Here is a 137,625-nt window from a genome sequence, read left to right on the forward strand (position 1 = left end):
CATTTGTAAAATTAACAAATTATTTAAATAGATAAAATAAATCTCTCTTTGTTACATTACCAAAATGGTTGGTTGTCTTTAGGTTTATATTATGCCTTAAAAATAATATATTCAACGCTCAATTTTTGCAAACAAAAAATAAATTCAATTCTAATCATTGACTTACACAAAAACAGCAGTTTAATTATTACAGTGATTAATTTTTAGCAACAGATAAAAAACAATGTGTTCATTCAACATCGTGCACGGCTTGCAATATTGTATTCCGATGTTCTGTGAACTGTGAAAATGTCAAATTCTTGCAAAAAATCACTTAAAATACTTTACTATTGTAGACGTGGCATTAACATACACAAATATTTATTAAATCATGCTGTATAGAATATCTGAAATCATCATAGGAAACGTTTTCATTATCTCCACAACTGACTTATGTTCCAATCAAATAAATAAAAACATATATATATACCATCTTGAATCAATTTAATTTTTCAATATTGTAAAATCAGAAATTATTTTGAATAATGCAGTCTGGTGAGTATCAAAATATTAAAAATTTGCATTATGATATCTGAATGCAATTATGTTTGAAATTACATTAACTTATCACACACAGTGGCGGATCCAGGGGGAGGGTTCGTGGGGGTTGGAACACCCCTTTTTTTGGGATGATAAATGCATTTAAATGGGGACATATAGTTGGAACCCCCTCTTTTTTAAAATGGCAAATGGCTGGATCCACCCCTGCACACATGTGTCCACTTTCAAAATTGTAAAAATATTCGAATTAGCTCTCTTCACAATTTAGCCTTTTTGTGGTAATGCAGCGTTAAGCAAACAACAATCAATCAATCAATTTAAAAACATTGCAAATCTAAATAATAAATGTACACAATTAGTTCTGAATTTACAGTTAATTATTTACGAGCATGTGAATAGTGCATAGATTAAGTTAATGTCCAATAGATTTATATATAATGGACTGGCTGCCTTTACTATGATATGTATAAATAAATTATATAGAATATTTCTGATTTAAAAAATATTAAATATATTAATCTATATATTATAAAAAGTAAAAATGTGTAAGTATGTTTAGCCTTAAATAACATCAAACTTTAAATATTTACAAACTGACAAATACATGTACATGTATATAAATACAATACATTTTGAGTCCATAAGGCCAAACAAAAATATGAGTTTCCTTCCCCAAAAAATGAGTAGGTAAAAATCTTGTTAAAAATATTTAATGGAGACTCATGTAGGGTGGGTTCTGGACAATACCAAACAATCATAAAAATGACTGGACTTCAATGGTGCTTAAGTAAAAATGTCCGTTATGTTTAATGCATTGTATGATGTGTAAAAATTTACAGGTATGTAGTTTGAGCAGGAAACAAAACATTTTTTTTAGGCTTCAATAAATTATTTAGCTTCCACTTTTTTCTAGCATCTTTTTTTGTAACAAAATCAAGCAATTCTACATACCCAGTTGAGGTATGGTTACAAGTTTACAATTGTGTTATATTGGTCAATAATCTGTTTAAGAGTGCATATCTATTGGTTTTCAAAGTCATTGTTTTGAAAATCGTTGTGGCCAAGTAAAAACAGCACCAAATTCTTACTAACTTAAACAAAAATTAAAAATGGTTAGAAGCTAATAATCTGTGTGTATGGCTTGAAGTGTACATAATATTTAAATTAATATCATTTATACTGCACATCTATTATGTTGATTGTTTCCCGGCACAGCTTTTATAATAATTGTATTAAATTCCTGATTTGTAAATCGTTTTCTTAAAAAATAATTTGAATACATTGAATTGTCTCCCTTGTATTTGATCCACTTCAACAAACCTGAGTTTACAAACATGCTTCTTACTTGTTTGATTAACAAAAAATCTTTTCAACTACCTAAATCCCCTCTAAAAAAACATCTAAACTGCCTTTATCCATCTCCCATCAACCAATTTTTTTTTTTTTATTAATTATTCAATAGAAATACTGGGATTTGGAAACAAGAGAATGTATAATTTCTATTGTATAATTGCAATTTGTGCACTTTAAAAAAATAAATAAAAAAAAATAAAAAAAATTGTCTACCTCCCAATCAAAATTCTTAACTTCTAGTATTTCCAAATACAAAATCAATCTATATGTCCCCCCAAAAAACTTGCAGACAAACTTTTATTTTAAATAACATAAAATTAAACTAACATTTCAATTCTAATCTTGTTATAATAAACATCATCATGTAGAATCAGCAGATCTTTATCAGAGATAAAGAAACCATTCACAATTACATATCAATTTACACTCCTCCTTTAAAAATTAGTTGATTCGTTTTGCCCATTTTGATTTAATCCATTGCCGTTTTGTTTGACATCACCGTTGCCAAGTTTATTCAATGACGTTTCGATACTTTTGTCCCCTGGTGGATCATCTTTCGATCTTTTGTCCCCTGAATTCTTGTTACCGTTATGATTTGTAGAACCATTTTGTTTTGTTTTGTCTATCGTTGTGCTATTTGAATTTTCATCACATGGCGATGTCTTATAAAACATCAATGCTAGAAAGAAAAATAACGACGATAAAAATTTGCCAGATAAGGCCACTGCTAGCATGTTGTGACTCATCGAGCGATTGTCGTAGATAAAACAGGAACCTACTTCGCCACAACTGTTCTGCCACAATTTACATGTTATGTCTATCAATTTTCCAAACAAAATCGGTCCAGGAATAGAACCTGAAAAATAAATACAACAAAATTATTTAAATGATAGACAGTGTTTACAAATATATTTTTCTTTATCCATTCATCTTCCTTAACCCTTTCCCTATTGTGTCCGGGTTAACTGGGATTCATGCTTCAGATAGGTACCTCTTTTATGTTTCCTTTTGAAAAACATTGCAAACACAAGTTATCCTTCTTTATTGAAAACCATGTCAAAATCAGACGAAATTTAGGGATTTTACTTGAATTTGAAATAAGGCAATTTTTTGTGGAGTCTGATTTTTGACGAAAAAGTGAGATATTGCATTGCGATCCAACATTCCATTGTCTGCGGCTCCACAAATATTCACTCTGTGGTTAAGTTTTTGAAATTTTAACTAGAGGCTCTCAAGAGCCTGTGTCGCTCACCTTGGTCTATGTGCATATTAAACAAAGGACAAAGATGGATCAATGATTAAATTGTGTTCTGGTGAGGGTGAGGTGTTTAAATAATATAATTGAATAATTATGAGTCCTCAGTAGTTAAGTGTTGTACAAATGTACTACTATGTTGGTTTTACTTTGTGAATTATATCTTACCGAGACATCTTGCTATGATCCACTGTATTCCTAATGCAAATGATCTCTCCTTTTGAGGCACACATCTGAAAACAAATATGCAAACTTTCCTTAAACATTGTACATTAAACTATTGTTTCAGATAAGGTTAAAGGTTTGGTATCATTAAAACTTTTAAATATGCTGCAATTTTTAGCACCAGTCCTAAGTCAGAAATCTGATGTTCAGTAGTTGTCGTTTGTTGTAGTGGTTCACAAGTATTTCTTGTTTCTTGTTTTTTCATATACAGTATATTAGAATGTTTTTATTTCTTTTTGAAAGGTTTTAAACTAGTAATTTTGGAGCCCTTTGGAGACTGTACCTTGACCTATAATGGTTTACTTTTATAATTTGTGACTTGGATGGAGAGTTGGCACTCATACCACGTTCATCTTCTATATCCATTTTAAATCAATATGTTTCCTTCTCTGTACCTGTGTTACTAGGCTTTAGAGAATGAAGTATGTGTCAATACAAAAATAGTATTATGAACAGTGTCAGATTGTATTCATTTCAAAGAAAGACAACTCTTGAATTACAAATACAAAGAGCAGTAACTCTAGATAAAATAAGAAATACTGTATGATTGCCTTCGAGATAAAACTATCGACCAGATAACAAATGACCTTTAATGTAAGAGATTACTGGCAACTGAACAGCCTTCAACATTGGGCAAAACCGATAGTTTATAGTCCACTATAAAAACTTGTAAATCTTAAAACAGTTCTTCTGATGTTCAGTAGTAATTGTTTGTTGATGTGGTTCATAAGTGTTTCTTGTTTTTTATATAGTTTAGAACTTTTTTTTTCTGTTTGAATGGTTTAACACTAGTAATTTTTGGAGGTCTTTATAGTTTGCTGTTTGGTGTTGCAAATAAATTGTAATTTGGATGGAGAGTTGTATCATTGGCACTCATACCGCATCTTCTTATATCTACCTATTTGTGATTTATTTACTTACCTTAGTGTAGCAGTCAATGCAGGCATACTGGCAATAAAAGTAAGCAACATCACAATGGCAAAGACAGGCAAAAATATAGGCAAGTAAGTACAGGAAGCTCCACATTTGCCCATTGTCGCATGCATACCAGATGGCTCTGTAGATATACAGCTGCAGTTTGCATATTGCTGCAACAACAAAATATATATCTTTAAATTATGCATACTATTATCAAAACATACAATTAAGATACTTGCTGATGTCAATCTGAAATTTTACTGTCACAAATTCAAATTAGGCCTTTAAGTTTTATTAAGAACCAATCAATACAAACATGATTTTAATACACAAGAATGGAGGTCATTATTTGGCCACTTAAAATTCTACAATCCTTTCAAAATACTGTTAATACACATAATGATTAATAATTATAAAGATTAAAATTCCTGTTAATGGTCATTTGACATATTGGTTTGTGATCAAATTATAAATGATCAGCAGCCTGACCATGCTTATTTCTGTCTATGGTGCACTTCTAAGTAGCAATTCCAAAAGTGTGTTGTGAGGGGAACGTTCTTGCAGTGTAACTTTGAGATGAAAAACAGCAATAAAAGCACTTTCTTGCAGGGTTTTTTTCATGTGTGTTTAGTGTTTTTGTATCATGAATTGGTATACCTATTTTTTTTAACACACATTTTCACAGAGTAAGCCCCACAGAGATGGCTCCAATCTCAATGATGTCTAGTCTCTACAATATTGAGACAGACATGATGGAAACATTTGTGATTCCCTGAGGGTTAGAGTCAGGTATCAAGTTCTGACAACCTGCGTAGCACGGCGAGTAGTAAACCACATTGTTATCTCCTTACCCGAGGATTGGAGTCAGGTATTAGATTCTGACAACCTGCGTAGCAGGGTGAGTAGTAAACCACATTATTATCTCCACAAACAGGATTAAAATCCTCCGTGGAACAATGGCAGTTGTCGCTACAAGAATCTGTCGTAAAAGTTCCTAAAAACTCCATCCTGGTTGACCTTAAATGAAAAAAACTTATTTAAATAAATATTTCTTACATGATTATTCCTATTTTAGTTCTGAATTTAAAGATTGGACAAATGAAAACTGAATTGACCAATGAAATGAGAGTGACCTCTGAGAGTAGAAACCAATTTCAAGTTGAATTTCTACGAATGAATTGAGCTTATGTCAATCAGTGTAAATGATGTTATTGAATAATCAACTTAATCTGTGACTTAAACTTCTGAAATAAACAGAAAAACGCACCAACTTGAAAGTCGTCTATATTTATTCCATGGGTACTAATTATCCCGACCTAAATGTCAGTAGAAAAACTATGATTCAAACAAGACTGTGTCCCTAGTACACGGATGCCCCATCTGCATTATCATTTTCCGTGGACTGTGAAAATGGGGTAAAATCTTTAATTTGGCATTAAAAGACCAGAAAACGGAATGCCCATAAATGGGGCATAAATTTTTAAAATTTAATACATCTATTTGCCCGGTATTGTATATATACTGAAATTTGGTGATTTGCAAAGAAATATTAAGAAAACCCATAAAATAGGTTAAATTTACTCACCCGTTTAGTGCTTTTGGGTAAGGTATATTTACTCCAGCAAATGGCACATTTTCACAATTAATTAAAAAAATTAACACACAAGCAAAACATGGTAAAGTCACACCAAGACACAGTCTAATTATTCCTTTAATTCCTAGGTTAAATCGTTTAACAAGATATCCTCCTAAAAAAGTCCCTCCACCACCACAGGGTACAGCAACATAACCTGAAAATAAATAATTAACATTTTATCTTAAGGTGGTACCTAACACTACAGGAAGATAACTCTGTAAAATCAGCTAAACGTTTTAATAACGTTGTGTTGTAAAAGGAATATTAGGCTTCTCAATGATCACAATTGGTGTTTGTCAAATTGCTATATAACCAGTGTAATTTTTCTGACAAAACGGTTGATTCAAATGTTTTGAAATGTTTATATTTTTATTAAAGTGTCAAAGTAAATATTTTGACAAAATGTTATGAAAATTAAACGAGCCAAATTAATTTTAGTGAAAGTGTTGGGTACCACCTTAAGCACTCAAAAACTATTTTTTATGAGTTATTGATTATAAATTATAAAATAAAGCAAATAAACTATCTATCGTACTTTAGTTCATACTGTAAACTAATATTTCTTTATTTTGTGTTTAGCCCTTACTTACCCATTTTGCATGATTTAATTTCTTGATTTTCAAATTTCATTGATGTAGTTAAACAAGGAAAGATTGAAGTTTAACATATTATCATTATTTCTCTACTCCCTAAGATGCGAAATTTTGTTGGTTTACAGTAATTCTTTCTTCAACCGAACCATTTTTTGCTCTCACTTCTAAATGCTGCATACTTTCCTGGTTGGTTAATTGGTGATTAAAGCTTTTTTCAGCTCTATTGTGCAATTTCATGGGGGTGAGTGTTTTCAAGATGTCATTATGGAGAAAAGGGTTAACTAGAGTAGCAACAAATTCAAATTTAGTTTTTCTGGTCCCCCCCATTCAGAGATCACCCTCTCTTTCTAACCACAAGTATATAAGGTTGGTTAAAAAAATATGTGTGCTAAGAAAAATAAGTGGAGAATGTGTGCATTGGACACAGATTATCCCCCTGCTTGCATATACCATTATAAAGGGGAATAATTCTAGAACAGTGAAAGTGACACCACCCAAATGGAACTTGAAATGTGTCATGTAGTAAACAGCATTGTGTATGGGTGAGTGCAGACAAGGGTAACACTAATGCCCCCTCACCTGTAGCAGGCATAAACAGATATTGTATGCTATTACACTTACCTATATACATAGCTGCTGTAGAAGATTGTAAAGCAAACTGGTATTCTATAAACTTGGGTGCAAATGTGGCAAAACCTGCCAAAATATTACCTGAAAAAGACAAATTATTGTTATTGTAAATGTGGCAAAACCTGCCAAAATATTACCTGAAAAAGACAAATTATTGTTATATTGTTAAGGATGTGCACAAAAAGGTCAACTCAAATGGACCACAATGACTATCATTTAGGACAAAGTATCACTGTACTTTTAGTGGATGCCAATTTTCATGAAATCTGCACTACTGTCCATGTGCACACTGTGTTTTCGAATTATTTCTATTTCTTTGCATCTAATGAGTTAAGTCTTTTTTCAACAGATTTTTATACTTTTTATGTTGTGCTGTTACAACATTCTCAAGGTTAGGGGAGAGTTGGCACATTCAAATTATTTATGTGCCTGTTATTCAGTGGTTGTTTTTTGTTCATTATTTTGTACATAAATTAGGCAGATACATTTCTCTTTTAAATTGTTATACTTTGTCCTTTTGGTTTCATATTATGTTTAAATGCTATATTTTTGTGTTTGTTTAATCTAGACTCCCTGTCGTTTGCTATAATCTTTAACCCAACCCCCTTCATTCTCAATTTATTCATAATTAATTGATATAGTTTTCTTTTTGCTAAGGTCTTCTATTTCATGAGTTTTTTTTTTTTAAAACTAGTACCTGTATAAAATCCACACAACTGGTACTCTACACAAAATAATAGAGTGTTCTTCTGATAAAATACAAACCTTCTGCTGCAGCTGCTAAATTTAGACACATAAATGTCGGATTTGTTAGCAGGACTCTCACAGCAGACCAGACATGAAGTAACTTCCCTTTACTACCAGGGACTATTTCTGTTGTGGGAACTTTTTTGGTGTTACTGTTATATACTTCTTTTTCTTTCTCTGCTTTGTAGTTTTCTGAACCTAAATTAAACGCAAGAAAAAAATTATCAAGAGTTAGAGTGAACATTGCTGTAAATTCAGAAATTGTTGCAATGTTTTTATTATTAAGAAAAATGCGACAAGATTATAATCGCAATAATTTACTAACATTGTGAAATTTTTATCTGAATAAACAGGATTTTTCTGAATATCCCATTTGGGTCAAAAATGACAAAATCTCAATAATAAATGTACGCAATAATTTCTGATTTACAGTATCCTGTTTAATTCATATAAAAAAAAATCAAAATGAGAGTATAAATTATTGGGATTATACCCCTGCTTGCATTTTTTGCAATAATAATAAATTGCTTCGCTGAGCAGTTAGGGCCAAAATTGGATACAGGTCTGAATTTGGATTGTTATTTAATATTTGACACACAATAGGTTTCGGACACAGAATAACTGTATTCAAAGAACTTAAAATTGGTTATATGATTTGAATTTATATTTAATTTTTGGCTTTTGTGCAATACACTATGTTGTTGCAAATTGGTATGCACTTTGCAGTATGGGCTTTGTTCATTGTTGAAAGACATAGCTGTTAATTTCTGTGTCATTTGGTCTCTGGTGGAGATTTGCTTCATTGGCAATCATACCACATCTTCTTTTTTTATAATAATAAATTAGTAGGTAAGGCAACACCGAACAATTCTAATTTCAAGTTTAGCCTTGTTCCTGTCATTTGGCTTCAACCTCATTGATTGATATATACTCTGTAACTCATTTTATTCACAAGAGTACAATAAATACCTGGTAAAGATGTAGGAAATCCACAGATTGGTATTGAGATCATTAAAGCTAAAATTCCACTCAGTAAAAAACCAACCCACCATGCTCCTACCCATCTTGGACTCAGAGAATTTATTGATAAGCTGAAAAATAACAACAGAACACATTAGCAAAGTGCATACCAAACCAACCATACTCCAAACCATCTTGGACATTGATAAGCTGAAAAATAACAACAGAACACTTTAGCAAGTTACATACCAAACCCACCATACTCCATCCGATTCAGGACTAAGAGAATTTATAAATAAGCTGTTAAAGCATCAACACTTTTAAAGCATAAAACAAGAATGTGAACATGGATGCCCCACTTGCACAATCATTTTCTATGTTCAGTGATTTGTGAAATTCGGGTAAAAACTCATCTGTGAATCAACTTATTTTCGCGTTTTATCCTTTTAAGTCCATTTCACAGCTATTTAATTTCGTGATCTTTAAATTTATATGATGTAGTTTAATAAGAAAAGATCCAAGTTTTACATTTTCACAACGATTTATATTGGTGCTATTTATCTACTAGCGAAAATAAGTTGGTTTACAGTGTTTGGTATTCATATTAGAAAGATCATATCATAGGGAAAATGTGTACGAAGTTTCAAGTTGACTGGATTTCAACTTCATCAAAAACTTCCTTGACCAAAAACTTAAACCTGAAGCGGGACAGACAGACAGAAGAACAAACAGACACACAGACAGAGCCCTTAAATGGTGTATACAAATCCACAACGCTCAAATCATAGACTAAGAGAATTTATAAATAAGCTGTAAAAACATAATTTTTAAACAAAACTGCACACTCATACCCGCAAAAAACAAACTCAACAGGCTTCAATCCATCTTTGACTGGAAGAATTTATTGATAAGCTTGAATACATCACAAAACAAACCAATCGATCATGGAAATTTATTTTCTGTGAATTGTGATTGAAAAAAAAATCAACTCGTGATTTGTGATAAGACCCCCCCCCCCCCCCCCCCCCCAATATCAGGCCCCTCTATAATTGAAAATGATATAATACATGTATCACACCAGAGTTTTCGACATGTGGTGGACTTGACCACCACATTTTTGGGAAGGACCAACACAATTTTGGTAATTTGCAATCGACATGATAGTGAGGACCACTAGAGAAAACAGATTTCCAGAACTCTGTCACAGGAGGTTGTGGATCTAACATTATGAAGAGTGGTCTGCAAAAGACAACCGTAACAGTATAAATGCATTCGCAACACATGTAACATAAGTTCCAAAGGCCCCCCTTCCAACTTGTTGAAAATGCCAACAAGATCTAAATTTGGAAATTTTTTAATTCACTATAAAAAAAGTCTGTAAGTTAAAAAAAACAAATTATTCGTTTGTAAGATTCTAATTTTGTGGGTTGAGAGGGTGATCACAGAAAATCCACAAATCAAAATGTTCAGTTACTTTGATATGAGCATAAAGAAAGGAGGAAATCTGGTAACCTCAAAGTCGCTTAATTTTTTAGTTGTTAAGAATAGTTGTAGAACTATGTACAAAAACAATAATGGTTCTTTAATCATTGTTAATGGGACACAACTCCTTACTTTTTTCTGTATTTTTATAAGCACAGCTGTGACTGATACTTGCAATCCTATACATACCATAAATATCAAATGTCACAACATACCTGTTTGTATCAACTGAATCAAAATCTACATATAGATTAAGGAATGCTCCGCCTGCTAAATAACCTATGGCTGGTCCCACGATGGCAAAAGCATAAAATATACCTACAAGTAGAAATATATCAAATATTACTTATAACTAAATAACCTATAGCTGGTCCTACTATGTCAAAGGCATAAAATATACCTACAAGTAGAAATATATCAAATATTACTTATGTTAAATGTGGTGGCACTACAGGGAGGTAACTCTGTAAAAATCATCTAAATAAATATATCAAATATCAATCATGTTAAAGGTGGTATGTGACATTACAGGGAGGTAACTCTGTAAAAATCATCTGAATAAATATATCCAATATTAATCATGTTAAAGGTGGTATGTGACATTACAGGGAGGTAACTCTGTAAAAATCATCTGAATAAATATATCCAATATTAATCATGTTAAAGGTGGTATGTGACATTACAGGGAGGTAACTCTGTAAAAATCATCTAAATAAATACAGGGATGATTCTACTATATAGTTTAGGGCCGCTTAGCGGCCCTCAATTCCTACAGCGGCCCCGAAAAAAATGGGTAAAAATAAATTCCCAATTGAAAAAAAAATTAATATTTCCGGAATTTTTTCCGTTTTTGACTTAGGCAATTACAATTTTCCAGCAGTTCTCATCAAAGCGTGTTAAAAGCCGAAGAAGAATAATGTCAACGGAAGATTGTTAAGATAAGGTAAATGAGCATATTGTTGTAAGTTTTCTTTCAAAAGTTTAAGAGAAGTTTTTCAATACATTTGGTCTTGTAATTTTAAAGCAGAGTGAGACCTTATAGTTAGAATATCATAAATTTGACCAAAAAATGTTACATGGGAGTATTCGATCTCGTAAAAGCAGATCGCCCAGCAGGTCGATTACAGATGCTTTTTACCAACATGGGTCTCGTAAAAGCAGACCTTGGCAGGGAGCAAAACTTATTAATTTTGACAATACCTTTGATAAATTTAATGTGCGCCGATCTCGTAAAGGTAGTCCAATATTATTCTGACGCCCAACGGTTGTTTAGCCAGACAAGCTGGGTCGTGTGACCAGCTTGTCTGGCTAAACAGCCGTTGGACGTCAGAGTAATCTCGGACTATTGTCAAAGCAGATCGATTAACAGAACTCGTTATCAAATATATTTATGAAAAATATAAATAAGTATTTCTGTCAAAAGTCCGACTGTCTAGGCATTTTAGAATAAAGGACGACATAAACAAATCAATGAAGGATAGAAAAAAAACTTTTTGGGGTTGAGGTTCGGGTTAGTATTTTAAGAAGATACAATGCTATTGGGCACAGAAAAAAATTATTGTTTCTTCATGGAGAATTAAACTTAATAAATATTAAATAAATACAGAATTTACTCTTTTTTGTAGTCTAGATGAAAATGATATGAATAGTGGAAATTATCCAAACAATTAAAATTTGAAAACAAATTATTATGGTTCAATGTTTAAATTTTATTGTTCCTTAGGGTTACACCAAGGGTAAAACTATGACAACCTCCCATATAATTTTATCAGCAACAAAATTGCCAAAAATATCTTACCAAAATAAGACTTAAACCATTGTAAATGCTTTCGTGAATTCAACAGAACTTATGTGTTAGTCCAAATTAATTTCAAGCAATGTCAATTTATAAAGATGACTAGCTGTTAAAAATTACCCAATGGATATTTTTATTTGCTATATGTAACCAGATGCTCCGCAGGGCGTAGCTTTATACGACCGCAGAGGTTGAACCCTGAACGGTTGGGGCAAGTATGGACACAACATTCAAGCTGGATTCCGCTCTAAATTTGGATTACGATTAAATAGTTGACACAGCATAGGTTTCTGACACAGAATGAATGTATTAAAATGAACTTAAAATTTTTGTTTTCTCTTAGAGCAATTCACTATGCTGTTGAATATTAATCCTCTCAAAAAAGTGTTTGAAGAAATTTTCTTTTTATTTATGAAATTTCAAATGAGAAAAATTTAACCCAATTTTTTATTCACATCCCCCTTTCCCTTATTCCAAAACTAATTTCAATTAAAATATTCTAATGGAGTTTGCAACAATTACTACTCATTTAAATACATGATGTAAAAAAACTGCTTGTTATCACTGAATGGTAAAGATTATTTAAATTTATCAGTTGGTAGTAAAAAGTGAATATACATTGTATATTGTATATAACAAAGATTTAAGTTGATTCTGGACAAAGAAAGATAACTCCAATTAAAAAAAATTCTTGCAGATATTTCTTGCTTACTATACTGGACAAAGAAAGATAACTCTTAATTACAAAAAAATTTGCTATTTCACAATATAGTGAAATTAGATATTTCTTGCCATTGCACAATACTGTGCAATTGAAAAGACTTGCTATTGCACAATACTTAATATAATAATTTTAGATCCTGATTTGGACCAACTTGAAAACTGGGCCCATAATCAAAAGTCTAAGTACATGTTTAGATTCAGCATATCAAAGAGGCCCAAGAATTTAATTTTTGTTAAAATCAAACTTAGTTTAATTTTGGACCCTTTGCACTTTAATTTAGACCAATTTTAAAACTGGACCAAAAATTAAGAATCTACATACACAGTTAGATTTGGCATATCAAAGAACCCCAATTATTCAATTTTTGATGAAATCAAACAATGTTTAATTTTGGACCCCGATTTGGGCCAACTTGAAAACTGGGCCAATAATCAAAAATCTAAGTACATTTTTAGATTCAGCATATCAAAGAACCCCAAGGTTTCAATTTTTGTTAAAATCAAACTAAGTTTAATTTTGGACCCTTTGGACCTTAATGTAGACCAATTTGAAAACGGGACCAAAAATTAAGAATCTACATACACAGTTAGATTCGGCATATTAAAGAACCCCAATTATTCAATTTTGATGAAATCAAACAAAGTTTAATTTTGGACCCTTTGGGCCCCTTTTTCCTTAACTGTTGGGACCAAAACTTCCAAAATCAATACCAACCTTCCTTTTATAGTCATAAACCTTGTGTTTAAATTTCATAGATTTCTATTTACTTATACTAACGCTATGGTGCGAAAACCAAGAAAAATGCTTATTTGGGTCCCTTTTTGGCCCCTAATTCTTAAACTGTTGGGACCGAAACTCCCAAAATCAATACCAACCTTCCTTTTGTGGTCATAAACATTGTGATTAAATTTCATTGATTTCTGTTTACTTTAACTAAAGTTATTGTGCGAAAACCAAGAATAATGCTTATTTGGGCCCTTTTTTGGCCCCTAATTCCTAAACTGTTGAAAATAAAACTCCCAAAATCAATCCCAACCTTTATTTTGTGGTTATAAACCTTGTGTCAAAATTTCATAGAGTTCTATTAACTTAAACTAAAGTTATAGTGCGAAAACCAAGAAAATGCTTATTTGGGCCCTTTTTGGCCCCTAATTCCTAAAATGTTGGGACCAAAACTCCCAAAATCAATACCAGCCTTCCTTTTATGGTCATAAACCTTGTGTTAAAATTTCATAGATTTCTATTCACTTTTACTAAAGTTAGAGTGCGAAAACTAAAAGTATTCGGACGACGACGACGACGACGCCGACGCCAATGTGATAGCAATATAGACGAAAATTTTTTCAAAATTTGCAGTCGTATAAAAAGGTTACCATAGCTAAGATGTAAACTGCTAAAAGAAGTACAATAAACTTCATGTACATGTAACAACTTTAGTTTTACTCGTCCCAATCGAATGTCAGGATGTCAAGCGATCTGGTAATCATGATATATTTATATACTATTATTTGATAATCCGCTGAGTAGCTCCATCAGGATTATTCAAAATGTTACAACTTCTTACAGCAGTCATTGTATATACATGTATAAATAAAGGTAAAACTTGATTTTCCGTTTTTATAGGAAAATAGTGTTAATTCATCATAGATTTTATGCCGGAAAAAAAATCCCAATTGCATGAAAATTCCCAATTTTGATAGTCAAGGGACCCATTTGAAAACACCTGGAATCATCCCTGAAATATATCAAATGAGTTGCTTTGGATAGAAACCAACCTTTCGAAAGTGCATGTACACATATAAGACATTGATGGATTTCAAAACAATGAAATACAAAATATGAGATGAATTTTGGTCTGTGTTGTACGGTTGCTATAACACCTCAAAAACAGCAAATTACACAAATTGAAAAAGTTCAGAGAAGAGCAGCATGCTTCTCATGCAATCGCTTCCATAACACCAGCTCAGTTACTGAAATGATGACAGATAAATTGGTACCCACTCAAAATTAGGGGCTTACGTTACAGACTTGTTTTCTTCTACAAAATTATTCATGAAATTGTTGTTGCACAGTCCCTACACATAACCTTTTGATCCCACTAGACAATAGAACCAGACATAGCAATCCGCTCTCATTTAGGCAAATACAAACATCTAAAGACAGTTATAAATATTCATTTTATCCACGAACAATTATAAATTGGAACTATCTGCCACAACAAATAGTATCATGCAGTACAGTACAGTAGAGGGATTTAAGAGTATGATCACAGAATCTGCTCTCATCCCCATATTCTATCCCTAACTATTCTGTTATCAAATGTATATAGTTTTATCAAAATTTATTTTTTGAATGTACATACGTTATTTTGTTTTTTCTTGATTTTGTTATTTTTGATTTTTTCCTGCTAAAATGTAAATTATAAATTTTATAGTCGACGCCTGGCAAATAATCTTCAATAATTGAAGGATCGCTAGAAACCTAAAGAAGAAGACCTCAATTTTCAAAATTGTTACAGACTTGAGATTTTATCAATCTGAACTAGGTTAACCATATTACAGCTTATATCCTAAAGCATGTAGAGCAGGACTTTAGTTAGCTCTCTTGCTTTGTTTTTATATTGTACAATCATTATAATTAGGATAACACCCAATTAAATTCAAATATTATATATACAGGTTAAACTATGCCTAAATATATTGTTTAAAAATGTCAATCTTATTTACAAATCTCGTATAAACAATTATACAAGCAAAGCAAGCAAGCCAACCAAAGATCTGCTTTACATGCATTAGGAAATTAGCTGTAACAGATGTATTGATATTCCTTTGCATATTAAGGTATATTTTTTTCCGACACAACTCAAATATTACTCAAGTTTAAATGAAATTCTATCGTAAATAAAGCAGTTTTTTGCTGTAGGGATGTATAGATAACATGAAATGAATGAATCAATACAATGGAATTTCTCAACTAAAATCAGGTTCAAAAAAAATTGTTGCATTTTTGTAATTTTTCAAAACTTAAACATGGGAAATAACTCTTCATTTTTGTACTTTTTCAAAACTGTAAAATGGGAGATAACTATTCTCTGCTTGATGACATTTTTATGTTTTTTTACTGTCTCATCACAGAAATCATGTTATTCATCTTTGATCAAGTTTTTCTCCGATTGACATTCCAAAACTGCTTACAATATTCAAATAATCATCTTAAATTAATTTAAGCATACTCGAAATTAGACTTGAATATTGATGAAGATGTTAATTCTCTATAAAAGCTGGGTTTATTTTGTTTATTAAATCTCCTTCAAGTACCGATTTTTTTTCTTCTATTTTAACCTCAATGTGTATAAATGTAACATTCTAAGTTTTATTCCATTTGCAATTTTAATAATATTGATGTTTATGTTTAAACATACATAAAAAGGTATAACATACTGTTTAGAAATAATTGATGCAAGATATTCTTTAGTGTAGTTTCAACATGGCACTATAATCATGTTTTTTTTGCACGTGCGATAGTGAGGGCTAAAATTACACGAATATAATGCCATGTTTTATTTTACAATTAATCTTACCTATATACATTGATGATGATCGGAGTGGTAAGTTCTCATCAAGGTAGGTAACTCCTAAGGTATACAAGGGGGCAGCACCTGCCCCATGTAAAAATTGTCCTAAATAAAACACCCATTTATAACTCGATAAACTATCTATTTTATTGTCACACTCTGTTGAGCTATTATAAGATGAATGACACAAGTTATCTCCACTTGAAATAATCTCATATTCAGCAGCGGTAAACTTTGGTATTGAAAAAACAAATGATCCAATTGCCATGATAAATACACCTATTCCAAGATATCTAGGCTTACAACCGAGTCCTCCAAAATAACTAACAGGTATTAAACAAAGGACGGAAGCAATGTCATAACTACTCGCTATAATCCCCGACTCTGTACTGCTCATGTCATAACGACGTTCCACGGTGGATATCACAACATTAACGAATCCATTCACAACCATACCCTGAAAAATAGAAATAAAATGTCAACACATAAAATTTTGAAATTACTCTCTTTTTTATTAAGTTTTTATATATATAGCTAGTAATAATATAAAGCACTTGAAAACTGTCTATTTGACTGATAAGATTCCAAAATGTGTGAAATATGTAGTTTTGTCTGTTCAATTGTCTAAAATATGTTGTTACAATGGTCCATGGATGTCTTGTTTTGAGGTTTTGAAGTATTGCAACTTATTTAAATCGCTTTACACTTTTCTGGTGCAAGTGCTGTTCTTTTTTAAAATCTACAAGGGTGTCTTTTAGATGCAAGAGATATGGGTCTGCTATTTATTGTCATGGACTATTTCCGATGGACTATCATTGTTTCTCAAGACCAAACTTGCAAATGGTGTCAAGGGAGAGTCATACATACAGTCCCAAAAATGTTCTTCCTGGAACGGGGATAAAACCAGGAACCTTTGTGTAAGTACCCTAATATGCTAACCACTACACATGAAGGCTCTATGCTAACCAATACACATGAAGGCTCTCATATGAAAATAATAACAGAAGGACATTCTGGATATATATAGGTCAGTGACACAGAAACATAATGTCATCAAAAATTAAATCTTACAAGATACTATTGAATGCCTTACACATGAAATGTATATATATATATGACAAATAGACAGTTTTGCAACGGCACCAAAAGGTACATGGCAAGCATTAATACTTAAAAAGTAGATTTTAACAAGAATGTGTCCACAGTACACTATCATTTTTTAAGTTCAGTGGACTATGAAATTGGGAATCAAAAGTCTAATTTGGCATTAAAATTCAAAAGATCATATCATAGGAAAAATGTGTACTAAGTTTCAAGTTGATTGGATTTCAACTTCATCAAAAACTACTTTGACCAAAAACTTCAACTAAAACCTGACAGACAGACGAACGAACGAATGAACGAACAGACTAACAGACCAGAAAAAATAAAGCCCCTCTATTATCCTAGGTGGGGAATAAAAATTATCAATAGCCCTATATTTGTTCAATAAGCCATGATGACCAGAAACTGACATCGTTAAAGTATACGAATTAGAAGGAAAAGCCATTGAAATATTGAGACATGAGAAAATGAGTTACATTACATCACCAAACAGCCTTCAATAATGCCAGACTTATAATTTTACAATGAGGTAGTGTCACAAATTCAAATGAGTGTATCCATTTGTAAAACCATCTGTTCAAGAGGTTTTTTTTTATGTATTCTTAATAAACTAAAAACTTTTTGCTTGTCACACCCTGTGTTTCTTTTGGCTTGGATCTTGTCTTTCAATTTGGCAAACAGTTTTTATAACACTTATATTAGCCTTTTTCACCATTTTATAATATCAACAATCAGCTGTAGGTAATCAAATTTTAATTTAAAACTATCCAACTTTGAAATAAAATTGGTAGCGATCCAAAATTTTTAAATTTAAAGATTGTACCAAGATATACAAATCAAAAGACATACTTAAATATAACTAAGATCGCGGCATGTTATGCAGTTTGAACACACAAATTTAAAGTACATCAGATTAAAATGTTGGGAACGAGCGAAAAAAATAATCTTTCGTTCTTCATTTATCAATTAAACTTGGTTAAATATATGTTATAGTGATATGATTCTCAAATATACAAATTAATAATATATTAAAAGTAATTTTAGCAAATCACACTGTTAAAGAGTTTTTACATTAAGTTTCATTTCAATCAATTTAGGATTGATCTACACTTGTATTAAGATTACACATCTTGAGGCTGATACATGTGATGAAAGAGTATCGTAACCTTAATGTGTGAAGTCAAATTATGTAATTATATGAACAAGAGGTTGCACATGCTTTAGTGCTATTAAAGCATTAACTCCACTTCTAATAGAAGTACATGTAGTTCATGGTTTTATTACAAAAAGGAAAAGGAAAGTAGAGAGAATCAGAGACAATTTTTTTTATTTTTTAAAAGATTTATATCTAAGTGTTTCATATTGTCATGATTGTTGGTAAATTGTTATTTTCCTATAACCCAATGTAACACCTTAGTCAGCTGGGGTTATCAGCACTCTCAGATTAAAACTGATCACTGAAAATTTGCTGACCAAATATGAAGTATTTGTATAGAAATGGAAAACAGACACACAGACAAACTGAATGCAATATAGCATGTATAGCTCTGTTAGGGTGATCCAAAGTTTTTGACCACCACATTTAGAAGGGAGTCATTACATAGGTATTTTGCAATATAGAAAGAATAGATATGATTAGCAGATTTTCTTCTAATAGGATCACCAGGAAAAAAACATTTCAAGAACCCTGGCAGATTAAAATATATTGTTTACAATTGGTACAACTTTAATAACATTATAGAGGGGGGTGGGGTGGGTAGGAGGGGTACTGATCCCGAAATCCCAGACTTAAAAAATAGGAAATCCAGAGGTCCCGAATTTAAATAAAGTAAATCCTGACGTCCCGAAATCCAAAAAAAAGGATTCCCGGATCCTGAAAGGGTCAATCCTGAAATCCCGAGCTTGAAAACACCCTATCCCGGAGTCCTGATAAAGGTCCTATCCCCCCTCATTATAAAGTTCCAGACTAATTCACATATAAGTCCCCTTTTATTAAATAACAGCACAGTTATACAACGCTTCATGTACCAACAGTTACAGACTGACATCATAGGAGGTATAATAATACATAAGCAACAAAATTCAGATAACTAGGATGCACAGCATAGAAAAATATCTCTGAAACCAATTCTCAATGGAATTAGTAATGATCTTTGTCTGCAATTGTATGCATAATATATCATTTACATTTCTGATTGTAATAAATTCTGTTTCTGCAATAGTATGTGTAATATATCATATTCAATTGACATGATTGACGCTACAGTATTTTGTAAATCAGAAGATGTTGTTTTCATCACTCAGTTTGTCAGTTTCTTATCCTTACCTGATAACACACTTCACAATTTTTGTAAAAAAAATCTTGGGGTTGTAAATTTTCATCATTTTTTTTGAACATTGAAGAATTTAAATTAACAGTTTGTAATTCAACTCTTGACTTCAGGCTGTTAAACTGCAGCAACTTTCATCAATTCATTCATTTTTTTGTAGAATAATTCAACATTGAGGAATTTAAATTGACACTTTCAGAATTCAATTTTTGACTTCTGGCAGCAGTTTTCATCAATTCAAACTGGATTTTTTTTGTTGTAAATAAATTAATTTCAAAATCAAGTAATTTATTTTCCAACTTTTGTCTGACTTATACTTTTGTGAAAAATGGTGCATTTATTGTTAGTCCAGTAACAGATAGATCATGAATACCATACCCCTAGCCAGGCGGTTCGGATGACCCCCCCCCCCCCCCCCCCCCTGAAAACAAATAAGCACTGTTAAAGTCAATGTTTGTTAGAATTGTTACTGCTAAAGTCGAGTTTGTGAGTCCAACAAACCCCCCCTTGGAAATTCCTGACTACACTCAGTACAGGCCTGAATACATACCTCACTAAATATAATTGGAGACAATTGTTCTGTATAATGACCATATTGATACTTTTTCACAAAATTCTTATACTTTATTAGCTCTTTGGTGGGGTTGTTGTCTCTTGGACATTCCCAATTGCCATTCTCAATTATATTTCATTAAGATTAATATTGATACATTGTAGTAAGATATGCTGAAATGTGTAATTCAGTGGTTGTCGTTTGCTTATGTGTTACATATTTTTTTTTCATTTATTTTTTTTACATAAATAAGGCCGTTACAAGTTTTCTCATTTGAATTGTTTTACATTGTCTTATCTGAGCCTTTTATAGCTGACTATGTGGTATGGGCTTTGCTCATTGTTGAAGGCCGTACTGTTAATGTTTGTGTCATTTTGGTCTTTTGTGGATAGTTGTCTCATTGACAATCATACCATATCTTCTTTTTTATATGATCTTAAGTTACAAGAAATTTTACTCATAAGATTTTTTGTGAAAATAGCCTCAAGTCCTCTCTCATAAGTCATAATTCAGAATTTTTCATCAATTTTCCGACCATATATTGTTAAAGGATTTTACAATTACCAAACAACAATTACTATTTTATCAGTTCTGCATAATCTTTAAGCCTAGTTTTTTGAATTCATAAGTCATAAATTTACTGATTGCACATGAATGAAGATAAAAACAGTTTTAAATATTGATACAAAATAAATGCATATGGATGATATCTTTAGCCTTTTCAATTACCAAGGGACATATATATATAAGGTCTGTGTTATATCACTAATATTACATAACAATCGACTAAAAACTTCCCCACAACGAAAGATGGTTCTTTAGTATATTATTAAACAATCGACTAAAAACTTCCCCACTACGAAAGATGATTCTTATAAGCATATTACAAAACAATTGACTAAAAACTTCCCTACTACAAAAGATGATTCTTTGTAACATAACAATGGACAAAAAACTTCCCACTATTATATTAAAGATGATTCTTTACCATAGCTATAATTTAGTATAAAGAATGACACAACATTCTTGTTTTTTTTGTTTTAATGACCCTCCCAAACAACTGACATTTTTGTAGCATTACAGCATTTCCAACCCTGCCACCAAAGTTTTGTTAAAGGCAGATAACCCAGGTAAAATTAAGCATTTATGGCATGTGCACTTTGACTATGTTTTTTTAGTTGCAAGTCAATATTGGACACTTAGTATATGAAAATAATGACTATAAAATACAATTTATTAAAATGCATTTGCTAAGCAAAGCACTAGCCTTAAACCATATAACTTACTTCAATTATTGATATAAAACAGGTGTATGTACTGTTTATTTCATGAAAGCCATGGGTTCACCTAAATTTTAGATTATCATGGAACAAAACTGCTAGGTATCAGGTATGGTGACCTAAGATGGCCTGATATAAATACTTATGACAAGTAAGATTTGATCTTAGAACTTTCACACTTAATTTAATCAATTTTAAAGTGATGATTTCTTCACTATGAAAATTTATATATTTCCAGCCATCAAGCTACAGATGAAAAATTAATCTATGTTAACAACTTGTTAAGGGAACCCACAACCTCATGCACACTAGGCAAGCTAGACACCAGAAGCAGCTGAATGAGTATAAGCCTACAGCCTTCCCTTGCAGTGACAATGTACAATTATAAATGAGAATAAGAAGATATGGTATCATCACAAAAGACTGAATGACACAGAAATTAACTACTATATGTCACCATATGGATTTCAACAATAGATCTCTCTGTCATAAAACATTTAAACTTTATACTTTTGGAATACACAAATTGTGCAACATAAACCATGAATAGCAATCTTCTATTTTTGCTTTTAAACCAGTTTTGGGCATTGTCTTCTTGATCCCTATACCCCTTTTCAACATAGTTGATTCAAATCCTCTATAAATATGCACTCAGAGGAGAAACAAATTTCAATTCAATTACTTTGAGACTATTACATAACAAATATATATCATATTATTATATAACGAATGTTACATAATCCCTCATTGATAATTCCCTACTGTGACTACTTAAGAGTTTATAAACAGAAGTTTCAAATAAAAGGAAATTGAATGATCTAGGTTAACCTCTACTAATGGTTTATAAATATAATGAAGTCTAGGGTAAGAAAAACCAAACATTATCAGTCTGATGTTAATAAGTGGAACAGGAATAGCTGTCTGTTTCAGAGCACCATATTTCTTTACGTTTTTGTGGGTTTTATGTTACCCATCTTAAGATTCTGTGTATTCATTGTTGTTGACTTGTTAAAATGATGACCCCCCCCCCCCCCCCCCCCCCCCCCCCCCCCCACAACTAGTGCTTTTTCTGCCATTACAACATTTCCAACCCTGCCACCAAAATCTTAGTCTTGACTTGTTGTATTGACCCACTTGACAACAAAGTGCTTTTTCTGCCATTACAACATTTCCAACCCTGCAACCAAAATCTTAGTTTTGACTTGCTGTATTGACCCACTTGACAACAAATGTTTTTTCTGCCATTACAACATTTCCAACCCTGCAACCAAAATCTTAGTTTTGACTTGTTATGTATTGACCCACTTGACAACAAATTGCTTTTTCTACTATTACAACATTTGTAACCCTGCCACCAAAATCTTAGTCTTGACTTGTTGTATTGCCCCACTTGACAACAAATGTTTTTCTGCCATTACAACATTTCCAACCCTGCAACCAAAATCTTAGTTTTGACTTGTTGTATTGACCCACTTGACAACAAATTGCTTTTTCTACTATTACAACATTTCCAACCCTGCCACCAAAATCTTAGTTATGACTTGTTGTATTGACCCACTTGACAACAAATTGCTTTTTCTGCCATTACATTTCCAACCCTGCAACCAAAATCTTAGTTTTGACTTGTTGTATTGACCCACTTGACAACAAATTGCTTTTTCTACTATTACAACATTTCCAACCCTGCCACCAAAATCTTAGTTTTGACTTGTTGTATTGACCCACTTGACAACAAATATTTTTCTGCCATTACAACATTTCCAACCCTGCAACCAAAATCTTAGTTTTGACTTGTTGTATTGACCCACTTGACAACAAATTGATTTTTCTACTATTACAACATTTTTAACCCTGCCACCAAAATCTTAGTCTTGACTTGTTGTATTTACCCACTTGACAACAAATGTTTTTCTACCATTACAACATTTCCAACCCTGCCACCAAAATCTTAGTTATGACTTGTTGTATTGACCCACTTGACAACAAATTGCTTTTTCTGCCATTACATTTCCAACCCTGCAACCAAAATCTTAGTTTTGACTTGTTGTATTGACCCACTTGACAACAAATTGCTTTTTCTGCCATTACATTTCCAACCCTGCAACCAAAATCTTAGTTTTGACTTGTTGTATTTACCCACTTGACAACAAATGTTTTTCTACCATTACAACATTTCCAACCCTGCCACCAACATTTTAGTTATGACTTGTTGTATTGACCCACTTGACAACAAATTGCTTTTTCTGCCATTACATTTCCAACCCTGCAACCAAAATCTTAGTTTTGACTTGTTGTATTGACCCACTTGACAACAAATGTTTTTTTCTGCCATTACAACATTTCCAACCCTGCAACCAAAATCTTAGTTTTGACTTGTTGTATTGACCCACTTGACAACAAATGCTTTTTCTGCCATTACAATATTTCCAACCCTGCAACCAAAATCTTTAAGTCTTGACTTGTTGTATTGACCCACTTGACAACACATGCCTTTTCTGCCATTACAACATTTCCAACCCTGCCACCAAAATCCTGAAGTCTAGGGTAAGAAAAACCAAACGTTATCAGTCTGATGTTAATAAGTGGAACAGGAATTACTGTTTGTTTCAGTACCACAGTTCTATCCATTCTTGAGGGGTTGATTTTGCCCGTCCTATAATCTTTAGTTTTCTGTATATTATTGTTGTTGACTTGTTGCATCGAACCCCCCCCCCCCCTCCCCCCCACACACACACAACTAGTGGTTTTTGTTCTAACATGACAACATTTCCAACCCTGCTATCAAAATTTTAGTTTTATAAGTATTTTTTTCTATTTACCCGGTACAGTATGTTTTTTTTTCTTTGACTTTTTTATTACCTCCTTGCTATCCTTCATTTTTTATAAAGTATAATACAACAGCACACAAAGGTCCCTTAAAAAAACAGGAGCCTGAAATCTTCAAATACCACCCTCAATTAGCAGCTTAATGGGCTTCAAGCCAGATGTGCGAATTTTTACAAGAAGGAATGGGAACATAATTATTTCAGCAATGATTCTTACATTACGACAATTAGAATTCCATATTAACAATCCATTGCCCCCTCTATGTTTAAGTCATTTATAGATATATCATAGGATAATCATCTCTAATGAAGAAAGGAGATAAAATCTAGATCTAGAAATGCAACAGTTATCAAAGAACACGCATATTGAAAGTATCTGCTGCATCAAATCTAATTCTTCTTTTTTGAAGATGAATCAATTGAAATCAAGACAAATGTGCCGAAAATCTGATTCAAATAAATGTATAGATCTTGTAATTTATTATGAACTCTAGGCATATGGGAGAGGTATGTCTTGGGTATCAAATCTTAATTCTTCTTTTTTGAAGATGAATCAATGGAAATCAAGACAAATATTCCTAAAATCTGAATATTATGTACCCTAGGCAATTGAGGGAGGTATCGTCTTGCGCATCAAATCTAATAAAAAAAAAATTGAAGAAGAGTCAATTGAAATCGAGACAAATGCAAAAATTTGATTCAAATAAATGTAAATATCATGATATTTGTTATGAACTCTTAGCAAATGGGGGAGTGTTTGTGTATTCAACTTAACATGATCAATGAACCATGAAAAATAGGTCATCAGATAAAACCTGCCATCTTGATCATTTGGAAAAATGCAAACTTTACAATCATTCCATTTATATTTCTGCAAAACAGACCTTTTAATGTACAATTAACCTTGATCACTGATCCATGAATTTAGGCCTAGTGAAATGTGATGGATCCTGCCAGAATCCAATGTACAAATATAATTATCCTTTTTCTCACTTGTGAAAGTTCACATGAGAAAAAAAAATACTTTTAAGCAGTCGCTGAACAATGAAAATGAGGTCAAGGACAGCTGACAATCATGACACACGGAAACTCTGTTACATATGAACCTTTTGAAACAGCAAGGCAATATTTATTTTGGGTTCAAAGACAGCTTCTTGCACAACAAATGACGGAAGTCTTGTATACTATCTACGTAAATACACATCGCATCTGTTATGAGATGTCACTAATTATTACGATAATCCTTGCTCACAAAATTCCTGAAGATGACATTGTATTAACTCTACATCATTTTCTTGTTTATTTCTGGAACATGTAATAAGTTATGATTTGTTTATAATCAGGAGTTTGTAGCAAATTGATGCAACATTGTCTTCTTTCATTTTAAAATAATAACCTTTATACAAATAGTTTCTGCTGCAACAGTCAAATTAGCAAACCTCTGTCTTGCTTTTGTGACTTTCATCTCAAGGGAGACAATAATTGACAAACAAAACAAACAAACAAAAACCCATACTTTAGTAGTTATCAAAGGTACCAGGATTATAATTTAGTACGCTAAACGTGCGTTTTTTCTACATAAGAGTCATCAGCAACCTCAGTCAGCCATGTTCTTATCAAAATATATATAAAACCAAACAAGTACAAAGTTGAAGAGCATTGAGGATCCAAAATTCCAAAAAGTTGTGCCAAATATGACTCGACATATCCACATTTTACAGCTTGCCCTAAACACCAGGTGCTCTAGTTATGGTTAATTAATTATAATAAGGAAATTAGGATAAGTCAATATTTATATAAGCAGTAACTCCATAAACTTTGTACAACAGTGCAAGCTGATAATCGTGTTCTATCAACAACTTATTGCTAAGCAAAACATAAACATTATAGGTAATGAAAAATACTGGTGTTTCCCACTGTGCATGTTAAATTCTGGGATGAAAAATTAAGGGAATGATTAATCGATAATCTTTTTAATTAACTAGACTTATCCCCCCCCCCCCCAAAAAAAAAAATAATAAATAAATAAGATTTTATTTTTTTTAGTTTTAAATGAATTCCTGATAAGAATGTGAAAAAAAAAAAAATGTGAAACAATACAAGATAGGTATAAACATTTTATTTGTAGCTCTCAACTATATGTGCGTGATACAGGGTTGTATTTATGTTTTAGAGCAATACACCTGAAATAACAGCAAGCAATATTTTAACACATTTACATACTGACATATAAGTCAGCACAAAAAGATAAACCCAAAGCATACTTAATTGACCTGTTTCTCTGTTGATATAAGATAAATTATAATTTCAATAAAAAATATTTAATATGAAGCAAAAAATCTTGATCTATGACCTTAAAACACATCTTTCTAGTTTTTTCAAAGAAAATAAATAGATTTTCAAGATTGAAATCTTCACAAAAATACAGCCATGAGGTATCTTTATTTTAACATATGAAGATGAAAAGAAAAGATAAAAGATGAAAAACATGTGAACGTTGGATAAATAACCCTGGTTGATATGTGTGTTTATTTACTATACAAATCAGCCTCATTAAAACTGATATCAGACATACATTTCAATATTTTGAAAATACAGGTCAAGTCATGCAGGCATGGTATAAACAAACATTTTTTGGTGCTCTAATTAATAGTTTAGATTTTCAGAGATTAAACATCTTTTCCCCCTTTAAAATATTCTTTAACAAAAATTTTTGGTCTGTTTTTAACTGTACATCAAATTCTTTCATTTTTTATAAATTTCATTATGTATTTTTTCAATATTTAACATTGAGAAATTAAACATTTCTAAGTGCATGTGATGTTAGTTTTTTAACTCTTCATACAAAACAATAATTCTTCTAGTAAATCAGTTGTTCCTAAGCACTTGAAAACTTGCAGTTAAGGTGGGAAAAAAGATGAGAATTTGATTAAATAGTTAAAGCAGATCACCTATTAAAAAATGTACCTTTTTTAAAGCATGTTATTAACCCCACCACATTCTGACCAATATTTGCTTGAACATGATTATATTTGGTGACCCATTTAGGATTTCTTGTAAAAATCTGTGAAATTTCCTCTCATTCTACATGTTCTAAGCATTAATAGTTCTGCTGAATGAGGGGTGGACCTAGCCATTTTTAAAAACGGGAGAGGGGGGTCCAACCATATGTACCCTTTCAATTTTAATAAGCATTGATCGTTAAAAGGGGATCTAGCCCCCGAACACCTGAATTTGATCCACCACAGACCTGTATATATATATCCGTATAGATTTAATACTCTAACTTCTTCAAATTTGTTAAAGCAAATTCCTTCATTAATACAGTTTCAAACTAATCAGGTAATTTAACATAAACAAATTGCAGCAAATGTTTTTACAAGTTAACATTTAACATGCAATCCATCATTCCAAGTGCAAAATAATTAAAAGCAGTTCTTTGATCAATTTCATGTCAGTTTCTGACCCATTAGTAAATAATGGTCTGTTTCTACATCTGACATGTTTAGTCTATTTTTTTAAATTAACAAATCTATCCCCTTCATCTGACAAGAAACAATATATGAGCATCATAATGGATTGAAATCAACCTTCTGCAAGTGCATATATACATGTTAGTGCATGCAAGACTTTAGTTAATTTTGTCACATTCAAATATGAAGTAAAAGATGAATATTTGGTCTGTTTTGAAGGGTTCTTACTTAATAAATCATATATATCATCTTCAGTGATATTGTTTGCCATTAGTGAAGAATAGAGTTTTTTCCCCCTGGAGAAGAATCCCAATTTGACAATACAACCTGAAATGACATTCTACAAGTATAAGCCTGAGTAAAGTTCACACATTAAGACAAGTGTTTTACACCTTACTTTTAGCATATTACATCTATGCTAAAATAGATAACAGTATAGAATTGAGAGCACACACAGAAAAGTCTTGACTTCAAATATCACAGTCAGAGGCACCAATGGTACTTTATTGATGACATTTCAGAGGGGTTGGGCAGGTGTAATGGATTTCAACTTCCATACCCCCAAATCACTATTGTCCCTCTCATTCTTGTTTACCCTAACTCCTGTCCAACCCCTCACTTCAAGTTCTAATAGTCCACCACATGGGTATGAATACTATAAAAAGACAATCTGTAACAACTATCTCATTGCAGATAACAATGCAACAATTTACTACAAACTGACAAAACAACGTCATAACTTATTACATATTCCAGAAATAAACAAGAATATGATGTAGAGTTAATACAATGTCATCTTCAGGAATTTTGTAAGAAAGGATTATCCTAATAATTAGTGACATCGCATAACAGATGTGATCTGTATTTACGTAGATAGTATACAAGACTTCCGTCATCTGTTGTATAAGCTTTCATTGAATTAGAAAAAAATATTTAGTATCAAGGATGTTCATTTTACTGTTTAAATTTTGTAACCTCAAGCTTTTTCCCTGGCAAGAATAACTTTTTAGTTTTAGGACACTATTTGCCAATCACAACATTTTGGTGTATACTGTTGAAAATATTACCTAGAATAAAATAGATTCTGAAACCCTGGATAACTCTTAATATTTTGTAAAACTTTTGTTTTAATATATGCAATAGTCTTTTTCAGCCTCTTGTGATTTGGATTGCCAGGGCTCTTGGTTCCTTTTCCCACCATCAGATAAACTTCAGGCAAAATATCTGAAATTTTTATGATATTTGATATATTCTGTTTATGCTTTTATGTCCCTTATTATACCCTTTTGAACTTTTCCTACCACAAATTTTTCAAATGCAAATACAATTATCTGCGCAGCAAGTTAATACAGATAGCAAAAATATTAAGTAATCCTTCCTGACAAGACAAAGAAGACCATCCCATTGTCACTCTAAATTCTCCAATTATATAGAATATGATGTAAGAGGAACAAAGCGTCATGAATTATTGTAATCACAACAGACAAGAAACATGGGTTAAGATGTAAGATTTCATTGAAATGTGATTTATCTACTATACCATCAAAGAAGAAATCAACATTTATTACTTAGTTCTTTTGTTATAGACCTTAGTTACTTGACACTACATACCAAAGATTTTGGCTTAGTCTTTAATAGTAACCTTTTTTTGATTTCCGCTGTTTCTGCAAATTAAAGTATTGTCAAACAAACTAACATTTGCTGCATCTGAAGAAGTTTCTACACCAACCTTACAATCTTATTCTTATCTGTTCTATTCTGACATGATTGAGATTATGCATTGATCTTGGGTATATCAATTTGGTAGGTGATCGAGAGGGAGATCCCCTTCCCCCTACTATATGACCTAAACTTGGTGTGTTTGAGTACTTAAAGTTATGATTTTTGACTTCTGGGTCCAGTCTTATTGAAAGTCCTAAAATCTGCCATGTAATATACATGATATATGACTGTAGTATTTGCCACTATGTGAAAATGGCTGCAAACTTATATTTTGATAGGATCCTTCTAATGATTCCAGTAGCAAATATTTCATTTTTATATCCTACATTTAATCTGAGAGCCTAGATTAAATACAAGAATCAAATCATACAATGTTTTTTTTATTGCATCAACCAAATAAAATTTTGAATTTCATGAAAAATGCACTATAGAAAGATAAACAATCTTAGCCTTGCAGGAGTACAAACTAATTTCACACGCGCCATGTTCATAAACATTTTTTAAATTGCCCCAGTAATCTGTAAAAGGATCAAAACCACCACTTGTCATAGTATCCTCTTCATGCAATCTTAGATATTAAAATCATCACCGCTTATCATCCTTATCTCACGGCAGACATTAAGAAAGATGGAAATCACAGCTGTTTGGTTGTTAACTTAACAAATAATTAGGTAGAAATGAGTATTCTGAAAAAAACTTTAATAAATTTGCTGCAAAAAATATTAGAAAATTTGTAAAGGATTGTTGCATGTCGAAAAAAAAATGTGCATAACAGTGGAAGGATTGTGCACCGTCTCCGTATCCTAGAACTTTATAAATAATAAACAAACAAAGATTGTGTACTCCAGGGTTTCCCCTGGGTCAATTATTTTTTTCGCCACCTTTTTCGCCAAAACAATATATTTTTCGCCACTTTATTATTTTTTTCACCAATTAACACATTCATATATCTTTTAAAATTTTTCCTGCCCCCCCCTAAATAATAAGTGGTTTTTACAATTTTTACAACAAAACAAAGCATCTTATCACTTGGAATTGATCCCTTGTGTAAGGTGTAGTCATTACATTGAAGGGTTACTCTCATGCCAACCTTTTGAATAGACTTCTTCATAATGACAGTTTTCTTTTCTAGACCATCGTTAATAAGTAAAACTATATGCTCGAAAAAGATATCAAAAGTTATCTTGAAACACATCTGTCACTGAAACGACTTTGCAGTACCCACTCAAATCAATGATCTATATGAAAGTTAAATGATAAAGTTTTACATCAGAGACCTTTCTTTCTTTTGAACATTTTTCGTCATAACAACAATGTTCTTTTCTGGACTATCATATCATAAAAAGAAGGAGAGGAAGCGTAAAAAATTTGCTTCAAACACGTGCATAGAACAGTGGTTAATAAATCCCTTTTGTGACATGTGACAGGAGCCAATTAACTATATCATTTTGTCATATCATACAATCAACACCTTTATTAATTAGTCCTTTAATGTTGATAGCAATGAATGCAATCAGCTGATTATTGATTTTCAGTCAAAATCTTAACGAGTTAAAGGTGAATTCTAAGTATTGTCTGATTGTTAAAGTCAGAGAAACCCGAAAAAAGTAAATAAACAAGATGGCTGAAAATAAATCGTTATATATATTTCTTCCAAATTCTTTCGCCAATGACGAATTTTAATCGCCCCAATTATTATTTTTTCGCAAATTGCAAAAATGCCAGCGGAAACCCTGGTGTACTCTAAGATATACTGTAAACCAAGTTAGATGTTTAACCCCGTCACATTGTTGCGCCTGTCCCAAGTCAAGAGCCTCTGGCCTTTGTTAGTCTTGTATTCATTTTATTTTAGTTTCTTGTGTACAATTTGGAAATTGGTGGCGTTCATTATCACTGAACTAGTATATATTTGTTAAGGGGCCAGCTGAAGGACGCCTCCGGTACAGGAATTTCTCGCTACATTGAAGACCTGTTGGTGACCTTCTGCTGTTTTTCTATGTGTCTCTTTGACACATTCCCCATTTCCATTCTCAATTTAATTATTTACGGTAACTGTTTCACTTTGAATACTGTCTTTTTTTGCCATTTAGAAATTCACTTAATTTATCTAAATACGAATGGTTCCAAGTCTAACATGTTAACTATGATTTATATAAGTGTTATTTATGTGATTGCAAAACTTGCAAAAATAGGTTTGTTTACATTAAGATGAACATCTCTATAACATGTATTTTCGAATTTCTTTCTTATTCAAGGGACATAACCTCATTATTAGGTTTTAGAAAAATCAGTTCCTGGATTGCCTCCCCTTAATATTCTGACCCCAATTAAATAATCTGGGTAAACTATTATTGTAATAAAGATAAACATGAACCTCACAAATGATAATTCCACAATAACACATTAATAACCAGATGGTGTTGAAAGTAGCACATTATAAACACAAACAAATTAGACATAATGCATTGTTCTGGAATGTCTAATAATTCACATCTCTATAGACCTGGTCATCAGTATAATAGCTACTGGGTTATTCATTTATTTTTAGTGGAAAATTGATTTCTGGGTTTTTCTATACAGTCTGAGTCAAATATTTAATTCCTACATTTAACTCATAAAATGCAGAAAAATTCTCCAGTTTGCATTAGAATTTTCTGGAGACCATTATTTCAACATTTTTATTATTACACCTCCCCCTTTTTATTTTAGAAGGAACCCCAAATTTTTTACTTATTTAAAATTTTCAACGAGTATAGAACACTTTCAATCATATTGAGTTAATTTTCTACTTAATATGTTAATCTAATATCTAAGGGAAGACATCAAAAGTTCAATGAAGGATGAAAAACTTAATTTACATAGTTTTTTCACTGACCCCTCCCCCCCTGTCCCCTCTTAACTTAATTTGGGAATATTTGATTGACCAATTGCTGCTATGTTGACCCCCCCCCCCCAAAAAACTATTTGATTTAAGTTTTTTATCATACATCGATCTTTCGTACCTTACGCTTGGGATTACAAAATATATTGACTGTACTTCATAAAAATAATATACATTTTTGTCATTTTAAAATAAGCATTTTGACCAAATATATCTATGGCCAATTTGTTCCGATCAATACAAGAAACTGCTCTGGTGTTCAATCAAATTTATTTTTCATACAAATGAATTATTGACTAACATAAGTCTCAGATGTTTTTTCTTCTCCAATAAATGTGGTAATATATTTTGTGCATAACTTTATGCAAGGAATGCATATACCTAAAGTATGCACATTTGTGGCAGATCCAAGTCGTTCAAAAAAGGGAGTCTGGCCCAAAGGGATTCACTATTAAATAAGAGGGCCCTGCATTAAAAACCAGATGCTCCGCAGGGCGTAGCTTTATACGACCGCAGAGGTTGAACTCTGAAAGGTTGGGGCAAGTATGGACACAACATTCAAGCTGGATTCAGCTCTAAATTTGGATTGTGATTAAATAGTTGACACAGCATAGGTTTTTGAGACAGAATGAATGTATTCTAATGAACTTAAAATTTTAGTTTTCTCTTAGAGCAATTCACTATGCTGTTGATTATTAATCCTCTCAAAAAAATGTTTGAAGAAATTTTCTTTTTATTTATGAAATTTCAAATGAGAAAAATTGAACCCAATTTTTTTAATCACATCCCCCTTTCCCTTATTCCAAAACTAATCTCAATTAAAATTTCTAATGGAGTTTGCAACAATAACTACTCATTTAAATACATCATAATATATTAAGATGTAAAAAAACTGCTTGTTATCACTGAATGGTAAAGATTATTTTAATTTATCAGTTGGTAGTAAAAAGTGAATATACATTGTATATTGTATATAACAAAGATTTAAGTTGATTCTGGACAAAGAAAGATAACTCCAATTAAAAAATATTCTTGCTATTGCACAATATTGTGAAATTAGATATTTCTTGTTGATTCTGGACAAAGAAAGATAACTCCAATTAAAAAAAAATCTTGCTATTGCACAATATTGTGAAATTAGATATTTCTTGCAAACTATTCTGGACAAAGAAAGATAACTCTAATTAAAAAAAAAATTGCTATTTCACAATATTGTGCAATTAAATATTTCTTGCCATTGCGCAATACTGTGCAATTGAAAAGACTTGCTATTGCACAATACTTAATATAATAATTTTAGATCCTGATTTGGACCAACTTGAAAACTGGGCCCATAATCAAAAATCTAAGAACATGTTTGGATTCAGCATATCAAAGAACCCCAAGATTTCAATTTTTGTTAAAATCAAACTAAGTTTCATTTTGGACCCTTTGGACTTTAATGTAGACCAATTTGAAAACAGGACCAAAAATGAAGAATCTACATACACAGTTAGATTTGGCATATCAAAGAACCCCATATATTCAATTTTTGATGAAATCAAACAAAGTTTAATTTTGGACCCCGATTTGGACCAACTTGAAAACGGGGCCAATAATCAAGAATCTAAGTACATTTTTAGATTCAGCATATCAAAGAACCCAACCGATTCATTTTTTGTCAAAATCAAACTAAGTTTAATTTTGGACCCTTTGGACCTAAATGTAAACCAATTTGAAAACGGGACCAAAAGTTAAGAATTTAAATAGACAGTTAGATTCAGCATATCAAAGAACCCCAATTATTCAATTTTGATGAAATCAAACAAAGTTTAATTTTGGACCCTTTGGGCCCCTTATTTCTAAACTGTTGGGACCAAATCTCCAAAAATCAATACCAACCTTCCTTTTATGGTCATAAACTTTGTATTAAAATTTCATAGATTTCTATTTACTTATACTAACGTTATGGTGCAAAAACCAAGAAAAATGCTTATTTGGGCCCTTTTTTGGCCCCTAATTCCTAAACTGTTGAAACCAAAACTCCCAAAATCAATCCCAACCTTTCTTTTGTGGTCATAAACCTTGTGTCAAAATTTCATAGATTTCTATTAGCTTAAACTAAAGTTATAGTGCGAAAACCAAGAAAATGCTTATTTGGGCCCTTTTTGGCCCCTAATTCCTAAAATGTTGGGACCAAAACTCCCAAAATCAATACCAACCTTCCTTTTGTGGTCATAAACCTTGTGTTAAAATTTCATAGATTTCTATTCACTTTTACTAAAGTTAGAGTGCGAAAACTAAAAGTATTCGGACGACGACGACGACGACGACGACGACGCCAGTATGATAGCAATATACGACGAAATTTTTTTCAAAATTTGCGGTCGTATAAAAATGGAAAATTGCATCATAAAACATTCGGTTAATTCTTAACAATATGTCGGCTAAGGGTCATGGGCTCTTTTTGGGTCCCCTGGCTATACCTGGTATACATGAATATTTTAAATCAATTGAATACTGACAAATTTCAAAATCAAAACACACATTAACAACCTACTTGACAAACAATTTACTACTGCCATTCTTTTGAAGAAAGTCTAACTTCCTAGATGCACTATGATTTATAGCTTTTTTATACCACGATTATTTTAAGAGAATTTCATAAACCTACTTACAAATATATATTGACATTGATTTTCAAGTTTACTTGGATAAGACAGTATTGGGTCATTCCAGTTTATATCTGATAAAGGGGGATGGATGGTCCTTTCTGAGGGTAGTAAAATTTAAACATCTTTAGGGGTGAAATTTTTGTTTTTTTCATCTGACACATACACTTTATACGCAAAAATTTCTGATGGTATAAGCTTGCAGCAGTAAATAATTAAAAATAATTACATCTTAGGGGTTAAAAAAAGGTATGAAAAAACAATCTCCCCATCCATCCCCACCTGTCAGAAATTAACTGGAACGGCCCATTAGAAAAGTAGATGTGACATAGAATATATGTCAATGTGTATATGTAGCAACCCAACAACAACGAAACTTCTAAAGGGCAAGAAACATTGTTGACAAATAGATAGGCGTCTATATGCGTGTAGTGTACCCATCCATAAAACATCTACAATTAGCACCATATCAACCAAATCAGAAAAAAATAATAAGTGGAGAATATGTCAATAGGACACAAGTGATGCACCAGCTTGAATAAAACATTGTAAAGTACACAGTGGCTGACCCAAGGTTGGGAGGGGGTCCAGGGGTTGGAACCAGGGCTTCCAAAACGGTCATATATTCCGGTCATTTGTATAATGTCCGGTAAAAGACCGGCTGGGAAAAGCATGAAATGGTCATATACTTTTTAGTTTTCAAGGCTTTTTCGGTCATTTTAATATAATTCACGATCTTTTTGACCCAACATTTTGCCTTTAACATGCAGCCATACATTTCCGGTCATAAAAGTGACATGTTGATTAATTACTATCAAAACAACCCTTACTAAAATACTTTCTAATTTTAATCAAGGCTAATTAGTTGTTGGACAGCTGAAAACTAGCTATACCTGTTCATCTGACAGGTAAACTAATTTCAGTACCGGACATCGTATAAATTATTCGTTCCATTCACAATTACTTTTGTACATTTCAGCGGTTTGTATCTAATTGATTTAGTCCAAAAGATCAAATTATAATAAATACATTTATAAACTTGATTTGATGAAACATTTAAAAAAGTTTTACATGAAAAAATCGTCAGAACTACATTGTATGAACGAGAAGACGTGTGCGCATGTGCACAGGTGGGAAATTCAATTATGCATCCTACATTTCTTCAAAATTCTAAAACTATCATTGATACCTGTACCTAACGTTCATTTCAAGTATTTTGTTGAAGAAATAACGTGGAAAGAGCTTCTTCGCTCAGTCGTGCTATGTAAACGTACACGGATTTTACGTATCCGTTTATGGTCCATGTTTTACCATTGTCAAGTCAACATCCGGTTTTGAAAAATGTGACTTTAAAAACGAAAATAAAGTTCTAGACAACGTCAATTTGCACAAATAAAGAGTCTAATGCAGATATGAACACACTAATGTGCACCCTTTGAATGATGCAATGCCAATTTTAACATTATGTCAGAACATCAAATTCATATCAAAGTAAATTTCAATATCGTTTTTAATCTAAATTTATGTCATTCATTGGGATGGCCATCTGATTACCATAATTGCCTTTTGTGACTTAGTCTTGGGGATTAAAATTCGGATCAGATATAAAATGTCCCGCTGGCTCAGAAAAATTTTGGAAGCCCTGGTTGGAACCCCCCCCCCCCCCCCCCCCCATTTTTTTAGACAACCAATGCATTTGAATGGGGACATATGGTTGGAAACCCACCCACCCTTTTTTTTTAAATGGCTGAATCCGCCCCTGGGACATGACTATAAGAGAATTGTATGAGTGATGCCACCAAAATAATGAAATTTAATAATGATCTGTGTTTTATGTTAATAGTCATTTTGTTTAAGTTTAAGACCACTTGTATCTTTTGTCTATCTGATGAGTTAAGCCTTTTTCAACTGATTTTTATAGGATCCCGCTAACATGTTTAACCCCGCCACATTATTTATGTATGTGCCTGTCCAAAGTCAGGAGCCTGTAATTCAGTGGTTGTCGTTTGTTTATGTGTTACATATTTGTTTTTCATTCATTTTTTTTACATCAATAAGGGCGTTATAGTTTTCTCGTTTGAAATGTTTTACATTGTCTTATTGGGGCCTTTTATAGCCAACTGCAGTATGGGCTTTGCTCATTGCTGAAGGCTGTACGGTAACCTATAGTTGTTAATTTTTGTGTCATTTTGGTCTTTTGTGGATAGTTGTCTCATTGGCAATAATACCATATCTTCTTTTTTATATTAAGTTAGACTAGAGAACGGATATCAATTTCAGGACGTACTAGGGTAACAGTTTGTGTCCCTTCCGGACACCACTTTCATAAATAACAGGACCTACACTTGAATTTTAGAATGATAAAATTGTGAGCTTGGGTATCACTATCAGACAATAAACTCAGTTTTTATCACTGAAAAATAGTGATACTCCAGGCCCGTAGCCAGGAATTTCCAAAGGGGGGTTCGTTTGACTCACAAACTTGACTTTAACAGTCACAATTCGAGCAGAACATCGACTTTAACAGTGCTTAATAGTTTTCAAAGGGGGGTTCGTTTGAACCCCTGGCTACGGGTATGTACTCTCAAACGAAAATAAACTGTTTATACCATACCTTACTGTAGACAATTTGCTTACATAATGAGTGATTTATTTCAATTTTTATGGCTTTTCCTCTTACAAAACTCGTTAAATAATTAATCCATATAAACTCTTGAGATAAACTGTTAATAACTTTACCCATTTATTCAATCATCAAGATCATGTACAACACATTACAAAATAAACTTTAATGTAAATTCAGTTATAAGAGTTATAACGTGTTAACTATATTTACAACTTATTAGATGTCTGGCAAGAGGAATTTTATACTAGATGCATCACAAGTGGAAGCAATGTTGTATATATATATATATAGTCAGCAATTGCAAAGCGACAACGTTGTAAACGAAGGAATAAACTTGTACAACAAAATCATGAAAGAGTCATTCAACTCTTTAATAATAACCATTTAAAAATAGAAACATTATTGTTTTTGTTTTTTTTATTTTCTTAAAACATCATGCACGTCTATCGAATAATTGAATAATTTTTTTTTTTTAACTATTATACGAGTTTGATGTTTGTTACATTTTTTTTTCTTTCTGCAACGAACCCGTGAGGAATGACAAATCAAAATGAGCACAAACAATGCACCTAGTACAAATTAACCTTTATATTCAATGGATACTTTGTCAATCATTGTCAATGTCAAATCAGTATTAGTATTTGTTTCTAAATTTAACAAATATTTGTTCAAAAATAATCATGCAGTAGTAAATAAACAGCAATTATTTACAAGTCATAACAGATCAACAAATCTTACTCACAATATTGTGTTTAATAAACACCAACTAATAGTGTTCAATGCAGAAAAAGGTTCTTTAGATAGATCATCATCAGCATATGAAAAATCATTCATATCTTTTCTTGCCAGTATTATTAATAAACAAACGGAGAATGTATCCTAGGGACACAGATGATGCCCCTGCTTGCATATAAAGTTATAAAGGAACATAACTCAAGAACTGTGACAGTCTAAGGCATTCTAAGTGGGAGAACTGAAACTGCATGATTTTTGGATGTATAAACAGACAAGGGTTTAAATTTAAATAGTTTAACAAAGGGTTTCTTAATACATGTTTCATTTGTTACATTAATTATTTTGATCCAAAGAAGTCATATGAAAAATTTCAGTTATCTTATATGAAAATAAGATGTTGTATGGTTGCAAATGATACAACTCCAGGGGCGGATCCAGCCATTTTAAAAAGGGGGTCCTAACCCAGGACAAAACAGGGGGGTTCCAACTACATGCCCCTATTCAAATGCTTTGATCGTCCAACCCCCTGGATACAGGCCTGAACTCTCTACAAGAGACTAAATGACACAGAAATTAACAACTATAGGTCACTGTACAGCAAAGCCCATACCACCTGATCTGCTATAAAAGGCCTCAAAATGACAAATGTAAAAGTTAAACAATTTAAAGTATATTTCACTTAATGTATCATGTCTATAAATTGTTTGTTATCTAGATTATAAATCACATGAATACAAGTACATAACAAGTTCTTGCACTATTTGAGAAGAATTTTTTGTTTCATGTTAATCAAGTTATATTTGTACATTGAAGAATCGTGTTTTAATTACAAAGTAACTTAAATACAGAAAGTATGAGTCACTTTTCCAGCTGAATTTTATTGGAGTTTTGCAAGCAAAGTTAATTTATTTTTGAGAACTCATACAATTTTCTTTTAATTACGACTTAATACACATTTTGTATATCAAGTATATAGAAATTATGGTGAATAATTTATAATAATAAACTAAAATTATGCAAATCAGGACATTTCAAAAATAAAAATGAAATGAACATCATATCATTGTCATTTTAACAGCTGAGTAGATGTCACAACAATGACAAGGCATATTTAGGTAAAGAAATATCACCTCATTATACTAGTAACACATGTTTACAAATGTATAGAGCAATCATGTGTAAGAAAATGTCATTCATAAAAAATAACAAATTAGTTATCAATTACAACCATAATCATATTGCACTATCAATAAATCAATACTACTAATACACATAGTAGTAATTTGTGAATTGATTTTATCTCAAGTTTCATTCATCATGTTTATGTTGTAAACAAGATTAAAAGATTTATTAAAAAAAAAGATAATTTACCTGTATTGCTCCAGCCCAGCACAGCCAAAATAACATCCACCCCGGCCTTCTAAACACTTGACAAATTTGAGGCTGGCAGGATCTCCAACCACAGAGTTCACTTTCCTCATCAGAGGGTTTAATTTCCTCCCCATGTTCTAAAGGTTTGACATTTGGGTCCATGTCTTCCTTAGAGCAAGGTATCATAAGGTAATCTCCATTTTTCACAGGTAAACTTTCTTCTTTCAGCATGGGAGAGTTTTCAGTGGAGTGTGAATTGTTTACAAATGTCATTGTTTATTGATTTACGGTCGATCGGATATTGATACTTTAAATAGAACAGGAAATTTACAACTTTCCCTTTCTTAAGTGTGAGTACTTATGGCAAGTAATTAATTAAATTTCAAGGAGTAGTATTATATATCCGTGCTTCCTGATTTATTTAATCACAAGAAAAACAAATATCACTAATTATATTCTAATAGGATCGTTAATTGAAAAACTGAATGCAATATCGCATGAATGAAACTCAGTTCTGGTAAGAATTTTTACTATAAAATTTACAAATCCTTGGTTCTGGAAAAATCATCTATTTCTATAATTTAACTGCAAAAATCATATCACATGTATATCCAAATTCCAAAGTTAGCTTTTTTGTGAAAGAAGCAGGATTTAATTCCGAAAAGGGTTATCACTAAGTCCAGCTGATATCGAGATTATGTAATATTTGGAAGATCAAATCCCATGCTGTGTTTTCATTTAATTCGTCAAAACTACTTCAATTTTTTTGTCTGATTCATGCTCTTTTTCACACTAATTATGCAACAAAATCTTGACTTTTATTATTTCTCCAGCGAGCCAAACATCTGCCTGGAATCTGTAAAATACAAGAGAGAACAGACAGTTATAATGTGTTTCCCTGATGATGTAATAGACTGGATAATTGTTAAATGATAAATATTCCATGGAATGAACAGGGAACCATTACTCATTGACCAGACTATGAGTGTTGTTTGTCCCATCTTGTAACTGTTAATTCTAAATAATTGATGGCTAATTTTCAAAAGATTGACAACCTTGCAGATATTAGATGGAATTGGTATCAGAAACACCATGCATGATAGGGGCAGATCATGCCATTTTTAGAGGGGGTCCCAACCCAGGATAAAAAGGGGGAGGGATCAACTATATGTTCCCATTCAAATGCATAAATTTGGCAAAGAAAAAAAAGGGGGTCTAACACCCAGACCCCCTCCCTTCCCCCACCCCAAATTTTTGGGTATCTGCCACTGCATGAATCCAAACATTTTTGAAAATTATACCATGACAAACTTTTTGAAGTTGTATAAAAGGTAGAGTAACCATTCATAACATGCAGTTTATATTAACAAGGTAGAAAAGTGGAATAGCATTTATTGTAAACCTGCTCAAACAAAATCTGTTACAAACATTTTTGAATGCATCACAAAAAGTGCAGGCCAATTCAGAGGGGGGCACAGGGACTATGCCCGTCCCCTCCATTTTGTAGGATTTTTTTTATATATGATTATACTCATGGTTATAGTGTCCATAATTCAATGAAGCATGATTGGAGTAGGCCCCATCTTAGTCAGTTAGTGTGCTCCCACATACGAAAGTTTCTGGATCAGCACTGCTATAAATATTGCAAGATTTGACTATTGAAGTTTATTCTCTCCAAAAAAGATAATATACTCCGAATGACTAACAATTGGTTTAAAACCATTATAGATAAAACACATCCGTCTGTAATTAAAATGAAAAATAAAAATATATTTGCACCAGTTTTTGAACATTAATAGCCATAACAGATTGTCTGAAATCATAAAAATCCAAAGTGTGAACATTTTATAGCTAACGGCTTATTAATTGTGGTAATATTATCCACACCTGTTAATTGCAAATGCATGCTAAACATGTAATTTTCACCTGTTTTTTGCAAACATTTCGTCTACCTTCTGAAGTTTTAATAGATGATAAATATTCTTCTCCAGCTGTTCAATGGTCTAACACTTGGTGGTCTGCCACAATAAAGGAACCAGAAAATAATACTGCAGGTACTATTTTGATAAAGGTGTTTTCTGTTCTCATCCTATGGTCTCAGGTTGTGAGTTGTCTCATTCATTTGACAATCAAACCATATCTTATTTTCCCAGGCCTCTCACTTTTGCGAGCAAAACTTGTTCAACTATATAGGGAATCACTTAAGGCCATGGAAAATTAATTGTTGGTTTCCCCTTACATGGGAAAATTTTAAAGACCCGGCAGGCTTTTATTTTTTTTTTTTTTTTTGAAACATGATGCATAATTTCATATCTATATATGTTTAGTTTCTACATCAGAACTTTAATCTTGCATATTTCCAACACTTTTTGTTGTCTCTGGTTTTGTTTTTTTCCAGAAAAATTAAATGACCCGGCGGTAAAACAATGACCCGGTCGGGTTAGGGGAAACCATGAATTATTTTTCCATGGCCTGAGCAATGACTTGAGCTGCCCCATCTTATGAAAATTTCTGGATCCGCCATTGATTGGGACAATATGAGCTGAAATTATGCATTGCACTTTGTATTTTAGAGGACTTTTTGGTTATTTTTGGCATAGGGATGCAGTTATTGATAGACACCTCTAAGCTGTAACTGTAAATTCAGGATCCCTTAGTTGCATGCATATATATATAATTATGATTCTGATAGTTCCCAACAATGGACAAAAATGCAAGACAATATTGCAACTTAAGGAATATAATTGCTATCAAAATTGAAAATGTTAGATTTGAACTTTTTGTGATAAGATATACCTATCCAATCCCAATTTTTCAATAATAAAAAATACCACAAAAAATATCTGATTTTATCATTTACAGCATAAATTGTATCTTTTTTTTTTTAAAGTACAGATAAAATGAAATAAACAAAAGTGAAAAAAATAAACAATTATTAGAGGATCATCTTAGTTATCTTCAACAAATCATTTTACAGTTTTATCATACAAATCAAGCACTTTATATCATAAAAATTGGCAAAATATCTATTCCTTGACAAAAAATCTGATTCTTATCAAGTTTTAATCACCTAAACTTTACAAACAACTGATTAAAACATTCAAATGATTAAGAAATATCTATGAAGGTCAATCAATGAAAAATAAGGGTCTTCATCAAAAATCAATTACTGTGCGCAAGATCCTCATGGGTAGTCAAGGTCTTAAAAAAACACCTTGTATTCTATTACAAGTTTTCTCAATGTAAAAATGTTCTAGAAGTACTTTAATGTTAAGGTGTGTTTGATCCTTTGATCCCATCAATTTGTTTGTAATAACTTGAATGGGATTTTAAGAGCCCCGTCTTATTAATGAATTTACAAATTGCACATTTATCTACGATTACAGGAAACTACATGTGTTCCTGTCAATTTCGTACAAATGCTTTTTCTGATGTAACTTGGTCAGTCACGTAACATATCGTAATATTGTTATGTAAGTTTCACTTAAGTATCAGATGTATAATAGGTAAATGATGAAGAATTTTCTGTGTCAAAATTAATAAAACATTTGGGGCGGGCAAGACTTCTGTTTGAACCTAATTCTTGAATGTATATATTTATTTCCTAAATAAGTGTTATAAAAGGGAGTCATTACTTTCTAATATTTCGTCAATAAGAGAGTTGTCTCATTGGCAATGATACTATATCTTCTTATTTTTATATATAAAAGAAATTTCATTTTCTTATATTCTATTACAATAAGAGTAGTTTTAAAAGAGAGTCTGACTTTCTAATATTCTGTCTATAAATAAACTCGTCATAGATACCAGGACTAAATTTTGTATATACGCCAGACGGGCGTTTCGTCTACAAAAGACTCATCAGTGACGCTCGAATCCAAAAATATTAAAAAAGCCAAATAAAGTACGAAGTTGAAGAGCATTGAGGACCAAAATTCCTAAAAGTTTTGCCAAATCCAGCTAAAGTAATCTATGCCTGAGGTAGAAAAGCCTTAGTATTTCAAAAATTCTAAATTTTGTAAACATATAATTTATAAATATAACCATATATCAATGACAATTCATGTCAGCACAAAAAGTGCTGACTACTGGGCTGGTGATACCCTCGGGGAAATAAATCTCCGCCATAAGAGGGGTTCAAAGGGGAGTCATTTTCTAATTGTCAGTCAATAAGAGGGGTTCAAAGGGGAGTCATTTTCTAATTGTCAGTCAATAAGAGGGACGGTTCTAAAGAAAATCTGACTTTTGAATGTTTGAAACTATAATGAATCACTGTTTATCCACAATTCCTAATTACATTATTTCATTTATGTCCTCCCACTTTTCTATCATATATAAGGGACGACATCAAAAGTTCAATGTAGGATAAAAACTTTTAAATTCATATAGTTTTTTCACTGACCCCCCCCCCCCCCCTCTTAACTTAATTTGGGAAAAATTGGATAACAATTTTATTTAACCAAAACTTGCAGCTATTTTGACCCCCACCCCCAAACTATTTGAATTAAGTTTTTCATCCTTCATTGATATTTTTTTGTCGTCCCTAACATTTTCAACTATAAAATATAAAATCCACTCAAAACAGAGTTATGAGAGAAGATAAAAGCCACATAAATACATTAAAAGTACTAGTATATGAGACAGTAACAAAACTATAAATATATCTACATAATACAAAATCTAACTTATAACACTAATGAAAATAAAATATGCATGAAGAAAAATCCAAGTTAATTCCATATATTAGTTTAGGACCAGGAAACAAATAATGAAATCCTTACTATACAGGAATGCATGTTTGATATAAATACAGACCTAAAGAAATCTTTATCCCTATATAGATTTATAGCTTTTTTTAAATTCATATCAGAAACTAAGATTACTGCCTAGTACAATCAACATAGAATTTTTCCCTGTATACACGAGTACTATATTCTATTGCATGATTTATTTAATTCTTTTGCTTATATATACTTAGTCCGAGGCAATTTATCCCTATTAGCTGATCCAGGAGAGGATGGTTCTGGGGTTGGGAATCTCCCCCTTTTAGGGGTCAATCAATGCATTTGGATTGCATATTGTTAGAACATCCCCCAACCCCACCCCCCAAATTAAAAATGTTCCTAATCTGCCACTGCATAATGATAAAGCAAAATATTCAATCAATTCTGAATGTTTAACAATGAGGAGATAACTCTGTTGTCCCTTTGAAAGTTTAAATCTCTACCGACAAAATTCAGTTATTTTTCATGTACAAACTTTTAATTTAATTATAGATTTAAAAAAAATAATGTATATATATAACCAATGGAGTTATAGAAAATAATAAAGACAGAAAAAAAACCCAAAGAAATAACTGACCTCAATTATTGACCCCTTTTTTAAACCAAGAAGCATTATTTTGAAAATGCTGCTCACAGCTTCATATTTTTTTAACCATACAGTATGAACCAGTCAAAGGAAAAGTTAAGCAAGCATAAAACTTTCTGATAGCAAATGTCAAAATTAGTCTTATCTACTATCAGACTTGGAATAATCTAAAAACCAAACCATTAAGTCAATAAAACATAGACAACCGTCTATCTAAATCACCATTAAAATCTTCATTATAAGTTTTTTATAACTAAAACATTGATAAATCTCATTCTTTTGGATTAAAGTAACAAAAATTTATAGCTGAAGTCTTCTGATTGTTAATATAATATCCACTTTATCAGCATAGTTTTTTTCACCCAATTTAATTGATTTAAAATGTACTGTTAGCAAAAACAGAGCAGTTATGCACATAGCTAACCTGCATGAGAATACATTAAGTTCAAAGTCAAATGTATTCTTTAATTGAAATGAAGCATTAAATGGTTTGTGGCAAGCAGGTTTATAATTGTTTCTGATAAAAATCTATTTTTAGTTGCAATTAATTAATTTATTTTTGGCTTTTGTCAAGTTGTGAGGACAAATCCTTTCAAATCAGGCTACATGGGAGTCAATTGACTTGCAAGATGCAAAAAAGAAATGACATGGAGAATAATGAAACCAGGAATTTGTTAAAGAGACCACCTGACCAAAGAGCAGAAAACAGCTTAAGGCCACCAATGGGTCTTGAACACAGCCAGAAATCTTGCCTCCTCTGTACCCATCCAATTGAAAAAGTACATAAACAAATCCTCTATCACCTTCAAGGTGGGTCTCATTGGGGTCTAAGCGTGACGCGGGATTGTCGATTTTTTGTAAGCGTGACACGTGAGATCAATTATTGTGTCGTGAAAACGGAAAATGAGGTCTTGCGGGACCCAGGAAATGACCAAAAAAAAATGAAAATTGCTTACGTATATAGTGTAAGCGGGATACGGGAATCTGACAAAACAATAAGCAGGATCCGGAATGGGAACCCCCTTCATGCACACACAAACAAAGTCTTGATTGATTGATTGGTAGTTGCTTTACATCACTTTAGTACAAAGGTATATCGCCTAAAAAAAAAAGACTATATCAGCCAGAGCTAATAAAGAAATTTCAACAAAGGTATTCAAAGGTTAGTTATGGTGTCAATAACCAATTAAAAGATATTAAAAATACCACCCAAATTTTCATTACAAATTCCTAAGACTTGCTAATAACAGCAATAATACATTAACTGTTTAGACTTTAATTATTGTAAAATTTAATCAGCTAACAAGATTAAAACTTAATTTATTCCATTAAAAACTAACTCTTATCTGTTTTCTGCAAATATAAATAACCTTTAAATTAAAACTATACAGGTCTGTAAGTCAAAAGCTATAAATTATTTGGATAATTAAAATACACTTATCATGTTTAGGCCAAATTAAAATATAGGTGTGTTTCCAGTTACACTATACCTATACCTACCTTATTTTTCAGTCTTGATAATAGCCATTAGTTTTATCGTTTGAATTGTTTTACATTGTCTTATCAGGGCCTTTTATACCCGACTCTGCGGCATGGGCTTTGCTCATTGTTGAAGGCCATACGGTGACCTATTAATGTTTGTGTCATTTTGGTCTTTTGTGGATAGTTGTCTCATTGGCAATCATACCACATCTTCTTTTTTATACCCCGAAGATTTTTTTTCTATTTTTCATTAAGCACTTTTAAAGTCAGAATGTTGCTATGCATGATAAAAGATTCATATGTAAAAAAAAAAAAAAAAAATAATCCTAACCCTAATTTTTTTAAGATGTAACTGGAACCACACATACTATTTTAGTTGGCCTTATAACCAACATGACCTGAATGTACAGTTTAATTAATCAATTTCAAATTTGAAATAAATTTTTAAGTATTGGCAACGATAACATTTGTAAATCATTTTATTTTGACAAGCGTCATTTAATACATATATATGAACAGAACAGACATATCTAAAGATCTTCAACGGAAATACCTTGTCTTATTAGTTAAATTGTAAACATTCGTATTCATATAATTCATTTGTATTCTTTTCAAATCTTGCATCCAGTTTATTGTATGCAAATTTCTTGGTGATCTAACAAAATTCTAAACCTAACTTAAAGTTAATATAACGGTAATGCAGTTTTCTCTCAAACTTGCACAAGTTTTAAATTTATGTTCATGAAATCATGAATTGGAGTTTGAATCCTGTTATCATACTTTATTTAAGGTGGTACCTAACACTACAGGGAGATAACTCTGTAAAATCAGCTAAACGTTTTGATTACGTTGTGTTGTAAAGGGAATATTAAGCTTTTCAATGACCAAAATTGGTGTTTGTCAAACTGCTATATAACCAGTGTAATTTTTCTAATAAAACGGTTGGTTCAATTTTTTTGAAATTTTTATATTTTTGTCAAAGGGTAAAAGTAAATACTTTGTCAAAATTTTAAGAAAATTAAACGAGCCAAATTAATTTTAGTTAAAGTGTTAGGTACCACCTTAAGAATTGAATGCTTCTTTTTGTAAATTTATAGGGTTGTAAAAGCGTTGACCGAAGTACATTTTGTTTCCGCGCTTCATTCTAAAAATGTACGCACAGTCAACGCTTTTACAACCCTATAAAGTTGCAAAAAGAAGCATTCAATACTTATAATTACATATTTTAGCTAGGATTATAAAAACACGATTTTCATGAAGTTAAATTTTTAAATTCACCTGTGCACTTTATTGTGGGACCTCGTGTCATCATGAATGAAATGTTATTGTCTCATGCAACTGCTTACGGAATAACATGTGATGTGCAATTAGTCAATCAGAATAATGTATTATAATGAAACATACATCTAATGTAATTATTTTCATATGATACTCAATAATAAATGTAATGATGGCGAAAAAAATGTTTAAAATAAATTTCCTTGTTTTTTTTGCATTTCAATGATACATCATTTAGTATACTGCAAAAAATAACATTTCCCTGACAATTAAAACTAAAGGAAGTGAAATTTAAGTGTCCAATGGCCAGTTGCAGACTTTTTTAATTGAAAACATATGAAAAATTACTACAACAATAAGTGGTTAATGTCTTTGCAAATTATCATGAGAGAAAAACAATTAAAAAACACTCGGACCATCAACTAAAGATTTCTGAAATCTGTTTTAAAAACATAACAAAACGCTCACCATTAACAATTATTAAGTACACATGGACCACCTTCATTTAAAATACCCCCACCCCCTTTAAAAAAAATAATTCACAAATTAACATACAGAAAAAATAGCTTAATGTTATATGTGAAAATATCAAAGTAAGTATACCACTACACCTATCAATCCCTCTTTTAGCAAAAAAAACCAACCCAACCCTGAATTATACAAAACAAAAGAAAGAAAAACCTTACTGTATTATATAAAACCATTAAAATACATAGATCGATCTTTAACTCCCATTTACTATATTTTATACATAATAATATTGAAAAAAAAGATCAACTTTGATCACTTATAAACCAGCCAATAAAACAAAACATTATGTACAATTTTTAAAAAAGAAAGAAAACCTTACCTTATTATATAAGACTATTATAATACATAGATCACCAGCTCATGTTTACCTTTATAATTTAAGCCTGTGATTATCTGCATTTAAAAGACAACACTTCACTAGTGGTATAAATAGCACTGGTTACGTCTAGATTTATAATTCTATCTTACTATCTCTATTTCTTACAAAACGCATAGGAGACCCTGCTCAATTAAAGTTAATCCTCTGTAATTATTTCGTTTAATTAATTCAATCATATAATTACCAGTTCAAGTTACACAAATAGCCTATTATCGATAAACTTCAACACTGCTCTAGGTAAATCGCAATAAAAAGTATTGTGAAGTATGTGAAGTATTAGTCTTGTGTCGGTTACATAAAATAACATGTTTGAAGTCGTCAAAATGATGATGATTAGAACACCTTCAAATATATATATCTCTTGTAACTTAATATAAATTATTCCTCATTTTATGTTTGTGGCCAAATGATAACACATATTTAGTCTAAAAAAAGTACCATCAAAGTGTCACCTATTCAAATAGTCCACTGGAAGTTCACTCTTATTTTTGCAATGTAATACCTTGAACATCAAATCTTATTTTTGTAATGTAAGAAGACTTTATAGACCCCACACCCATAAAAGTTTTTGAAATTCAATATGTTTCAAAATTTTTAAACAGTCATGCTCTTTGTTGGATTTCAGTAGAAAAGTTTTAAACTAATTTCACATTAAAATTAAAAATCTAGATTTCAAGATTTTGGCGTTGAAATGTATTCCCATTCCGTGATCTTAACACTTAAGTTATGTCATTTTAAAAAACATAGAAATGTTTCTACTTAATTTAAAATGGACGTACTGGCCAAGATCGAAAGAAAAGACTATTTTTACTGCTTTCAAAGCATATTAAACAAATAAATTACCTTTTGAGGATCTAAACTCTGATTAGCTCCCTTTGCATTACAACACATTAAATGTATGTTGTATTTGTCTCTTTGGATAAAAGAATACTATTAACCATGACATCAATCATTTAGCAATAACTAGTTATCTTGATTCAAGCCTTTTGTTTTTCTCATTTACATCGATTCTCATTTCGACATGTTGAAACCTTTTATCCCCAATACTAAACAGTATGGGTTTTACTCATTGTTGAAGGCTGAGCAGTGACTTACAGTTGCTAAGACCTATGATTAGATATGGGTTGCATCCTGCCCCACATCGTTAATATCATAAATTTTCATGCCTACAATGATTTTTAGCTATGGATTATCAAAAAAGTTCAGAATTTTGTATTAAGCACTGTTTAAGTCTGGACACTTTTGGTAACCTAATGAGACCATCTTTCATTTTTGTTATAAATAATGCATTTTGAAAGTCCAGAACATTTCTTTACAAAGTCTGTAAATCAATTTAGTTGATTAACTACCTACCCTATATTTTCTGCCAGAAGACAAGAACTCTAATAACAGTCAGGACAATGGCAAATAATGCACAGAAAACAACTCATTTTTGGCCGAAAATATCTTAAAGGTTAAACAAAATTTCTTTTAGTTAACATGATTAAGTTATAAATAAATCTTCACAACTAAATGCGAGTATTTTTACCTCAGAAACTTTCTTGTACATGAAGTTCTTATAAATATTTAAATGCAATTGAAATATTGCATGATGCGTAAAATTGCAAAATTATGCTGAAATGATATTACAAAATTTGTATGTATTATATTTATAAATTCGATGTCGTTTTAAGTAAGGTCATTTTCAGGTCATTTTATATTTTCTTATAATTCAAATTCAGTCAGTTTAGGTATGAATTTAATATGAGATGAGATTTAACAAAATGTATTTATAAAAGAGATACCTATACTTTTAAAGGCACACCTTTAAAAAGTAATAAATATCCTCTAAACATAAGAAGTAATGAAATATCCTCTAAACAAACATAATGCACCCATCACCACCATGTCATTAGAACAGCATGCATTTAATCTGACAAAAAAATCTTTACACAAAAATATTGTATTACACGGCATGTTTTAAGTACTTTAAATTAGAATATGAAATCTAAACTAAATACATTTGGTTGTGGATTTTTAAGTTCATACTGTGGATTCATTAATATTTGTTGGATACCAATTTTCGTGGATTTCGTGGGTATAGGAGAACCACGAATTCAAATGTTCAACGAAATACAAATTTTGTAAAGGAATGAGTGTGGACTTTTGTCAAAACCACGAAATTAAATATCCACAAATATGTAAGTTTTCCTCAAACCACGAAAATTGGTACCCACGAAAATAAATGAATCCACAGTATGTTGTTAGATGGCAGATGAGTTGACATTTAGGTACATGTTTAGGGGGGGGGAGTGAAAAGACTGCATGATATATATACAACTAACCCCTACTCCTTCCCTCTGCCCCTTAAATTATATTCTGCAATTAGAATACCCTTAACGATCTAAATATTTGCGAAAAATTAAGTCATAAAAATATCTGCAAACATGTGGGTATGTAAATGTATCAATAAAACAGCATCCTGAGGACAACCCCCCCCCCCCCCCCCCAAAAAAAATCTAGCAAAAAGACTTCTCTTCATTTAATATACATATACATGTACCATCTTCTTCAAATACGGAAGATAAATTAAATTTCAAGGAACCAATTCATTGGCAAATCATTGAGAAGTTTGATTTTCAAAGACAATTTTAAAATAAACTTAATTCTTAGAGGGAAAAAAGATTTCCTACCTGGTTCTGGAGTTGAATTTTGTGAACTCTTATCTCTAAAATCATTACATATCAAATAAATATAACATGTGGTCAGTAAGACAGTTTTACAATATTTTAAAAACATGCAAGTCAGTCTCCTATCTGTGGCATGCTGTAAATACGGACTCGTAAATTTTTAATCCTTGCCAAGTACATAATTTTTGATAAATTAAATGATTGACAAATACTATTTGTGTAGGTTACAATGAACAGGTATTATGGTAAATTGGCTCATAATAAAAGTATTGTGATTTATTAAACCATTAGTTTAACAATTTCTTTTTGATAACAATGATATTATAGTAAACGTCTTGACATTTCGATACATTGTAAATGCAAAATAAAAAAAAAGCCAAATTACTTAACTCTTATAAGTGAACTTTAACTTTCTCATTTAAAAAATAAATGTAATTCAATGAACAGAAAAGTTGGAAAAAAAATAACAAAAAAACATATTCCAGATAAATAAAAACATGTGAAACAAAACATCATGGAACACTTTTTTCATGTTTATTTTTATAAATACATATTGAAAACACAGAGTGTTATCTTAGCAAGAAACCAGATTTCTAGGCTTGCACAATATCACTATAATAAAAGGAGTGTAAAACAGATGCATTTTATTAAAGGGACATTGATTTAGTGCTATGTTTACGATCTTAAGATAAACCTTGACTTGTGCAGTTAATTAGCTTATCAGTTGTTCTGTAGATATACCATGCATCTGTTCCGACACCCTCAACAAATTAGATGGCACATTGTGTATGGGCTGGTCAATATATTTAACAAGATAATTGACATAAAATGCATTGGACATTTTGTTACAGCCAAACAAATTATCAAATAGAATTCAGTATAATAAAATAAGGAGATGTGGTATGTTTACCAATGAGACAATTCTCTAATTGACATAGAAGTTAACAACTATAGGTCACTGTACAGTACAGCCTTTGACAACAAGCCAAGATCACCTGACCACTATATTTTATTTTTTCGTATAAATTTTAGATATAATTCAGGGGTCGAATTTAAGCTTTTTAGTGCACCGGCCAGCCAGACCAGTGGACTTAAAATCTACTGGTCCAGCTCAAAATTTACTGGTCCTGCAAAAATGACATTCATGTTCTAACCACTAAAAGATGTATGACAGATGTTTAGTTTTCTTTTCCTCGGCTGCTTTCCTCTTCTTTATTCCAGTAAGTTTTTGTGCTGTTCTGTTTGTTCATGAGCAAGTACAAAATCTTACTTAAAATTTGAAGATACCGTTACAAAAATACAATTCTCATCTAGGTCTGTTACTGAAAATTGTTCACATGTTTTACAGTTACACATGTATTTTACATTACGATTGACTTTACAATTTAACCAATAAAGTTTTTTCCCCAGGATAATTTATATTAACGTTTCTTTTTGTCTTTTGAATGTCGCTTAATTAATTAATTTGTTTTGCACGGTGTTTCAACTCCATCCAAAAATTTCCACATTTTGTGTTGTTGTGTAGTGTGCTCATCTGAGATATTAATTAAATACTTTCAAAATAGCACCCCCAGTACCCTAAAAATAATTTCTCAGGATTATTTTTTCGTAAACAAAACGAAAGAGATGAAATCAGTGTTTTTAACAAAAAAATCTACTGGTCTGCTGGACCACCAGCTGACAAAATCTACTCATCCGACACAAATTCTACTGGTCTCAGACCACCGGACCAGTGCCAATTTCGACCCCTGTAATTGTATACAAAAGACTAGAATCAAAGTGCATGATTATGCAAGGAGTCTGGTTTAATGCACTAGATCAATAAACTCGCTGATCTGAAATTGAATAGTAAGTTTGCACGACTACTCCAAGTCCATTGGAAGACAATAAGGGCAATCATAATAGCACGAGACAAGCAAGATTGGCACAGCGCTATGGTCAGTCTTAGTCTCAGTATTCAAAGGTAAAGAAAACATCTGATAATCAGAGGTCTTCCTTTAATAATTCTTTTAAAAAATACAAACCAGATGTATTACTTGAATAATTCTTTTAAAAACTATAATCTTTTTCTTTTTTTCTACAAAAACAGTCGGAAATCAGTTTATAATTTTAACATTTTACACATTGCCATCTAATCAAGTTCACCTAAATGTCCATCTTGTTCCTGACAGTTATGACACAAACATCAAAACATGCCATAAATTTTACATGCTTTTACAATTTGTTAACAAATAAACATTAATTATCGTCTTACTGGCCAGCACTTAAATTTATGGTCATTCTACAAATGTAAGTGGCCTTAACTCCAGATGAAAACAAATTAAATATTCATGGGTCAAGGCAATATCTTGTTGGCATGTTGTAAAATATTGAGTGGACCTAGAATGTTCCTAGGCATTACAAATTTCAAAGTGGCAAAATCTCAAAATTCACATGATCATAATATTTAAAATGGAAAGGACTGCCTTTATGTATCTTAAGACCGTACATCACAGCTCATATTTTTGTTGGTTTGCCCGCTAAAATGTAAATGTTTCCTGTTTAAAACAGGGTACAACATTATGAAAACTGCAATCTATCTATATCTTAATTGTGAGGAAAGGCAAATTTAAGTTTTAAAATTACATAATCTACAAAAAAAATAGACCCACCATGTTTGAGCAAAAACTTAATAATTTAACAGTATTTGAGTACAAAGTCTAAGTCCTCAATACAATTGTGAACCAAAGTATCAAACAAAATGCTATTTAATTTCCATTCAGTCACCACTCAACTTTATTTAAATTCAAACCATGAAGGCCTATACTTGTTTGCATGTTATTTCAATATTTTCAAAGCAGCAACTTAAAAAATATTAGTCAACATTTTGATTTCATTCAAATTACGAGGAGATATCAATGTAAACTATTTAATTCAGCCTTTTATTAATTTGAATGGGATTTTGTGATCATTCATATTTCAAATGTTTACTTAAGGCGTGGATTATTTGCAAATTTATTTAAATCTTTAATGAAAATTCAATGTTACACATGCATACATTTGTCTATTTGAATCAATATATTTTTCAATATGAGCACTTCCAAAAGAAATCTTAAATACTTCTTGTCAACCATGTACATGATAACATTACTTGATATTTTCAACCATGAAAAATTAATGAAAAGTAGTCTAGGGCCCCGCAATTTTTCAGGAATTACCCCTGTAAAAATTAGAAAACAGTGTTATGACACTTAGGCTGGAAGTCTAACTTTTGCAGGTGGTACCGTCAAAACCCTTTTTTGTGATATCCCCAGAGGATGCGCTATGGGTCAACAATATATTATGTAATTTGAACCACTTCTTGATCCTGAAGCACTGGAAAGTATTTTCATAAAAAAATGTGTAAGGGTTCCACAGAGTGAATGTAATGTTTCCCTGCAGAAAACTAAGTCCATTAAAAAGTAAAATATGGAAAAAATGGAATTATATTTTTACAAAATTTACTTCTGGATACTATCATATGATCATAAACAAGCTTCTGTCCAAAGTTTGGTAGAAATCCAGTAAAGTTTAAGAAAGTTATTAAAATTTCAAAAACTTTAACCACAGAGTGAATATTTGTGGATGCCGACGCCAACGGAATGTAGGATCGCTTAGTCTCGCTTTTTGACTAAAGTCGAAGGCTCGACAAAAATATAATGGCTTTGACATAACTATTGAAACTTATGAATATTTTTCATTCATGCACATGAATTTTTGCTTTGACAAATCATAATAGAACAACAATATTATAAATCACTTCCAAAATATTCAGTACATCTTGAACAAACCAATTTCTGCTGTTATAACTTAAGATGTTGACCTATCTCATTGCTGTAATAGGATAATTAAACCAATTTGATATGCTGCTGCTGACCACCTGTTGATCCCTATCAGCAAACTGACCATGATGTATGATATGGCCACTTGACCAACAGCATAGTTCTTCTGACCAGTGATGACATATTTTTAGTGGTAATATAGATAGCAGCAGCAGATTTAAAGGTTTCCTGAATTGAGTTTGAGTCCAAGCTTGTGTACATGTATGGGAAAGGGCAGTCTGTATAGTACTGTAAATTTATCAGGATCTGATGAATCTGTGTCTGACGATCTTTTCTGCTGAATTTCATACAAACGCTGTTGCAGTGGCATAATGAGGCCAATAAGTCCAAAAGGGTACAACTTCTAGAAAATAAATTGAATCATAATTCCCTTTTGTAATGCACATCTGCACAGTACATGTTCTTTATTGTCTCCAAAGTTTGCAAACTTGCAGTTGTATATTTAGGCCAAAGTTCCAAATTCCAAGGGGCATAACTCATAGAGAAAAAAATTGAATCATAATTTCCTGTCCTTAGTATCCACATAGGTTCATGAAATTCTGTTGTGTGGTTTCATAGGAGTTGCGATAACTAGAACAGGACTGACGGGTAAAAACATTAAACCCTCTACAACTTTGATGCCTGGGGTAAAAAATTGTTATTACTTGATTCTGTTTTCAGGTTAGGAGGGTGTGGGGTTCAAAGGAGGAAAGGGCAGTGATTTTGGCTCCAAATGCATACATAATATAGGAGGATTTCATATTTATAGTAAGTCTAAGAAACCTGATTTGCCAAAACAATAAACAAGAACATAAAATTTCTCTTAATTAAGTATCATAGATTCACACAAAATATGTATCTTAAAAGTTTTCAAAACCATAAAGCCAGCTGATCCCTTGACCCTAAAAAATATAACTTATCAATAATTTAAATATTATCTTAAAAGATACATATTAAATTATGATAACAGCCTTCAATTTACTTTCTGTTTTATCAAATACCAACGTTTAACAGACTAAATGGAAGCAACTAATTATATATAAATTAGGTTATTAAATCTAAATTTTTATATATTCATTAAAAATAAAATAACAAAAAACTAACATATATATATGTTATTTTATTTAATAAATTTTGAATTTTTGATTTAATTTTATGTGTTTTACCACCACTTTTAAGCACTGCATTTAGGCTATTTTGTGGCAGTCAGTTATTATTGGTGGAGGAAGCCAGAGTGCCAGAAGAAAACCACAACCTTCAATAGAAAATCTGACAATCCTAGTCAATTAGGATAGGAGTTGAATGCACCCGCACCAGAGGGGTTTCGAATTCACAACCTCAGTGTTGATTGGCTAGTGATTACAGTAGTAACTACTTAGACCACTTTGCAACCATCAAGATATTTAAGGTGAGAAATGAAAATGTTGTAGTATAGATGTGCAGCGTGAGTGAGTATCACCTTTCTGATTATCCAAGATTTATATGAAAGTAGTTGACAATTTAATGATAATTCAATATTTCAGCCCATTTAATAAATTTATAAAACAAGAAAAGATAAAAAAAAAAAACGTTTTTGAATACTATTTAATTCAAACCAAGATTTGACATTTAAAAAATCACCTTCAGTTAAAAATATAAGATTTGAAGGATAAATTTTTTGGCAGACGTCACATGAATCCATCCATTTTATTAACCAATTGAGTTTATAAGTCATGGATAATAAATTAAATCATGCATTTTATTCATGGTATTCAAAGTCACTCTCCAAATGTACATCAAATGTTAATTTCAACTTTTTATCAGTAAAGGTATCTCACCGATTTCAATAGAAATGAAATATGCTTTGTCGAGCAAAATACTTTCTAATTCAATGTTGTTACGGTATTGGTGATAGCCTTGTAGAGCAGTAACATTATAAAATAGTAATCTTTTTTTTATTTCTTATGATTTTACTGCACAACAGGAATGAAATAAAGCAGTGAAATTCAAATTAAAAGCACTATCAATACTTTAATTTAACCGTGCTATAAATTAATGGTTTTTTTTTTTGGTTTTTTTTAAAGTTAAACCCTTTATCTTATAATCTAAAGTTCTTTCTACTGTATCAAATTTTTGACCAATACTTTTTTTTTCTAATTAATACAATATCCCTGAAATAATTGATTGATTGATCATTGGTGTTTTAACACCACTTTTTAGAGCCCCTTTTTGGACTTTTTCATGGTGGATCTTCGATAGGAAAAATAACAATCCTAGTCAATACATATTTATCTATAGTGGATCGGAAAACAAGTTTTGCAACTTAAATTAATCCCTTTCCACTTGTAGCGGCATTAGTCAATTAAGTTTGGAGTCAAGTGCATCTGCATGAGCAAGTTTGAACTCACAACCTCAGTGTTGACTGGCAAGGGATTTCAGTGGTAGAACTACTTAGACCACTTGGCCACCAAGCCCCTTATCCATGAAATTATAATGGTATAAACTAATAACTTTGGGACAGGGTCCAAAATGTAAACAAAGGGGAATTCAACCCCCAAAAAATATGATGTATCAAATTTATATAAATTTATACCTTTATGACAACATGATTTCCATGACATAAGGAAACTAAGCTAAAGAAATACTCCTATTTTAATAGTCCATTTCTTGAACGTGACAGCAGCTGGAAGGTCAACATTAAGATAAAAAATCTGGTAGTTTAAAACATCTATATATATATGTAATGGAAGCCTCAAGCATTAACCCTTTCCTCCATGGATTTTTTTTTATCATTACTTGATTTGCATAGGATTTTTTTCACCAAAAAAATAATTCATCATTGAAATTCCAGTCCAATACTCTCATGAAAATCCTTTCTAAAATGTATATTGGATATGATACAAATTTTACTAAGTCTGATACAGATTTTTTTGTAGGCAAGACGTTTCAACTGAGACACTACACAGGCGTTCTTATGGGGTAAAGGGTTTGGCGTCAATAGGCGTCAATATGGAGGAAGGGGCTAACTTAATAGAAAACTGTACCCATTGAAATTTGGTGATTTTTGTTGTCAAATGTCTAGTGGCAAGTATTTCATTCACATTCAGGACAAATATCCTAAAATTACACTATGATAAAAGGAAAACTACCACCTTTTTCAAGCAAATATATTGGTCTAGATATTATACTTTGTAACAAAAAAATCAGAAGTTATTGCAAAACTGAGACTGGATAGGTTTCGTTAAATTAAAAAGTTCAGTTCAAAAATTTTGATAGCATTATTTTTAAGAAGAATTTCCTGAAATCCCAATAATTAATATACAGTTTTTGTCCATTCTTCAAAAATGGCAATCAAATTAAAGCCCATATAATAAATTCTTATAACTCAGAATTTCCAGTGAACAATATGAGATAAATTATCTAGCTAACAGTTACCAAGAATTACAAGGAGTAAAAGTGACATTTAACATGTTTATTCTGATGTTTCTTCATAATTCATTATAATTAATTAACATTGTCAAAGAACAAAGCCAATACACAATTAATTATGCAAGATGCAACATTTATTATAGACTACAGGTAACAGCTGGATTCAGTCATACTGTCAGGATTGAACTTAAAAGGGGGGTGGTTATGGGAACATTAATGTTTGTCCAAAATTTTACATTTGTTATTTTCCCAATTTTCAACACAGAAAAACCATCATTTGTAATGTTTTAGTTGTGAAACTATTCTAGACAAATATTATTACATAACATTTTTGACTTACCATTTTGAATGTTCCATCATAGTAACTTTCTCCTCCAATTTATAGTGTGAAATATTTCATTTACAAAGGGTCTAAATTTCTACCTTTAAAGTTTAATTTAAACTAGAGGCTCTAAAGAGCCTGTGTCGCTCACCTTGGTCTATATGAATATTAAACAACGGACAAAGATGGATTCATGACAAAATTGTGTGTTGGTGATAGTGATGTGTTTGTAGATCTTACTTTACTAAACATTCTTGCTGCTTACAATTATTTGTATCTATAATAAACTTGGTCAGGTTAGTTTCAGTGGAAAATGATGGTGAAAATTTGACTATAAAGGGCAATAACTCCTTAGAAGGTCAATTGACCATTTTGGTCATATTGACTTATTTGTAAATCTTACTCAGCTGAACAATATTGCTGTTTAAAGTTTATCTCTATCTATAATAATATTCAAGATATTAACCAAAAACAGCCAAATTTCCTTAAAATTACCAATTCAAGGGCAGCAACCTAACAACGGGTTGTCTGATTCATCTGAAGAATTTAGAGCAAATAGATATTGACCTGAATAACACTTTTACCTCTTGTCAGATTTGCTCTAAATGCTTTGGTTTTTGAGTTATAAGCCAAAACTTCACTTTACCCCTATGTTCTATTTTTTCGACATGGCGGCCATCTTGGATGGTTGGCCTGGTCATCGGACACATTTTTCAAACTAGATACCCCAACAATGATTGTGGCCAAGTTTGGTTAAATTTGGCCCAGTAGTTTCAGAGGAGAAGATTTTTCTAAAAGATTACTAAGATCTACGAAAAATGGTTAAAAATTGACTATAAAGGGCAATAACTCCTAAAGGGGTCAACTGACCCTTATTTGTAAATCTTTCTTTGCTGAACATTATTGATGTTTTCAGTTTATCTCTATCTATAATAATATTCAAGATAATTAACCAAAAACAGCAAAATTTCCTTAAAATTACCAATTCAGGGGCAGCAACCTAACAACGGGTTGTCCGATTCATCTGAAATTTTCAGAGCAGATAGATCTTGACCTGAATAACAATTTTACCCCTTGTCAGATTTGCTCTAAATGCCTTTGTTTTTGAGTTATAAGCCAAAAACTGCATTTTACCCCTATGTTCTATTTTTAGCCATGGTGGCCATCTTGGATGGTTGGCCGGGTCGTCGGACACATTTTTTAAACTAGATACCCAAATGATGATTGCGGCCAAGTTTGGTTAAATTTGGCCCAGTAGTTTCAGAGGAGAAGATTTTTGTAAAAGTTAACAACGACAGACTAGTACGACGGACGCCAAGTGATGAGAAAAGCTCACTTGGCCCTTCGGGCCAGGTGAGCTAAAAACTGACAATACCAGTCTTCTCAAATTAGAGTAAAACGCATCTGCCACGTTGGACTTAAGGAGGGGGTCTAACTCACAACCTCAGTGTTGTCAGGCTACAGTGTAGTGATACAGTAGACGAATTTACTTGGAAATAGACAAACTACTTGGACCACTTGACCATTGAAGTGCTTACCAGAAGTTAAAGGTAACAGCTAGGAAAAGGGAAAAGTGAGGAAGGTAAAAAGTTCACTAAACATTATCTGGGAATTTAAGATCTAACAATCCCACCCAAACAGAGGGGGAGGACAGGGGTAAGGGAGACAGGGAGACAGGGAGACAGGGGGTAGGAGAAAGGAGAGGAAGGCTGGGAGAAAGGAGAAAAAATAAAATATCTCTCCTTTTAAAAAATGATCTAATATTTCAAGAAAAAATATCTCAAAAGGAGATGTTTTATTCTAATGGGAGAAAGGAGAAAGGGGGTAGGAGAAAGGAGAAGAGGGGTGGGAGAAGGGAGAAGGGTACCCCCTGTCCTCCCCCTCCAAACAAGCGATAAAATCTAAAACTCCCACTTGTTCTTAGCAGTTCCTAGTTCACTTGTGGCCTGTCCTTATTGTGCTTCTTGTATGGCAAGTTCAATTCTTATAGCTTGTTTTATTTCTAAGAAAATTTCAAGTCCTATATTCTCATTAATAGTACTGTAAATTCAGAAATTATCGGTGCATTTATTATTGTGATTTTGTCAGTTAAGACTTAAATGCGATGTTAATTTTTATGATTTTGAGATAAATCCAAAATGCAAGTTTAAATTATTGCTTTTACAACTCTGTCGCATTTTTCGCAATAATAAAAACCTTTGCAATAATTTTTGAATTAACAATATTTAGTTTACAGTTAATATTAAATCTACGTGAACCTTAACCATTATATGCTTATAAAGTTATAATAAGCTTTTATCTAAACCAATTATTTAAATATGGATATATGTAATCTGTGGTCATATATATCCAATAGATCATACAATAGGTTTGAAAACAAAACACTCATAATTATAAGACCATTTATGTTCCCTCTGCTTCTGTTTTCAATAATATATCTTTATAGGAAAATGTGGTATGAGTGCCAATGAAACAACTCTCCATCCAAGTAACAATCTATTAAAGTAAACCATTAAAGGTCACGTTACAACCTTCAACACAGAGCCTTGGTGCACACCAAACAGCAAGCTATAAAGGGCCCTAAAAATTACTAGTGTAAAACCATTCAAAAGGGAAAACCAACGGTCTAATCTATATAAAAAATGTTAAGTTCCACTAAATCAAGATAAATGACAAAATAGAAAGATACACAAAATAATTTATAAATGCAAGACATCCCTAAAGTCTGGCTATCATCTCTGTAAACCAATTAACCCAATAGAATTAACAGTAGATATACAGCTGTGTTTACTGTACAAAATCTAGACAACCTTCAACTTAATTGACCACTTCAGACACTGACCACTGGCTATTCTCCTTGAACTAAAGACAGATTTATAAAACAGAACAAAAAGCTTCCATCCTCTTTACCATATATTGTTAAAGATCTGCAGGGGACAGGCGTTTAATACATGCTTGTTTTACAAGGTAGTAACTTGTCCCTCTGTCAAGAAATACAATTTATTTAGATTTACTTTTCTGTATAGTTCACTAGATTTTGCCAAAATAAGAAGGTCACTAAGTACATTAAGACAAATTAGGGTTAATAGATTTATATACAATTTTTAATTATAGTGGCAGATATGGTATGATTAATTGATTGTTGGTTGGTAACCTACACCCCAGTGGCAAATATTACATGATTAAAAGATTGTTGGTTGGTTAGACCCTCCAGTGGCAAATATTTCATGGACAAAAATATTTATAACCTCTATTCCAAGTCAATATATAAAATCACATTTTGCAGCTAAGGACTTGACGCTCATATTTAAGAGAAAAATAAATTGTATAAGATTCTATTGGTCTGGCGTTTAATAAATGTTTGTTTTACAAGGTCCCTCTGTCAAGAAATACAATTAGATTTATGTTTCTTTTATATGATAAATTAAAATTTAGCCAAAATGAAAATGTCACCCTGGCAGTTCATTGGGACAAATTAGGACTTAAAAGGATTATTACACAATGAACACATGATAATTTTCAATTTCAGTGGCAAATATTTCATAATTATTTGATTGTTGGTTGCTTAAACAATGTTAAAATCTAGTGGCAAATACTTCATGCATGTAAAGGTTAAAAATATGATCTCCATTCAAAGTCTTCACTATAACATTTTGCAGCTTAAACTTTATGCTGATTTGTTATAAGAAAAAAATTGCACAAGATTCTGTTGGTCTGTAAAAGAAATTCTTACAGGCCCCACTATTGGTCTGTAAAAGAAATTCTTACAGGCCCCACTATTGGTCTGTAAAAGAAATTCTTACAGGCCCCACTATTGGTCTGTAAAAGAAATTCTTACGAGCCCCACTTTTGGTCTGTAAAAGAAATTCTTACAGGCCCCTTACGGCCCAACAAAGAGACTGCATTTCATAGTGCACTTTTCTTTCATAGTTAAATGCACTTGAATAAAAAACCTATTAAAGTTCCATAATTTCACACTATCATTTGTATAGACTTTATACACTTATAAAACATATAATTTGCACCTGTTTCAACACACTGATATGAATTTGTAATTTGACAATAAAAAGATTCACCTATTTGAAATCTTCTTCAGTCAGGTGATTAATCTTTTAAATTGACTTTTTCATACAAGTCTTCTTGACATCTTTAAAATTTACAGTTTCTATATACATGAAATAACAGATAATAAATAATAATTTTTTCCGAAAAACAGTTTGGGTTTGATTTATAAAACGTTACCAATTTTACTGCACCAAATGCACATTTCATCAGTTGTCTCCTCAGTGAAGGCCAAATTAAAAATCTAAAGTTTATTGCAAATGTTACAAAGTTGAGCTTATAAGACGAAAAAAGGCTAATATACATTTGTTGATCCAGGATTTTGAAAAAGGGGAAGGGAAACCTAAAACAAACCAACTTTTGGAGTGAAACATGTAAAGTCTACACATTTACAGACCATTTTCATTTTTTTTTACATAAATAAGGCTGTTAGTTTTCTCGTTTGAATTGTTTTACATTGTCTTATCCGGGCCTTTTATAGCTGACTATGCGGTATGGGCTTTGCTCATTGTTGAAGGCCCTACGGTTACCTATAGTTGTTAATGTCTGTGTCATTTTGGTCTTTTGTAGATAGTTGTCTCTTAGAAAATAATACCACATCTTCTTTTTTACATTAGGCTTCTGAGCATATGACTGAGCATGAAGACTACATTTCATAGTGCACATTTCTTTCATAGTTAAATGCACTTGAATAAATAACCCCCCCCCCCCCCAACTTTAATGCCAGTCAAAATACATTTTTTTAAAACAATAAATCAAATGCTTAGAAATAATTACATGGCTGGATTACGCCTCATTACATAAAAACAAATATTTACAAACAAATACTTATTAATCAAAACAATCCTTACCTGTGAAGACTTTTCCTTCTCTTTAATTTGTATTTAAGCCAAAGGAAAATATCTTATTATGATTGGCTAAACATCTTTAAGGCATGCTGTAAAAATATCTTTGTAGGCATGCTGTAAAAAATATGCATTAATAATTAAATAGGAATGAAATTACAGGTATGGAACAGGTGACATAAAGGGCAGATTTTCAAAATTGTGACTTGATTTGTTTTTTAAAACAGTGAGTCAGAGTAGTATAATTAAATGAACAAAGTATATATACGATATCATTGTAAATTTTCAACCCTGGAATGGCTCATTCATAAACACATGTATTCATACAGTACAAATTTTGAAGGCTTGTATGCAGAACCAAGAAATATAAAATTTTCTTCAATCCAAAAAATTTGGATGAACAAAAATTAAAAAAAATCACAGAGTCTTCATCTGTAAATAAAAACAGCAGGTTGATTCAGAAACTATAGAATCTTGATAGCATTAGCCTTTTAAAAATGCTCAATTTAATTTTTTTTTATAAAATTCACTAATACGATGTTTTCCTTAGTGCTCAATATTTAAACTTCAATGTATCTAAACACATGTAATTTGTAAATACTTCACATGTGGACAGGTAGTTGATATAATAATATAACACCTGTGTGAAATTTAATTTAATACCTTTCCTCTAAACAACAGAATTATTGTCCCGCCGATAAATGATGACCTATCAACTTGTCTTTTTCAGCAACTTTTCAGAATCTTAGCTGGTGTTTCCTAATGGCATGCAGGAAATTGTGGCCACTTAAAATAATCTGAAAAATAGGGAAGCGTTAAAAACTGCTTTATCATGATTGGTCGATTGTTAGATGTTTTTTCTTGTAATTTGTAGTAAATACATATAGTATATGGACCATAATTTGCTATTGGGCTCCGTTTCCTATAACTATAGAAAAGTGATAAAATGTGAATTACTGTAAGAAAAGTTGCAACTACATCTAAAGATGCCATTATTTTTATCAACATACAAGTGTATGCTACACTTCCCTAGAAAAAAAATTAAAATATACGAATTTCAAAGATTCTACAACCGTATTTTTGTGTCGTTTCTCGCGTTATTTATTGCTTCCGAAGAGCATAACGCTGACTGATTTATAGATAATCGTCACCGGCAAATTCGTAACTTTTGCTTTCAAATAACAAAGAACATTGACCAATAAGAATAGTGAGAAGAAAATGCCGAGAACTATAAGTATTTATGTAGCAGATGTAAGAACAGTGGCGTGATTTTTGTGTCCGATTTCATAACACAATTTTTAGATGATGTAATCTGCTTTGTTGTAATAGAATTCTTAAAAACAATATGCAAATATGAACTCTCGCGAGATGTTCAAACAGGTAAATCCGAGATGATTTACATTCTTGTTTTGATCTTCGTAATAATTAAGTAAGAAAATTACGTTGCCGTTATGCGTTACATTTCACACGAAACAGAAGTCCAGTTATTTATTAAAATTGTTTTTGTCCTTAAGTTCTAACCATTTCCGGTCATACGTGAAACATGTGACTAACATGTGATCACGCCATTACGGCCGGATGTACGAAATACTAGGTCTAAACATTGTTTTTGTTTCCAACGGGATGTTAGCAAACATAATCTGTAGACTTGTTTTGTCTTGTTTAAAAGGGGAAAATACAATTGTCAAAGAGATTGCGCCGGTGGTCTGTTATTTTTCCTATGTGCATAATGTTACATACGATCCTGTGTGAAAATAAATGCCCAATGACTTGACAAAATCGATTTCATATTTGACAGACGTTAGAACACACTTCGTTTCCCGATAATGACGTGAAGAGTCCTTGGAAAAATCAATCGAAATAATGTTTCTTATCATTGTACCAATGCTCGTTGGATTGATTTAACTTCAGCAGTAAATATTACTGGATATTTTAGGTGAATAAATATAATTTAATAAAAAATACATGTTAATATACCGTTACACTTGGAATGTACAAAGTTGGAATCCTGTCACAGTTTTTAATTAATATTTTTTATTCATGTTCTGCAAACACTTATCAGAAACGCAATAAATTTGTCAAAGGAGAAGTAAACTTTTAGCATGCATGACTTGAAAGGAAGTACTTTATTGATTTTAGCCCACTACAGTAGATTAAAATGTGGAAACCCTGTAGATGGTGTACAGGTCACAAGTATCACATTGTGTCTATTTTAAAGATTTTAATTCCAAGTTAAAGGATTTTTCTTTACTGGATTTAAAGAATGTTACATTGCCAATGATTTGGAATAAATTGTATATATTAACTGGAAAATCAAAACCAAATATAAATACATTTTTTTTGCTTAAACATCATGATTCAACGATTATGGTATCCTGTATCAATGGAGAAAATATGGAAAATTCTGAATAAATTGTACTAATAGTTTTCAAAACAAGCACATATTTAGGAGTTTTATAATACTGTTACATTTAAGATGGATTTTTAGAAAAAGTATACTGTTCAGATTATTTTAAGCAGATTTTGCAATAAAATAAAACTAAAAAAATGCTTTCGGTTTCTTATGGTTTCCTGTCAGGTTTAAAAAAAACTTTAATATAACATTGAAAATAGATTTTAAATATTAACATGAAGCAAGTAACACAAGTAATGGTGTTTATTTATGCCTTTTGAATTATATTGTGCAAAATAAAGAAAATAAAGATTGGTTTCCTGTTTGGTTTCATGTCACGTAAACGGTGAATCAAAATGTATTATTTTTTTCTCGAAAAACTCAATTGTTCCATTCATACTATTCTAACACCAACACAACCCACTAAATAAAAGTTAAAATTTCAGAACTTATAAAAAAGGATACAAAAAGAAACCAAAGGCCGAATACCAAATTATGGTCCATATAGTAAGTGTTAAGTTATAAGAATTTAACAACATTTAAAGTTACATTCTACATTGATCATGAAATGAGACATTATTTCCAGAAACAAACCCTTCAAACTGTAAAATTTGATAAAAATAACCAAAATAATAGACAATGTATATCTAGTACTACTGCTAAACTGAAAATCTTTATTTCTAAATAATTACATTAGATATATGTTTCATCATCATGATACTTATTTATCTGATTGGCTAACTGCACATCGCATGTTATTCCTTTTAAGCAATTGCATCACTCAATAAAACTTTTCATTCATGATAACACATGGTCCCACAATAAAGTGCACAGGTGAATTAAATAAAACAATTATAAAACTAATGTTTTCATGATCATAGCTAATTAATGTAATCATAAGTATTGAATGCTTCTTGTTGTAACTTCATGGGGGTGCAAAAGCGTTGACTGCGCACACATTTATAGAATGAAGCGCGGAATACAAAATAGATTTCGGTCAACGCTTTAAAACCCCAATGAAGTTACAAAAAGAAGCATTCAATTCTTAAATATCACTGAAATGGCCCAATTATTTTAATTCAACCTCCCCTCCCCCCCCTTAAAAAATCTAAAATTTCATGAAAGGTACCTACAAATTAATAAACAATACACAAACTTTTCTATCTTGATCACAAAAGTTATAATATCCATAAATATTTCTCAGACCAGTGGTCATTTTACATTTAAAAACTTGACCATAAATCTTTATGTCAATGTACAACACTTGACCTTACACTGGCCTTATATGTCAGTAATACAATCTGTATTTACTTTTGACTTAATGTGCTTCTACAATTTTATTATATTTGGTATCAAGTTTTTATATGACAGCTTAGTTTTTCATTCTACAAAGACTCAAATTAAACCATTTTCAAAATAAATTTTAATCGTCTTAGACCACTTTATATTTTTTAAATAATGGTCAGACAGGAAGTTTTAATCTTTATTCTAAAAAACAGGTGGTCAAGTTTACTTTTGATCAAATAGATATAGGAGGGTCTGGATTGGGGGGGGGGGGGGGGGGTCTTTAATCTGTAAACATTAAATTTTTACCCCTTTTTCTCTATTCTTCAAAAATTAGACCCTGCATTTCTCTCATCTTTACCTTTTTTGCCCGTTATTCTCTAATCTTCATTTTTTAAGGGCATTATTTTAAAATCATTTAACCCCATCCGAACCCTCATATTGGAAGATATGGTGTGAGTGCCAATGAGACAACTCTCCATCCAAATAAAAAATAAAAAAATTGAAAGTAAACCATTTAAATATTCTAATGAAAGGTTGGATACATCTCCTTTGAAAGTTCCCTTCAGACAGCATGTTTCATCATATAGGGAATCACTGAAGCATGACTGGAGAGGCCGCCCCCCCCCCCCCCCCCCCTTTTAGGAAAAGTTCTGGATCTGCCACTGTAATGGCTATGTTCACTTATTGTGAACAATGGGATTTGCTCATGGTTGAAGGATGTAAAGTGACCTAAAGCTGTTAATTTCTGTCATTTGGAGATTTGTCTCATTGACAATCATACCACATCTTCTTTTTTATAAATTGAACAAAACTGTAATGTTGAGCTCTGCTGTTGAGCTCTGCATGTATAAAAGACCAATGGTAAAGGAAGGGAGATCATAAACTTTTGAAACACAAAGGTTCCAGTCCAGAGGAAAACAGGTCACAGACCTCAGACCCATACTAATTATCTTTCAATGTTATCTTAAATGATTAGCACCTCTGAATTGCTTGTCAACTTTACTGCCAAGAGCCTCTACAGGGCTCACAGTACTTCAGAATTATAGGGAGAAGTGACTTCTCTTTTTGAAACTGATAGGGAGAAGTGGTGAGATTTGAAAGAGAAGTGCTCATTCGCACGTGCGCTACAATGTTTGGATTATACTGTAGTATAAACGGTCTTTTGTAAATAATGTTCTTTTTATATTGTTCAATTCATATCTGAGTATACAATTAAAGTAACATTTCAAATTAAAAGTTGTTTAAACTTTACTAAGGTTCTTGTGAGAAACTACCAACTAAATATCTAGAAAAAAAATTAAAAAGGTAAAGAAATTATAAAATATATATCAATTACAATTTAATTAAAAAACTATCTTGTGTATGAAATTCAGTATTTCTCATCAGTGATATTGTTTGCCTTAAATTAGTGGAGAATAAAGGCTTTTTCCCTATGGAGAAGAATCCCAATTTGAAAAAAAAATGGCTTAAATTATTCCCAAAAAGACAACTTTTTTCCCAAACAGTGCAGTCTTAGTAGTAATTGTGTATGAATACAAACTGAAAAACACTCATTTAAACATTTGTCATGCCTAAAATGACTATATGTGCACATTTGAGGGTCTATTTATGTATCATCACTGACAAAATGGGGTCTTATTTTAAAGCAGGGTTCGACTCTTGAAAATGGGTCTGTAAATTGAAGTTTCAGTCAAATTCATGGTTTATTTTAAATTTCCCAATTTGATGAAAATGATGCATATTTTCCCAATAAAAAAGGGTAGAGGTAGTTTTGAAACAAGAGGCTCTCAAGAGCCTGAATCGCTCACCTTAATTTTTTTGGTTAAATCTCTCATCAATGATTTTTTTGGCTTTTCAATTTATTTAAATGTTCTTTGAATCGTCCTATTTTCTTCAAAAGCAAAAAAAAAATATTTTCTCCTATGTTCTATTTTAGCCATAGGAGCTATGTTTCTTGACATACAAGGAAATGAAATATAAAATTTATACCAGATACTCTGAAACTCATTTAGCCTAAGTTTGGCTGAAATTGATACAGCAGTTTCAAAGGTTTCGAAGATTTTTTAAAGTAAGTCAACATGATGAACAAATTGTGAAAAAAGTCTTTAAAGGGCAATAACTCCTTAAAGGGTCAATTGACAATTTTGGTCAAATTGACTTATTTGTAGATCTTACTTTGCTTAACATTTTTGCTATTAACAGTTTATCTGTATCTATAATAATATTTAAGATAATAACCAAAAACTGCAAAATTTCTTTAAAATCATCAATTCAGGGGCATTTTTAGACTTGCTACAATTCCCTTTCTATTATTTCTCTCTTACTTATTTATATGTTTACTGATAAGTGCCAGCCTACTGATTGCCCTTGGAGATGCCTCCTGCAGATGTCAGTATAATTGTAATCTCCTAGTTATAGCAGTAAAATTATTAAAGGGGCAAAATTGAAAAAAAATGAGAAAAAACATAATTAGGAATGGACATGTAGCAAGTCTAGGGCATTATACCTGCAAAACCAGTTACCCAATTTGGCTGAAAATTTCAGGACAGGTAGATCTTGACCTAAAAAATACTTTAACTTCTTGTCTTATTTGCTCTAAATGCTGGAGTTTTTGAGATAAAAGGCCAAGGTTTTTTAATTTGTTGGTTTACGGATTTTCCCCATGAAAAAGTCGGGTCGGTCGGTCAGGAAAAAAAAGAAAAAAATTATCTTTCAAGACCGAAAAAAAATGCAAAATAAATATACATTTCACCTTTCTAACAAAATGTTTTTATGCTATTTTGTCATCATTTCAAATTTTAGTTCGATGAAATATTCTTGCTCAGCTGTCATAAATATCGCATGACATTGTCTGATGATTTGCCGTAAAAAAGGGGGGGTGTTCACAGACAAAGACGAAATTAAATTGTCTTTTCACAAACAAGAAAAACAAATTCGCGTAGCTCTTAATCTTCTAATGATCTTCAAAAACGAAAACTGATAAAGAAAAAAATGTAAAAAACGTTGTATGAAAATAAGTTTCAACACATGTGTCCAAAATGTAATAGACTCGTCCACGGAAAAAACGAGAATATCGGGTTAATCTAGTGTCATGCATTCCCGTTTTTAATCCAAATAGACGATTTTTTTTATTATTATCCATGAAACAAGAAAATTCTAAATGACTTGTTGCTAGAACTTTTACTTCCAAGGTGCTTTCCTCCTGTCAAGTCTATTTTTATGAGATTATGCATCTTACAGACTGATGACAAATAAGGGAAATGAACTTATTGTGTAATGGGTTTTAAACACAGATTCCGTTCCGCAAAATTATTTGCGTGAACGACATTTCAAGGTCATTTATAATTGATTTGTCTTTTTTTAGAAACGTAAACTGGAAGTTTTATTTTTTCACAACAGAGAGTGTTATCAATTTTTTTAGTGATTCATGCATTTCATTTCATAAAAAAAGAAGAATTTAATTATATTTCTAGGGAGGAAAAGTCAATTTTATTTTTATTCTAGGAATCGGCAAAATCGGGTCAGCGGATCCGTAAACCAACAAATTAAAAAATCCTGGCCTAAGCTAAAAACTGCATTTTAACCTGTGTTTTATTTTTAGCCATGACGGCCATGTTTTTGACGAAACAGAAAATAAAACACAAAATTTATTTTATACACCCTACTGATCATTCTGTTTGGTTGAATAGTTTTAGAGGAGAAGATTTTTTAAAGTTAGCAAATATGATGAACAAATTGTGAAAAATTGTCATTAAAGGACAATAACCCCTTAAGGGGTCAATTGACAATTTTGGTCATGTTAACTTATTTGTAGATCTTACTTTGCTGATTATTTTTGCTGTTTACAGTTTATCTTTATCTATAATAATATTCAAGATAATGACCAAAAACTGCAAAATTTCCTTAAAATAACCAATTAAGTGGCAGCAACCCAACAATGGGTTGTTTGATTCATCTGAAAATTTGAGGGCTGATAGATGTTGAACTAATGAACATTTTAATCCCTTGTCAGATTTGCTCTAAATGCTTTCGTTTTTGAGATATAAGCCAAAAACTGCATTTGACCCCTATGTTCTATTTTTAGCAATGGCGACCATGTTTGTTGATAGATCAAAACTTCGGATACAATTTATAAACTAAATACCCTAAGGAACATTCAGTTAAAGTTTGGAAGTATTTGGCCCAGTAGTTTCAGAGGAGAAGATTCTTGAAATAGTTTACGACGACAGACGACAAGTGATGGCATAAGCTCACATGGCTATGCCAGGTGAGCTAAAAACGAGGAAAAAAATCAATAAAAATATTCCCCTTAATACTATCTTATGATTGTAAGAAGCTTCTGACTGTCCAAGTTTGGTAAAAATCTAGGATTACTAATGAATCTAATAAATGTTTTGAAAATTTTAACTGTATACTGTATGTAATGTTAACTTGAAGAAAATCTAAGTCCATTCAGAAGTAAAATACAGAAAAAATGGAAGTAAATTTAAAAATTTACTACTGGATACTATCTTATGATCATAAATAAGCTTCTGTCCAAGTTTGGTACAAAGCCAGGATAGTTTAAGGAAGTTATTAAAATTTTAAAAACTTTAAACCACAGAGTGAATGTATCCATTTAAAAGTAACATACGGAAAAAATGGATTTATTTTTTTACAAAATTTACTTCTGGATACTATTTTATGATCAATTCATAAACAAGCTTCTGTCCAAGTTTGGTACAAACCAATGATAGTTTAAGAAAGTTATTAAAATTCTAAAAACTTTAACCACAGAGTGAATGTAATGTTTCCCCACAGAAAAAACTAAGTCCATTTATAAGTAAAATAAAGAAAAAATGGAATTTTAATTTTTCAAAATTTACTTCTGGAAACTATCTTATGATCATAAACAAGCTTCTGTACAAGTTTGGTAGAAATCCAGTCTAGTTTAAGAAAGTTATTAAAATTTCAAAAACTTTAACCACAGAGTGAATATTTGTGGACGCCGCTGCCGCCGCCGATGGAATGTAGGATCCCTTAGTCTCGCTTTTTCGACTCTAAAGTCGAAGGCTCGACAAAAATCATGTCTAAAGGAACATGTTTACTTAATTTCAAGTTGATCAAAAACTACCTTGACCATAAACTTTAACCTGACGTGGAACAGACTGATGAACAGACAGACAGTCTTTGAACGCACAAATCAAAAACATAATGCTCCAAGTTGGGCCATAAAAATAGCCATGTACTGTATGTAAAAATACAAGGACACACAAGGAGCCAATTAGCTCAAATAAGACACTTGCTATACATTTCATATATACAGTGTTCATTCAAGATGTTAAAGTTGACAAATAAATTGTGACAATGTGATTAAATGGACCTCTGGTACAGCTGGACACTAGTCAATGACATTTATACAAATCACTTTGACACAAGTACAAATGTAATATATATATATGATCTTATAATACATGTAATACAAATGAAATGAAATTTGAACTAAACACACACTGCTTGCCATAGCTTTATCATTATGTATTTAAACTTTGTGGATATTTTTCATTTTTTCAAGGCAGGAAATAGTAATCCTTCATCATTTTCTGTCAAAAAATGCCAAATTAAGTTCAAGAAAAATCTGAATTGTGTCTACATTTGTCCAACTGTGCAAAAATATAAGCATCTCTGGAATGCCATAGTTTAAATTAATTTTGAAAACAGTTTCAGCAGAACATTTGTAAAAATCATAAATTTAATATACCAATTTTTTTTCTTGATGAGGTCAAACACCTGCTTTTCTTATGAACATCTTTTATCTAAATTACATCAATAGAGTTGGTAATTTAATGGCTCATTACCAAACAATAACAAATTTTATTGTGTGTGTATTTTTATAGTTACTCTACTGAAATAAACAGCTACACACTTTTGGTTACAACTCATTGAAACTGGGGAATTTGCAATAATTTGTTTCAATTATGATAATATGAAGCAAAAGGATATTTTTCTTCAATTATTTTTTTTCCAATTTTCCTGTTTAAGCATCTAAAGGTGGGAGTGAGGACCTAATCTTGTCTAAGGGAGCTCCATTTGATTTTTAGGGGGGGATTGCTAGGAAGGAAAAATATGTTCTGCATTTTTTATTTAGATGTAATCTGTCCTGCTTTTTTATTTTTTACTCTATTCAGTCTGGTCTTTTTAAAATTGGTTTAGCCTGATATTTTTTTTACATAAATTGCCACCCATCCTTTAAATCTCCTATCCTGCCTTTTTTTCAAATTTCATCCCAGCCTCTTCCTAAAAATGAAAAGGTAGCTCCCTAAAAATAGACAGGTGCTAATCTAATGCACTCTCAAATATATATATATATTTACATAGCAGGGGCGGATTCAGCCATTTTTAAAAGGGTGTTCTCAACTCAGGATAAAGGGTGGGTTCCAACTATATGTCCCCATTCAAATGCATTGGTTGTCGAATATAAGGGGGGTTCCAACCCCTGGAACCCTCCAATTTTTGGTCTTATTTAGGGGCAGATCAAGGAGTTTTAAAAAGAGCAGGTTTTCAACCCAGGACAAAGGGGGGGTTCCAACTATATGTCCTGATTCAAATGCATTGATCGTCCCAAAAAAAGAGGGGGTTCCAACCACGGAACCCCCCCCTTGATCCGCCACTGTAAATCCAGTCAGTCTTGTTGATTTTTTTAACATTACTCACTATAATCTTATTTTCCCTTGCACAATTTGGTGGTGATATTTAGGGGGAGGGGATGATTTGGTTGATTAAAGTTAGGGAATCACTGAAGCATGACGTGAGCAGACCCCCTCTTTAATAGGCGCTTACTGGGTCCCCACTTATGAAACCCATTGTATTTTGTAGATTGGTATGTATTCTTAGTCTCAAGGTCACTTGGTCTTGGATTCTTGGAGTTGGATATCCGTAGTATTCTCATTGAAATGTTGGTTTTAGGATCGTAAAGGCGTGGCAGGACAAATAACAGGCAATTAAATCATAAAACATTTGTTTAATTCTACCTTCAACAAATTGCTTCATAGGGATTTATCAATGTGATGAAAACAGGACACTCTCAAAAATCTGTCTCGTTGAGCTCATCAAGATGTAGTTCCCGCCAAAACAATGCAGTTCCTCCAAACACAGAATTTTACTAATGACCAATAAGAGAAACCAATAACGTACCTAAAGTAAGGTTTGAGTCTCCGTGAAAATATTAATCTGTACCAGATATCAATTATTATATAGGCTACATAGCATATATGTCTCTTAAAGTACTAGACAGAGATTACAGCTAAAAAAAAATGCAGGACAACATTTTTCATCCCAGCCCCTATATGTTGAAAAATATAATAAAAATGAGAGGTCACCGCACATTTTCTCAAGCTACAGCACGTGACAAAATGACATATTTTGTATGGATTCTACAGGAAAAAACACCATTTTGTGATTAGATACTAAACAAAATGATAAAATTGTTAAATACTTAAGGAAAAGATAGCTTTCAGACAATGCTTTGAGAATATCAAAAGAGAAGATAGGGTCACCGTACGTTTTTCCGGCTAACTTGAATACAAAATAGGAAAATTCCATGTACAATCCTTCAGATACAGTTAAGTCGGCTTCATATCTTGACTTACATCTAGAAATTGACAATGAGGGTCGGTTGAAGACAAAACTTTACGACAAAAGAGATGATTTCAGCTTTCCAATTGTGAACTTTCCATTTCTAAGTAGCAACATTCCAGCAGCACCTGCATACGGGGTATATAATTCCCAATTGATACGATATTCCCGTGCTTGCATTTCCTATCATGATTTTCTTGATAGAGGGTTACTGCTCACAAGGAAGTTATTAAACCAAGAGTTCCAAATGGTGAAGTTGAAATCATCCCTTCGTAAATTTTACGGACGCCATCACGAGTTGGTTGACCGTTATGGAATAACCGTTTCACAAATGATATCGGGTATGTTCCTTACGTCGTAACTACAATCCACTTCCCTTTCATGAATTTGACCTACCGAATTAGACTATTTACCGGATTTGTAATCATATAAGCAACACGACGGGTGCCGCATGTGGAGCAGGATCTGCTTACCCTTCCGGAGCACCTGAGATCACCCCTGGTTTTTGGTGGGGTTCTTGTTGTTTTTTTCTTTAGTTTTCTATGTTGTGTCAAGTGTACTATTGTTTTTCTGTTTGTCTTTTTCATTTTTAGCCATGGCGTTGTCAGTTTGTTTTAGAGTTATGAATTTGACTGTCCCTTTGGTATCTTTCGTCCCTCTTTCAGAAAATGCACTGTTTAGAGTTACCTCCCTTCAAAATGCCAATTTAATTTATTTTTAAAATAACCAAAAATAATCAATATTTGCAAAAGTATTAATATTTATAAGTTTTATTTTTATAAATTGGTTCTTTTAAATGAAAATTCACCTTAAATATCTGCATTCCTGCATCAAATTTTGCTCACTTTAAAGAAAATCTGTACCTTGGATTCAATGTTTTTTTACAATCCAAGATGGAGGAAGACACCCATACCACCTTAAGCTTGAAAACATGTTTGTTTGAATATAATCATCTGAAAAGTTAGATTAAAGGGTGTTCGAATTATCCTGATTTTTTGTCAATGACGGACACATATTCGCCGTTTTTACACATCTAGTTAAAACCAAATAACCACAGCTTTAAACAACATTGATCAAATCAATTTCATTATAGATGACAGACATTTCAAAGGTGTTAAGAACTGAAATTTAGGGCAGTCAGTCAAAGAATTATTTAGAAATACTTCTTTGAATTCATGTTTTTTCTTCAGGAAATTGGCCGAAAATTTTTGTCCGTTTTTCGGTCCTTTTCAGTAGGTGCCGCAATTTTGTCTCAGTTTTAAAAAATAATCATATTTGTTATATAATATCATTTAACGGTATATGTCTTCAATTTGAAGTTTTTACACCTTAACATCATTAAACGGCGAAATTGTGTCCACGGCGAATATGGGCGCCCCACTCTACACTATGTATATTTGATCTCTAGTACTGATGTTTTTAGACTCAAACCTAAATCGCCTAACTGTAGGTGCGTTTTTGCTTCACTTTTTTGGTCATTATCAAAGTTCCATGTTTGAGGGGAAATTCTGTATTTTCTTTTGGCGGTATCATCTTGATGAGCTCAACTGACAGATTCATGAGAAACACAACTTTGGTATTTATAACAGAAATTATAGCTAGTAATGTTAAATAAACAAGACTGACAGGAATAAAGAAAAACAAATGAGTACTCAAGAGTAGCCAATATGTATACCTTTGAGAGCTGATCATATTAGCACCTGCACCTCATATCTGATGATGATTTAATGAAATGTATCTTAATCTAGTGCATATGTTCCGGACCATATGAGTATTTGAACCATACGCGTATGGTCATGACCATATGGGTATATACTCATATGGTCCGACCATACGCGTATGGTCCAACCGTACGCGTATGGTCGGGGTAATTAACAATTTACTTTTAGTTGTCGCATCATTAGAAAAGAAACTACCAAAGGTTATTTTATCATAGATCTATAAAAAAAAATAACTAATAAAAAGATTTAGAAAATGAAGTAAGCAGTTTCACACAGTAAATTTCATCACTAGTCAAAACTACAGTAAAAACATTTTTTTTCATTTTTCGATGTGTAATATTACGAGTGAATGGCAAAATGTCGACCTGGAAAGATAACTTCCAAAAATATTGTAATGAACTGTTACACAAGAAAACAATTGTTTTACTATAAACATTATAAACTGACGTAAAAGTCGACAGGATAAAGAGTCTATTAATTTGCTTACTTTTGAAACTTTATATAATTAGCATTTAGTTAGCAGTGCAATATTCAGAATTTTTATACTAATACATGTTTTTGTTGTTAAAAAATGAATGACTTAACCGGCCTAGTTTAAATTTCTTAGTTGTCTGGTGTTATGATGCACTTCAGTCGTGTTACGATATTCGAGATCTAGAGCTTTCTAAAAACATCGTAGACACACCGGAATTACCCAGGACCCAAGAAAAGCTATGGCACCGTATGGAAGTAAATGTCACCCTACGCATACAAGCAAGAATACCATTAGCGATGAAAAGTAGCTTTGGCATAAAAGTTTAATGCTATTTGAATTGTAAATAATAGTATTGCATGAAGAAATCATTGTTTTTTTATAAAGTTTTCTAATGCATATTATTGAAAAACAAATACCTATATGGTCCAAATACTCATATGGTCCGGCCCGTTAATAACCAAGCGAGTATCATACCCATATGGTCCGACCATATGAGTATACGCATATGGTCATATACTCATATGGTCATGACCATACGCGTATGGTCCAAATACTCATATGGTCCGGAACACATATATAGAAAGTTACAGTCATTTTAGCAGATTTTATGATGAAAGGGAAATAACTTACATGAAGACTGAAAAATGTTTAAAATCTTGAATTGGTTAGGAAATTACCAAATTATAAAAACAAGATAGATCATACACTTATTGGTTTGGTCGTCTAAGGATATTAGTAGTTATGTTTTTTTTATTGTCAATCATACAATTAGCTTATATTTCCTCTTTACAAATGTATATGCAAAACGTCTTATGAATAGCGTTTGGTCGTCTAAGGATGTTAGTAGTTATGTTTTTTTTTATTGTCAATCATACAATTAGCTTATATTTCCTCTTTACAAATGTATATGCAAAACGTCTTATGAATAGCATGGTAAAAAACATATAGTTCAGTTCAGTTCAGTTTCTTGTATATTCCTCCATTAATAGTGGAGCACTACCCAAAGGGTATAGTTTGAGCAACAATGTACACCTTAAAACATAGGGAAACAATTAATTATATACAGATGACTTAATTTGGTTGTAATGATCACTAAATAATAGATATCATAATAAATTCATAGGATTGTCATCATAAAGTTTTAAAAAATATATAATAATTCATATGTGCTGGGGTGTGGGAAAATGTTAAGAAACAACTGCATATATTTACAAATAAGAATTTAAATGGTAAAACATTAAAATTACATATAACTATTAGTTGAGAGTGCTATACATACATCAGGAATAATAATGAATTTTTTTCTTATAAGACTTATGTAAAATGGTTGGGGTTTGGAAAAAAAATTAAGCTATAATATGTACAAAAATTTTCTTCACAGTTTAATTTCTATATGGAGATCTTGTCATTACTCATTATAACTGATATCTTACAATTTTAAAGGGAAGGTTTATTTTTTAAATACTTATAAGTCGTAAAATAGTTAGATGATATACTATTAGTAAGGAACAATATTATTTTAAAAAGTTTACTTATACTCTACTTGTGATCAGTTTTTTTTATCCTTTTTGTGCGCAGCAAGTGAATCTCATAACACATATTTCTAGCCAGAGTTTCAATGTTTTCATACACAGTTGGGTAACAGTTTATGTCCTTGCTAGTACAGTCTATTATGAGCTGCAGTAAATTCCCTTGTTGTATGATCTTCTTGTATGTTGAGGTATCAATTTCATCCATTGTCTGTTCGATTTTTGAGCAGTATTTAGATATAAATTTATAATTATTTTGTAAAAAAACGCAGAAACTTTAGTTTTGTATGGAAAGCTGTTAATTCTATTTTTTTCAGAATAACACAAGAAAATTATAAAACAAATTTTCATATCAAAACGGCTAAAATTCTCACTTATTTGTTTCGGTTATTGTCTCCTTATTGTAATTTTTTTAGTTAAGACCCCTTATAGAATAGATAAAATGAAAGTTTTGAACATCCTGAAATCGAGTAACATGACATGTATTGCATGTTAACTATTAGATATGGTGCATTTTTTAAAGCTTTTTTTGTTAAAAAAAACGAAAACAATTTAGTTGAATGATTTGGTAAAAAGTGTTACCCTTGTGTCATGGAGTCATTTATTTCATCTTTGTGTTTAAAAGTTTTATTATTTTTACATTCTAGTAAGCAAAGTTGTGGTTAGTCAGTGGTATATTTTAGCGTCCATAACTTAATATTTATAACGTGCTTTCGCAGTTGGTTCAGTGTTGATATGTGGACATCATTTAGTCAAAATGAGCTTCCAAGTCATTATCTAGAGTAAAACACATGTTCGTGTTCTTTTTCGGTATTGAACCACTTAATTATTATAGAAAGTTATTAACAATACATACTATTCTGATTTAGATATCTTAGGTACACCATATGTAATGCATTCTTAACAATATTTTTCCATAAATAAGTTTGCAGACGTGTATAATTCAAACTTTTTGTAATCTTTATATTAGAATATGTTTTTAATCTACAGTAAAGCAATCATGGCAAAACAATATTTAGTGAACAGGACTACTGACTGGCCGTTAGTAATGTTGATGTGTTTGTAAATACTTATGTATATATGATGTAGAAAGCACAAGATTTCGGGACGAAATCAGCCGAAGTAGAGGGGAGTTGTCATGGAGTCATTTTATACCTCATTTTTTTTTATTTTGGTGAACATTTAGTTTTCAGCAAAAAGGCATAAGTTTAACATATTTTATTTATTTAAAGTCCATTTCGAAGCTGCTGTATTAATTAAAAGTATTTTTTTTTTTATATTCGTTCATTATTGTTGAAGGAAATCATTTTTATATGCTCGAAATATTTAAGATAAGAATTTCAAACCTAACAGATATTTATTTTGGCATTTGTCTCTTTGTAAGGCATTATTTTTTATCAATTTAAGATGTTTAGTGACAAGCTAAGTGGACACAATTAGACATGTTTTTGTTACTTATTCTATTGTCCGGTAAACACAAACAAGAAGTTGTTGTGTAAACAACATATGCCTAGGTAACCTGGTCAATTAGGGTTCTTTGTCTTGTCCAGCAAAGACCTTTCCACGCCCCTTTTTATCCCAAAATATCAGGGTAACTAAGATAGCTTGATTGTTTAACGAATCTGATTGGACGAACCCGAAACCAGTAACGCAAAATCGAACAAGTGAATTTCGGTCCCAAAAGTGGCATTATCGGATATAAGATCTAAAACCAAATTGACCGTGTTTGTTTTAACTGTTTTCAGGCCCTTACCTATACTCATAAGTCCGTAAGGTGTGCTGTTGGTTAAGTCCAACCATAACAGGCAAACGACAGTACATACAACCCAGCATCCGACAAACCCGATAACAGTCAGAACCCCAATCCTGATACTTGTATGTCTGTCCCGTCTGTCTGTCGCATATGTCACCAAAATTGGTAACCATTCTCTGAATTAAATGTGCTTCAACCAACTTTTGTGAATTTTTTACACAATGATAATTACCACATAACACAGATCAAGTTTGAAATTGAGTTGCGTCACTTTTAACGTTCATGAGTAATACCCCTTTACTAACATAAACATTGCTAAATTTGTCCTTTACATTCTGTAACTCTATTCGATCTCAATCAATGATGCAATAAAACTTATTTAGCACTCCACAGTTAGGTGTGTATTTTCGCATTTTGGCTACAGTAAATTTCCAAATAAAAAGGCTAGTGTGCAATAAAATTCTATTTTTGATAGCTGAAGATTAAAATAGCCATCATTATAGGAACATCGAGATTGTGTAATGTATGTATTTTGGGCTGTTTTCTGTATGAAAGTATGCATTTTCATGTCTATACTATACTTTGGTCTGGCAATTATTGTGAGAGTTGTTTTTCAAACTTTTTATTGCACCAACTTACGGAAGTCAAGTTGGTTCAATATTCAACATTCAACATTACATTTATTTTATAAAAAAAATTTTTTGTAGCATTCATTTTCATCATTCAACATTCAAAATTGTTTTTTTGTCAAACTTTTTTTCTCACTTTTTGTTTTGTTTTCAACATTCAACATTCGTTTTCAACATTCAACGTTAAGTTTTAACATTCAACATTCGTTTTCAACATTCGATTTTCAACTTTTAACATTCGATTTTCAACTTTTAACATTCTATTTTCAACATTCAAAATTCGTTTTCAACATTTTATATTCGTTTTCAACATTTCATATTAGTTTTAAACAATCAACATTCGTTTTCAACATTCAACATTCGTTTTGAACATTCAACATTCGTTTTGAACATTCAACATTCGTTTTGAACATTCAACATTCGTTTTGAACATTCAACATTCGTTTTCAAACATTCAATTTTCAACTTTCAACATTCGTTTTGAACATTCAAAATTCGTCTTTACGATTCAACATTCGAAAGTTGAAAATCAATTGTTAAAAACGAATTTGAAGTTGAAAACGAGTGCCGAATGTTGAAAATAGAATGTTAAATGTTGAAAACGGATGACAAATGTTAAAAACGAATGTTGAAAAAAAAGTGAAAAAAGTTCAACACAACAAAATTTGTTAAATGTTGAAAGTTGAAATCGAATGTTGCGTGTTGAAAACGAATTTTGAAAGTTGTGAAAATCGAAAGTTGAAAAACGAATGTTGAATGTTGAAAACGAATTTTGAATGTTGAAAACGAATTTTGAATGTTGAAAACGAATTTTGAATGTTGAAAACGAATGTTTAAGGATAAAAATGGAAAAAAAATGATTGTTAAACGAAAATAAAACAGATAAAAAACCTTTTTAGCTCATAATTAAAAGAAATGATTGAAGATTCCATAGTTTCAATGAGTTGTAACTTAAAACTACGTAGCTGTTCATTTCAGTAGAGTAACTATAAAAATATACATACAATCAATTTGTTTATTGTTTGGTAATGGGCCTTAAAATTACAACAATATATGTTGCAAACACTGAATATCCAATAAACTGATATCAAAAGTCTTTAGGATCCCTGCTAAATTATTGAAATATGTAATTTTGCATTTTGCATCATATGTTGGTTTAATACTGCCAACCATACTAAAGGCATCAGTAGTATACCACTGTTCAAAAGTCATATATCGATTGAGAGAAAACAAATCTTGGTATCAAAATTAAACCGAGGGAAAACATCAACTACTAGAAGAAAACAACGAAATAACAGAACATAGAAGTGCACCAAAAAAGAAACAATGCAACAATCATGGACATAAACTATTAGATAACAACTGTTGTATAATATAAAGGCAACAGTAGTATTCCGCTGTTCGAAATTCATAAATCGATTAAGAAAAAACACACAAAGAAACAAACTATATTATAACAATAGCCATCCTCCATCCTTGGTACAGGAATTTTTACGAACAAAATGGTGGGTTGAACCTGGTTTTGTGGCATGCAAAACCTCCCGCTTTCATGGTAATGTTAAATATAACATTAAAATAACAACATTACTTGACAAGACTACAATACAAATAAATGGGAGAACATATAGGACAGAGAAACACACAAACAAAAGCTAACAAAAGGTACCAGGTTTACAATTTAATACGCCTGACGCGCGTTTCGTTCACACAAGACTAACCATTGACGCTCAGATGAAAAAGTTTGAAAGACAAAACAAGTTCAAAGTTTAGGAGCATTGAGGACCAAAAGTTCCAAAAAGGTGTGCATAATACGTCTAGGGTTTTCTGCCTGGGATAAGAACATCCTTATTATTTAGAATATATGTATTCCTGACTTGGTACAGACATTTTAAGACCAAATGGTGGGTTGAACATGGTTTCGTGGCAAGACAAACCTTCGCGCTTTATGACAATGTTAAAAATACCGCTAACACCATTGCATGACGGGAACAGAGTACAAATAAATGCAAACATGTTCAACCCCGCCACATTCTCTATATATGTGCCTGTCCCAAGTCAGGAGCATGCAATTCATTTGGTTGTCGTTTGTTTATGTATTACATATTTGTTTTTCGTTAATTTTTTTGTACATGGATCAGGCTGTTAGTTTTCTCGTTTGAATTTTTCACATAATCATTTGGGTGCCTTTTATAGCTGACTATGCGATATGGGCTTTGCTCATTTTTGAAGACCGTAGGGTAACCTATATTTGTTTATTTCTGTTTCATTTTGGTTCCTTTTGAAGAGTTGTATCAATGTGTCATGTGTACTATTGTTTGTCTGTTTGTCTTTTTCATTTTTAGCCATGGCGGTGTCAGTTTATTTTCGATTTATGAGTTTGACTGTCCTGTCCCTCTGGTATCTTTCGTTCCGCTTTTAGTACAAATGATAACGGGATTGATAAATATGATCGCATATACACACAATTTGAATGTGTTACATGGTTCAACTTTGTAAGTATCATCAATATTTACATTTGTTTTGTTAAAACATTATTGAAAATAGTTTTGAAAATGTAATTATTTCGAAAAATCGATTTTCAATCATACAAGGACCCAAATTTGGAAGATATTCAAACAAATGAAAGAATGAATAGATATATGTATGTAATAACAGAAAACTTTACAAACCACTGCATACAATAGTCAATTTTTTTTGGAAGTGAACAAAATAACAGATAAAAAAAGATAATAAGATTTGATGAATAGACAGAGAATGAAACCTGTCCACTTAAACCATAAAAATGTTATACATGAGATTTGTATGTCTGTATATATTTTTACCCAGAAAGATTGAATCTTTTTATTATTGATAATCTCTAAAATAATTTTAGGAAATTTGCCGTGATTACATAAAATCACTAGTCATTTTCAAAGATGAACAAAGAGGGACGAATGATCCAGAAGGACAGATCAACTGACAAACCCATTGCTAAAACAAACAGACTAATAATAGTAAAAAAGACACAACATAGAAAACTACAGACTACGCAAAACGAACTTCACCAAAAACTGCGGTTGATTTCAGGTGCTCCGGAAGAATAAGCAGATCCTGCTCTGTTGTGTTGCTTATTTAATGACAAACCTGGCAAAAAGTCACATTCGTGGTGAAAAGAAGGGAAGAAACGACACGAGGAACACATCCGATATCATCTGTAACACGGTTATTCTATAATGGTCAACCAAATCGTGATGGCGTTCGTAAAATTTACGATTTGATGATTTCAACATCACCATTTGGAACTCTTGGTTTAATAGATTCCTTGTGAGCAGCAATTTTCTATCAAGAAAATCATGATAGGACAAAAAAGCCCGGGATAATCGTATCGATTGGGAGACCTTTACTCCGTCTGCAGGTGCTGCTGGAATGTTGTAGTTTCAGTCCTCTAACAAATAGATATATGTAAACGACACATCACTGATATACGTTATTAAATATCTGTGATGTAATCCAGTTAGACAAATTAATATTAACCATTTTTGTACACTTAGATCCTAGTTCTTACAGCAACATCTTGCCAATTAGGACCGTTAAACTAGCTCCAAAGCAAAAAATAACCAATTGAATTATAACTTGAAGATGGAGATAATTTTCAACGATGTTTTCTTTGTTTGTGAATAGCCTTTAAATAAAGGCAAACGGTAGTATACCGTTTTTCGAACCGCATACATCGATAGAAAAAACAACAAATCCGGGTTACAAACTAAAACTGAGGGAAACGCATGAAATATAAGAGGAGAACAACGACACAACTAATAAAATGTAACACACACAGAAACGAACTAAGCATAAGACAATATCGATGAGAATAACAAGTATATCATCAAAACTTAATACATGAATTTGGGATAGAAAAGTACCGTGACACGTCTTATAGTAATATGAATTCACACTCAAATATAAAAGGAAACAAATTAACGACACAACAGAAAACAACGTTAAAAAGTAACATACACTGAAACGAACTATAATATAACAATGGCCATATTCCTGACTTGGTACAGGGCATTTAAAAAATAATAGAGGGTTGAACCTGGTTTTGTGGCATGCCAAACCTCCCGCTTAAATGGAAATGTTGAATATAAAATTGAAATGACAACATAAAATTACAGGACTACATAACAAATAAATAGGAGAACATATTTGACAAATAAACACACGAATAATATCTAACAAAAGGCACCAGGTTTAAAATCTAATACGCCAGAAGTGCGTTTCGTCCACACAAGACTAACGAATGATGCCCAGATACAAAACTTCGAAAGCCAAATCAAGTACAAAGTTAAACAGCAGTGAGGACCAAAAGTTAAAAAAAAGTTGTCCCCAATACGGCTAGGGTTTTCTGCTTGGGATAAGAACATCAATATTATTTAGAATAATTTATACTACTAGTATTGCAAACAGTAAATTTTATAAAATGAATATATAATAGATATATATGATGAAATGAAGTATCACCTAACTACAGAAAAAAACCTGGATACATTACATAAACCAACATAATCCAACACAAAATATACACACCCGAGTTACGCAAAAAGTGACATCACATTTGAAATTGTAAAAAAGCATAAAAAATGACGTCAAATTTGAAATTCTAAAACAGCACACAAAAAAATGACATCACATTTGATTGAATAAAACTATTTCTCAAAAATAAAATAGAACTAGGAATGATTTAAGATTAATATTGTACTAAAAACTGATATTAGATTTAATAATAATGAAAATTGAAATACTTATTAATATCAAATTGAGGTAGCAATCAGACAATTAATTATATTCAACGGCTATGTCCGGTTTATTCGGAATCCAACTGCAAACGTTATACATCGTACAAATTACGTTGAACCAAATCAATTCCATAAATGAAGGACATGATTAATTATCTTGACCATAACACATGATTATAACAAAAAAGACGTCAAGACATTTGACAAAATCCGATGTAAATTACACAACATGAAAACCAAATACATAAATTTGTGATAGAAAAGTACCGTAACACATCGTGTAGCAATGGGAATTCACACTCAGAAAAACAGTCACAATCTGAAAGATTAGACTACGTAACGACAAACTACAATCTAACATGTGGTAAAAATGTTCTTAGCTAGTTTGGACAAAGACACATCGTATGGATCAACCAATTCATGGTGGTGTTCTCCTCATAACTTTGTTGGAGCAATTTCTGCGTAAGGAGCACACTCCGGTGACGTTACGCACGGTATTCGGTGTATATTTCATTTGAAAATTTCTTGATGCATTAGTAGGACAAAAACAAATCAATTCTACGTATTATCAAATAATTACTTTTATCTTACCTCCTTTACATTTCTAGGAATATGATTAGTTAAAAGCGTCCTAGTTGGGACCGTGTATATTCAATATTAGGTTAGTAGGGAGGCGGGGCTTATTTCAATACACGTAAGTAGTGGATTTACGACTCAGGCACTGTTTGATTATTTAAAAGTATTGAAGGTTCTGCTTAGTTTTGTTATATCAAGGTTATTTATTTTAACATAGCTTCTCTCAGCTAACTTTTTTCAGTATTTTCCGTGTCTCCCTAAAATGTTACCATAGAGTCATTGTTTAAGATTTTTCAGTACCATGATAATTTAGGGTATTTTAAATTTGTGACAGACAAATAAACTATGAAAACAAATGTTACTACTGAGATTTGATTTTTTTTATTGATTTGTTTAAGCCTTCAAAGTTAAGGAAACGCTAAATTTCTCATTAATTTCCATCAAGTTGTCTATGTCTCCCCAAAATGTTACCACGTCCAAATTGAACGTTTTATGTAAAGAACGTCAATATAACGTATTATATTTAATTTTCCATTGACTAAAGGTTTAGCATTTTTGTGTCTTAAGCATTTGACACGTTTTATTTAATGATATATTTTTTGTAGAGATTTTTCAAAAATTTATTCTAAAATGTATTAAATCAGCAAGAAAGTTGACTTCAATCAAAGTTTGGAAAATATGTGTTGAAGTGTTCTATAATACCAAACTTATCGACTTTAGGACCTATAATAAAAGATATGTTTCTGCTAGTACGAATGTTTGTTGTATACACTAACAGTAATTTCTACGCATCCGACAAACTAACGCATGTGAAAAATACTCATTCTATTTCAAGTACTGAAGATAACTTTTTAATATATATAAAATGAGCAATTTCAAAAAGCCATTTTCTTTCCAAAATCTGAGGATGAAATTGAAATTATAGATCAAGCAAAAAGAGGATACATATAGTAGCTATAGTAGCTATTTCTGCCATTGACCCGAACGAGAATCATTTTTCATCTTAATCTTTTCGAAAGTCACATATTTGGGATGTTGGTAGTACGTATAGAAAGACCCTAAAATTATTTCAATAAGTTAAGAATATGAGAAAATAAATAAAATCGAGAATGAAAAGATTATTTGTCAAAAATAAAAAATCAGTCATGTTCACAGTCTTTATTTTTTTTTTCTTAACAGTTTCTAATAAGTAGACCAACATTAAAAAGCCATATGTATTATAAATAGGACAAAGCTTAAAATCATGCTGGCCACGTTATTATCGGTGACCTTAACATTGTTAATAACACTTCTCTACGAAACGTGTTATCGAAAGGTCCGAAATATCGTAAGCCTAAATCCATCAATTGGAAACACAACTTTACAATTTTGATGGATTCAGTCGAGGATTATGCCAGGCAATGGGCTAAGCGCGAGAAGGAAGACGTAGACACTCTATCCGAATGGATTAAGGCAGTGAGGTCGTTAATACAAATCAGAATTAAGAAACTGAATGGGTCCATCAATGCCCATGCTACGTCAATCTTCAAAGATCCAAATGTTGCTAAACACCTATCTGACCTCCATGATGAATATGTTGTTGTCCCCGCAGACAAAGCCCCAAATAACATCGTTTTTATCTGTAAAAGTCATTACATTAATTGCTTGATAAACGAATTAGGTATAGACAATTAACTTGGAAACCCAACATATACCCTCACGACACTTACCAAAGAGGAAATCCTGGATAATCATAGGTCTGTTCTTTGTTCCTTTGGTATTTTAACCAAAGATGAAGAACTGGATCTTCCATCACTGTATTGGATACCTAAACTACATAAGTGTCCTTACAAACAAAGGTATATTGCTGGGTCTTCCAAGTGCTCCACGAAACCCCTTTCTAAATCATTAACATCCATTTTATCAGCAATCAAAGACTCAAAGTTATTGTGAAACTGCCTATTCTAGAGGTGGCGTGAATCAGATGTGGATACTTAAAAATTCCAAAGATCTTTTAGAGTACATACAATCTAACTCTCTTTCATCTTGTAACAGTATTAAAACATTTGACTTTTCTACTCTTTACAAAAGTATTCCACATTCCAAACTAAAAGACAAATTAAAAGAGTTGGCATTACTTTGCTTCATAAAAAAGAATGGCCAACGTAGATACAAGTATCTTGTCTTAGGGAGGGATAAATCATACTTTGTAAAGAATCATTCTGATTAAAACAAAAAATTCTCTGAAACCGATATTATCAAGATGCTTGATTTCTTGATTGACAACATATTTGTTACGTTCGGAGGACGTGTTTTTCAACAGACTGTCGGCATCCCAATGGGAACAAACTGTGCCCCTCTACTTGCTGACTTGTTTCTTTATTATTATGAGGCTGGCTTCATGCAGGAACTTCTTAGGAAGAAAGATAAGAAGTTAGCAATATCCTTTAACTCTACTTTCCGCTATATAGATGACGTTCTTTTACTAAACAATTAAAAATTTGGTGACTATGTGGATCGCATCTATCCCATCGAATTGGAGATAAAGGATACTACAGATACAGTTAAGTCGGCTTCATATCTTGACTTACATCTAGAAATTGACAATGAGGGTCGGTTGAAGACAAAACTTTACGACAAAAGAGATGATTTCAGCTTTCCAATTGTGATCTTTCCATTTCTAAGTAGCAACATTCCAGCAGCCCCTGCATACGGGGTATATATCTCCCAATTGATACGATATTCCTATCATGATTTTCTTGATAGAGGGTAAATGCTCACAAGGAAGCTATTAAACCAAGAGTTCCAAATGGTGAAGTTGAAATCATCCGTTCGTAAATTTTACGGACGTCATCACGAGTTGGTTGACCAGTATGGAATAACCGTTTCACAAATGATATCGGATATGTTCCTTACGTCGTAACTGCAATCCCCTCCCCTTTCATGAATTTGACCTACCGAATTAGACTTTTTACCGGATTTGTAATCACATAAGCAACACGACGGGTGCCGCATGTGGAGCAGGATCTGCTTACCCTTCCGGAGCACCTGAGATCATCCCTAGTTTTTGGTGGGGTTCGTGTTGTTCATTCTTTAGTTTTCTATGTTGTGTCATGTGTACTATTGTTTTTCTGTTTGCCTTTTTCATTTTTAGCCATGGCGTTGTCAGTTTGTTTGAGATTTACGAGTTTGACTGTCCCTTTGGTATCTTTCGTCCCTCTTTTAAAACGTATCGTACAGAAGTCGGTTGAAATTAATGAAAATTACGTCAACTAACGTTACAATTACTAAACCAAACACTGTGCGTAACGTCTGTATATGCAGTCCGTATTAGTGTGAACAAGCACGAGAATAACGTATCAATTGAGATATGTAAACACCATACGAAGGGCAGAGGTTATCTTATTGCTGAGAAATGGGACATTTATTATTGGGAAGTGGAAATCGTTCCGTTTATCATAGGTTTTCGTGTGAAGTCGTCCATCTGCGTCAATATTGAGGAAAAGATCAATGTATGAAGCAGTCATATTAAGTTCACTGGGATATATGAGATGTAAGTATTGGCTGAAATATGAATAACCTTTAGGAAGTGCTAAAAAGGATACTACGGACAAAGTTAGGTCTCATTCAAATTTAGAGGGTATGTATGTATGCAGGTATGAATAAATCTACATATACACTGACAAAGATAATCCCTAGTTTTTTGTTTGGTTCATGTTGTTCACTCTTAAGTTTTCTATGATATTTTTGTGTACTTTTGTTTGTCTGTTTGTCTTCTCGTCATTCTTATATAAGCCGTTTTCAGTTTATTTTCAACTTAACAGTTTGAATGTTCTTATGATATCTTTCGCCTCTCTGTCCATTAAAGTCGTATCATGAAACATCAAATTAAAAAAAAGTGATGCATATGTTTTTTTCATAAATGGATAGTTTTCATTATAAAATTTATGTACATAAATTCTGAAGAAAATTCTTTAATTTGTCCACATTTAGAGTTTTTTTAATTGCTTGCTTCCATTAAGCAATTCGCCGACATTTTTTCCGTATGCAAGTGACGTTATCGTGACCCTTCTCGTAAATATCCGGTAATCGCAATACGCATGGCTCCGTCATTGGAAACAGGGGGTCGAAATTGGCACTGGTCCGGTGGTCCGAGACCAGTAGAATTTGTGTCGGACCAGTAGATTTTGTTAACTGGTGGTCCGACGGTCCAGTAGAAATGTTTTGTTAAAAACATTGTTTGCATCTCTATCTCGGTTTGTTTACAAGAAAAACAAACCTGATAAATTATTTTTATGATACTGGGGGTACTATTTTAAAAGTTTTTAATTAGTATCTCAGGTGAGTGCACTACACCTTTTTTTTGGATGGAGTTAAAACGCCGGGCAAATTTTTTTTATTGATTAAGCGACATTCAAAAGGAAGATTTTTCAAACTGACAAAAGGAAACGTAAATATAAAATATCATTGGAAAAAGATCTCGAATGGTGAAATTGTAGAGTCGATCGTAAGGTAATGCATTGTAAAACATGTGAACAATTTGCAGTGACAGACATAGATGAGAAACGTATTTTTGTAACGGGATCTTAAAATTTTAAGTCAGATTTTGTACTTGCTCACAAAAAAACAGAACAGCACAAAAATATACTGGAATAAAGAAGAGGAAAACAGATGAGGGAAATAAAACTAAACATTTGTCATAACTTTTAGTGGTTATCAAATTAATGTCATTTTTGCAGGACCAGTAAATTTTGAGCCGGACCAGAAGATTTTAAGTCCACTGGTCCGGCAGGCCAGTACACTAGAAGATTAAATTCGACCCCTGCTGATTGGAATAAAAAAAAATTCTGATTGTACATGTTATATATGTGTTCAATATCCATGTTTTTTTGTTGATTGCTTACATATACAGTGAATATCAAATACCTAGTAATCATAGTTATACAAGGCTAAGATACCTGCTGAGGAGTTACGGACTTGGTCAAAAATGACATAAATGATATCCAAAACACTAGGTGCAGCTTGATCAATGTTATATTTTGAGGACAAATGGATTAGACACATTTTTTTTAACTGAGAAACGTCTTCTCCAAAAAGCATTGCTTATATGCAAATGAATCAAGCCTGATATTTTTTTCACACTCACATACACCTTTCTGAATATCTTACATAAGAAAATTCAAATCAGGTTCAAATAGAAATACCTACAAAATAAACATATTGTATACAAAACAAAAATATGTACAGAAAAAGGTAAAATCACAAAAATACTGAACTCAGAGGATAATCGAATCGGAAAGTCCGTAATCACATCGCAAAATCAAATGACAAAACACATCAAAAACAAATGAACAACAACTGTCATATTCCTGATTTGGTACAGACATTTCCAAATGTAGAAAATGGTGGATTAAACCTGGTTTTATAGCGCCGAACCTCTCACTTTGTACGACAATCTCATCAAATCCCGTTATATTTACAATAATGCGTAAACTAAACAGACATAATAAATAAAGGAGTCAAAATATGGGTACAGCAGTCATCATCGTGTAACAATTTTAAAAGAAACAATTTTGCTTGTCTGACGTCAGATAATTTATACGACACATTTTTTTGTCGTTCAATGATTATACAAACAATGTTAAAATTTCACATGGGCAATGTTAGCATACAGGACTTAAAAATCAAAAGTATGTAAGCATTAATTTCAGAAATAGACCGAGATTTGAAATAGTCCAAAAGTTCTATAGAATTTATAAGAATCCACTAATGGTTAATTCCACTACGTGATTAAATAATTTTTTTTAACGTTTGTGATTATATATGAACACGATATATAATTGATCTATTGACAATTAAGGTGTTACTATGTTTTACTGGGATTTGTTAAAAAAAAAAATTCTATCTATTGAATAATATTACTCGATTTATTTCACTTGACTGGGCGGAGTTTAACCAGTTCGATCATAATAAACCAGTCCATCTATAGATAGGTGTTTAGAATAAACTCATCAATGAAGTATCTAGTCATTCTTTTGTAAATTCCTTTGATGACACTGAATAGTGATTAGAAATCAGTCTTAATTATAACGGCAATCATCCTTATCACACACATTTTCAAATAGACTGTCCACATGCAAATTAAAACGTTAGCTCCGCCCGATCAGTTGAAATAACATTGGTAATAAACGGAAATATTTTTATTTGATTATTAAAAGGAAGCTGAATTTTAATCTCAATTTGTTAAAATTATGACAGTTCTAACAAAACAGATTTCGATATTTCTGAAATTGTCAGCAAAATGTCATTCTATAAATTGTGTCCTCAAAAACACAAATAAAGAAATTGATTGAACAGGAAATAAATAAATAAAGAATATTTGATAAAAATGAATATGTATAAAATGGAAAAAATAGTTCGTTGATATCTCAAGTTTAATTAAAATAATTTTTCAAATCGATCGCATAATATGGAACGGATACGTGTTTATAAATGATCTTATGTTAATGAAAAATAAGGCGGAATTTGGAAACCATCAAATAAATACAAATGAATGATTTCTATCATTTTTTCCTTCTGTTAAAACTTATCAACATGGATTTAAATTAATATTGTTGAAATACTTTGTATAAACTTGACCTACATATTTATATAAACCATTTCCATCAAGTCGAAATGCCTAGTAACGTACCTTTTTCATTTTATTGGAAATCCCTACTCAGCTTTAAAAGTCCATGACATAAAATTAATGTGAAACAAGAAAAAGACAACCAACTGCTTTATTTATGTACACAACAACAAACGAATAACAAGTATGTAACACAGTTAAACAAACGACAACTCTTGACTTTGGACAACGCATACAAAACCCATCCCTTCCTTACACTGGGAGATCGTGAAATAGCACATAAACAGAACCCATCTTTGAAAATTGAACATCGAATGTTTGAGATTGAAATCGATTGTTCAAAATAGAAAATCGACTCTAAAATTTTGGAATCGGATGTTAATTATTAAAAGTTTGAATGTTGAAGAGTATAGTGATTGGGTAAATAAAATGAACAGTGTTGAAAGATTAGGTTGATCAGGTAATTATGGTTTACTGTTGAAATAGCATTTAGTAAAAAATAATCATCGTGGGAATGAAATGCTGAATGTTGAAAATTAAATTTTAAACTTTTAAATTTGAAATTAAAATTTTGAACGTTGAAATTTGAAAATCAAATTTTTAACGTTGAAATTTAAAAATTGATTCTAGAAAGTTGAATGTTACATGCTAAAAGTTGAATTTCAATGTTTAATATTGATTATCTTAATGTTGTTAACCATTTTGTTAGTCAATTTAGTTATTAAGTCTCCAACTTCAATTTCATCGCATTTGTATGCTTTAAATGAACTCTAAGCAATTCACCTGGACTTTCAATTAAAATAATTATAAAGCTAATGTAAAAAATCATCATACGTACATGTAATCATGCACTTTCAACACGTTTTTTAGGTACTTTTAAATAGAAAATAGGCTAACACCATATAGATATAATAAAAACATAGTAATGTCCTCATATTATAGAAATATTTTTTCTACTTGTTGTAATTTAAAAAGAAGCTTCATCTCATGAAGAGTTGTTACTACGACTCATAAATGTGCTGTTAGACATACAATCGTATATGAAAATCACGTGACGTCAATCGCTTAGTAACGGAATGCTAGGTAACAACCAAAAGGAGTAATACTGAATGATTTGTCAAACAAACATGACGTTGTTTAAACTTTAAAAGGTAAATTTATTATATTTCATTTATATAAAATGTATCTGATATTTTCAATACTTCAAAAATCTAAATATCTTGATTTGAAGTATATACATGTATATATTCATTGTGAACAAATTGTAATAATGTACAAATTATAGTTTATACAGAATTTTAGTACAAGTTATGATCTGTTTTTGTAATTATTGTATCTGTCTTTGTATATTTATATTAAACCTTTATTGTTTGGTTCATTTTTTGCTAATATTCTTTTGGCGTGACACAGTACTTAGTACTTATACATCCCGCAATTGTGTTACTGTGCTATGGTATTTTTATGTACTCTTGTCTTGCAATTTTGCTCATGTGTTTTTTTTCTATATGTCATTCAGTTTTTTTTTATTGTCAAATTTATTTTTTTATCATTTATAGTGATTTAGATTTTAACTCAGTTTTGACTGCAGCACCGCATTTTTCTTATTATGTCTCTTAATTGTTAACACATCGCAGTCAGCAAAATGTAATGTAAGGCGATTATCATAGAAGTGAGAGGTTAAGCTAATATAAGAATGATGTTCACAAATATAATAATTAAACATCAAGATGGTTAATCCTGTAATCCGGTAAACCGTTATCATCGCGTGAAGAACGATTGTGTGAAAAAAATGATAACTTGTACAAAAATCTGTATAGTTTCTACATAACAAATAGTAGCAGATGATATTGAAGAGCTTTCAATTTCAAGTCGAACATTAAATAACAACTCCCTGGTGAAAAAAACAAGACCAGAAGACAAGTACCTGTTAATTTAACACAACAAAGAAAACAATTCATAAACAATATATATATTAGCATAATGTTGAGAATATCATATGTTTTGCTTCTATATTTGTTGAACCTGTATACGCACACTATTGTCAGCGACAATACATTTTGTTTTGTATGGTATATATAAAACAATGACTTGTCTACTTTCTTTGTTTATAACAATTGAACTCATGTTGCTTGACGTAATTATATGTCTTCAGTGAGATATTTTCGTATTAAGCATAACACTAATAAATTTCGTTTTGTTTTTCATTTGTCATGTTATATGATCAGTAAGTGACATATTTAATTACTCTTTGTATAGGTTAAGAACAAAAGTAAAATCAAACTAACAAAGAAGTTAACTTCATTGAACACGAATAGGACATATTTCACTACATATACATTGTTTTGATCTGAAAGAGTTACCTGACCTAGATAATTCAATATAACCTTTAAACAAACTATTGAATTTTCCTTCACAATATTGGCACTCGTAAATGTGAATCTTAAAACATCGTTATTATGTTTTCATCTTAACTCAGACAGTAGGTTGGGGTCTGGTCTATATAGCAGAATATTATTAGATAGCGAAACAAAAAACTATTTTCCCAACCACTACCCACTTTAACTGCTTTATTTTATCTTGTATATGAGTATTATAAAAAAAAAATCATCAAAGAAACAGCTTTCTTACATATTGGATGACTCGAAAGTATTGATTTAAAAAGAGTTTAGATAACAATAGCATCCTAAATATAAACATGATCATAAACTAAGGTTCCAGAAAAGAGAAGAGACAAAGATGACTTGAAATGAAATCAAAGAAACGTTTTTTTACGGTTTAATACTACACTAAGAACATGGTGTATAATTGCCATTGAAACATTTGTTTAAAAGACACATTTTTGTAGATTATTTTTCGTAGAAAAAGGACAGTACAAATTTAACGGACTACATGTAGAAAAAATACCAACTACTAAATCCGACAAGTAAATAGATATAACACAAACAACGACATGGTTTAGAATGCTTGACAGGTAAATCATTTTTGTCCCTTGTTTCTTCTTTAAGCGCCAGTGTAAATTTCTGAAAAAAACAGTAAATTGTATATTTTCCGAGAATGTGCTTATGTTTAATATTGCTGTCTCATATTTTAACGACGAAGCATTATATTGCTTTTTGATTAATTCAGTTTTTAAATATTGTGTATACTTAAAGATTCCATAACGAATGAGAAATCGATATCGCTTGATATCAACTCGAGTTATTTAATTTCAATTTGATGAAAAAAAAATTAAATCACAAAAATACTGAACTAGAAAGAAAATTGAAAACGGTGGTCAGTGAAATGGCAAATTCAAGTCAAAGGAATGGAAAAAACTACTTCATATTCCTGATTTGGTACATATATTGTCTAATGTAAAAAAAAAAATGGTGGACTAAACCTGGTGTTATAGCTAGCTAACGAGCATTTAGCGAGTTTATTATTACTATCTAAAATCAAATAACGAGTTATGATATCAAGTGATATCCAGTTCCCTCAAGTTGTTGAGCCTGTTTCTCTTATGGTAAACACTCTCATTGGTATCAATTTTTTGGCACATGCGATTATGACGTCTAGGGTCTATTCCGGTGTCAAACTTTTAACATAATATTATCAGATTCTGTACGCTTCAGAATGTAATAAATTTGATAAAGGATAAATTGTCAGGTACAAAGTGCGAGTGGTTTGTATTTTATTGAAGAAATCACATATGTCCGTTGTCATATTGTCTTATGATGCTGAATAAACCAATCAAAAGACCGAAAATGCTCGTATTCTTTTTTCGTATCTACAGTTTAATACGAGAAATATCTATTCATTTAATAAAAAGATAACAGGCCACAGCCATACAAGAAATGGTATTACAGTTGTTTTTGATCTGATGTTTATCCTTTCTCATCTTGTCTTGTCTTGTCTTGTGTTTCCTTATCGTATCATATTGAAAACGTTTTCAAGATACCGTGGATTCATTTATTTTCGTGGGTACCAATTTTCGTGGTTTGAGGAAAAGTTATGAATTCGTGGATATTTAATTTCGTGGTTTTGGCAAAGTTTACACTCATTCCTTTAGAAAATTTGTAATTCGTTGAATATTTGAATTCGTGGTTCTCTTGTTCCCACGAAATCCACGAAAATTAGTATCCAACGAATATTAATGAATCCACAGTATAAGAAATTGTAACTGCTACCAATTAAGACACAATTTTTCCTCCCCTAAAAATCTTGCACTACTCCTGTCAAATAAGACCGAATCACCTCCCTTCCACAAACGTAGCTATATTCAATGTTGATTTTAGTTTTTGTTATATCGTAACTATAAATGTAGGAACCGTTTTTATATCAAGCGCAAACCCTTGAGATATATTAATGTAAACGCCATACGATCAAGCAAAGTGTATGCTACTAAAGTGTAGCACCTGAGATCACCCCAAGTTTTTGGTGGGGTTTGTATTGGTTAGTCTTTAGTTTTCTATGTTGTATCTTCTGTACTATTATTTGCCTGATTGTCTTTTTCATTTTTAGCATTGGTGTTGTCAGTTTATTTTCTATCTATGAGTTTGACTGTTCCTCTGATATCTTTCGTCCCCCTTCTACTACTGAGGAATGAACAGCAACACATTGTCATATATATATTTAAATGAAAGACGTTCTTTCTATGTCAACATAAAGTAACAATTTAAGATACAAACTTCACTTCGACTTTATGATCATTCATCATGTTGGAGTCTGTTTCAGATACGTATACTCTTGACATGTATCGAGCATATATACAAACTGGCAATACACACAATTTCTTTTCAATGTCAGGATCTTTTCTGAGAGTTGACCAAAGATTTTCGAAGCTTTTTATTCATGCATAAAAATATAACATTATAATATGTACGAAATGTTTGCATAGAATAACTTCCTTTTCAAATACTACATGAAAGTATATGTCTAGAAGGTTTACAATTGACAAAATTTGCAAAAAAGGGCAGCTAGAACTAATTTAAACGAACACGATATTCGTAAACCATCCATTGCACTATTTGAGGAATGTGGAATTCTTCCCGTGCTGAGAGAATACAACAAGTAATCATTAACATATAAATCAAAACATGAACTTGCACCAACCTAATCATGTTTTAAGCAATTCTCATTGTGCCTTTAAACTGTTAAAAATCGTACAATACTCGACTTTCATCATCAGATGACTTAATTGTCCTTAAATCAAAAACAGAATTCTGCAAATCAAGTTTTCGTTTTTAGGTCTAAAAGTGTGAAATTCACTCTGCAAAAACTAAATCTGCATTCAAATACTCTTACAAATCATTATATTTTTAAAATTGTGAAATTAAAAGTTAAATTTGATAAAATTGGGATACATACTTGTTTTATGACATTATTCACGATAAGCTTCTGTATTAAGTCTGTCTGATATGAAAACAGGATTTTTTTTATTTTTCTTTATATTTGTAGGACATGAAGGAATATATGCGTGAGGTACTTTTTTGACCTTATGTTTTCTAGTTATTTTTAACACAAGTATGGATCTGGCATTTTGACATAAAAACTTACCGCAGGAAAGGTATGTATTCATTGGTCAATCATGAACAATAATTGTCATGAGGAAGACGATGTATTTGTATATGTATTCTATAAACACTGATGGTAATGCGGGTGGTCGTAACGTAAAGTTCTGAATATGGGAGACAACTCTAGGGATTGGTTTTTCTTTTTCCGATTTTCGTGCAGTTAAAGGTTCATTTGATCCAAAGTGCTTGTCTCATATATACTTATTGTGAGTACGTTGATATTGAAACCAAATTTGATACATAGAAATATTCCAATTCGAGTAAAATAGTCATTCAAACATTCGAGCATGATGGTCGTACCTTTAAATGTGTGATGGTCGTAACGTCAACTATAGTATTTTGAATGATGGTCGTAGCCGACACAATATGGTCGTAACTTTGAAAGATGGCCGTAACTCGCGTATTTAGACGAACTTTTATATAAGTATTTTAAAAGTACTGTGCACATAATCATGTTAATAAACTCGGTTGTCTTATATGGTATACTATAAACAATTTGAGTTGTTACTCTGATAATTGTATGCTGAAATTAAGTTAAAGAATTATTAAACAAACACAGTTCTAATGTGTTCCAAACGACCATCATGTCGGCGTGACAGTGAAAACAAATCATCTCACATTAAGACAAAGAATATGTTAGGATTGAGTATTAATATATTTTTTACTGTACGCTAAGGCATCAAATTGTTGAATACACGTGTATTCCCTCATATTTGGTTTTAGATTTTTTTTATTTCGGATTTTTTATAACTTGCAATCAAGTCGACAGATGCAATTATTGATTATAAAATTTTTGAACAATCACCTTTAACTTTTAATCATCTATTGCAATTGGCCTTTAGATATTCGGCTTTTGGTCGTTCATAATGAAAGTAAATCCACAAAATGCGCTTTGGAGTTTTGGTGTTTTTAATGTGTTTTCTTTATTTTTTATCGATTGCATGACGATCGTGTATTGCGGAATATCATTGATGTTAGTTCTTAGTATTGGTACGGAATGAAAACTGAATCCATGGTGTCGCAACGAACAATGTGTTAACTTCGAAAGTAGGAATATCGTTGATATATATTTTACTCTGCTACACGCGCTTTATTTAAGAGTAAGATCGAATATTAGTAGTTTGTAGCCAGGCTTGTAGCCAGTTTGATATTTCAAGGTAAAATTAAATGTACTGCGGCAACTTTCATATACATATGCAATTTGAAGATAATATGTTATATGTTTTTATTGTATGAATGTATTCAGCTTTTAAAACCAGCACGCTGTTCTACCTTTTGAATACTATCCTGACTACAAGCTACTCGTATATGTATTTGATTTCCGCATTCTTAAGTTCAGTGTGTATAGCGGATAGCAGTGTAAAATAGATATCAACAACCTCATACGTTCGAAGCTAACACAAGGTTCATTGCAACCCCATGGATTCAGTTTTTTCAACCCGTGCCAAGAAACACTCGCTCAAAACTCCTATCAAATCAGTAGTTACCGATTTAATTTCATTCACAAAAATAATTTATGATCTGCATGTACGTGTCGTTTAGAACTCGGCTATGCTATTAATTATCCGTGTTATTTGCTCTATCGGATGTTTGCATTATTTCAACGAAGGCAATTTGGCATGGTAACAACAAGCATATTCAGGATTTGCTATACTCACGGGTAACATTCATACCTGAACTTCAACATTGTACTTTACAGTGCACTTTATAATCCGCTTGACTTTACCAAATGACAATACGACTTCTCAAAATCAAGACAAAAAATAAAGCATATGTTCTTCAGTTCAGGAACGTACCTGCGAATTCGCGGGTATGCTCTAGTCTCGATAACGACCTATATAACCTATTAATATTTTTAACTTATTTTGAATCCTTACTATTGCTCTTTCGACTGGAAGTATCAATTTCAAATTTTAGACTTTTTTTAATTCCACCTAGTAGGTACATAATAGTCTTTAAAAAGTTTATCTTTTCAATAAATGCGAATTCTTAAGAAAAATAAATCAGGATACTATTATTTCATGTGATGTCTAATTTGTAAAAAAACCTACCTTTTCTTAAAATCATTGATTTGGTAATTGAAAATGATTTGAAACATTTCGTGCGCGTTTATTCGTAACTAGGAATGGTCATAACCAGAGGTATGTTTCCTGTTTCAAAATGTTATATATCCAATCAAACACAACACACTTGCATCGATATTGGTACACCTTTGATTAATATAAAAACATATCATATAAGATATTCATATAATAAAACACACGTTTAAAACGCTCGACTTTTCTTATCTGGTCATATTTAATAAAGAGTTACGACCAACACAATTTACCTTACGACCATCCTCAACAATTTTGTTGTTTTAGTAACGACCATCATGCTCGAATTTTTGAATGACTATTTTACAAAAATTGGAATGTTTTTATGAATCAAATATCAATATCAACGCACTGATGATTAGTATGTAGGAAACAATCGGTTTGGCTCAAATAAACCTTTTACTGCAAGAAAATTGGAAAAGAACAACTTATCCCTAGAGTTGTCTCCCATTTTCGGATGGTCGTTACGACCATCCGTTTACCATCAGTGTATAACCAAATATTAACTTTTGGATTTTAAGTTTACATGAAAGTAATGTTCAAAGGTAAATCTTAACTTTTGACCTCGATCATAATGAATGGTATGGTAATGGAGTATAAATTATGACTTGGCTTAAAATTATGTACTCTCAAAGTTTCTTTTACTATCTGAAAAGTGTTGTTTTACCCTTTGGTCGGGATGTTGACTCTTTGACACATTCCCCATTACTATTCCCGATTTTATTCTGTGTTTTTATTCACTTGTAAACTGATTTTGTTCAAACAAAGGTAATTATAACTAATATGATAAATTTATCAATGAGCGATAAAACCCTTTGATAGAAATAAAATTTCAATGTACAAAAAATATGCTATATATAAACATATTATTTATTTTACAGTCTTTGTTTCGTGTACAAAATTGTGTAAATAGCAATATGTTTTATCAGGTTTCGCAGATCTGCATTTAAAGGTAATCATTTCGATTTGACGATATGACCCCGAGTGCTATATTTGCCCTTTCATATTTCCAAGAGAAATTTATTTTTGGTAATTTTACAGCTTTATTTCTATACTTTTTTACATGGAAACTGAATGTTCCCTTAGAAATATTAATAGAAAATATGTTTACAACACTAGAGTTATTTGACCTCAAAGACATAACGCATTGTAAAAGCTATACATTAAGATTTCTCAACCTTATGAAAACAGCATAGTTGAGATATGAGTAATTGGAAAACATTTATATATCAGATCGTGAAAATACAGAAAATTAAATGCTTCCTTTTTTCATTCGGCACGTAAAGCTGCTAAAAAAAGTCTGCTTTATTTTGATAAGATATTGTTTTCTTTAAAATTTGGTTGTTTATGATTGTAGAATATGGAGGATCTACCTAAGGTAAGATTTTGTCTGAATTAAGTTCAAGTTCTTATTTGACTTTTTGTTAGGTACTGAAAAAACCGAAAAAGTTTGAACCTGACAATTTGCAATAAGAACTACTAGAATTTCTTTTTTTTTGCAATAATTTGGAAAGCTAGGTTCTTTTTTTTCAACCGTCAATATTTATTGCACTGGTGGTTGATGTCCCTTTGCGCTTAAACATAACGCTAAGGTTCCTCCCTGTGTTATCATTTGTTATCAATACAATTTTATCTCGTGCGTAAATTGTAAACCTAAAATGATCGAATATTTCCGGTAAGTATAAAGTAAAAGCACAAAAATACTGATCTCCAAGAAAAAATCAAAACGGAAAGTCCCTTATCAAATGGCATAATCAAATGATATAACACATCAAGCGAATGGACAACAACTATCATATTCCTGTCTTGGTACAGGTATTTTCAAATGAAGAAAATGGTGGATAACACCCAGTTTTATAGCACTAAACCTCTCACTTGTATGTTTAAAAGGAATCAACGAAGGAACTGTTGACCCTACTTGATTGATTATCTGAATTTTCATAAAAAGCGTTAATTGATCAATATAATTAAAATCCTGATGTTTTCCTCTGAATTTTATAAGAAAAGTACATACATATATACAATAAATTTCTTGGTATTCCTGAACGGAAGGTAATGCAGACAGAAAAACTTTACTTTACAACAACATTATTTTCATTTACCTGTGTATAATTTTAATGTTGCAAATGACGTAATTGTTTTCAAAGTTAATAGGCCTTTTGATTGAGTTAGGCCATTCTAATTTATATTTTATAGTGTGTCTTTCTATGTTGTGATGTTACACTATTGTTTCATATAATGGAGAAGTTGTGGTACAATTCAAACGTGCTATCCTGTTGCAATTGTTTGCACCTATCCTAAGTCAGGAATCTGATGTTCCGTAGTTACCGTTTGTTGATGTGGTTCTCCTTTCTTGTTTCTTTATATAGAGTAGACTATTGGTATTTCCGTGTGAATGTTTTCAAACTAGTATTGTTTTTGGGACCCTTTATAGATTGCTGTTCGGTGTGAGCCAAGACTCCGTGATGAAGATCGTACCTTGATCTATAATGGTTAACTTTTATAAATAGTGACTTGGATGGAGAGTTGTCTCATTATATATGTATCAACGGTACCAGGCTTATTATTTGATACGCCATACGCAACTTTCGTCTTCATAAGACTCATCAGTGACGCTCAGATCAAAAGAGGTAGAAAGCCAAACAAATACAAAGTTGAAAAGCACTGAGTACCCAAAATTCCTAAAAGTAGTGAGAAATACGGCTAATGTGGTATATGCCTAGGATAAGAAAATCCATAGCATTTCAAATTATTTATACTTACAAACAGTAAGTGGTAATTACTTGGCTGGTGATACCCTTTGGGGGATGTTCACACAAACAATGCAACAATGGCATCAACCCAGTGGTCTAATTAGTTATTCAAAGTACACGGTTTATTATTTGATAGTAGGCGTGCGTTTCGTCTACAGTGGCACTCATACCACATCTACCTATATCTATTACCAATTGTATTTCAACTGATCGGGAAGAGCTTACGTTTTAATTTGCATAAGTAGAGTCTATTTTAAGATGTGTGTGATAAGGATGATTCCCGTTATAATCATTACTGATTTCCATAATCACCTATCAGTATCATTAAATTAATTTAAAACAATGACTGGACACTTCATTGATGAGTTTATCCTAAAACACTTAACTATAGATGGGCTGGTTTATTATGAGCGAATTGATTAAACATCGCCCAGTCAAGTGAAATAAATCGAGTAATATATGCTGTAGAAGAGAGACGAAAGATACCAGAGGGACAGTCAAACTCATAGATTGAAAATAAAATGACAACGCCATGATTAACGATAAAAAATAGACAAACAGACGGGAGACATAATATAGAAAACTAAAGACTAAATAAAACGAACCCCACCAAAACTGTAATTTATTGACCAATACATTTTTACCCATTTGCATTCAAAGAAAATTAGTTAAATTTGAAATAAATCTCACAGTTTCGATTATGATATATAAATATTTCTCAACATTGCCGTATCAATGATAACTCATGTCAGCACAGAAGTTTTGACTACTGGGCCGAGGATACCCTCGGGAAATTAAAACTCCACCACTAGCACTTTATAAGATCTGATTATAATATCATATATTTCTTGGAATGCAATGTTGTCCCGATTGCGATACAGTCCATGGCACTTCATTTTTCGATCTTGCTGAATATGATTTTTTTTTAATGATTTTCACTTTTTCTTCTGCAATATTTGGGTAAAGCTTTTCGTAAAGTACTAGCATCTGCTATCCAATTTTGTAGTTTATCAAAGATTTTCTGCGAAATTTCGTCTTTATCGGTAATTATATCATTATTTAAAAAAATATATTTTCTTCTACCCAATGCCTTTAATATAAACTTTTGCTCTGGATTATTTGAGCTTAATTTTTTTTTACCACTGTCTGAAGGAACTCCGACTAATATTAACGTTAGAAGAGGTTGGCAAGGAGACGCACAAAGTTCATTCCAATAGAAGTGCCGACAACATGCTGAAAAACATCTACCTCCGAAATCAACAAACATGATGTCAATAAGAAACTACAGCATTCTGATTGTCCTTTGTAAAGCATGTTTAACCCTTCTGTTAACTATCAACAAAAAATATCGTATGATATATGTTTATTAGGTTGCTGTAAGAAAAAAAATTGAACGATGATATGACATGTTTTAATTTATATTTGTAGGATGAAAGTGAACCAAGGGAACAGGATGAAAGGGGTCAGGATGAAAGGGGACATGATGAAACGGGAAAAGGATAAAACGGAACAAGATAAAAAGGAACAGGATGAAAGGGAACAGGATAAAACGGAACAAGATAAAAAGGAACAGGATGAAAGGGAACAGGATAAAACGGAACAAGATAAAAAGGAACAGGATGAAAGGGAACAGGATGAAAAGGAACAAGATAAAAAGGAACAGGATGAAATGGGACAGAATAAAAAGGGACAGGATAAAAAGGAACAGGACGAAAGGGGACAGAATGAAAAGGGACAGATTGAAAAGGAACAGGATGAAAGGAGACATAATGAAAAGGGACAGGATGAAAAAGGACAGGATGAAAAGGAACAAATCATTAAGGCAAGTTTCTTTAAAGTTAAATTTGACTTTTTGTTCTCTCTATTCTTACTGGAATACAAATTTGTAAAATACTGGAACAATTGAAAAAAAAACATGTTGAATCCCAAAACTTTTATATATTCTATTAGACCAGCGGTAGAATAAAAAAAAAATCTAATGCAACCTCCGAACACACGGCTGAATTATATATCATTAAGAAGAGGAAATTGTATCTTTCAGATTAATGATGCAGTAACCGTGAAAAGTGGTCGGAATTTTGCATAATTGAGGTCAAAGCTCAACAACGTTTGTGCCGTTTCGCCATCGTATGTGACGTCACATTTTTTTAATTACGTTGACGCCTGGACTGATTCGGTTGTGTCTATTCTGTGTTAAAATTTAATAGCATTATGTATTCGGGTTCAGTTTTCTGTAATTAGTTAATACTTCAGTTTCATTATGTATATCTCTTTCATATTCATTTGTTAAAATTTACTGTTTGCAATAGCATGAATTGTTCTATATAATTAGGATGTTCGTATCCCGGGCATAAAAACAATGCCGTATTTGGCAAAACCTTTTCAACTTTTGATCTTCAGTGCTGTACAACTTTGTACCTTTTTCACTTTCGATCTTTTATATCTTGGCGTTATGTATTCGGGTTTAGTTTTCTGTAATTAGTTAATACCTCAGTTTCTTTATGTTAACTCTTTCATATACATTTGATAAAATTTACTGTTTGCAATAGCATGAATTGTTCTATATAATAAGAATGTTCTTATCCCGGGCATAAAAACAATGCCGTATTTGGCGAAACCTTTTCAACTTTTGATCTTCAGTGCTGTACATCTTTGTACTTTTTTCACTTTCGATCTTTTATATCTGGGCGTCAATGTTGATTTTTGTGTGGACAAGGCGCGTTTTTGGCGTATTGAATTTTAAACCTGATGCTTTTTGTTATCTATTAATCATGTTTTTCTTTGTCTAATATGTTCTCCTATTTATTTGTATTGTAGTCCTGTAATATTATGTTGTAATCTCAATGTTATATTTAACTTTGCCATTAAAGTGCGAGGTTTGGCGTGCCACAAAACCAGGTTCAAAACACCACTTTTGTTCCCCTTTAAAAGTGTCCTGTACCAAGTCAGGAAGATGGCCATTGTTATATTATTGTTCGTTTATGTGTGTGTTGCATTTTAAGGTTGAGTCGTTTGTGTTTTCTCTTATTTTTGAGATATTGAGATAAGACGTGGCACGGTAATTGTCTATCCCAAATTCATTTATTTGGTTTTCATGTTATATTTGTTATTCTCGTGGTGTTTTGTCTGATGCTTGGTCCGTTTCTGTGTGTGTTACGTTTCGTTGTTATGTCGTTGTTCTCCTCTTATATTTAATGCGTTTCCCTCGGTTTTAGTTTGATACCCCGATTTTGTTTTTTGTGCATGGATTTATGAGTTTTGAACAGCGGTATACTACTGTTGCCTTTATTTATATTTCCAAATATTGTCCTTACTGTTGATTTTGGGTTAAATTCAGAAATAAAAATATATAAAGAAAGCAGATAACAATTTTTCATTCAGTATATACATATATGTAGCCTGTAGGAAATACTGTTAAAAAAAAACAAGGTTATTTTTTCGTTGAAATTGACGTTTTTTCTTAGATAAGACATTTTGTTCATTAATGACTTCATTGTTTCCATACAAGAATGGCCTTGAACTTTGGTACTATTTTTTTTCATCATAAAAATGAAGTGTAAACACGACATGTTACTTTGCAAAAATTTAAAGTCAAGTAAAGGAGGGGTTGAAGTGAATTTCATTGATTTCAGGTCCACTGGCTATTTTAGTATTTTTTTGAAATTTTCAATTCAGACTTATATTGAGATAAGACGTGGCACGGTACTTGTCTATCCCAAATTTATGTATTTGGTTTTCATGTTATATTTGTTATTCTCGTGCTGTTTTGCTGATGCTTGGTCCGTTTCTGTGTGTGTTGGGTTTCGGTATTGTGTCGTTGTTCTCCTCTTATATTTAATACGTTTCCCTCGGTTTTAGTTTGTTAACCCGATTTCGGTTTTTTTCCATGGATTTATGAGTTTTGAACAGCGGTATAATACTGTTGCCTTTATTAAGCTGTCTAAAATATTTGTTTTTCACAATCAAAATATATCTATATAAGGTTTATGAAATATATAAGCATTATGTCAACGTTTTTGACGTTATTTGACGTTCGTGATATCAAATTTGTCATATCACAAGAAACGGAAATAGCTTTCGTTGTCAATCTTTTATAAACGTATGAATAACAGAAAAAGAAAATAATAACTGAAGGTAAAATAAGTTTTTGTTAAATCATAAGCTTTTTCAGGTTTGTATTAATATTTTCACAAAAGTCAGATGCTTGACATTGACAAAGTTCAGTACAGGATAAATTCTTTGTAAAGACACACAACCTTACTGCAAATTGGTTATTCTTTGCACGTGTACATCAAATCTTGAAAGAAATCAGACGAAATTTGGCCTTCAAACAATACAGCTTCAAGACCAAAATTTCTATCTTTCCAAAAAAACTGTAGAGTCGATCCGAAAGCTGATTTTGGCGATATGCGCATACATCCAGACTTTGGTTTGGGAAGAAGACCTAAAGACGTGATGTTTAAATTATGTTTCACAAGGAAGGAGTCGGACCTAGCTGTTAGGTATCGCCTCATCTCATCATATGAGCTCCCAAACTCGTGAGCATGTTAACTGATTTGTTTTATTCGTGAAACAATTGTAACGCCAGCCTAATTTGAAATGACGTTATTAAATTACTTCACACTGATATTATGCTTTCGTAAGCGACATGCATCTTAGCATTTTTTCAACGATCGTTTGATTGGTTTGTAACGGTCAGAAAAGATTTTTTATCAATTAACCAACAAATAAATTTGTTCAGGTAAGGAGGCATTGATTGAACTACAACAGAAAAGAACATTCAAAAGGTGTATGACTGTTGTTATCCATTCGTTTGGTGTGTTTGAGTTTTTGATTTTGCCATTTATTAGGGACTTTCCGATTTGACTTTTCTGCGGAGTATGATATTTTCTTTATTTTATTTAATTCCACCAAGCATATGCATAACCATTAGCATTTTGTATTTGTCATAAATCAGACAGTTCGCGTTTGACGTTCTGATTATGTTTACAATTTCGTCATGTCTTAACCTTTAACAGCTGACTTTACGGTACGTTTTTTTTTATTGTAGAAAGCCGTACACTTAACTCTTATAGTTTACAAACCTCTGATTAAGACTATGTTATATGAATGGTAATCATACCACATCTCCTTATTTCAATTTAATTTTGTTAAAAAAATCTGCCTAAGTCATATCTAGGCATTTTACAAGTTCATTAAAGAAGATGTATTTTCAGTTGACAGTAATTATAATGATAAATACAGTTAATATAATGCTTTTTTTTATATTTGTAGAACGACGAGGAATATATTCGTTTGCTTATGGTAAGATTTTGTCTTATCTTTAGTACAGTTTTCTTTTGAGTTTTTGTTCTTGGTTTTCTTAAAGAAAATCAAATTATTTCATAAACTTGATATTTTGTTTTAAAACATGTAGAATTCCAAATAATGTTCAAGAGACTCAAAGTTCAATAAATTGTATCTACTAAAGTCAATATTTATAAAGTTATAATTGTGCAATTAAGTACTATGAATGACATGAAGATGTCGTAACTAGTATTTTTGACATGGATTCTATTAAGTGATATTTACTTTTACAAAATAGTTCAGTTATACGACCAGAAAAATCTTATCCGTCAACGAATTAACCTCGATAATAATGTCATGTCATGGCTTTTTACAGCTGACTTAACGGTTAAATTTTTCTTCATTGTTGCAAAAAGTTATCAAAGGTACCAGGATTATAATTTTATTCCCTAGACGCGCGTTTCGTCTACATAAGACTCATCAGTGACGCTCAAATCAAAATAGTTATAAAGCTAACAAGTACAAAGTGACAAGCATTGAGGACCCGAAATTGCAAAAAGGTTGTGCCAAATACGACTAAGGTAATCTCTTCTTGGGGTAAGAAAATTGTCAGTTTTTTGAAAAATTTAAAGTTTTGTAAACAGGACATTTATGAAATGACTGACCATCTAATTGTAATTCCTGGCAACACCGAAGTGCTGACTACTGGGCTGTTTATACCCTCGGGGACGAAACGTCTACAAACAGTTGCATTGACACATGAAAGCCATACATTAACTTCTATCTATTTCGATCCCAATGATTTGGACAATTTTTGATGTTGGTTTTCATACCACATGTTTATATCTTATGCATCACGTTTCTAAATCTGATTAAATCATATGTAAGAATTTTACCAGTTCATAAAGGATGATGTTTTTCAGGTGGCAGTAACAATTATAACTGAAAAGTTTATATTTTTTATTTGTAGGAGCACGAAAAACAAATTATGGTAAAGTTTAATCTCTTTAGAAGTGCTGTTTGCTTCTGACTTTTGTTCTCTGTGATTATTCTAACTAAAATATAACTATGCATAAAACTTGATAATTTGAGATAAATGCTCTTAGAATTACAAAAATCTAAATCTTAATAAGTTGCATTAACACTCTGCAATTGAAGTAATTTGAAGCAGTCATCCAATTCGTGTACACAAGAACAATTAATGACATCGTAACGTTGTACTGTATACTAACATTTACTTGATAGTTTGCCTTTTCATAGTCAGGAGTCTGTAATCAAAGGTTGTAAGTTGGTTGATGTGTGATTTTCAAGTTTTTCAAATAAAATTTTGTTATTAATCATGATAATTTTTTGTATTAGATTGTTTCAAATTGTATGATAATAGGGCCTTTATAGCTGGATATGTAGTATGCATTTTTGTCATTTTTGAAGGCCATACAGTGGCAAAATACTCGTTATTTAGACTCTGTAGTATGAGCTGGCAATCATTCTCTACTGCCCTATTTAAATTCTTTATTTTATCTGAATTATTCATAAGGATGTATTTTAAGCAGGCAGTAAAAATAAAAATAACTTATACAGTATAAATCATGTTTTATTGTATTTGTAGAACGACGAGAAATATATTGATGAACTAATGGTAAGATTTTGTCTTATTTCAAGTACATTTTTTTTTAATTTTTGTTCTCTGTTTTCTTAAAGAAAATAAACTATATATTAGATAATTTGTTATAAAACAAGAAGAATTATAAACAATATCCAAGAAGACTCAAATATAATAAAGTTTTGATTTAGACTCTGCAAGGTTATCACTGTACAAGGAATGACTGTGAAGTGATATGAACTTTTACATACATGAAAAGATCAGTACATGACCAGATAAATAAAAGCAGGTAGTATATGGCTGTTCAAAAGTCATAAATTGATTGAGAAAAAACAAATCCGGGTTACAATCTAAACCCGAGGGTTTAACTGTCAACGAGTCAATTTTGTCTATAATTACCTTTAATGTAAGGGTATTGAAAAAGGACATGTTTCGTATTACTCAATCTTCATGTCATTTTTATCTCACCTGACCTGAAAGTTCATGTGAGCTTTTCTCATCACTTGGTGTCCGTCGTCTGTCGTTTGTCGTCCGTCGTTAACTTTTACAAAAATCTTCTTCTCTGAAACTACTGGGCGAAATTTAACCAAACTTGGCCACAATCATCATCGGGGTATGTAGATGAAAAATGTGTCGGATGACTCGGCCTGCCAACTAAGATGTTAATCAGGGCAAGATCTATCTACCCTAAAATTTTTAGACAAACGCCAAGCACTGAAAGTCCTTCATAATAAAGGCAAACAAGCACTTCCAATACATGAAAAGTATACACGATTGAACTATATCTATAAAAAAAATGCAAACGTATTGATACAATTTAATATATTTGAATAGACACATCTACAATAATCATCTTAAAAGGAGTTTGTAAAGATACTTTTAATATGATGCTTTTTAAATTATAAGCTAACTTCGAAAAACTTTTTTATTTCTCAAACGAATCCCATAAGTAATACTTTATTATGCTTTTCGTGAATCTCGTAAGCTGCATAACGGGTATCTGCCATCCAATCATAACTAACATAAACACAAACTATCTGTTTAGTATAACACATGAATGGGGTAATAGTAAACATCACTTAACCATTACTACATAATGTCACCAAAAACTTTAATGAATATATGTGTAAAAAGCAGAAGCTTATGTAATGCATCATATATTAAAAATAGATCGTAAATATAAGTATTACAACTTTAACAAGATATGTGAATAAATCATTAGCTTGGGTAATACAACATAAAACAAAGACAGTTATATAAATCGTAAGATTGAGTAATACATTGCAAAAAAATATAGGTGTTCAGATTTAAATCAACGCATCTGGCACGTTTTTCATCATTCTATATGATATTTGCACCTAGTATGTTTCCTAAAGACTTCATGCATTGCCTTAACGTTAAAACTATGGTCTATTTTGTTAATAAATTCCTTTACTTCCTCTTTTCTTTTTTACAGAATAGATACAACGTGATCAGGAAATTATTATTTTCTTAAAATCAAATTTTCTGAAACTTCAATACATTATCTGTCATTTTTCTCGAAGCTTGGACGAGTTTTGTTATTTTAAATGTACAATTGATATAATCTGGGCAGTGTTTATTTAGGTAGCAAACGTAAAATATGTGCGAACGTTTAATATAACTGAACATTATGTAACATTTTTTTTTATTTGCAGAATGAGGAATACATGCAGGAGGTAAGATTTTCTCTTATTTGAAGTGCAGATTTCTTTTTCGTTCTTTTTTTCTTCAAAAAAAATAAAATTATGTTATAGACTTGTTAATTTGAGAAAGAATTCTCCAAATAAGGTTCAATTCGACTCACAGCTCAATAACTTGCAAGAAATCAATCAAGATTATTATTGTGCAATTAAGTGACAGTATCATTCCTAGATTAGCTGGTTAAAGATAAATTTTGCAGTCTGGGGTTGAAGTCATAAAACTTTGCTCAGTGCTCGGAGCACAAAAATCACGCTCGAAACATGAAATCCAGCATTTTTATTGGTTGATTTAGGAGTATGAGTACAAAAAACTGACTCGAAAGTTTTCTGACCGCAAGGCCAGGTCCGTTGAATATCATCGTTTCGGAAGATTTTTCAAAAATATTTATTCTATTCAAATCCAAATCGGAGTTCGAAAGTCCGAGCAGCACATCAGTGACCCGTAATAAAGGAAGAAAGGAAAGCTGACAGAAGAATCACGTCAATATGTTGAAACTTGCAATCAACAATAGAGCTAATTAAAATGAAGAAAAACATTGTCCCATCTTAATAAAAAGATTCTGAAAATAATTTTATTACCCAACACAAATGCCATGTTTTGTCAGACAAAACATAACTCGAGACCACGGTAATGATGATTTTGAAATTTTTTGTTGATGCAAAGCCATAAAGAAAGAAACGTGCCTTTAAGGTGTAATACCACCATTGATTTTCCCGTTAAATTTGCACTTTTCAAAAAATTGTGCAGAATTTATCTTTGTTTCAAATAAAGAAATACTTGGCATGAGTAAAGTTTTATCCTGTCCAGTTGTATAGAAAAAGTTTCACATAACATTTCATTGCATATAAGAAAATAACCATCATTGGAAGTTAACCAATCAAATGTCTCCCCTTATTCTATCTGTGAACAAGGTTTAGTCACCATGTAACCTCAAGATTACAAAATTTTCAATGTTTTGAAACACCCAAGACATATGTTTATGACACAGAAATAGTTTTACTGCAATAAAATGTAGGCTAAATTACCTTCAACGGTCAAATTCAAGGGAATATTTTTTTAGACCTACTTTCGTATGCAACCGGATGTGACGTACCATGATTTTGTGGTATTACACATCCACAGGCTCCTAATTTCAATCCATCTAAAATCGATATCATTCAAATTGCATCGTTCTTAACCGAAACTACAAATAAAAGATTGAAGTCAACTGGTACTTAAGATAGTTAATATACACTATCAGACATAAGAATAAAAGGCAATGTTTGTTTTGTTAAAACCTGCATCACCCAAATGAATGTAAAAAGATCATAAAGAAGCATAAAAAAGAAGAAAACAAACAAAAATACCGGACTCCGAGATAAATTCGAAAAGAAAAGTCCCTTTTCAAATATTAAAATCAAAAGCTTAAACACATCAAACGAAAGAAAACGATCTGACTTGGTACAGACATTTCCTAATGTAGAAAAGGTAGGGTTGAACTTGGTTTTATAGCTAGCTAAAGCTTAAACGTGTTTGACAGTCGCATATGGTTCCTTTATATTGAAAACAATGTGTAAACAAGAAAAAAAAACAGACATGATAGTTGCACGAAAATTAATACGATCCTGGTAAACTTATCGATCCTTTAGATAAACGTATGATCCTCAATGCTCTTCAACTTTTTACTTGTTTGGCTTAATAAATATTTTGATATGAGCATCACTGATGAGTCTTATGGAGACGAAACGCGCGTCTGGCGTACTAAATTATAATCCTGGTACCTTTGATAACTATTTACACCACTGGGTCGATGCCACTGCTGGTGGACGTTTCGTCCCCGAGGGTATCACCAGCCCAGTAGTCAACACCGAAGTGTTGACATGAATATCAATAATGTGGTCATTTTTACAAGTTTTGTGTTAACAAAACTTTAAATTTTTCGAAAAACTAAGGTTTTTCTTATGCCAGGCATAGATTACCGTAGCCGTATTTGGCACAACTTTTTGGAATTTTGGATCCTCAATGCTCTTCAACTTTTTACTTGTTTGGCTTAATAAATATTTTGATACAAGTGTCACTGATGAGTCTTATGTAGACGAAACGAGCGTCTGGCGTACTAAATTATAATCCTGGTACCTTTGATAACTAATTATTCTAAGAGGTCACCAACTAAACACTGTTGCATGATCTTTGCATATTGGGTTAATTGGCATAAATATAATTTTTTTCATCAGTCAATTTAAAGCAAACTAAATATCATTGTTATATACATATAAACTTGATTGTATCTACAATCCGTCGATAACTATACCTTTGCATTGACTGTTTTATCTCTGACTGTTTATGACGTATTTACACTAAATCCATTGGTTGTTTGATGCGTACTGATTGATAATTTAGTCTTAGATGCATGATTTTCTTAATAGATGTTTTTGTCTTTGAACTAGATGTCGCTCTCAGATCTGTATTTAGTGTCTCTCTGTTTTGGGGATATATCTGGCCACGTTCGCTATGTGTTTTTGTTAGATGTAATTTATTTTGTTTTCATCTGATGAGTTAAGTCTTTTTCATAGTATGTTCTTATTCTTATATTATCTGTTACATCACTGTACCTTGTTAAGGAAAGTATTGGGCTCTCGGTTTCATGTTAAATACTGCTTGTTATTTAGTGGTTGGCATTTGTTGCTGTGTAACAGTTCGTTCGCGTTATTGTATATTAATTAGGCCGTTAGTTTTCTTGTTTGAATTCTTGAACATTTGTCATTTCGGGGCCATTTATATCTGACAATTCGACCACGACCTATGGGCTTAGCTCGTTATTGATGGCAATACAGTGACCTATGTTTGTTAATTTATGTGTCATTGTCTATTCGTTTTTGATGCGTTTTGTTATTTGATTTTGCCATGTGATTATGGACTTTCCGTATTGATTTTCCTCTGAGTTCAGTATTTTTGTGATTTTACTTTTTGGTCTCCTGTGAAGAGTTGTCTCATTGACAATCCTACCACATCTCCTTTTAATATAAATACTAAAGGTTGACAATTTACAAAGAAGATTATAAGAACACGTCATTACGATGATAAATAACGTCAGTACATCAAATCAATATTTGAAGACCATCATGTTAAATTTGGTGAGTTGATATGGATTATTGGTCAACAAGGTCTTGTTATCTTCCGATGAACTTATTCAGTAAACGTACGAGACATTCTTTAACATAACCCTCGTTCATCAACTTTCTGCGGAGACGCTGGAGACGTCTTGGCATCTTCCGATGAACTTATTCAGTAAACGTACGAGACATTCTTTAACATAACCCTCGTTCATCAACTTTCTGCGGAGACGCTGGAGACGTCTTGGCATCTTCCGATGAACTTATTCAGTAAACGTACGAGACATTCTTTAACATAACCCTCGTTCATCAACTTTCTGCGGAGACGCTGGAGACGTCTTGGCATCTTCCGATGAACTTATTCAGTAAACGTACGAGACATTCTTTAACATAACCCTCGTTCATCAACTTTCTGCGGAGACGCTGGAGACGTCTTGGCATCTTCCGATGAACTTATTCAGTAAACGTACGAGACATTCTTTAACATAACCCTCGTTCATCAACTTTCTGCGGAGACGCTGGAGACGTCTTGGCATCTTCCGATGAACTTATTCAGTAAACGTACGAGACATTCTTTAACATAACCCTCGTTCATCAACTTTCTGCGGAGACGCTGGAGACGTCTTGGCATCTTCCGATGAACTTATTCAGTAAACGTACGAGACATTCTTTAACATAACCCTCGTTCATCAACTTTCTGTGGAGACGCTGGAGACGTCTTGGCATCTTCCGATGAACTTATTCAGTAAACGTACGAGACATTCTTTAACATAACCCTCGTTCATCAACTTTCTGCGGAGACGCTGGAGACGTCTTGGCATCTTCCGATGAACTTATTCAGTAAACGTACGAGACATTCTTTAACATAACCCTCGTTCATCAACTTTCTGCGGAGACGCTGGAGACGTCTTGGCATCTTCCGATGAACTTATTCAGTAAACGTACGAGACATTCTTTAACATAACCCTCGTTCATCAACTTTCTGCGGAGACGCTGGAGACGTCTTGGCATCTTCCGATGAACTTATTCAGTAAACGTACGAGACATTCTTTAACATAACCCTCGTTCATCAACTTTCTGCGGAGACGCTGGAGACGTCTTGGCATCTTCCGATGAACTTATTCAGTAAACGTACGAGACATTCTTTAACATAACCCTCGTTCATCAACTTTCTGCGGAGACGCTGGAGACGTCTTGGCATCTTCCGATGAACTTATTCAGTAAACGTACGAGACATTCTTTAACATAACCCTCGTTCATCAACTTTCTGCGGAGACGCTGGAGACGTCTTGGCATCTTCCGATGAACTTATTCAGTAAACGTACGAGACATTCTTTAACATAACCCTCGTTCATCAACTTTCTGCGGAGACGCTGGAGACGTCTTGGCATCTTCCGATGAACTTATTCAGTAAACGTACGAGACATTCTTTAACATAACCCTCGTTCATCAACTTTCTGCGGAGACGCTGGAGACGTCTTGGCATCTTCCGATGAACTTATTCAGTAAACGTACGAGACATTCTTTAACATAACCCTCGTTCATCAACTTTCTGCGGAGACGCTGGAGACGTCTTGGCATCTTCCGATGAACTTATTCAGTAAACGTACGAGACATTCTTTAACATAACCCTCGTTCATCAACTTTCTGCGGAGACGCTGGAGACGTCTTGGCATCTTCCGATGAACTTATTCAGTAAACGTACGAGACATTCTTTAACATAACCCTCGTTCATCAACTTTCTGCGGAGACGCTGGAGACGTCTTGGCATCTTCCGATGAACTTATTCAGTAAACGTACGAGACATTCTTTAACATAACCCTCGTTCATCAACTTTCTGCGGAGACGCTGGAGACGTCTTGGCATCTTCCGATGAACTTGTTCAGTAAACGTACGAGACATTCTTTAACATAACCCTCGTTCATCAACTTTCTGCGGAGACGCTGGAGACGTCTTGGCATCTTCCGATGAACTTATTCAGTAAACGTACGAGACATTCTTTAACATAACCCTCGTTCATCAACTTTCTGCGGAGACGCTGGAGACGTCTTGGCATCTTCCGATGAACTTATTCAGTAAACGTACGAGACATTCTTTAACATAACCCTCGTTCATCAACTTTCTGCGGAGACGCTGGAGACGTCTTGGCATCTTCCGATGAACTTATTCAGTAAACGTACGAGACATTCTTTAACATAACCCTCGTTCATCAACTTTCTGCGGAGACGCTGGAGACGTCTTGGCATCTTCCGATGAACTTATTCAGTAAACGTACGAGACATTCTTTAACATAACCCTCGTTCATCAACTTTCTGCGGAGACACTGGAGACGTCTTGGCATCTTCCGATGAACTTATTCAGTAAACGTACGAGACATTCTTTAACATAACCCTCGTTCATCAACTTTCTGCGGAGACGCTGGAGACGTCTTGGCATCTTCCGATGAACTTATTCAGTAAACGTACGAGACATTCTTTAACATAACCCTCGTTCATCAACTTTCTGCGGAGACGCTGGAGACGTCTTGGCATCTTCCGATGAACTTATTCAGTAAACGTACGAGACATTCTTTAACATAACCCTCGTTCATCAACTTTCTGCGGAGACGCTGGAGACGTCTTGGCATCTTCCGATGAACTTATTCAGTAAACGTACGAGACATTCTTTAACATAACCCTCGTTCATCAACTTTCTGCGGAGACGCTGGAGACGTCTTGGCATCTTCCGATGAACTTATTCAGTAAACGTACGAGACATTCTTTAACATAACCCTCGTTCATCAACTTTTTGCGGAGACGCTGGAGACGTTTTCTAAAGTCCGTATAATAGCTTCAAGCTCTTGAGTACCAAATGAATTGGACAATGTTATATATGGGTCAATATCCTTAATGCGATTCCAAAATGAGGAACTCGAAAGTTGTGTGTATACAAAAAATCTCTGTGTAGTGATATTTGACACGTTTTTATTATAAACAAGTGACTGAATTTAACCATTTGTTTTGATTTGGAAAGTAAAGGAACATATACTAAATGTGTAAAAACTATGGAGCTATTAAATGTCTTCACAGTATTAAATTTTGAAAGAACTTATTGTGTTTAAAAAAGTGATTTTTTACCCCGAGGAGCCGCATACCAAAAGGATTTTCGGGTATGCTTATTTACAGAAAAAAGTTATCTCACTTCGTACCCCCAATATTTAACCACATATGTGAACATGTCTCAGCTTCGAAACGAGCCATCATACATATCCAAGTTAACGATATTGAATGAGCAACAGAATAATTTCCGTCTATGGAGACACAATTGCGAATATTGACCCATATGCAGATGAAGTTGGGTATATTCCTACTAAGTTGGGGGAAATTGGTAATTTCAAAATTTAATACGTCTCGTTTGCCATAGATTCTGGTACTGAGATGTCCGCATTAGTCATGTTTGAGGTATAAGTCTAAAAAATATCGTCTTGTTTTTTGACAAGTATCTGAAGGAACTCCAATTCATATGAAAATAAGAAGAGATCGTCAATGAGGGGAACAACGTTGTTCCCATAAGAATGCTAACAATTTTGTTAATAAAGTCAACCTTCAAATCCAAAAAATATTCATTGGTGTTCTATCGACGAAACTTGTGTTGTTGCACCATGATATTATGTCCATACTGCAGCATTTAAACTAAACGTTAAGATTCCCTTTCCCATGTTTCTGTCTGTATGTTATTTGAGGAGATATTTTACTCTTTTTAAAGTCGGTATCAACGTTTATTATTGGTTGGAGTGTGAAAAAACTATGTAGTAAGATGTTAATATTCTGATCCATTGGTCTCTGGTGTGATAGTTATTTTATTGATCTCCTATTCTAGAATTATTCACAAGCATTACATTCTGTTATTGTAAAATCTTTTTTTTAATTATAGGAATTTTTTAGAGCAGCTTCGCTGGGACAAACAGAACAATTAAGTATTTTGATAGAGAATGGCGCCGACATCGATTTTGCAAATGTAGGTATACTATTTCATTTTAAACATCTTAATGTTTTGATACTTAATATCTATATTGGAATGAATATTTTTTGATTATTCAGATTTCAACCAAATTTACTTGTTATTTCAAAACAAATTAAAGATGGATGAATAATAACAGTTAACACACTGAACTCAGGTTGCTTCCAAACTTAGCAGATTAGTTTACAGTGGGTTTATTCTTATTCGCTGGATACCAATTTCTGTGGTTTTGTGGAAACTAGTGAACTACGAAATCAAATTTTCAACGAATTACAACTTTTCTATGGTTTTCTGTGCTTAGATTGACAAAACCACGAAATCAAATATCCACGAAAATTCAATTTTTCCTCAATCCACGAAAATTGGTACACACGAAAATAAATGAATCCACAGTTTAAGAATTAGAAGTAAAAAACGAATTTCATGAAACTTCAAAACAATGTAGAGTGTAAATTTATAGAATTCTTACGCAAAATAAATAGTTATCAAAAGTACCAGGATTATAATTTTATACGCCAGACGCGCGTTTCGTCAAAATAGTTATCTACTCCTGGGGTAAGAACATCCTTAGTTTTTCGAAAAATTCAAAGTTTTGTACACAGAAAATTTATAAAAATGACCGTATAATTGATATTCATGTCAACACCGAAGTGCTGACTACTGGGCTGGTGATACCCTCGGGGACGAAACGTCCACCAGCAGTGGCATCGACCCAGTGGTGTAAATAGTTATCAAAAGTACCAGGATTATAATTTTATACGCCAGACGCGCGTTTCGTCTACATAAGACTCATCAGTGACGCTCAGATCAAAATAGTTTGAAAGCCAAACAAATACAAAGTTGAAGAGCATTGAGGACCCAAAATTCCAAAAAGTTGTGCCAAACACGGCTAAGGTTATCTACTCCTGGGGTAAGAACATCCTTAGTTTTTCGAAAAATTCAAAGTTTTGTACACAGAAAATTAGTAAAAATGACCATATAATTGATATTCATGTCAACACCGAAGTGCTGACTACTGGGCTGGTGATACCCTCGGGGACGAAACGTCCACCAGCAGTGGCATCGACCCAGTGGTGTAAATAGTTATCAAAAGTACCAGGATTATAATTTTATACGCCAGACGCGCGTTTCGTCTACATAAGACTCATCAGTGACGCTCAGATCAAAATAGTTTGAAAGCCAAACAAATACAAAGTTGAAGAGCATTGAGGACCCAAAATTCCAAAAAGTTGTGCCAAACACGGCTAAGGTTATCTACTCCTGGGGTAAGAACATCCTTAGTTTTTCGAAAAATTCAAAGTTTTGTACACAGAAAATTTATAAAAATGACCATATAATTGATATTCATGTCAACACCGAAGTGCTGACTACTGGGCTGGTGATACCCTCGGGGACGAAACGTCCACCAGCAGTGGCATCGACCCAGTGGTGTAAATAGTTATCAAAAGTACCAGGATTATAATTTTATACGCCAGACGCGCGTTTCGTCTACATAAGACTCATCAGTGACGCTCAGATCAAAATAGTTTGAAAGCCAAACAAATACAAAGTTGAAGAGCATTGAGGACCCAAAATTCCAAAAAGTTGTGCCAAACACGGCTAAGGTTATCTACTCCTGGGATAAGAAAATCCTTAGTTTTTCGAAAATTCAAAGTTTTGTACACAGAAAATTTATAAAAATGACCATATAATTGATATTCATGTCAACACCGAAGTGCTGACTACTGGGCTGGTGATACCCTCGGGGACTACAAGTTATTGCAAAGCACAGCAAATTATCACAAGGCATAATGAAACACAAACAACTATAATTGTACTTCAAACATATTCGATTGTTCAGAGGGCAGAATAACACGCATATCAATTAACTACTCCACTAATTCTAAATTCACCTAAAATAATATAAAAAAAACCCACAACACTTATAACCAATACACAATGATGATAAAACTAAATTCACTCCTAATACAGACACTTAAATCTTATGGCAAATATTTCTGTAACCAAGATAAAACATGGATAGTCAATTCATCTATGATGAAAGTACCACATACTATAGGTAGTTTACTGGCATGCTTAACTCGAGTGTTGTGCGTTTAAGTGTTCCATCCACTGCTTAGTCGAACCATGTACTTCAATATTAGTATTTCCTTATTTTCTTCTTAGCTCCTTCATTTAGCAGTAATAACAGAGACTGGGTTACTCTGAGTCAGATTTATGTGTTCAAAAAGGGTGAAATAACCTCTTTTTAATCAAGCCTGTTGAAAATGACACAACAGTTTACTTTTAGTATTTGCTCCTTTCTGCTAAGCTCCAAGGGTCTGTTGTTCAACTTGTCGTAAGGGCTAACGCGTCGTTAAAATTTCTTAATCATTTGATTAAAATTCATCATCTGATGAGTGTGTATTTCAACTTGTCGTTAATCTTAACGCGGCGTTAAAAAGGCTAAAACTGTCGTTAAACTTAATCCACCTCTTTGAGGTGTATTAAATTTTAATCATAGGATTAAAGCATCCAAGATGGCTGCTGTACTAATGCAAAAATTACCTTATGCTCGAAATAAGAGACGTTAAAGAGATATTTAGCTCCTGCAGGGAGATTTTAGTCATGAAAGAGCTTAATATTTGAAAGAAACACAATATCTTTGCTAGAAGTTGAGTTGAAAAATAAACTGAAAAGAGATTTGATAAGATGGGGCAAAAGATCGGACGCACTCATACAATGGTCATTTAATAACAGAAAGAATCTGTACATTTCGGCAGTTTTACGTTTGTATTTTACCGCTCAGTAACAGTGTTGATTGCAACGACTAAACGTAAAGACGGGCCCCATTATTATGTGATATCATTCAATAAATTATGACGAACAGGTTTATAAATAATAAATGTTACCATAGCATTAATGGGCATTGTACAAGCCATAAGTGATTTCCAAAGCAAGTCTTTGCTAATTTCCCCATTTTTCGAAGTTCAAATATTAGCACATTCAGTAGCGCCCTTGACCTAACTGTTTACGCAGGTAAATTCTAATGGATAAATTCGTACCACAGTTAGCTCTTACCTTACGATTTTTACTTCACACGGAGTTTATAAAAATTATATAATTGTTTTCCCATTTAGTAAAATTATCGTGATTTGATTTGTTTTAATGGTCATATCTAGGCCTTTTTTTGCTTATTCTTCAATATGGGTTTTGATCGTTGTTGAAGGCCGTTCGGTGACATATATTCGTTAACTATACTAAATCATTTGGTCTACGAAAGGGAGATGTCTCTTTAGCAATCATACTACATCTTCTTGTCTTTATATTTACTATTATGCACCCTATCCCACATGAATATCGGAAACCGGCCAAGATACATGTACATCCGAGTGGTGTATTGCTTTCTTCAATCTTGATTATTATTTTTATTGGGATTTTGTTTCTTTCTGACAGAGAATTGTCAAATAATGTCACAAACAAGTGACAAAAAAAACATTGAAAAAAGATACCCTGACTGAATTTAAACTATGACAGACTGTGCATTATGCCATTACATAATAATTGAATATTTATAATTGTCCCTCTGTATCTCCTTATGCCGTAGGAACTACAATTAATCTCAGTTCTGTTACATATTGCGATCTACACCATCCGTAAAAGTTGTCTTAAATGTTAATTTGGCATGCCATACTAAAATCTGGACGTGAAAGAAAGCACTCTTCATCTACACGTCAATGGAGATTTTATTCCCAATGATTTCGTCATTTAGCATGTGAAGAAGGTTGTACTAAATCAGCAACATAACTGACAGGTTTTTAAAGGAATTATTATGATCTGGATATGTGAAAAACCGGGATAAAACATGAAAATCATGGCCATGATTGAATGGTGCATTCTTATTGAGGACCGAAGACAATCACTGACATTGTTTTTGTTAGAACAAACACACGCTTCAAGATGCTTCATGAAAAAAATATTTCAAGTGAAATGCAAATTTTGATTATTACAAAATGTACCTTTAAAAACCATTTCAAAGAAACAGGGACCAAACAAATTGGCATATTCTCAGGGGATTACTTTTCACTGAAATTATGTTTCCATTTAAGAACATTGCATTATGAACTGGAAACAAAACTAAAATATGAATATGTTTCCATAAAAATATGAACATGGTATAAGATATTTATTTAATAATTATTGGCACCCAAAAACTGTTTAAAAGAAGAATGTTATAATTTAATGCAAAAAGAGAAGTTATATAGGCCCTGATTAAAAAAAGCATTGTGGGAAACACTTGCTAACTACCCAAACTAAATCATATGATTAAAAATCAATCGCATGATAAGAAAAAACAATGATTAAAATAAGTTGAACAACGCAGTTTAATCATTGTATTTACTAATTATGCATTTAACTTTTAACGACTGATTAAAATTAATCATATGATTAGTTTAATCACAAGTTGAACAACAGACCCCTGTCATTTAGAAGTTAAATCAGAGATTACCTGTTCTGAGTGATCATCGATTGACTTTAATGCAATATTTCATGACTTTGTATAATGAAAAGGACACATATCCATATGAAGTTTTGTCCATACACAGACAATATCAACTTATATAGGTAAGTAGTATGAATAGTGGTTGTACAAGAGAGATTATCAAAGGTTTTGTGTATATTAAAATATCATTTAATAGATGGATTGTCATGACCGGACAGTACTTTTATATCTGAATCATAAAAAGTTTAATTTGATTGATATTAACAAAGAAACCTGCTTATTAATTCACGCATCAATCCATAGTTATACACATACTATAGAACATATACAAAAAAAAAGAAATTCTTACATTTTCATGGCAAATAATTTCAGTGTGGAGATATCATAAGATTACGAAATATTTTCAAGGAAGTATTTCACAGTGGAATTTCATTGGTACCATTGTTTTAAGGTTAAACATGGACTCGATAATATCCATCAGCATTTCGTTTGTATTCAAGTCTAGACGACATCAAAATAACCACCGAGATGATATCAGAAGAATGTCATTATCATGTAAACATAAATATCAATATAAATACATTTTGAGCACGTCTGTTTTCTATGTCTTTTTGACTTTATATTATAAATAGATAAAAAATGTGTGAAGCATCATTGTACCTGTATAATCAAATGAAAATGTGGTGTATTTTCTGACATACATAAAGATTTTAATGCCCAATTCATGGGCATTATGTTTTCTGGTCTGTGCGTCCGTTCGGCCGTCTTTCAGTCCGTCCGTTCGTTCGATCGTTTGTTCTTCGTTCGTCCCGTTTCAGGTTAAAGTTTTTGGTCGAGGCAGTTTTTGATGAAGTTGAAGTCCAATCAACTTGAAACTTAGTATACATGTTCCCTATGATATGATCTTTCTAATTTTAATGTCAAGTTAGAGATTTCCCCCATTTTCACGTTCCATTAAACATATAAAATGATAGAGCGGATGTGGCATCCGTGTACCGAGGACGCATTCTTGTTTAATATATCATTTTCGTCTTAGTTATGTTTATAATAACTTGATGTGTACATTTTGTAAGTCAAAAACCTAGAAATGTAAGTGTACATATAACTTAGCCGTATTTGGCACCACTTTGTTGGATCCTCAATGCTCTTCAACTTTGTACTTGTTTTGCTTAATAAATATTTTGATGTGAGCGTCACTGATGAGTCTTATGTAGACGAAACGCGCGTCTGGCGTACTAAATTATAATCCTGGTACCTTTGATAACTATATAAAATATAAAACTTCGTCGAAAACAAACAACATGCGCGTCAGGATAATAAAAAGTATGGTTTTATTTTCCTCCTCTTGTGAAAAAGGAAATTTGTTCTTTCATACCTTCTTAATGAAAGTAACCTAATCGATTTTCTTAATCAGCAAAACCATGGTGTCAATCAGAACGTTTCTATCAATACTTGATATCATCATATTTAGTAACAATATTTTTTCATGTCATCGTACTGAATTCATTTATATAGATATTTTTTTTACATATTTTGTGAAAAAAACATGAATTGTTAGCTTCCAGTGCTTACTTCTCATTAAATCTTTTTTTTCTATTATAAAAGGACTGATATCTGGCAACACAATATGTTGTTAATATATCCCTTATGTATAATATAAATATATGTGTGTTTTTTTCAGATTCATACGATATAATTTGGTTCTTTCTTTATCACAAATTTGTCCAGCTTATTGGAAAATATTGCAGTCAGTTGTATCATTCCAGGAAAATGGAGACACAGCATTAATGTTTGCTGCACAGAAAGGACGCCTGGCAGCTACACTTCTGTTACTCGAGAAAGGGTGTCAAAAAGAGGCCACAAGTGTATGTTAGATATAATCTCAGTCAGGTTGTTAATCATGTTTAAAGGGACAAGAAATACTTATAGAAATAAAAAAACAAATTGTTCAGATAACAATTGAAAGTCTTTCCACTAGTAAAGATCTATTTTTGATATAACATATTCAAATTCGGTTTTAAATGTAAAAGTTTAATCCAAAAATATATGGTGTCTATACAAAACAGTTTTGTATAAGGGAGATAATTTGCGACTTCCGGAATGAAAAAAGACACTTTTCGGTATTATTTGATAGTTTACTTGACACTGATTCTAAAAAAAATATACGGTTCTTTACACTTTTACATAAGTATGTACAAAAAGTAGCTACTTCCGGTTGGCTTTCCAACTTTAAATGAAAATGCAAAAGGTCCCATGACATTATCATGTATAAATATGAGATATAAGTAAAGGTCAAAGTCTAGAACATCAATTTACCAATTACCTTGAGCTCAATTTCCAGGTCATAAACCAAGGACCTCAAATAAAAGAAAAACAAGATCTTAATTATATATGGTTAATGAGTTATATCACCATATGCGTTATTTTAAATATAAGGGGGAGGACACCTAAATTTAATGAAAGCGTACCCTTAAGCTGTCAACCAAAATGTATGTGTATTGACATGTCGCAACTAACAATTTAGTAAATATTTGTTGTCGATATCTTATACAGTTTTTGAAACAAAGTGAAATAAGTCAAAATCCAAATTTATTATATGACCTTAACCTTTGACCTTGACCTAATTTTCTTTTTTGGGACTAAGGATCTCACATCAAAAGACTATAGGTCTCTGTTACTTATGGTAAACAAGTAAGAAAGACATGTCACTTATTTCAAATGCACAAGGGTGAATGACTCTTATATGGAATCTCTTTACCGCTACGGTCAAAATAGTCAAAACATCCTGAAGATATAACGAGCGATTTGGTCAAAAAAAAGGTTTCGTAATCTTTTATGGTTGCGAAGGAGTAGCACACACAAGAAAAACAGTGTTCGGGGAGAGAACTCTTAAAAAATAAATTATTCTGTTTAGAAGTGTCAGTTTCAAAAGCGTATACACTGTTCGAATTCATATGCATGGCGTATTACCTTTGACGTTATGGTGTATAAATACGAATTTAAAACAAAGGACAAAATATAGAAGGTCAAACTTATCTATAACCTTGACCTCACTTGACTTTTATGGTTGCGAAGGAGTAGCACACACAAGAAAAACAAATGTTTTAGGAACAAATGGTTTTTAATTAAATTTTTTTGTTCGGCCTAATTTTTTTCTTTTGCTGTTTTATTGTTTCAAAAGATGTTGCTTAGGTTTTTGGATATATGATCTTGAACACTTTATAAGCTTATGAATCTGACACTTCAGTTATTATTGGATATTTTATTTGACACTGATTCCAAAAATATATGGTTCTATATACTGTTACATAAAATATGTACATAGCTACTCCCGGTTAACACAAGGTCACTTCCGGTTGGCGTTCCAACTTTAAATGATAAAGCAAAAAGTCTAATGATTTTATCATGTATACATATGACGTAAAAGCAAACGTCAAAATCTAAAACTTACCAATGACCTTCTGCTAAATTTCAAGTTCATAAACCAAGGACCTCAAAGGCCCCTAGGTCTTAATTATATATGGTTAATGAGTTGAATCACCATACTTGTTATTTCAAATATAAAGGGAGAGGAAACTTCAATTTAATGTAAGCGTACCCTTTCAACCAAAATGTTTGTATTACGACCTGTCGCAACTAATAATTGAGTAAAAATATGATGTCGATATCGTATACAGTTTTTGAAAAGAAGTGAAAATAAATCAAAATCTAAATTTAGATTATGACCTTGACCTTTGACTTTGACCTTGTTTGGGTCTAATGACCTCAAATCAAATGACCCTAGGTTTCTATCACTTATGATCTACCAGTTTCATATGCACATCACTTATATTAAATGCAGAAGGGGGGATAACTCTAATATGGAATCTCATTACGGCTTCGGTCAAAATAAACAAAACATCCTGAGGATATAACGAGCAAATTGGTAAAATAAATTTATTGTAATCTTTTATGGTTGCAAAGCAGTAGTATACACAAGAATAACCGTGTTCGGGGAGATAACTCTTAGAAAGTAAAGTTTTTTTGCTTCGCGGTGTCAGTTTCAAAAATCTAACATATTTGGTAACAACAGTACAGGGGAGGAAAAATTAAACGGAAGAAAAACAAAACCCGGAAAGGCGGAAATACCTAATAATCAGAACAAAGCAAAAGGTCTTTCCATGAAAAACTGGAAAGACCTTTTTAAATGAAGTGAGCTTATTGAGTATTTTTTTTGTACTGTATAACAAATTTATGTAAAAACAATCTGGTTTATGTTTGTCACTATTATAATAAATCATGAAAATCAGATTATTTTCATCGACGTTTCGAAAAATGTATTTATGGTCTAGTTCATTAGACAAGTTTTGATGTCAGTTGGAAAATAGGTTGTACATCATCGACATTTACTAAACAAAATTATCAATAATATCAACATGTTATGTGTCATCATTATAGAATTGGGGAGAAACAGCTTTACATGTAGCTGCTGAGTATGGCCATCTTGAAATCACAAGATGTCTTGTAGAACAAGGAGGTGTGAGTCCCTTTGTAACTACAAATGAGGTAACACTTAATTTTGTTTATAGAAATGTATGGCTAGTAAACGGAGGTGTCTGTTCACACAAAAAATAACACTTTGCAATTACTTGTATGAAGTGATAGTCAAAGATGAAAGGTCACAAAATAAATTAAAATGCCGTTCAGCTGTTACAGTTATGAAGTGACTATCAGAGCTGTGGGGTCACACAACAAATTAAATATCACTCAGCCAATGCTAGAAATAAAGCAATAATAGAGAGATGAAAGAATAGTCATCAGGGTTTATGAAATAATGTGATGATCAGACCTCAGGGGTTATAAAATAAAATACTTATCGGTAGTTTTTACATGAAACGTGAAAAAAGTGAAATAAATACCAAGGCGAAAATTTAATAAATAAATAAAAATAAATAACACTTGGGTGATTTAAACAAATATAAATACAACTCACATGTTACGAGTGAAAAGTAATGATCAGAATCGTGACAGTAGAATACAATTCCACTCAGCTGTTACTGGTATGAAGTCATGATCATAACAGTGAGGTCATAAATCACAAAAAAACTACTCAGTTATTATTGATACAAATGTATTGCAAGAAATGTGAAGCAAACGGATCTGTTTAAAATAGAAAAATCAAATATATTTTACTGTTTTTAGGGTAAAACACCATATGATCTAGCAGCTAATCCCGAATTTAGTTCAACGAATAGAGAAGCTATGCAATATTTGAAGGTATATTTGTTTGATTTAAATGCTCGCACTAACAAAATAACCCATAGTTGTTCCATATATTCATTCATTTTGATTTTATGCGTCTTGTGAGCATTGAAAAAATATCCGATGTGGTATACTTTTATCAGATATGGTGCTTGTATATTTCGTTATTTTTTATATTGGGAGTTTATGTTTTGGCATTTTCCTTGTTTGATGTTGATCAAAATTACTGCGAAGAAGACAGAATCCTTAATTTACCATATGTTTTCAAAATAGATATCACAATTCCCAATGAAAGTTAGACTAAAAGGACATTGCAATATAATAAAGCCTAATTTATTTGCAAGATAATCCAATGTTTCAAAGAATTTATGTCTTATCATCAAAACGGTTGTACATAGTCATAAAATGAAACTATCAAACTACCAATTGAATAACAAACACATTCAGATTAACAGGTATAAAATTGGTCTAATGCTGTCTACATTATGTTTTTTGAGCCAAGCATTTGAAAATTCATTTGATTTTGAAATATCTAAGATGTGAAACTTTTGTTTAGTATAGTAGAATGTTTTGATGCATTCTACCATGTGTTCAACAACATATACAATGCCAGTGCATATTTGACATTTTTAGACTGTCATGTCAAAGAAATCTACAAGTATGACTGCTGAATTAGGAATAGGAGGTATTTATATTTAACTTTTATTCATAACATGTTTACTTTAAACATTCATAACTTTGTCAAAACTTCATGGAATTGTGTGAAACTTGAACCGAAGATTTTTGATGATAGAGAAAATAAAAGTTTTAAAATATGTTTATATTTTGTCATATTTCCATATTACTTAGATATCAAATTAGGTTTTTTTCTACAGTTTTCAGACATCAATAAGTTAAGCTAATACTTTACTATGGTGCAAGAAAATTAGTACCGTTGATTTTATTACTGGTATTAATTTAGAATAAATATGATCTTCTTCATGATCGAAATCCAAACTTTTATATATAGGTATCAGTTTAAAACATAGTTATTAATGAATTCCAGGTTAGATATTAATAAAATATTTATAACGTGTTAAGTTTAAAGACATCTTTAACAATCTGAGAAATTTGATCCTATTATTAAGGTCTTTCCTTTTACAAAAAGGAAAGACCTTACTGTATTTCTTCTGTTTATTATTATTATTCTTCCGCCAAACTTTGACAAATTTATCCTTGTTAACCGTAAGGCGTGTCGCTTTCATGTTCACAATTTGTATTGGTCTCATGAATACCTATCCTGAACTCACCCTGTTAGTCGAAATATTTTGTCGGTTCGGAGTAATCCCTCCGAAACCCAAAAACCTTGTTATCGTTCCAACACCGTAACCGTAATAGGTAGAAAGAAACCAAAGGGTGAAATTTGTTCAGGACCAGACACCGGTTCTTCGTTACATTTGGATCGAAAAGATTCAACGACTCATTGGTAGTGTTATGCCCCTATTAAAATTAACCGGTGTCGGTTGACCACCAAAACTCAGAAACCGTAAATCGTAGACACCTGGGATCTTCACCATTCATCATCAATTCATGTGACTTTGAAAAATATCTCAAGGTCAAATGTGGATGTTGACCTTGACCTTTGACCAAACACCTTGTTATCAGAACAACTCAGCAACCTTTTAAATAATTTCAGAAGTGTTGAATAGTGGAAAATGTTGGGGTCATTTATGCGCAACTTTGTTACATTTTGACCGAAGAGATTTGACGTTCTGTAAGGGGCATAACTCCTGTTTTAGGTTTCTGAAATGACAAAATCAACTTTTACTATATAACCAAAGGTCCTAGACCCATGGGGTCTTCAGCAAAGATATTGGAGACAAATGACCATGACAAGGTCAAAAGGTCAAAGGTCAAGTTCATGTCCCAAATAGCGAATTATGTGTTTTTGACCTTATTTCAAGAACAAATGACAGTTTAATTATTTCTACATTCTTTATTCGTTTCATGATGCAGTATAAGAAAGTGATTACTGTAGGATTTTTATCTATAAGTTATTGATGTATAAACTGGGGCGATTAACTCACAAACTAAATAATAGTCCGAATGACTTCTATGTCAAGTTTGTGAGTAAGAGACCCGGATTACATATCAATAACATCTAGAAAAAAATGAGCTTACTCCCTGTGATTCTTCAGCCAAAAACATGCTATTATTAATTAACATTATTTGTTTGATGGCTACTATTTATGTAGGACTCAAGTCTATGGCGGGTTCCAAATCTTTGGCAGGTTCCTAATATATGGCAAATATGACGTTACAAACACCACAAAAATAAAATATTTGGCAGATTTTTGTTTTCTCAAAATCTATGGCAGATTTAGAAATTATGTTATTTTCCGGAAAAAGTGTAAAATATAACGTCACAATATAATAACGTCATATATTTCGTCGCCGACTTTAGCAAAGTTGTTGGCTCTCAAAACTTTCCTTATTTCATGTGTTTGAAATACTCAGGAAAACACTTTCCTCTTTCCCTCTAGAAAATATCCGCCATAGATTAGGAATTTACAAAACTTGCCATAGATTAGGATTTTTAAAAATCTGCCATGGATTTGGGATGGCATAACATCATATTTACCATAGATTTGGAATCTGCCATAGATTTGGAACCCACTTTAGATTTGAGTCCTACATATGTTACCATCAAAAGTACAATCGCATGTCGTAACTAAGGTGTACGCCGCCATCTTGACTTTCTTAACCCATAATGTCCGATAAATGCAACATAATTTAAAATGAAATAGCACCTACCTCAAAAACTTCATGTTCATTAGATTGTAACCGAATTTCAAGCATAAAAGTAACGAAATAATCTTCCGTCTGAAAGTTTTCAATCGTATGTCGTCGTGTTTTCCATGACGTTAATTCGCCAAATATTCGTGAAATGTCCGAAACCGAATACGAATCTGAATGTTATACATTTTCAAAGTTTTCAAGGCATACGATGCAGATACAAGGGAGTTTATGACGTTGCTAACGTAAATTATTATTTTCGCGACGTCAAACTATGAAAGTTTTTGACTGATTTTTATTCTTCAATTTTATTTAACTTGAAAAAAAGTTCTTGGACCCCTTTTTTTTCATCATTTGGTTTGATAATGGAAGAAGATTATGAGTGTCAATTTTCATGAAAACGTCAGTAGTGTGGTTGTTTTAAATTTGATAAATATACAGCCAAAAAATATGTTTTTTTTGTCAACATTCATGAACATTTGATAAATATGATTTTTTTTAAAAACAAAATGCACAATTTTAAAGGACATTTATATAAAACAGAATTTTCAAATAATTTAACCAAAAACAGCGTGTGTTTATCTTTTAAAACAAAAACGTTTTTCATTTCTGTACAAAGGAAAAATTCGTCCACAAGTCCGCATTTTGAGCAAATATATAAAATTTCGACCTCATTTTACTCATAAAGGAGCTCATGAAGGTTTATTTTTTACAACATATTTGATTTAATCAGGAAAAAATAGTATATATATTCAAATTGTCAGCAAAATTTTAATATGGGATCAAAACTGTATCGTATGTTCTTAATGCATTATTTCTTTTTTGTTATATATGCATTAATATAAAAACAAGTCTACTGTTATGTTTTTAGTTTTTCAATCTCAATTTTGCTGAAAATCCCAGGATCATATATGTATATGTATTGCGCATGAATAGATCACTGAAGTTTATGAAAATAGATTCGGAAACATGGTTTATCAAAGTGTAAACCAAGGGGAAAACCCTTAATTGACCAATCCTGTTCAAGTATTTATAAATATGCAAATCATGTAAGAATGATTTAGTATTGGTTTATGAGAGTATACAACTATTTGACGACATCATACATTTCACATTTTTTGTAAGAACGCAACAAAATGAACATTAATATTTCTGCGATTATGTACATGTAATGACCAGTTGAATATCGGTTAGGCAAATTTTTGGTAAAATCCATCGGGGCTATTATTTTTGATATGATAATAAATTTGTTAACATTGATAATCAATATAAATTTATTAGTATACTATCCAACCTCTTGGTTGTTTTTCTGAATCCAAAATCATTTATCTGAAGAAGCATTTAGTCTAAAATCTCTACTTATTGGATAAAAGCCGAAGGTGGGTCGCTATTCCAACGGAACTGTGGAGTATGACATTGTTTTGAACTTATAGAAAACTGCAACATTCACTTGAAACGTTCCAATTTCAACCAATGCATCAACCAGTTTTTTTCCTGAGTTTTAATGGGACAAACAGGGGTATTTAGATTATAAATGTATATGAATTATGCTACAATTTCTTACTATAGTAGCTAGCAGTCTGTGGTATGTAACATATAATGATTTTGTTTTTGGCCTTTTTAAAAAAGAAAATTGTTTTTATATAATGTATAATTGTTTTACTGGTGTAAAGTGTTATGATAATATCATATAACTAGGTAATTCTGCAAAGTGCATAGTTAATAAAACAATGGTCGGACTTGTATAAAAAAAAATCTTGATTTATCACATGCGTCCGGCTATTATCACATTGCTTTCCGTAACTTTAGTGCATGGCATTAGTAGGCAAATTCCAGAAAGACTCTTAAACGTTTTCAGTAAAACATATAACAAAGTAGGGTTTAAAACAACTATTAGGTTACAGGAAAGTAAAGAATATGAAATTTAAAAAAACAAATGATAAAATAAATGCATATTTTAAAGTTTCCAGCATAATTAAGATCGTTTCTTAACAACTGTTGACTCTTGCAAACATTGTACATTATGTAATATGCAATTTTTGTTTTATAGTCAAAATAAAAATATATAAAACGGTGGTTTTTCTCCTATTTGTAGGCATATGATAAAGAGATTTCATATCGGATTCAGACCATTTGGCTTCCGACCACTGTAAACTTTTTATTTTCTTAACTTCTATTCGCGAACCACTGCAACGAATCAATGCATCAAACTTATTTTTCTCCATTGTTGAAACATAAAAAGATTATTGCATGTCATTTTTCAAATCGAATGTATGCCTTTGTCTCTTGGGCTTATATTGAACATTGGGCTGATAATGCATCTGAAATAAAAATTAAAAAAAATGCCACGCAATAATCTGATACTTTTTTAATAATGTATATACACGTTAAGTAAAAATCATAAACACCACGTGCACATCAATGATTATCTGCATGTTGATATTCGAAACATTTACAGATTCTGTCCGATCTGCCATGTACAACCGATTGCTTGGTATGGGATGCTATGAATCCTTTGATATGCGCTGTATGGTAACTGGGCAATTCGGAGTGGGAAAATCAAGTCTTGTCAAGCTTTTAGCAGGGGTAGTTATTCCAGAAGGAAGACACCCCACTGATGGTATTTCCCTCGTTGAAGGTTACTGTGGTATTGATATGGACACCAGAAGTTGGATCACGATTGATCCCGGTAAGAAAAACACATTCAAATATATAGATTTAACTTTGCTAATGCTTGTATATGTGCGAATGTTCAGTGTGTAAATGACTTCATTGACTTGTACATTGTGTAAATGACTGTACAATTAATTGTACATAATTATTGAAGTGTAATTGAGTACTAAACTTATTGACTCTAGTATTCCTATGTTTGTTTCACTAAAGTATCATAGTATAATAATGCAGCAATAATTCTACAATTACCTTTATATTTTGTATTTAAGTAAGCAATATTTTCTTGAATTTAAAAGAGGATGGAAATAATGTAAAACATATGACGATTGGAAAACAACTTTCATATTATTGTTTTGGTACAGGCATTTCCTTATGTATATTAAACCTGGGTTTAGAGAACCAGAAATACTTCACTTGTATGAAAGTCGCATTAAATTTCATTATATTGACAACAATGTGTAAGCAAAACAAATCGACATAAGAAATAAAAACGTTTCAAATTGAGGTTTAGCGGTTAAAAAAAAAAGGAATATAGCGGTGAATATTGTAACATGATTTTAATCGCTATAACTGTATTGACCAAAAAAAATGGCATATAGACAAATGAAATTGAGAATGTAAATTTGGAATATGTAAAAGAAACAAAAACCCGACTAGAGAGCAGAAAACAGCCGAATGCTTCCAACATAGAGAAAAATACTGCTACCGAAGGCGGGCTTCAGATGGCCCGTCAACAAAAATGTGTCATATTTCAATGAAAATGGTCATAACACTTAACTCCAAAACATATAAATGAACAAAGAATATGAAAAACATACAAGAGTAACAGAAGCAAGAATGTAGTCAACGTTAGAGAAAATCATTTTAAATAGTTGTTTTATAATTTATCTTAGGAAAACATCCATAGTTGATAATTTGGTAACAAAACAGTACAAAGTAGTTGACAATTTAAACTGTTTGTGTGTTTCCTTTCGAGTGAACCTTAAAAGGTCAGTAGCAATGTTTGCTACAAGGTGAACACACATTTTGGCATATCGCGATGTTGAAGACCAAAAGAGATTACTGCATCAATATTGCCAGTTTGATGTAAAACAAAATGATCAAATGGGTTACAGGCACTTATATCTTGTCTGTATATTTGGATACAAGTTTGAGGTGTTGCGGTTTAGGTGTTACGACTAAGGCTATGCTTTATCATGTGCAATAAATATTCCGTTTAAAGAAAAACAGTATCTATTCATAAGCATTTAATTCGATTACCTAGATAGAGGAGTAATATCTAATTTTTATAAACACCCATGCAACTATGAATTTCAAAATGACCTTATAGGACCTTTTTTGGTTTTAATAAAGTTCACTGCTAAAATTCAAAATAACAAGCGCTTTATAACACTTGTATATATTGATAGGAAATTCATGAAATAACCATAAGTTTCAAAATAAATGTAGGTCAATATGCTTGTTTTTGAGATATTAGCCATTGACATTTTGGTGGGAAAATGTTCTCTCTTGAGTTTTTATAGCTTTACCATTGACAAGTTAAAGTTCTCAAAACCTATTAAAAAATAAAAAAAAGATTTTATAAGACTTTTACAGATGGCTTATAATTATACATGTAAAAGATTTATCAAAAGGAAAATGGGGGTCAATGGGCAAAATTTGTTAAGGCATTCAAATGATTCAAATGGTTAAAACCAGATGATTCTCAAAATCTGACAAAAATTCCAAAAACATGACAAGCGAACTTCCTTAAATGTTCGACAGTCAAAGCTTAGAATGCTCATCATAAGTTTCATGTCACTGATAAAAAATAAATAAACATACATACATATAAATATGTTTATAATTGTATAGTTGAATTGTTGATATTCACCCCATATGCATCAAGTTTAAAATTAGGTTTATCTATTTTACAGAACTTTTTATTTAAAAAGACGAACTAGTATATTTAACGACAAACGACAAAGTTAATTTTCATTTACCTGTGTAGAATATGAAACCCGATTTTTTCAAAAGTGAAGATTTTCTAAAAATGGTTAAATATTTAACGGTGGTATCTTACCATAGCTTTGTTGAAACTTGTTTATCTACTTTTGACCTTAAATATTTATCCCTAATAATTTTGTTAGCTATGTATTTGCGTTCAGGTATCGCAGATCAAATTAATTCGTTCAAAGTGTGTTAATTTACCTTTTTTGATTGAGTTGAGCCTTCCAATTGATGTTTTATTGTGTGCTTTTCTATATGGGGATGTTATACTATTGTTTTAGAAAAAGGGAGAAGGTTTGATACCATTTAAACGTTTAATCCCGCTACAAATGTTTGCACCTGTCCTAAGTCCGGAATCTGATGTACAGTAGTTGTCGTTTGTTTATGTAATTATACGTGTTTCTCGTTCCTCGTTTGTTAAAAATAGATTAGACCGTTGTTTTCCCGTTTGAATGGTTTTACACTAGTAATTTTGGAGCCCTTTATAGCTTGTTGTTCGGTGTGAGCCAACACTCCGTGTTGAAGGCCGTACCTTGACCTATAATGGTTTACTTCCATAAATTGTTCATTTGGATGGAGAGTTGTCTCATTGACACTCATACACTACATCTTCCTATATCTATAAGTTAATTCGTCGACAATAGCTATAACGCTCATGTATTGTTCTGATGTTTCTTATCGAAACCTATCACCTGCCATGAATGTGAGTGGATTTCTTTTAAAATTTTATATTATTTGTAAAATTCTTCATCCACCAAGCGTGAGCTTAACGTTGGTATATAGCTAAGAGAATCACTCAACATGAGTTCAACGTCGTTTTAATAGAAATGGCAAAAAA

The 137,625-nt window shown here is 32.0% G+C and overlaps 2 protein-coding genes and 1 long non-coding RNA gene across 3 annotated transcripts; 1 reads left to right on the forward strand and 2 right to left on the reverse strand.

Annotated features, from left to right (window-relative positions):
- Nucleotides 1-324: 324 nt before the first annotated feature.
- On the reverse strand, nt 325-40,610 carry LOC134691341 (solute carrier organic anion transporter family member 4A1-like). The gene is made up of 11 exons (XM_063551813.1): nt 39,984-40,610; nt 16,439-16,889; nt 10,555-10,657; nt 8,867-8,988; nt 7,916-8,095; nt 7,142-7,231; nt 5,877-6,081; nt 5,143-5,308; nt 4,295-4,461; nt 3,317-3,381; nt 325-2,749 (listed from the first exon to the last, which is right to left on the reverse strand). The coding sequence occupies exons 1-11, from the start codon at nt 40,254-40,256 to the stop codon at nt 2,328-2,330; spliced, it is 2,244 nt and encodes a 747-aa protein (XP_063407883.1). The 5' UTR covers nt 40,257-40,610; the 3' UTR covers nt 325-2,327.
- Nucleotides 40,611-40,652: 42 nt separating this feature from the next.
- LOC134691342 (uncharacterized) lies at nt 40,653-64,997 on the reverse strand. Its single transcript, XR_010102114.1, has 3 exons — nt 64,832-64,997; nt 64,175-64,285; nt 40,653-40,839 (listed from the first exon to the last, which is right to left on the reverse strand). It is a non-coding gene; the product is annotated as an uncharacterized LOC134691342 (long non-coding RNA).
- Nucleotides 64,998-105,353: 40,356 nt separating this feature from the next.
- LOC134690188 (cilia- and flagella-associated protein 251-like) lies at nt 105,354-130,049 on the forward strand. The gene is made up of 10 exons (XM_063550164.1): nt 105,354-105,746; nt 109,199-109,228; nt 110,181-110,201; nt 110,820-110,849; nt 112,490-112,510; nt 119,540-119,623; nt 125,876-125,974; nt 128,547-128,654; nt 129,291-129,365; nt 129,984-130,049. Exons 1-10 carry the CDS (start codon nt 105,354-105,356, stop codon nt 130,047-130,049), a joined length of 927 nt encoding a protein of 308 aa, XP_063406234.1.
- Nucleotides 130,050-137,625: the final 7,576 nt, after the last annotated feature.

This window comes from Mytilus trossulus, chromosome 11 (assembly GCF_036588685.1).
Source record: "Mytilus trossulus isolate FHL-02 chromosome 11, PNRI_Mtr1.1.1.hap1, whole genome shotgun sequence".
In the NCBI taxonomy this organism is placed as follows: Eukaryota; Metazoa; Mollusca; class Bivalvia; order Mytilida; family Mytilidae; genus Mytilus; species Mytilus trossulus.

Excerpts from the sequence above, each read along its gene's own strand:
- LOC134691341 (XM_063551813.1), bottom strand. The coding sequence starts at position 40,256 with ATGACATTTGTAAACAATTCACACTCCACTGAAAACTCTCCCATGCTG. Across the intron at positions 3,382-4,294 it reads GCATTGACTGCTACACTAAG|ATGTGTGCCTCAAAAGGAGA; the intron begins GTAAGTAAATAA and ends ATTTGTTTTCAG. Across the intron at positions 2,750-3,316 it reads GATCATAGCAAGATGTCTCG|GTTCTATTCCTGGACCGATT; the intron begins GTAAGATATAAT and ends TTTATTTTTCAG.
- LOC134690188 (XM_063550164.1), top strand. The coding sequence starts at position 105,354 with ATGAAAGTGAACCAAGGGAACAGGATGAAAGGGGTCAGGATGAAAGGG. Across the intron at positions 112,511-119,539 it reads ATGAGGAATACATGCAGGAG|GAATTTTTTAGAGCAGCTTC; the intron begins GTAAGATTTTCT and ends TTTTAATTATAG. Across the intron at positions 129,366-129,983 it reads AAGCTATGCAATATTTGAAG|ACTGTCATGTCAAAGAAATC; the intron begins GTATATTTGTTT and ends TGACATTTTTAG.